This window comes from Castor canadensis, chromosome 11 (genome assembly GCF_047511655.1).
Source record: "Castor canadensis chromosome 11, mCasCan1.hap1v2, whole genome shotgun sequence".
NCBI classification, from domain to species: Eukaryota; Metazoa; Chordata; class Mammalia; order Rodentia; family Castoridae; genus Castor; species Castor canadensis.
This window is the reverse complement of record NC_133396.1, coordinates 34,322,297-34,466,475: the sequence shown is the minus strand read 5'-3', so window position 1 is coordinate 34,466,475 and position 144,179 is coordinate 34,322,297. Positions and strand designations below refer to the sequence as shown.

Here is a 144,179-nt window from a genome sequence, read left to right as displayed (position 1 = left end):
CCTAGAAATCAGCTATAACTGGCATGACCCTTGGGTAACCTCGTGAAGAGGAAGATAGCCTTGAAACAGGGTTGTAAAACATGGTAAACTGTCAATTAAAAGCTGTAACTTTGGACAGAGCTGTGAGGAATTGCTCATTAGAGCCATGCAAGAGTTTGGGACCGAGATGAAAGGCACCACGCAGAGATAAGCACCCATCCCTGCCTTTCTTTGTCTCCACTTGTAAATAAACTTTCCAAAGCAGGACTCCCTGCTGTTCTTATCTAAACCTTAGGTTTCTATTCCACTACTAGCCCCTAATTTATGGGAGAACACATTCCTTGTAACCTGATAAGTAAGCCTCTGGTGTTTCCCCAGTTCCCAATAAATAATATTACCCCACCACCAGGATGTGGGCAAGATCAGGAAAATGTGACCCCAGGGGCATGAGGAATTCCTATGTGACGATGATTGATGCTTTAAAGAGTACAAGATCTGCTTAAGCTTTTCTCTCAGGGTCCTTGCTGAAACCTGCTGCGTCAGGCAGATGCTCGGACCCTAGCCCGGCTAGAAATAAACCTCACAGTGTGACCTCCTTTGTCTCGAGTGTCCTTTGTCCTCTCAGAAGGTGGCCGGCCTCTTACCCTAACAGCTGGAGGTCCCACCAAGATCGGCCCCTCCCTGAGAGGAACAAACAGCCTCCGATACCGAGGTTTAATTGGGAAAGACCGCGGAAGGAGGATTGGCCACCTCTGTTTGGAGGGACTTAGAGTCCCCGTCTGAATTTGGTTGAGAATTCTCAACTATTGGAAGTCATGGGAGACGTCCCCGACAGTCAGGAACCGCACCGGCGTCCTCAGTGGACACTGTTTGGGCGGACTTTAGGTAAGGATCCTGAACCTGGTGTGAATGGAATTACGCCTGTGAGAGTAGTCTGGTTGACCGGCCGGTACTTGTGTATGTTGGAGAGTCCTGTGCAAATTTGTTTGTCTGCTGGAATTGTCTCTTCTGTTCTTTGTTGTTTCCTTTGTCCATCTCTTCTGATCATCATATGGGACAGGCTCAGGTAACTCCTAAGACCCTTTTTCTGAGTCATTTTTCAGAAATCCGCGCTAAGGGACGCAATTATGGCATGGAAATTAAGAAAGGTAAGTTTGATGCCCTTTGCTCAGTGGAATGGCCAACCTTTAATGTAGGCTGGCCTCCTCAGGGTACCTTCTCCTTGGACACAATTAAGAAGGTCTGCGATGTCATTAATAAACTTGGTCTTCATGGCCACCCTGATCAATATCCCTACATCCTTATGTGGCAGACCTTAGTAAAGGAACCCCCCCTTGGCTGCGGCCGTTTACCCATGAGGCACCTACAGACCGGCCCACAATACTGGTCGTGTTGGGGAACGCCCCCACTCCTGTTAATTCCCCTAAGAAGCCTATTCTGCAGGAAGAACTGACTTCCCATCCGTCCTTGATAGACTTAGATTCTGAGGCAAGCCCCCCGCCGTATGCCACTGCTGCGCCGCTCCAGCCAGAGGCAGCTGCCCTCCCTGTACCTCCCTATTCATCAGCCTCCCCATCTGCACCCCCCGCCCCGGTCTCCGGACCGGCGAGGGGACTCAGGCCCCGTAGGCAGTGAGAAGAAATTCCGCAGGAGGAGCCCTCCTCCACTTCCATCCTCCCAGTGCGGGCTCTGGGTGGTGCTGGTCCTGATGGGGGACACATCTGTCAGTATTGGCCCTTTTCAAGTAGTGACCTGTACAACTGGAAAGCCCAGAATCCTCCTTTTTCTGAGGACCCTAGAGGCCTGACTGATCTGTTCGAGTCCATTTTACATACTCACAGTCCTACATGGGATGACTGTCAGCAGCTCCTTAAGACTCTATTCACCACTGAAGAACGGGAGCGGATTCTCACTGAAGCCAGAAAGAATGTCCCTGGCGATGACGGGTGACCGACTACCCTGCCAAACCTGATTGATGACCATTTTCCCTTAAACAGACCCGATTGGGACTATGGGAACACAGAAGGTAGGGAGCATCTCTGGGTCTAACGCCAGACTCTTATGGCAGGCTCCGGGCGGCAGCTCGCCACCCTACCAATCTAGCTAAGGTAAAGACGGTAGTGCAGGGGGAGAATGAAAGCCCAGCCACATTCCTTGAGTGCCTTTACGATGCATACAGACAGTATACCCTCCTAGATCCACTAGCGGAGGTGAATCAGTCAGCCGTGATAATGTCCTTCATAAATCAGGCTTCCCCCGATATTAGGAAGAAACTATATAAGCAGGAAGGACTTGGGGAAATGACTATCTGGGATCTGATGAAAGTAGCTGAAAAAGAATCAGGAAAGAAAATCAGGAACTACAAGAAAAGATTTGGAGGGAGGGCAGGGAACACCAGAGTAAGGAAAAGAAGAAACAGCAGAAGGAAATGGCTAAAATATTGCTTGCAGGGGTCCAAGGTTTGGCTGGACCGGGCTCTGGACAGACTGCCCCCCCATCCCCGAAGAGATCAGCCCCGGTTAGGCCAGGGACAATGTGCCTATTGTAAGGAATATGGACACTGGAAGAGAGAATGTCCCAAGCTCCAGGGTCGCTTGAGGTCAAATAGCAGGCCCAGCAATGACACCCGGGTTCTGTTAACTGAATTGGACAATGACTAGAGGGGACAGGACTCAGAACCCCTACCTGAGTCTTGGATAACCATATATGTGGAAGGGAAGCCTGTGAGATGCATAGTGGACACAGGGGCTCAATATTCAGTTCTAAATAAACCTACTGGGCCACTGTCTCAGAAAATTAGTCTCATGCAAGGAGCCACTGGCTCCAAGGCATATCAATGGACTAGCAAGCATCAGGTGGATTTGGGCTGGCATCAGGTGACCCATTCCTTTTTGGTCATTCCTGAATGCCCTGCCCCCCTTCTGGGGCGCGTTCTGCTAACTAAGGTGAGGGCTCACATTCACTTTGAGCCAGATGGTATCAAAGTGATGGATGGACGAGGACAGCCCCTCCAAGTCTTGACTGTGTCTCTCGAGGATGAGCACCACTTGTTCTCCTTGCAGGACCCTCCCCCGAAACCTATTGAGTGGTCCCCTGAAATGACTTATTGGATTCAAACCTTCCCCCAGGCTTGGGCAGAAATAACAGGTGTGGGGCTGGCGAAACATCGAGCACCGGTAATGGTAGAAATTAAGGCTTCGGCTCAGCCCATCCAAGTCCGTCAATATCCCATGTCTTCCGAGGCACAGAGGGGGACTGCCCCTCACATTAACTGCCTCCTGGAGGCTGGAATATTACAGCCCTGACGTTCTGCTTGGAACACTCCACTCCTCCCCATTAAGAAACCCAGGGGAAAAAGACTATAGGCCAGTCCAAGATTTAAGGGAAGTAAATAAGATGGTTGAGGACATCCACCCCACAGTCCCCAACCCCTATACCTTGCTGAGCCATTTGCCCCCTTCCCATGTTTGGTATACCACTTTGGACTTGAAAGATGCTTTTTTTAGCATAGCCCTGGCACCCAACAGTCAACACATTTTTGCCTTCGAATGGCATGATGAAAATATGGGAACCCCTGGACAGTTAACATGGACTAGACTCCCACAGGGTTTCAAAAACTCCCCTACTCTGTTCAACGAGGCTCTTAATCAGGATCTGGACTCATATCGCCGGAGCCACAGTTCCGTCACACTTTTGCAGTATGTAGATGACTTGCTTCTGGCAGCTGCATCTGAAGCTGAGTGCTGGCAAGCCACTGGAGACCTCCTCCAGGAGCTGGGGAAGTTGGGCTATCGGGCCAGTGCAAAGAAGGCCCAAATTTGTAGACAAACAGTCACCTACCTGGGGTATGAACTAAAAGAGGGAACCAGATGGTTAACAAATGCCATGAAAGAAACTATTCTCAGACTCCCCGTCCCCACCTCAGCTCGAGAAGTTCGTGAGTTCCTGGGGATGGCGGGCTACTGCCAGCTGTGGATCTTGGGGTATGCTGAACTGGCAAAACCCTTATACGAGGCAACTAAAGATAAGGTCCCAGGGGCCTGGGGGCCAGATCAACAGAAGGCCTTTGAGGAGCTCAAGACCGCCCTCCTAAGAGGTCCAGCCCTGGCACTGCCAGACCCTCTAAAGCCCTTCACCCTCTTTGTAGACGAAAGGAGGGGAATAGCGAAAGGGGTACTAACGCAGCGCCTAGGGCCCTGGAAGCGTCCAGTTGCTTATCTATCCAAAAGGTTGGACCCAGTTGCAGCAGGCTGGCCCCCATGCTTGTGAATCATAGCGGCAGTTGCCCTAATGGTAAAAGACGCAGATAAGCTCACTTTTGGGCAACATCTGAAGGTGGTAGCCCCCCATGCAGTAGAGGGTGTCTTAAAGCACCCTCCAAGCAGATGGATGACCAACGCCCGACTGACTCATTACCAAGGGCTCTTGCTGGATGCCCCCCGAATCTTCTTCTCCGAACCAGTTTCTCTTAACCCAGCCACCTTGCTGCCAAGTCCAGACCTGGAAGCCCCCCTACATGACTGTCAAGAGATCATAGCTGAAATCACCCAAGTGCGCCCTGATCTCCGGGACTCAGCCCTACCCAACAGTGAGCTGGTATGGTATACAGATGGGAGTAGCTTCATCTCAGATGGGGTGCGTAGGGTGGGGGCAGCAGTGGTGGACCAAGGTGGGAACAAAATTTGGAGTGCCCCGTTGCCCCCGGGGACCTCAGCCCAGAAGGCCGAACTGATCGTGCTGGCAGAGGCACTCGAGCAGTCTGAGGGAAAATGAGTGACTGTTTACACCAACAGCCGCTATGCTTTCGGCACTGTCCATGTATGGTGCCATCTACCAGGAAAGGGGTTTCATTACAGCGGAAGGAAAGGAGCTACGTAACCTCCCAGAGATCCAGAGATTACTGATCGCGGTGCAGAAGCCTCAGGCTGCGGCAATAGTACACGTTCCTGGTCACCAATCTGCCCAGACTCTGGAAGCTATGGGGAACCAGCGAGCGGACGAGGAAGCCCGAAATGCTGCTTTGGCCTCCACGACCCTAGCGCTGACTTTACCCGTGCCTGAGCTTCCGCGCTTGCCACCACAACCCGAGTACACCCCGGAAGACAGACAGTGGATCCAAGGTCACTGATGCCCAGAGTCCAACCAGCAAGGCTGGTATCGTGATATTGAAGGGTGACTGATCCTTTCTGAAAAGTTAGGACTGTTTCTCCTCTCCAACCTACATCGAGCCAACCATTTAGGCAAGAAGAAACTACTCGGCCTCCTCGAGTCGGCCCGCCTTCGGTTCCCGTGCCAAACAGCCCAGATTCAAAGGATTGTGGACCAATGTGCCGGGTGCCAGGCTATGAAACCCAGCAAAAAGGGACTCCTACATACAGGTACACGGGTATGGGGGAGGGCGCCGGGACGGAGCTGGGAAGTGGATTTCACTGAGGTGAAGCTGGGAAGGTATGGGTATAGGTATTTGTTGTTCTGATAGACACCTTCTCAGGCTGGGTGGAGGCTTTTCCTACAAAATGAGAGACTGCCCAGGTTGTAGCTAAGGTTTTGCTAGAGGAAATCATACCCAGATATGGCATCCCCAAAACTCTAGGCTCTGATAACGGTCCGGCTTTCATCAGTAATGTCCTACAAGGGCTGGCCTGGGCAGTGGGGACTAATTGGAAGCTACATTGTGAATATAACCCCCAGAGCTCAGGGCAGGTAGAAAGAATGAATCGGACCCCGAAGGAGACCTTATCTAAATTAGCCATCGAGACTGGCGGAGACTGGGTGGCCCTCCTACCCTATGCCATCTTCCAGGTTCGAAATTCACCATATGTACATGGATTGACACCTTTTGAAATTCTATATGGGGCTCCGCCCCCCATTATTGTCCGAACTCTACCGGACCAAGACCCTAGTATGGCCCCAAATTACTTGGCTAGCTTAAAGGCCCTACAGGAGGTCCAACAAGAGATCTGGCCCTTAGTGTGCTCCTTGTATGAGACCAAAGATGCATCAAACCCAGAACATGGCATCGTCCCAGGGGATTGGGTATGGGTAAAGAGACATAGAGCCTGCACTTTAGAAGAAAGATGGAAGGGCCCTTACATGGTCATTCTGGTTACCCCCACTGCTCTTAAGGTTGACGGCACCGGGCCTTGGGTCCATCACTCCCACATGCGTCAAGCCAGTCAGCAAGAACAGGAAGAGGCTAGAGAGTGGATCACACGGCAACACCTCAATAATTGGTTAAAGCTGAAGCTCATCCGGCCCAGGACACATACAGAGCAACTCTCCACACGACTTTCAACGCCCCCCTGCAGTGACCTCCAGACCAGGACAGACCCCAAGGCCCATTAGCCAGCAAGATGATAAAATTCCTCCTACGCATTCTAAGCCTTCTGTGTCTATGCTGGGTGGGACCTGCCCAGAACCTTAATCCCCACCAACCCTACCACCTCACCTGGGTGGTCATAGATACATCCACAGGGGGGATTCTCACTCAGACCTCCAAGGTGACCCCTCCCAACGTCTAGTTCCCTGATTTAACTTTTAATCTGACAAAACTGGTGGCCTGTGCGGGGATTCTGAAGGATAACTTTTACATCTGTCCAGGACACCTAAAAGGTAAAAGTAATAGTAAACAGTGCGGTGGGGCATCAAATTATTTTTGTGCTTCCTGGTCTTATGTGTCCACTGGCAACATCTGGTGGCCTCCCCCTGAAAAACAGACTGAATTACCGTGTCTGAGGGCTGAATTACAGAAAAAGAAGCCACTGGAGGCCTCGCTGTGACCTTGTAAAAATCAAATTTACAGAAAAAGGTAAAGCTGACACTCGATGGATATCAGGCCTCATCTGGGGGATTCGCTGCTATGACCCGATGAGGCTCGGGGCCCGAGACCAGGGAGCCCTATTTACCATCCGGCTCACACAGCGACCCGCCCCTACTCGGGCGATAGGCCCCAATAAAGTACTTAAGCCGCCCTATGTGGAGCCGCCTCCCCGACCTTGCACAACCCCGGTTCCTTCCCGACCTCACTCAAATGCTAGTATTACAACTCCAGGACCGCTAGGAACTGGCACTTCCCTGGGAAGGCCCAGCCCCACGACCGGGTCTATGGACCCCCTTTGGAATTTGGTAAATGCTGCATGCCTAACATTGAACCACACCAACCCTAATATGACTACCTCCTGCTGGCTGTGCTATGATGTGAGGCCCCCATTCTATGAGGCAATAGGACTAAATGCCACCTACAATGTCTCAACTAGTGAAAACCCCACTCAATGTTCCTGGGGAAACCGTAAGAGAGGTCTGACCATACAACAAATGAGTAGCCAAGTAACCTGCTTAGGGAAGGTGCCGGCGGGGAAACAGGACCTATGTGCTGTTGTAGATATCAACCCCACTTGGGGCAATGGTGTTAAATGGGTAATTCCAAAAGACAATGGATGGTGGATATGCTCACAGTCTGGGCTCACCCCTTGCCTATCGACTAATGTCTTTAACGGCTCCAGGGAATTCTGTGTCCTAGTGACTGTGCTGCCCCGCATCATCTATCATTCTGAGGAGAGCCTATATTCATACTGGAATACAGGAACAGGTGAGAGGAAAAACAGAGTGCCTATTTCTGCATTAACCATTGCTACCCTTCTTAGCCTAGGAGTGGCCGGAGCAGGAACTGGCATAGCATCCCTGGCTGCTCAACATAGTGGGATGTCCTCGCTGCGTGTGGCCATAGACGAGGACCTAGAGAGAATAGAAGCCACCATTAGTCACCTAGAAAAATCTCTTACCTCCCTATCTGAGGTAGTACTCCAGAACAGATGGGGGCTAGACTTATTGTTCCTTCAACAGGGGGGAATATGTGCCGCTTAGGGGAGGAATGTTGTTTCTGTGCTGATCATTTGGGAGTAGTTAGGGAGTCTATGTCTAAAGTGAGGGAAGGACTGGCAAAAAGAAAGCGGGAAAGAGAGGCCCAAGAAGGTTGGTTTGAAGCTTAGTTCAATAGGTCCCCCTGGTTTACTACCTTGGTCTCCACCCTGGTGGGTCCCTTGGTTATACTGCTGCTTATCCTAACTTTCGGCCCATGCATTCTGAATAAGCTAGTGACCTTCATAAAAGATCGAGTTAGTACAGTCCAACTCATGGTCCTGAGACAGCAATATGAAGGGCTACCTAGCCCTGAAAATATTTATGCATATCATCCAAATGAGCATGATTCCTCATTATGAACATCTAAAGGGGGGAATGTTGGGGCCTTTAACTGGCAGCCCACCTAGCCTAGAAATCAGCTATAACTGGCATGACCCTTGGGTAACCTCGTGAAGAGGAAGATAGCCTTGAAACAGGGTTGTAAAACATGGTAAACTGTCAATTAAAAGCTGTAACTTTGGACAGAGCTGTGAGGAATTGCTCATTAGAGCCATGCAAGAGTTTGGGACCGAGATGAAAGGCACCATGCAGAGATAAGCACCCATCCCTGCCTTTCTTTGTCTCCACTTGTAAATAAACTTTCCAAAGCAGGACTCCCTGCTGTTCTTATCTAAACCTTAGGTTTCTATTCCACTACTAGCCCCTAATTTATGGGAGAACACATTCCTTGTAACCTGATAAGTAAGCCTCTGGTGTTTCCCCAGTTCCCAATAAATAATATTACCCCACCACCAGGATGAGGGCAAGATCAGGAAAATGTGACCCCAGGGGCATGAGGAATTCCTATGTGACGATGATTGATGCTTTAAAGAGTACAAGATCTGCTTAAGCTTTTCTCTCAGGGTCCTTGCTGAAACCTGCTGCGTCAGGCAGATGCTCGGACCCTAGCCCGGCTAGAAATAAACCTCACAGTGTGACCTCCTTTGTCTCGAGTGTCCCTTGTCCTCTCAGAAGGTGGCCGGCATCTTACCCTAACAGCACAGGTCCTGAGCTCAAATCTCAGTACTGTCAATAAACAAACAAACAAACAAAGACTCTGAATTTTGGAAGCTGTTTTTGGTAAGTTAAATTTTATATTTCCTGTTACCCACTCATGTGGACCTCGGGGTGCTTCATCTGGTTCCTCTGAAAACTACAGTGTCTGGGCCAATGTTCACTGTTCACTGGGTAACAAAGATTATTTTTGTTTTCTTTTGCGATCCTGGGGATTGAACCCAGGGCCCTGTGCGTGCTAGGCAGGTGCTCTGCCACTTGAGCTACATCCAAAACCCGCCCCACACTTTTTTTTTTTTTTTGCGGTACTGAGGTTTGAACTCAGGGCCTACACCTTGAGCTGCCCCACCAGCCCTTTTTTTGTGAAGGGATTTTTCAAGATAGGGTCTCAAGAACTAGAGATCCTCCTGGTCTTGGTCTCCTGAGAAGCTAGGATTACAGGCATGAGCTACCAGCACCCGGCTACACACACATTTTTTGTTGAGAGAGGATCTCATCACTACCTTTGCCTGGGCTGGCCTGGAAGTCTCTATCTTCCTGTGTCTAGCTCCTGAGTAGCTGGGACAATGATGCTGGGCCAAAGAGATTTATTTTGAAAAAAACACTTGTCTTGATTTTTTTTTTTTAAGTAGACCTGTTTTGGCCCTTATCCAACCACCTGTCCCTCACCCCTCTGAAGTGCACTGTTCCTGTTTAGCAGTTGACTTTCAGGTCTCAAAGTGTACTCATGCTTTCCTAATAAATCACCTTTTTTTTTTTTTTTTTGATGGGACTGGGGCTTGAACTCAGAGGTCCTTTTTTTTTTTTTTTTAAACAGTACTGGGGTTTGAACTCAGGGCCTCACACTTGCTACCAGGCATTTTATCACTTGAGCCATTCCGCCAGCCCTTTTCTGTGTTGGTATTTTCAAGATAGAGTCTGAGGAACTATTTGCCCTCCTGATCTCTGTCTCTTGTGTAGCTAGGATTTCAGGCTTGAGTCACTGGTAGCCAGCAGGGATACTTTTTTATCTTTAAAAAACATAAAAGAAGCTAAACATAAACATAAGAGAGTTAAAAAAACAATCAATAGGGTGAAGAGACAGTCTATAGAATGGGAGAAAATCTTTATATTCATCTAAGGGATTAAAATCTAGAATATATAAAGAACTGAAAAAAAATTAAAAAACAATAACAAAAACTCTAAAGTGAGGTTACTCTGGGGAAGGGTCTGCTTCTATTGGTTATTTTGTGCTGTTTGAATTTTTTTCTTGTTGTGAAAGTGTAAGAGGTGTTGAAAATGTATCACCACCCCCCCACACAACTATTATATGTAAAAACAAACAAACAAAAAGAATAGGTGCTTCAACTGCTTTTGCAGAAAAGCACCTCCTTACTTGGGTCCATGGATTAACTAAAATCAGGAGAAAAACTTGGCATCCTGTCTCCATTTTGTTCCTGTCGTCCTTTGCTCTGAACCATTCTCTCCTGCAGCCACCTTGGAATCGAGAAAGGACAGGAATGATGGATAACATCTTTACAATTACCCCAGGAATAGCAGAGCCTTGCAGGACAGACCACCCTCCAAATAGTTAATAGTTGAGGACAACTATGATGATCAGGCTGCACCCTGAAGCAGGAGTGATCATCTCTTGGACGCCAGATTGTCTCTCTCAAGTGATGATGGAATCCTTAGAGAACAAGGACTGAGATAATGGTCAACTAAGCCCCCCTCAACCACAGAAACACCTGTGACTGGGACTGTTTACCTATGCATACCTTTATGTCCTGCTCTTTATTGTTTGTGTATCTAAGTCAAAGCTCATGTCTGCACCCCAAAGATAGCTGAAAATGGGGGGCTGAGTCTTACTTTGCTTCTTCCCATGGCATGTCCTGGACCATGTAGTAAATCTTTCTCTGCCCTTCACTGTGTCTCTTTATTTGGCATATAGTAGCAAGTGACCAGAACTCACATGGAAGCCCAGGAAGTTGGGCCTGGGGTCCCAAACTCTGGTTTCAGTGGTAGTCATGGCCTCAAACATGAGCCGTGTGTCAGTGGCTTACGCTTGTAATCCTAGCTATTCAGGAGGCAGAGATCAGGAGGATTGCATTTTAAAACCAGCCTGGGCAAATAGTTCATGAGACCCTATCTTGAAAATACCCATCATAAAAAAAGGGGCTGGTGTAGTGGAATTCAAGGTGTAAGCCCTGAGTTCAAGTCCTGGTACTGCAAAAAAAAAAACTTGTTTCAAGCATTGAATATCTTATTAAATGGTCAACACAAAGGAGGTACTTAATGTTATTTCAGATCATGCAAGCTCCTACCTTGATTGAGTTTACAGTTAGGAAATTTGTGGGGGGGAGAGGGTGGAGGAGGGGGGCAGGGGAGAGAAATGACCCAAACAATGTATGCACATATGAATAAATGAATAATAATAATAAAAAAAAGAAATTTGTGTATGTTTTACTTAGCACTATTTTACATTCCTGTACTTCTCATTCCCTCCATCTTTATTGCTGAGGTAGAATTGACTAATAAAAATGTATATATTTAAGTTATAGGAATTGATGTTTATAAATATATTTTTACTTTTAATTGACCCAGTAGTAATTGTATAACTTAATGTTTTTATTTTTGTTAGTGGTGTTTTTTTGAGATAGGGTCTTTTTCTGGGGGGAGGAGGCTTCTAGCATAAGCCAGAAAACCTGTTGGACAAATTCTATAAAAGCTGTGACTCTTTAGAGACAGGATTTTCAGGCTGGCCTTGAACTTACAATCCTCCTGACTCAGCCTCCTGAGTGATGGAACTACAGGCATACACCACAAAACCTGGCCTCAATGTTTTGATATATTTGTATATTGTGAAATAATCACTGCAATTAAACTAATTAACATATCCATTGCTTCTCATAGTTACCATGTTCTTTTTCATTTGTGTTCATTAAAACACTTAGAATGTTTCATATCACGGTTATTGTGAATAATATTACAGTGAATATAAGAGTGCAGATATTGCTTTCAGATACTATTTTCATTTCCTTTTTATACCCAGAAGTGGGATTGCTGGATCACAAGGTTGTTTTATTTTTAACTTTTTGAGGAACCTCAATATTTTCTGTGCTGTTGACTGTGCCTACCAGTTCATTTTTCATATCTATATTCTTGCATTTAAATTTCACCTTAAAGCCAGGTATGATGGCACATGCCTGTAATCCTAGCTATTAGGAGGCTGAGGCAAGAGGATGAGTTTAAGTTCAGCCTGGGCTACACAGAAAGACCCTGTGTCAAAAAACAAATCCAGGTACAGTGGCTCACATTTGTAATCTCCGCTAGTGGAGGGGCTGAGATCAGGAGGAACACAGTTCGAGGCTAGCCTGGGCATAAAATTAGCCAGACTCCATCTGAACCAATAGCTGGGTGTGAGTGTGGTACACACCTGTCATCCCAGCTGTACCAGAAGGGTAAAATAGGAGGGTAGGGGTCCAGGCAAGCCAGGATATAAATGTGAGGATGTTGGGGTCTGAGGTCAACCACCCCCCAAGAGGGCAAAAGACACTCACGACAATGTAAGCCACAAAGCGAGGTTTATTTCCAGCTAGCTGGGGTTCGAGTATTCGCCCAATGCAGCGGGTTTCAACAAGGACCCTGCATGTCAAATTCAAGTGGGTTTTATACTCTTTTATCCATCAATCATAGTCACATGAAAATTTCCCATGGTCCCAGGGGTCACATATTTCTGACATTGCCCACATCCTGGTGGTGGGGCAAGATCAGAGAAAACACCAGATGTTTACTTATCAGGAACTTGAAAAACACCAGATGTCTTGAAGATCAACCAGAAACAGTCCCTGTTCCCAGAAATTGCCCCAGCTCTTTGTTCCAGTAAGTGGCAGCTCGGGTCACCCAAGAGTCATGTTAGTCATGGCTGGTTTTAGCATGAGTGGGCTGCAAGCCTCAAAGGTACCCTAACATTCCCCCCTTTAGTTGTTCATCATGAGGAATCATGCTCATCTAGGTGACGAGCATAAACATCCTCAGGATTAGGTAACTTTTCATATTGCTGTCTCAGGATCATTAGCTGGACTGTGTTAATTTGATCTCTCACAAAGGTCATTAGCTTATTTAGAATATAGGGACTGAAGGTTAAGATAAGCAGTAGTATGACCAGTGGGCCCACCAGGGTAGAGACCAAGGTAGTGAACCAGGGGGACCTATTGAACCAAGCTTCGAACCAATTTTCTTGGGCTTCCCTTTTCCATTTTCTTTTAGCCAGTCCTTCCCTTACTTTAGACATAGATTCCCTAACTACTCCTGAATGGTCAGCATAAAAACAACATTCTTCCCCTAGGGCTGTGCATAGTCCCCCCTGCTGGAGGAACAGCAAGTTGAGGCCCGTCGGTTCTGAAGCATTACCTCAGATAGAGAGGTAAGGGACTTTTTTAGGTGACTGATGGAGGCTTCTATCCTTTTTATGTCTTCGTCTATGGCCACGCGCAGTGAGGACATCCCTTTATGTTGGGTAGCTAGGGAGGCTATGCTGGTTCCTGTCCCAGCCACTCCTAGGCTAAGTAGGATAGCAATGGTTAATGCAGAAATAGGCTCCCTCTTATTTCTCTCACCTGTCTCTGTATCCCAGTATGAATATAGGCTCTCTTCAGAATGATAGATGATGCGGGGCAGCACAGTCACTAGGACACAGAATTCCCTGGAGCCGTTAAAGACATTAGTTGACAGGCAAGGGGTAAGCCCTGACTGTGAGCATGCCCACCATCCATTGTCTTTTGGAATTACCCATTTAACATCATTGTCCCAGGTGAGATTGGAGTTTATAGTAGCACCTAAGTCCTGCTTTTCCGCTGGTACCTTCCCTAAGCAGGTTCCTTGGTTGCTCACTTGTTGTATGGTCAGACCTCTCCTACGGTTTCCCCAGGAACATTGAGTGGGGTTTTCACTAGTCGAGACATTGTAGGTGACATTTAGTCCTATTGACTCATAGAATGGGGGCCTCACATCATAGCACAGCCAGCAGGAGGTAGTCATATTAGGGTTGGTGTGGTTCAATGTTAGGAATGCAGCATTTACCAAATTTCAGAGGGGGTCTGTGGACCCGGTCATGGGACTGGGCCTTCCCAGGGGAGAGCCAGTGCCTGGCGGTCCTGGAGTTTCAATACTAGCATTTGTGTGAGGCCGGGAAGGGACCGGGGTTGTGCGAGGTTGGAGAGGTGGCTCTACATAAGGTGGTTTAAGTACTTTGTTGGGGCCTGCCGCTTGAGTAGGGGATGGTTGCTGTGTGAGCCAGATGGTAAATAGGGCTCCTGGGTCCTGGGCCTGAGCCTGACCAGGTCGTATAGGCGAACTCCCCAGCTGAGACCTGATATCCATCGAGCATCAGTTTTACCTTTCTCTGTAAATTTGATGGTTACAGGGTTACAATTACTTTTCATAGTCTTGTCTGGTGAGCGGCCTTGGTTACATGGAATGTTTTGGGACCCTGGGGGTTGAGACACATTAATTAAGTCTGTTGTCACAGGGGGTGTCCACCAGATGTTACCAGTGGACACACAAGACCAGGAGGCGCAAAAGTAATTTCCCACCCCTCCCCCACATTGCTTGCTGATACTTTTACCTTTTAGGTATCCGGGACAGACATAAAAATGGTGTTTTTGAATGAATTTATCATCCCAAGTTAGTTGAAGCAGTTTTGCAAGATCGAAGGTTAAATCGGGGAACCAGATGTTGGGAGGGGTCACCTTGGAGGTCTGGTTGGGAATCTCCCCTGTGGATGTATCTACGACCATCCAGGTGAGGTGGTAGGGCTGGTGAGGATTAGAGTTCTGGGCAGGTCCCTTCCAGCATAGACATAGAAGACCTAGAAGGCACAAGGAGAGTTTTATCATCTTGTTGGCTATTGGATCTTTGGATCTGCAGTTTTAAGGGGGGGGGGTCCATCCTGGTCTGGAGGTCACTGTTGGGGTGTTGAGAATTGGGCCGTATGAACTTCAGCTTTAAAGGATTATCAGGGTGCCACCGTGTGATCCATTCTCTAACATTTTCCTGTTCTTGCTGACTGGCTTGACGCACGTGGGAGTGATGGACCCAAGGCCCGATGCCGACAACCTTAAGAGCAGTGGGGGTAACCAGAATGACCAAGTAAGGACTTTTCCATCTTTTTTCCGGAGTGCGGGCTCTGTGTCTTTTTACCCATACCCAATCCCCTGGGACGATGCCATGTTCTGGGTTCGATGCATCCTTTGTCTCATACAAGGAGCGCACTAAGGGCCAGATTTCTCATTGGACCTCCTGTAAGGCTTTTAAGCTGGCCAAGTAATTTGGGGCCATACTGGGGTCTTGGTCCGGTAGAGTTCAGACAACAATGGGGGGTGGAGCCCCATATAGAATCTCAAAAGGTGTCAATCCATGTACATATGGTGAGTTTCGAACCTGGAAGATGGCATAGGGTAGGAGGGCCACCCAGTCTCCGCCAGTCTCGATGGCTAATTTAGATAAGGTCTCCTTCGGGGTCCGATTCATTCTTTCTACTTGCCCTGAGCTCTGGGGGTTATATTTACAATGTAGTTTCCAATTAGTCCCCACTGCCCAGGCCAGTCCTTGTAGGACATTACTGATGAAAGCCGGACCGTTATCAGAGCCTAGAGTTTTGGGGATGCCATATCTGGGTATGATTTCTTCCAGCAAAACCTTAGCTACAACCTGGGCAGTCTCTCGTTTTATAGGAAAGGCTTCTACCCAGCCTGAGAAGGTGTCTATCAGAACCAACAAATACTTATACCCATACCTTCCCAGCTTCACTTCAGTAAAATCCACTTCCCAGCTCCGTCCCGGTGCCCTTCCCCATACTCGTGTACTTGTATGTAGGAGTCCCTTTTTACTGGGTTTCATAGCCTGGCACCTGGCACAATGGTCTACAATCCTTTGAATCTGGGCTGTTTGGTGTGGGAACCGGAGGCGGGCCGACTCGAGGAGGGTGAGTAGTTTCTTCTTGCCTAGATGGTTGGCTTGATGTAAATTGGAGAGAAGAAACAGTCCTAACTTTTCAGGAAGGATCAGCCGCCCTTCGATATCATGATACCAGCCTTGTTGATTGGGCTCCGGGCATTGGTGATCTTGAATCCACTGTTTGTCTTCTGGGGTGTACTCGGGTCACAGTGGCAAGCACGGAAGCTCAGGCACGGGTAAGGTCAGCGCTAGGATCGTGGAGGCCAAAGCAGCATTTCGGGCCACTTCGTCCTCTTGCCGGTTCCCCGTAGCTTCCAGAGTCTGGGCAGATTGGTGACCAGGAACATGTACTACCACAACAGCTTGGGGCTTCTGCACCACAGTCAGTAGTCTCTGGATCTCTGGGAGGTTATGTAGCTCCTTTCCTTCCACTGTAATGAAACCCCTTTCCCAGTAGATGGTGACATGGATGGTGCCGAAAGTGTAGCAGCTGTCGGTGTAAACAGTCATTCGTTTTCCCTCAGCCCACTCAAGTGTCTCTGCCAACGCGATCAGTTAGGCCTTCTGGGCTGAAGTCCCCAGGGGCAACAGGGCACTCCAAATTATGTTCCCACCTTGGTCCACCACCGCTGCACCCGCCTTATGCACCCCATCCGAGATGAAGCTACTCCCATCTGTATACCATACCAGCTCACTGTTGGGTAGGGCTAAGTCCTGGAGATCGGGGCACAATTGGGTGACTTCAGCTATGATCTCCTGACAGTCATGTAGAGGGGCTTCCAGGTCCGGATTTGGCAGCAAGGTGGCCGGGTTCAGAGAGACTGGTTCGGAGAAGAGGATGCAGGGAGCATCCAGCAAAAGCCCTTGGTAATGAGTCAGTCGGGCATTGGTCATCCATCTACCTGGAGGGTGCTTTAGGACCCCCCTCTACTGCATGTGGGGTTACCACCTTCAGATGTTGTCCAAAGGTGAGCTTATCCGTGTCCTTCACCATTAGGGCAACTGCCGCTATGATCCGCAGGCATGGGGGCCAGCCCACTGCAACTGGGTCCAACCTTTTGGAGAGATAAGCAACTGGACACTTCCAGGGCCCTAGGCACTGCATTAGTACCCCCTTCGCTATCCCTTTTCTTTCATCCACGAAGAGGGTGAAGGGCTTTAGAGGGTCTGGAAGCGCCAGGGCTGGGGCTCTCAGGAGGGTGGCCTTGAGCTCCTCAAAGGCCTTTTGTTGATCTGGCCCCCAGGCCCAAGGGGCCTTGTCCTTAGTTGCCTCATATAAGGGTTTTGCCAGTTCAACATACCCCAAGATCCACAGCCTGCAGTAGCCCGTCATCCCCAAGAACTTGTGGACATCTCGAGCCGAGGTGGGGACGGGACGTCTGAGAATAGTTTCTTTCATAGCATTTGTCAACCATCTGGTTCCCTCTTTTAGTTCATACCCCAGGTAGGTGACTGTTTGTCTACAAATTTGGGCCTTCTTTGCACTGGCCCGATAGCCCAACTTCCCCAGCTCCTGGAGGAGGTCTCCAGTGGCTTGCCGGCACTCAGCTTCAGATGCAGCTGCCAGAAGCAAGTCATCTACATACTGCAAAAGTGTGACGGAACTGTGGCTCTGGCGATATGAGTCCAGATCCTGATTAACAGCCTCGTTGAACAGAGTAGGGGAGTTTTTGAAACCTTGTGGAAGCCTAGTCCATGTTAGCTGTCTAGGGGTTCCCGTATTTTTATCATGCCACTCGAAGGCAAAAATGTGTTGACTGTTGGGTGTCAGGGCTATGCTTAAAAAAGCATCCTTTAAGTCCAGAGTGGTATACCAAACATGGGAGAGGGGCAAATGGCTCAGCAAGGCATAGGGATTGGGTACTGTGGGGTGGATGTCCTCGACCCTCTTATGTACTTCCCTTAAATCTTGGACTGGCCTGTAGTCTTTCCCCCCAGGTTTCTTAATGGGGAGGAGTGGAGTGTTCCAAGCAGAACGGCAGGGCCATAATATTCTGGTCTCCAGGAGATGTTTAATGTGAGGGGCAATCCCCCTCTGTGCCTTGGAAGACATGGGATACTGACGGACTCGGATGGGCTGAGCTGAAGCCTTGAGTTCTACTATTACCGGGGCTCGATGTTCCACCAGCCCCACACCTGCTATTTCTGCCCAGGCCTGGGGGAAGGTTTGAATCCAATAAGCCATTTCAGGGGGCCACTCAATAGGTTCCAGGGGAGGGTCCCGCAAGGAGAACAAGCATTGTTCATCCTCAAGAGACATGGTCAAGACTTGGAGGGGCTGTCCTTGTCCATCCATCACCCTGATACCGTCTGGCTCAAAATGAATGTGAGCCCTCACTTTAGTTAGTAGATTGCATCCCAGAAGTGGGACAGAGCACTCAGGAATGACCATAAAGGAATGGGTCACCTGATGTTGGCCCAAATCCACCTGACGCTTGCTAGTCCATTGATATGCCTTGGACTCAGTTGCTCCCTGTACTAGACTAATTTTTTTTGACAGTGGCTCAGTAGGTTTATTAAGGACTGAATATTGGGCCCCTGTGTCCACCATGCATCTCACGGGCTTCCCCTCCACATATATGGTTACCCAAGACTCGGGGAGGGGATCCGAGTCCCGTCCCCTCTAGTCATTGTCCGTTCTGGCTAACAGGACCCGGGCGTCATTATTGGGCCTGCTGTTTGGTCCTGGACGACCCTGGAGTTTGGGACATTTCTTCTTCCAGTGTCCATAAATCTTACAATAGGCACATTGTCCCTGGTCTAGCCTGGGTTGATCTCTTCGGGGACGTGCTGTGCTGGTCTGTCCAGGACTTGGTCCGGCCAGAGCCTGGACTCCTGCTAGTAATATCTTACCCATCTCCTTTTGCTGTTTCTTGTTTTCCTTACTCTGGTGTTCCCTGTCCTCCTTCCCAATCCTTTCTTGTAGTTCCTGATTCTCCTTCCTGATTCTATCCTCTCATTCTTCTGGGATTTCTCAGGTGTTAAAAACCCTTTTGGCTACTTTCATCAGATCCCGGATAGTCATTTCCCCAAGTCCTTCCTGCTTATATAGTTTCTTCCTGATATCTGGGGCAGCCTGATTTATGAAGGACATTATCACGGCTGACTGATTCACCTCTGCTAGTGGGGCTAGAGGGGTATACTGTCTGTATGCATCGTAAAGACGCTCCAGGAATGCGGTCGGGTTTTCATTCTCCCCCTGCATTACCGCCTTAACCTTAGCCAAATTGGTAGGGCGGCAAGCTGCCACCCGGAGACCTGCCGTAAGAGTCTTGGTGGTAGACCCGGAGACGCTCCCTACCTTCTGCGTTCCCATAATCCCAATCGGGTCTGTTTAAAGGAAAATGATCATCAATCAGGTTCGGCAGTGTGGTCAGTCGTCCATTGTCGCCGGGGACATTCTTTCTGGCTTCAGTGAGAATCTGCTCCCATTCCTCAGTGGTGAACAGAGTCTTAAGGAGCTGCTGACAGTCATCCCAGGTGGGTCTGTGAGTATGCAAAATAGACTTGAACAAATCAGTCAGGCCTCTAGGGTCCTCAGAAAAAGGAGGATTCTGGGCTTTCCAGTTATACAGGTCACTACTTGAAAAGGGCCAATACTGATAAGTGCGTCCCCCATCAGGACCAGCACCATCCAGGGCCCACACCAGAAGGATGGGGGCCCCGGTGGAAGTGGAGGAGGGCTCCTCCTCTGGGGTTTCCTCTCACTGCCTATGGGGCCTGAGTCCCCTCGCCGGTCCGGAGAACAGGGCAGGGGGTGCAGGCGGGGAGGCTGACGAGTGGGGAGGCTCAGGGGGGCCAGCTGCCTCTGGCTGGAGCAGTGCAGCAGCAGCATATGGCAGGGGATTTACTTCAAAATCTAAGTCTATCAAGGACGGATGGAGAATCAGTTCTTCCTGCAGAATAGGCCTCTTAGGGGAATTAATGGGAGTGGGGGTGTTCCCCGACACAGCCAGTATTGTAGGCCAGTCTGTGGGTGACTCATGGATAAATGGCTGCAGCCAGGAAGGAGGGTCCTCTACTAAAGTCTGCCACTTAAGGGATATTGATCAGGGTGGCCATGAAGACAGGGTCTATTAATGACATCTCGGACCTTCTTAATTGTGTCCAAGGAGAAGGTACCTTGAGGAGGCCAGCCTACATTGAAAGTTGGCCATTCCGCTGAGCAAAGGGTGTCAAACTTACCTTTCTTAATTTCCACGCCATAATTGTGTCCCTTAGCGTGGATTTCTGAAAAATGACTCAGAAAAAGGGTCTTAGGAGTTACCTGAGCCTGTCCCATGATGATCAGGAGGATCAACAGATCAGAGGAGACAACAAAGAACAAGAGAGACAATTCCAGCAGAAAAACAAATTCACACAGGACTCTCCAACATACACAAGTACCGGCCGGTCAACCAGACTACTCTCACATGCGCAATTCCATTCACACCAGGTTCAGGATCCTTACCTAAAGTCTGCCCAAACGGTGTCCACTGAGGACGTCAGCGCGGTTCCTGACTGTCGGGGACGTCTCCCACGACTTCCAATAGTGGAACCTCCAGGGCTGTAACCCCTTCCTTCTACTCAATGAGAATTCTCAACCAAATTCAGACGGGGACTCTCAGTCCCTCCAAATGGAGGTGGCCAATCCTCCTTCCGCAGTCTTTCTCAACTAAACCTCGGTATCAGAGGCTGTTTGTTCCTCTCAGGAAGGGGTTGATCTCGCTGGGGCCTCCAGATGTTGGGGTCCGAGGTCGACCACCCCTCAGAGGAACAAAAGACACTCACGATAATGTAAGCCACAAAGCGAGGTTTATTTCCAGCTAGCTGGGGTTCGAGTATTTGCCCGACGCAGCGGGTTTCAACAAGGACCCCGCATGTCAAATTCAAGCGGGTTTTATACTCTTTTATCCATCAATCATAGTCACATGAAAATTTCCCATGGTCCCAGGGGTCACATATTTCTGACATTGCCCACATCCTGGTGGTGGGGCAAGATCAGAGAAAACACCAGATGTTTACTTATCAGGAACTTGAAAAACACCAGATGTCTTGAAGATCAACCAGAAACAGTCCCTGTTCCCAGAAATTGCCCCGGCTCTTTGTACCAGTAAGTGGCAGCTCGGGTCACCCAAGGGTCATGTTAGTCATGGCTGGTTTTAGCATGAGTGGGCTGCAAGCCTCAAAGGTACCCTAACAAGGCCACATTTGAAAAATAGCTAAAGCAAAAATTGCTGGGATAGGGCTCAAATGGTAAGTGCCTGCAGCAAAAGGCCCTGAGTTCAAACCCTCAGTATACCAAAAACAAAACAAAAGAAAAACCCACAACAAAAAATTTCTTTTTGTTGTACGTGGCACTGGGGTTTGAACTCAGGGCCTACACCTTGAGTCACTTCACCAACCCTTTTTTATGATGGGTTTTGTTGAGATAGGGTCTTGATAATCATTTGCCTCGGCTGACTTTGAATTTTGATTTTCCTGATGTCTGTCTCCTGAATAGCTAGAATTACAGGTGTGAGCCACTGGTACTCCATCACTGAAGCTGTAATACAGAAAAATTTGTCCATTTACCATATTTTTGAGACTTTTGGGGGGGCATGCAGGACTGGGGTTTGAACTTAGGGCTTTACACTTCCAAAGCAGGGACTCTACTATTTGAGCCACACCTCCAGACCATTTTGCTCTAGGTTATTTTGGAGATGGGGTCTCTCAAACTACTTGCCCAGGCTGGCCTTGAGCATCCAAATTAGCTAGGATTAGAGGCATGAGCCTTTGGCATCTGGTATTTGAGACTTTCTATGTGCAAGCATTATCCTACACTCTTAATCTTACATAGTTTATATCCTGGTGATAGAAAACAGGTAATAAATAAACTATGGTGATATGTGCTATGGATGAAAATAAAACAGGATATGGGGAAGAGATGATGAGGAAGAAGAGACTTTTTTTTCCCCCCTATATAGCCCACGCTGGCCTCAAACTCTCCATCTTCTTGCCTTAACCAAGTACTGGGATTACAGGCATGTACTACCCTGGCTGGCTGACTTATGGTTTTTCTGGAGTATTTTGGCTGATGGGTTGAGAATGGACTAAAGAAGAAGAGAAGAAGTTAGAAGACAGTTTGGTGTCATTCTTGTGGGAGACAGTTTCAGCTTGTGTCAAGGTTGTGGTATTGCAAGAAGTAGGAAGGGATCTGATTCTGGACACATTTGGAAGGTAGAAGTGACAGAGTTCTTTGATGGAATTGGGGTATGAGACAGAGAACATCCAGAGTGATTTTAAGTTTGAGACTTGAGCAGGATGGGATTTAACCCAGGTTTTCTGCACAAACTTTTCATTACAAATGCACATGCAGAAAATTCAGCAAGAGTCACTTCAAACCTTAATTCCATCCGTAACATCAAGTTCAGGAATATTCCATATGCTTCACTGGATAAGCCTCCACCCTATCTCTATCTGTCATGGAAAAGTCAGTCCCAGCTATTCAGAAGGTTGAAGCAGGAAGATCTTGAGGCAGGGAGGTCCATATGAACTTGAGAAACAACCTTATCTAAATAAGAAGTCATTTATGCCAGGCAATGCTGGTTTACAATGGTGACTGACACTGAGTGACTTTGTTCACAGATGTTGGCCCAGTGCCTCTATACAATTCACAAAGCCTCAAGGCCAGTTGCTTCACTTCAAAAACCAAGCCATTTGTAAAGCAGAGGATTAAGATGTGTGAAAGAGGTCAAGAATCTAGGTCAGGAAAGCTGAAGCCTTGTCACACACAAAAGGACACAGAGCTATCTGCAGTGCTTAGTGAAAGCACCCAGACAGAAAACAAAAGTACCCCTTTTCTTCCCCAGTCAAGGATAAGCCCTTTGGAATTATTAGAGCATTCACAAAATGAAAAGATCAAGAAAGAGTTTAGTCAACAAAGAGTTTGATTAAAATTAGGGGGGAGAAATGACCCAAGCATTGTAAAAAAAAAAAAACAGAGTTTGATTAAAATTAAATATGCACAAGCACAGCTGTTTGACTTCTCAGAGAAATCTCAAGTCAGTTTTCCTACATAACAACTATAAAAATCCACAGAGCCAGGTGCCAGTGGCTCCTGCTTGTAATCCTATCTACTCAAGAGGCAGAGATCAGGAAGATGGCAGTTCAGAGCCAGCTTGGGTAACTAGCTCTTGAGAACCTATCTCGAAAATACCTAACACAAAAGGGGCTGGTGGAGTGGCTCAAGATATGGGCCCTAAGTTCAAGCCCCAATACCGCAAAAAACCAAAACAAACAACAAAAAAACCATGGATTTCTACCTTTGTCACCTTGAAATGGGGATGAAAAGAGCATACTACGATTGTGTCAATCTTTTCTGAAAAAACAGAATTCAAAAACTTACAAGTGACTACAAAAAGAGTGTGAATAACATCAATAAATTAGTGCATCTTTCACTGTTTTTTTTTTGTTTTTTTTCTTTTTTTTTTTTTCTCCTTGGTGACAACTAATGGCCCTTGTCAAGTCCTGGGCCATGTCTGAGGTGAGAATGCAGCAGGTTCCCCCATGCAAGATGGCACTGGCATGACTAATCTGCAGTGGTGGCCTCATCACCAGCTCTGCCCGACTGAACTAACCTGCCCTTTGCAACGACAAACTATGGATCATGGCCAAATCCAACCTGCTTCATAACAGTGGATTTTCTATTTTTACCTGGTTATAAAACATCAAAAAAATATTTTGTGGCATATGAAAAGTAGACAAAATGCAAATTTCAGAGCCCATGGCAAGCTTCACCTTTCTCTTCAGCAAGATTTTTGGCTGCTCTTGCAACACACAGCAGAGTTGGGCAGTTGGGTGTGACAGATCCCGTGTCCTGCAAAGGCTAAAATATTTCCTCTCCATCCCTCTACAGAGAAAACACACCAATTCCCAGCTCAGAACCATACTGAGATCCAAAAGGTAGAAATAATAGTTAAAAGAACTTATATTTTCAAAATGCAAATAAGTACACATTCTACAAATGGAAAAATACAGAGACAAAGCAGTTAGTGGCACACGTGTAGCTTTTATCTGTAGCACTCGGCATTCAGTCTTGCTAGGCAAGAGACACCCCTCTTCCAAAAAGGAAAGGAAGACTAATCCATTTAACCAGCTAAAACTCACCCAGCATTCATGTTTTCTGCTCTTACGCTGTTCTTTTTCACAGAGAATTAACAAAAGAGGGCTACATAGAGTCAGGCACACTAATACTCAGCAATGGTTTACTCAAAACTGCACACGGTTGGGTTAAAACCTTCCCACTGGACTTTCAGAACAGGAGCCTGTCTGCAGTTTTCACTACGGTATGGCTCGAACCTAGGACATTGTGAGCACTCAGATATTTTATGCGACACTTAAATGATCATAGGCTCTCTGCACGCGCCTTTGAAGGAAGTCGGCCATTCTGTCTCATGTTGCCTTCAATCTGTGGTGTCACAGGGCCTGCAGTTCTTGGCCTGCAGTCACTCTGGAGTTACTGAAGCAGCCACACTGGACACCTCTTCTTAACATCAGGGTTAGAGCCCTCAAGAAATAGTGGCCTGTAGGCCCCTTCCCTCTGTACTGTGTTGAAGGGTGAGCATGGTGAGCACGGTTGTCACTTAGTGAGGGTTCAAGGTTGCCTTTGGTTTACTGGGTTGGGTTGCATCAAGCAGGCCTTGTCTAATTTGAGCAAAATTACATTTATAACTTTGTTTAACCTCTATATCCCTTCTTCTGGAGCTAAAGCTTTCTTGCTTGAAGCAGGTTTTTTAAAGACTGCTGTTTACGTGACAAGAAAATACTGACCCAAATCTAACCAAACAAAACTGGAATGTTTTTTGCTTTTTTTGGCAGTATTGGGGTTTTGAACTTAGTGCCTCAGGGCTTTAAGCTTGCTAGGCAGCCATGCCTCCAGCCCCACAGTGTTCTTAATTTACTCAAGGAAAGCTGTTTTATCTTTGTTTACCACTTACCTATTTTTTAATTGCAAATATTGATTAATTAAATCTGAAATACTAACACTGAAGAATTATGTTACCATTGCCCATCCAAAACTCACTTTCTCTTTTCTTGCTCTTTTTTACTTGAAGTCATCTGCTTGTCTGTTTGTTTTGAGATAGGGTCTCACTATATAACCCAGGCTGGCTTTATTCTCCCAAGTGCTGGACTTACAGGTATATACTACCATGCTCAGCTGCTACTTGAAGTTTTAATAAGCCTCTACCATGTGCCTCATATGCATTCAGCCAGCAGGGAGAAGAAGGAGGTGGCAGAAGTGAGTAAGATGAGCTTCCTTTGAAGCTCAGTATAATAAAATTTCTTTTGTGTGAAATTTCATGCTAACCACCAGGACTGGTGGGTCTCTAAAGGAAGCTCTGATTTAAGAAAACTTTTTTTTTCTTTGAAGCTATCTATAGTTTATGGTGATTTGGTTAAAAAAATTTTTTGCAAACAAAGATTGAAACATTTGAGAACTTTGGGATGATGACACATGGCAGAGGTTCCTAAAGGGTAAGGGGCGCTGAGAGGGCAGGGAAGCTCCTGGCCCCTCCCCACTTACCTTGTCCTATGTACCCCTTCATCTATTTCCTTGTAATAAACCAGTAAGCCACCGACACCAGTGGCTGCGTCCCTGCAATCACGTTCCGGTGGTTTCTATACCTCTGAAGGTGCCCTTTTGTAATTTTCAACTGTTTGGGAGGTTGGAAATGACTCTGCTCCTTGCCCAAGACAGTGACACAACAGTCCTTATCCTTATATCTGGCTTCTTGACAGAGGAAAAAAGCAGACATAGAAAGCAGTCTCCCAAAACTTCTGCTCCAAGAGACCACATCACACACTGCCATCTACATTTCTTTAGAAAAATAAGTTCATGGCCTCTGTCATCTTCAACACAGTGAGGATGCAGGGACTTCCTCCAGGAAGAGGCAGCAGATACATAAAACCCCCAAATCTAGGAATCATTGATTTATAGTAAATGATATGGTTATTATCTTCTAAAATTATTATATTAAAAATGCTCATTAGAAGCCCAGGGTGGTGGAGCACACCTGTAATCTCAACACTTGGGAGGTTGAGGCAAACTTGGGACATATAATGAGTTCAAAGCCAATCAGGGCTGCATAAGGAAGGCCTGTTTCAAAAACAAATTTTATTTAAAGTAAAATATTTTATCTTTTCTTTCTCCTGCTCTCTCTCTTTCTCTCGTTTTATATACAAATATATATATATATTATACATATATAATTATTATTTTATATTATATATATAATTTTGAGACAGGGTCTCACTATGTAACCCAGGCTAACTTCGAACTCGCAGTCATCCTGTTTTCATCTCCCAAGTGCAGGATATTATTTTCTTTCTTTCCCTTTTTCTTGTTTTTGGTACTAGAGTTTGAACTCAGGGCCTATGCCTTGAGCCATTCCACCAGCCCTTTTTGTAGATATTTTCAAGATAGGGTCTTGCAAACTTTTTTTGCCTGGCTGGCTTCAAATCTGTCTCCTGAGCACCTAGGAGTATAGGCATGAGCCACCAGCGCCCAGCAGGATATTATTTTCTTGAAGGTAGGCCCAATCACAAAATTTTGTACTCATCAAAGCATACCATGTGTAAGCTTTGTATTTTAAATTAAAGAAATTGGAGAGATCCCAGCAGGACTCAGAATGGTGGGCTTTGGGGTGGGCTCCCTCCTCCATTTCTCCCTCGCCGTCCAGCCCGACCAACTGTGATCCTTCAGAATGAGCATGAAGGCCCCACCCACCCTCCTGCAGCTGGCAGGGCAGAGCCTGCTGAGGAACGAGGTCCTGGCCATCTCTGCTCTGGAGAAACTGCCCATGGAGCTCTTCCCTCCTCTCTTCATGGAGGCTTTCACCAGGAGATGCACTGGGATCGTGAAGGCCATGGTGCAGGCCTGGCCCTTCCCCTGCCTCCCCCTGGGGGCCCTGATGAAGACAAGAGACCTGGTGACCTTACAGGTTGCCCTGGATGGCCTCGATATGCTACTTGGTCAGCAGGTTCGACCCAGGAGGTGGAAATTACAAGTGTTAGATTTGCACAACGTGCATCTGAAGTTCTGGAAGATATGGTCTGGAAACATGGCCAATGCCTGCTCAACAGAGGCCAACAGTAAGAAGAAAAAGCGGCCAACAGAGCAGAATGGTCCCAGGATGGAGAGAAGCAGCCCTTGACGGTGTTAGTAGATGTGTGCCTCAAGCAAAGCATCCTGGATGCCTTTCTCTCCTATCTCCTTCTGTGGGTCCAGGAAAGAAAAGGTTTATTACAGCTGGGCTGTAGGAAGTTGAAGATTTCAACAGTTCACATCCAAAGCATCAGGAAGGTTCTGGAAGTGTTGCAGCTTGACTGGATGCAGGAAGTGCAAGTGAATTGCACCTGGCAGCTGTCCACACTAGCTGCCTTTGCTTCTTACCTGGGCCGGATGAGAAATCTCCTCAAACTACTCTCTCACATCAAGGTGCCTGCTTCCATCTCCCCAGAGGAGCAGAAGCAGCTGGTTGTGCAATTTACCTCTCAGTTTCTCAACCTGGCCTGCTTGCAGGAGCTTTCCCTGGACTCTGTCTCCTTCCTGGAAGACCACCTGGACCAGGTGCTCAGGTGCCTGAGGACTCCCTTGGAAGCCCTCTCAATGACTGACTGTCAGCTTGCAGAATCAGACTTGAAGCATCTGTCCCAGTGCCCAAGCATCCGCCAGCTAAAACATCTGAACCTGAGTGGTGTCACCTTGACCCGTTTCAGCCCTGAGCCCCTCCGAGTTCTGCTAGAGAGAGTCTCAGACACCCTGAAGACCCTGGACTTGGAAGACTGTGGGATAAGGGACCTCCAGCTCACTGCCCTCCTGCCTGCCCTAAGCCGCTGCTACCAGCTCACCACGTTCAACTACTTAAGGAACCCCATGTCTGTGGCTGTCCTGGAGAAGCTACTCTGCCACACTATCCAGCTGGGCCACTTAAGCCTAGAGATGTACTCCACCCCCCTGGAGGTCTTATGGTGTCCATGGTGCCCACTACCGGAGGAGACTGGGCCAGCTTTGGGATGAGCTTGCACTGCTAGTGAAGCCGTTAAAACATCCCAGGACAGTGTGGTACAATTCCTTGTCCTCTCTGTAGCAACCAGGCACTGTTAAGAACCAGGTCCGAATCAGTGTCATGGGTGTAGCTCTATCTAGTTAGTGCAAACATTGAAAACTTACTTCTGGGCATGCAGGAACAGAAACCTGGGGTGTAGGTCCTTCCTATGGGGGACCCAGGGAATCCTTGGAAGGGCATTGTTGACCTGGGGAGTTGATGAAACATCCAGGGACAAGTATATTAGGTTGATTCAGAAATAGGAACGAGTTTCCAGAGGTAGAATCTTGCTTGAGAGATACCCCAGGGCATTGCTGCTGTTGTGGGTAGTTGTAAAAAAATAAAGAGAACCTCAGTGTAAACCAAAAAAAAAAAAAAGAAAAAAGAAATTGGAAGTGTAGTAGTACGTGCCTGTAATCCCAGCTTCTCCTCTGAGGCAGGAGGACTTCCAGTTTGAGGCCAGCCCAGGCAAAGATAGTGGTGACCAAAAGGGTTGAGGATGTAGCTCAGTTGGAGAGGGCTTGCCTAGCATGGGCAAGGGCCTGGATTCCATCCCCAGCACTGCAAAAGAAAAAAATAATTGGAAGTGTACATTGAGGAAAAAAATCTCTCCCAGACTGATCGGGCTGCCCTTCAAGTTGGAAGATGACATCACTGTCAGCATCAGCTAGGGACTGCGCTTCAGTTTTTGTCAACTGTCTGTAATGAGCCAGTCATTTCTCTCAGGTCACCTGTGAATAATAACACACAAAGATCGCCAGAGTTCACTGGTAAGGAGCCACTCTCCTCAGAAAGAAGGGATCAATTCTAATGAGGGTCAAAGTGGTACAGGCAGCTCATTAACTCAAGGTTTCAATTAATTAAACTAACCAGACTGTAAAAATGGCAACAGTACCAGGCAATTAAAGAGATGCCAGGCAATCCTCCAAGTAAGACAGGAAGCTCTGGGGAAAAGAGGCAGCGAGTATAAATTCTCACGATTAAAGGCCCACAAAAAGTTTTGTTTTAAAATCACACGTTTATTTTCTAAGAGTATTTGTCTCTCCATTTCCCTAATTATCTTATTTGCCCTGTTAATATTTTTTTCTTGGCAGTGTGGGGTTTGAACTCAGAGCTCACACACTCTACTGCTTGGGCCACTCCCCCAGTCTTGTTTTTGCTTTAGTTATTTTTGTTGGGTAAGAGCTTGTGCTTTTGCTCCTGCTCTCCTTAGACATTGATCCTCCTAGCTCTGCCTCTGGTGTAGCCGAGATGCCCCTGGTATTTTGGGATTGTTTATGTCTACATTCATATGAGCTCTTTGTGAGCTAAAAAATTTAGTCTGTCAGGCGTGGCTCAAGTGGTAGAGTGCCTGCCTACCAAGCATGAGGCCCTGAGTTCAAACGTCAGTACCAACAAAAACCAGAACAATTAGCAGGTATCATAATACTATCTGTGAAACAGTAAGAAATATACCTATTAATCTCTTCCCCTAAGTCCCTGGCACAGAGATCCAGATTGCTTTGTAGCTGACCCTGGTTTCTGGTTCTTAAACCCCTTAGAATTTCCTGGGTGATAGGATCATGTATGTTCCAATGAGGCAGCTCTTGGTGGACTCCTGGATGGCCTCAGAATGGGTGGGGGCTGGTGGCCAGGACAACCATGTGTCTAGTAGGTTGGAACTTTCAGTGCCCTCCCCTACCTCCAAGGAGGAGAGGGAGTGGAGGTTGAGTTAATCACTAGTGGTTAATGGTTTCATCAATCATGCTATATGATGAAGCTTCCATAAAGATCCAAACCTGGGGGAGGGGGCGGAGAAGACCCAAAGGGACAGAGTTCAAATGCGCTCCCTCATAGCTGAACTCATGGGGGTTCCTGGTGAAGGTGTGGAGATCTTGTTCCCCTTCTCCCACAAGTTGCCCATGCAGCTTTTCTTTGTGGTGCTTTGAAATGTCCTTAATAATGAATGGGTCAAGTGAGTCAAGTGTCCCATGACTTCTGTGAACCCCTCTAGCAAATAACCAAACCTAATGAGAAGGGTGTGGGATTTCTAGCTGGTAGACCAGGTGCAAAGGTCTGTGCCGGCAACTGACATCTGAGGCTGGGGGTGGTCTTGTGGGACTGAGCTGTCAACTGTGGATCTGACACTGTCTTAGGTAGATAGCATCAGAACCTAGTTGAAAGGAAGGACATCCAGCTGGTGTCACTGAAGAAGCATTTGCTGAATTGCTTGGAGTGTGGGGAAACAGCCGCCACTTTTCTTTCAGAAGTGTTGAATGGGGCTGGGGGAGTGGCTCAAGTGGTAGAACACCTGACTAGCAAGTATGGAGCCCTGAGTTCAAACCCTAGTACTGCCAAAAAAAAGAAAAAAAAGTATGGAGTGACTAAGTAGAGCACAGAGGGAAAAATGTTTTGTTTTCTCCTTTTACAGCCTCACCCCCCTTTTAAAAAACTGGTTTGAAATATCTTTGTCATGAACTACACTCACATTTGCATTTTTTTAGAAACTATAGGCTTTAGGTCAAACATGGTGACTCATGTCTGCAATCCCAGCTACTTGGGAGAACAGAGATCAGGAGGATCATAGTTTAGGTCAGCCTGGGCAAAAAGTTGGCAGGTCCTTATCTCCACCAACAGTTAGGCATGGTGGTACATGCTTGCCATCCCAGCTACCTGGGCAGTGTAAAATAGGAGAAGCAAGGTCCAAATAACTCCAGGCAAAAAGAGTGAGACCATATCCCAAAAATAACTGAAGCAAAAAAGAGCTGGGGGTATGGCTCAAGTGGCAGAGCCCTTATCTTACAAGAGCAAGGTCCCAAGTTCAAACCCCAGTACTTTCAAAACAACCCCAAAAGAATCATACAGCCATTTTTACTTAATATATGTCTATAATTTTTGGATTAAAACCAAACATTTTAACCTTATTTTTTGTAGTGCTGGGAACCAATCCCAGGACTTCACTACAGTGGAGAAAGTTAAAACACAGACACCAAGAGCACATCATTGATACAGTGTAACCATCACAATGGCTGCCAGCGCTTAGGACTGATGCTAGTGTATCACACTGACTATTTTATCAGGCTTTTCTGATAGATGAGAGGTGGCTATCGAAGCCCAGCAGAGGAGATGTGAAAAAAAAGGTGGACATTTTGGAGCTGGAATGTGGTCATGTGTGCTCCTGACCACTACACTCAGGGATAGAGTGTCTGCAGGGTAAGTTTAAAATAGATGATCAATAAACTAAAATTCTAAAAACTAAAAATCCAAAATATCGATTTACTCAACCGACTAATTGGTCAGTTTTACACTGATAAATTTATTAGTATTACTTTGAGCTTATTTATTATTTTTTTAATTAAAATTTGTTTTGAAAAGGGTTTCTATACTCCATGCTGAGCTAGAACTCAAGATCCTTCTACCCAGTGTTGGTGGCTCACACCTGTAATCCTAGCTACTCACGAGGCAGAGATTAGGAGGATGAAGGTTTAAAACCAGCCTGGGCAAATAGTTTGAGAGACCCTATCCCAGAAAAACAGGGATGGTTGGGAAAAAAAGGGAAGGGAGGAGAGGAGAGGAAAGGGGAGGGGAGAAGAAGGGGTTGGCAAGGGGAGGGAAGGGAGGGAGGAAGGCAGGAAGAGAGGGTCAAATTTCTTTCTTTCATAATATGGTAAGAATGATTAGAATGAGGAAGTGAAAAAAATCCTCAACTGGGTGTGGTGGTGCACACCAATAATCCCAGCACACTTGGAGGCTAAAGCAGGAGGATCACAAGTTTGAGGTCAGCTTGGGCTACATAGTGAGACCTGGTCTCAAAAGAAAACAATATAAATGCTCTGAGTAACACCATATGAGAGTTGTGTTAAAGATTAAACATCAGACATTATAAAATTGTACTTGGAAGGAAAAGGAGGACAATTACATGGGAACTGTTTAAAAAGGTAAGCTGAGGTACAATACAATTTTTAAGGAGTTTGTTGAGCAAACAATGATTCATGAATTGGCACCTCTCCCTGGACTGGTCTGGGAACTCCACCAAGGGGGATGGACACAGGAAAACGAGGGAAACTGTTGACTGCTTCCATTACCGTGTTGACTTATTTGTTCTGTCCCACTGGAAAGTCCCTAGTTTTACAAGTTTGTCGAATTTTCTTTTCTTTCTCCTTTTTTTTTTTTTCCCCCTGTGGTGCTAAGGATTGAACCCAGAGCCTCCTACATGCTAGGTTGAGACTCTACCAACTGAGACACATCCCCAATCCCATTTATATTTACTGTAACAGAGCTAATTTTATTCCTTTTACCACACTTTTCCCACTGTGATATTTAAGAAGTTCACTGGCCTGGTGTGGTTGCTGTCTGTAATCCCAGCTACTCAGGATACAGTTCCAGGCTAGCCCAGGGAAACAAAGTTAGTGAGACACTATCTCAAAAACAAGTCAGGTCCACATCTGAGGCCACCTAGACAAAAGCAAAAGACCCTATCTGAAAAATAACTAAAGCAAAGGACTGGAGGTGTCTCAAGTAGTGGAGCCCTGAGTTCAATCCCCAGCACCACCAAAAAGTTTTTAAAAGTCATGGAGAAAAAAGCAGCCTGTTAACAGTAGCTATTGCATAGTGAAAACAATTTTGATCCTGGTCTCTCTAAAGACCTAGTTTTGAATGCCAGTTTCTTACCTTGTTAGCTGTGCAATCTGTGTGAGTCACTAAACCCATGTGAGCTTCAATTTCCTCATTATAAATCAGGAATAATAGCACTTACACCACGAAACAATTGTGGAGAATGGGTGTGACACCACTTGGTATATGAGAGATTCTAGGTGAGGTTAACTTCATTCCCACTCCGAAGTAGAGCTGCAGTTGTGTAGTCATTTTACAAAACTTAAAGCACACATTCCTGGTTTCTGGATAATGTTTCTCAAATTGTGGCTTGAATTATAATCTTCCACTTTAAGCATGGTGGTGCACTCTGGAGACTGAGGCAGGAAAATGGAGAGTTCCAAGCCAGCCTGGGCTATAAAGCATGATCTGTCTCAAAACAAAACAATTCATTTTAACCAAATCTCTGCAGAAATCTGTTTTTTTTCCAGTCTTTCCCATCTTAGTAACTAGCTCCACCATCTGTCTACCCATCAAATATGCCAAAGCCAGCCTAAAGTTTCTCCCCTTTCCTTACCTACCCAGTTCCCATCTGGGCCACCACCAAGTCCTTGTGTTTCTACCTCCAAAATGGAATCTCCAATCCAGACACTTCTCTCCATCTGCATACCCACCACATCTTTGTTTCCATCTTTTTCCTTTTCCAATGTATATCTACTCAGCAGTTAGAATAATCTTTAGAAATATACTTCCTAGCTAGGTAGTGGTGACTCACTTCTGTAATCCTAGCTACTCAGGAGGCAAACTGGCTTCCCAGTTTGAAGCCAGCCCAGGCAAACAGTTTGAGAGACCCTATCTCAAAAAGACTCTTCACATAAAAAGGACTGGTGGAGTGGCTCAAATGGTAGATCACCTGCCTAGTATATGTGAGGCCCTGAGTTCAAATCCTAGTACCACAAAAAAAAAAAAAAAGAAATATACTACCTAAAAAATGAAAAGGAAAAAAAATAAAAATACACTCCCTCACTCCTCTCCTTAAAATGTTGTGATGGCTCCTCTTTGCGCTTGCAGGTTCTCCAACATGACCTTCCTGGAAGGCCCTCCATGATCTGACCAGTGCCCAGCAATCTAGCCTGGAATTGCGGTGGTGCTTTCTTCTCGCTGGAGTGCCAGGTGCGTCCAGCCTTTGCACTTGCTCTTTGCTCTACCTGACACATTCTTCCCTCTGGCTTTATCCCACACTGGCAAGCTCAAATGTCCCCTCTTTTGAAAGGCTCTCCCTGGCTGCTCCATCAAAAGTTGGGTGCTGCCCCTTCTCCTGTCTCTCACATCATTAGCTGTAATTAAGTTGTTTGTTTACTGTTTGTCTTAGACCAAAAAGATAGGACTTGTGTCTTGTAAGCACTGGACTCACAGCACCTTGCGCAGTGCCTGGCATACAGGACATTCAAGTCTTTTTTGAATGAATACATAACTAAGTGAATTGACAAAAAGAAAGGAGGGAAAAAAAGGTTGGAAAATCTGCATTTTGGCTAGCTTTTCAGCGGAAATGATCAGAGAAAAAGCAGGAAACAAATGTGCACTCAAATGAGAATAACTGGAGAATTGTTCAGTAAGATCATTTACTATAAGGGTAGTTACTCAAGAACAAGTAACTTGGAGTTCTGATTACCCACAGTCCACAATGGAGGAAGGATGGATGTCATTACTAGAGAGATTTCCAGAGACATGGCCATCTCCAAATCAGCTTATCCTCAATCAAAGGACTGAGTCAGCCCAATCCTACTACACAGACCTCCCTCTCCCTCAACTTATACTAGGGTTTTCAATAGGCTACACAGGGCATAGAATGGGACGGGGATAGGGCCCAATAGTGTTTTAGCTGCTTTTTTTCTTTTGTTTCTTTGCCTGTTTTGGGGGGCTTTTTTTTTTTGGAGACAGGGTCTAGCCTTATAGTCCAGGCTGGTCTGGAACTCACTATGTAGCTCAGGCTGTTCTCGAACTCACAATCCTCCTGTCTCAGTCTCCTAAGTGCTGGGATTACAGATGTATAACCCCTCACCCAGCTTAAGGTTTGATTTCTTTTATTAGGAATAACTAAGGTGAGTAATAAAATATTAACAAGTAATTTCTAAGTGTTAGATTCGCAAACGTTTAACATTGCTTTTTTTCTTACTGGACATCTCTTAATTTCTAAAAAAAAGTGATGCTCCCCCATGAGCAATGGGACATATTGTGAACTGGAGTTCTTTGAAGATGCTGCCTCTATACTAAAGATCCTAGCCATTTGCTCTCTACTCATTGAGCAATACTCCCAGCCTTCCCAGCTCCATTTGATTTAGTTAGCTTATCCTTATTTCTTTTTCACACAGCTAATAAGTAATATCCTATCCTTTTGCAAATGCAAAACATCCTAATTTTTGTATTCATGTATGAAAATGGAAAAATGAGACATGCTGAAACTACTCCGGGAATGAGGGGAGGAGGGGATAAAGGAGAATGATGGAGGGGGTGAATTCAAGTATGATAAATTGTAAGAACTTTTGTAAATGTCACAATGTACCCCCAGCACAACAGTGATATGATAAAAAAAGAAAAAAATCCCAATTTAAAAAAACTTTTCCATTATACCCTGGAATATATATACACATATACATATATAAAAGATGCCTCTTCTTGGACTGGGGGTGCAGGGATGTAGTTCAGTAGTACAGTGCATGCTTTGTAGGCACAAGTCCCTAAGTTCAATACCAAACACCAAAAAAAATTAAAAATTAAACGAAAATGAATATCTCTCTTCCTCCCCTTCTGTCACTGGATTCCTTAACTAGACCATAAGCACCAAGGTTCACCTGGGCCGGGCAAGGCAGGCGTTCATTCCCTAATGCTATTGCAAACGTTATAACCCACTTAGTCTTGCATAGAGCTTTGCTCCCATGTTCTCTTTCCAATCTCTCCCTATGGCTTCTTGTTTGCACGTTTATAATCCTCCCTATTTAGGACGCAACTCACTTGATACCACTGTCCTTTCAAATGTCCTGATTCTCTAATTCCTTTGAATAAGTGGCCGAGTTTAGCTTCTTTGGGTACCATTCAGCCCTCCATCTCCCTTTGCAGTTAGGTATCAGTTCCATCAACTAAAGAGACAAATGAACCACCATTCCCCAAGGCCTCCTTTTAAACCAAATGCCAGCATCCTTTCTCAGTCCTGCCTTCCTTGATCTCTTTGTCCCATTTTGGGCACTGCTGATAATGACCTTTCTTAAATTCTCTATTCTCATGGGTTGAGGACATTGTACTACTTCCCCACTTCTGTTTTTTTTTTTTTTTGAGACAGGGTCTCACTGTGAAATCCAGGCTGGTCTGGAACTCATGATCCTCCTGCTTCAGCCTCCCTAGTGCTGGGATTATAGGCCTGAACCACTGTACTCAGCTCCTTACTTCTGTTTCTCAGGCTACAACTTTTCTGTTTTCTCTGGGCAGATTCCAAGACTTAACTTGCTGTTCCACCCTTCTTCCCCACTCAACTTCAGTTTAGCCTCTTAGTTTTGATGGTCAACTCTTTTGTTGAAGACTCTTAGAAAATCTTAAGCCTCAAATTAGCCCTCTGAACTGTACAGCAGTCCTTCTTTCTCTAATGGGTTCACATTCCTACTCCCTAAAATGTCATTGACAAGCCTCTCTCTCCTGAAACATTTTATGCTCCTTTCTCCATTCTCAATTTTAGCTAGACCTTGGCTCATGCATCACTGGGAAATGAGAAACCACTAGATGGAAACTAATCTTCCCACAACCAAAGCTACAAACACGTTTTTATTTGTTCTTTGACTCTTTTCTGTTACAACGAAGAATCCTTCTTCCACAGGTCAGTCTCTACCTGTGTTCTAATCCCTTTCCTTCTCCCCCTCTTTCTTAGTACTCATCAAGATTTTTCCAGCCTCAGGGCCTTTGCACAATCCTTCTGCAATATGAAGTCCTGTAGCATGCCTCAACATGAATGAACCTGGAAGACACTGTGCTAAGTGAAATAAGTACAGAAATAAGTCACAGAAAGCCAAATATCATACTGAGGCCCACTTATTTTCCTCTTATATGAGGTATCTAAAATAGTCAAACTCAGAAGCAAAGAACAAAGTAGTGGTTGCCAGAGGATAGGGGGAAGGAAAACATGGGGAATGGCTGACTAGCAGGTATAAGATCTCAATAATTCAAGACAGCTAAGTCCTAGAGATCTGCTGTACAACATTGTGTACAATAGTGCACACAATACAGTACATTTTGCTGTAGTATACAGCACTATACACTTAAGTCTGCTCAGAGCACAGAGTGTAGTCATTCACATCTGTAGTCCCAGCTACTTGGGAGGCTGAGGTGGGAAGATCACTTGTGCCCAGGAGTTTGGGACCAGCCTGAGCAACATAGTGAGACCATTTCAAAACAAAAGCAATAATATCTAATACCAGTAGATATAGACGGGAATGTTATTTTTTATCTTGTTTTGTATGTTTTTGAGACAGGGTGTTTCTATGTAGCCCAGGCTGGCCTTGAACTCATGATCCTCCTGTTTCCACCTCCCAAATACTGGCATTATAGCCATGCATCTGGTTTCCTTCCTTCCTTCATTTAGTGGTGCTGGGCATCAAGTGCTCTACCACTGAGCTACATCCCCAGCTCTAGAAGGTAATATTCTTAATGATAACCATGACATGAATTTATTATAATTTATTTAACCAGTTCCTTAATGTTACATACCTAGGTTGTTACCCATTTTTCATGCTGCATGTATACCTTCGGGTACTTGTCCTACTTTATTAATTTTTAGTTGGTGCCAGTGGCTCATGCCTGAAATCCTATTTGAGATCAGGAGGTTGAGATCAGGAGGATCGAGGTTCGAGGCCAGCCTGGGCAAATAGTTCGTGAGACCTTATCTCCAAAATAACCAGAGCAAAATGGACTGGAAATGTGGCTCAAGTGGTAAAGCAGCTATTTTGCAAACACAAAGCCCTGAGTTTGAATCGGAGTCCCACCAGAGAAATAAAGAAAAGAGACGTATTTAAATACACTTTCAAATTGATCCTCAAAATGTTCTGCCAGCTTATATTCATACAGTTTATAAGAGCTTGTTGCTCCAGGCCTCTCACCAATACTTAAAGTTTTGCCGATCTGACATTTGGAAATTAGTAACATATTCAGTGTCTTTAGATTACTAAGGAGGTTAAACGCTTTTCATGTTTTTGTTGACCATTTATACTTGTGAATTACTTCTTCATGTCTTGTGCTCATCCCCATGCCTATTTTCCCACCCACTGGCTGTTTTTGAGAACTTTTTGACCACCAAGAAAAAACCAGAAACCACTGAAGAACTAATTTTATTTAAAAAATGATTTCAAATGAGTTATGAAGAAGGGAAGGAAGAAGAGATGAAGGGGAGAGGAAAGAAAGGGAGTTTTTTTAAAGCCTGAAGCAGGGAAGAAAAAAATCTTAGATCAAAAATTATTAGCTGGCTACAGTGCCCCATGCCTGTAATCACAGCTAGTTAGGAGGGGCAGATCAGGAGGATCGAGGGCCAAGGGCAGCCTGGGCAAAAAGTTGGTGAGACCCCCATCTCAACCAATAGCTGGGCATGGTGACACCTGCCTGTCATCCCAGTCACATAGGAGGTGTAAATTTGGGGAGCACAGTCCAGGCCAGCCTTGTCATAAACATGAGACCCAATTCCTAAAATAACTAAAGCAAAAAAGGGCTGGGGTGTGCCTCAAATGATAGAGTGCTCACCTAGCAAGTGGGAGGTCCTAAGTTCAAACTCCAGTACCACTAAAAAAAAAAAAAAAAAACTTAATTTTAAAACTACTGGACATCTAGCATGCATCAGGCCCTGGGTTTAATCCTCAGTATGGAAAAAATTAAAGGAAAATTAATTAATTTAAAAATTGCCTTTAAAAAAAACCAAGAAACTACTGAACAGGGGGTTGGCAGGGGTAGTTTGGTGGTAAAGTGTGTGCCTAGCATACATGAGGCCTGGGTTCAACACCCCAAAACAACAAAAAAAACCTCAAACAACTATAACAAATAAGACTAATGTGTTTGTTTCATAACAAACACATTTTTGTATGTATTCTTTTCATAAACAATACAATGAGTTAAAATAATGCCTATTTTGGTAGAGTTCTCTATTTTGAAAGAAAAGGGCGTAAATGAGAGGGAAAGTAGGCTATCATTCCATCTCTGTGTGGTATTACCCATGCTACTCACAGTCTTGGCATCTGGTGCCATGGTAACATTCAAATTCTACCAATCATCTTTTTTTTTTTTTCTTTTTGGTGGGACTAGACTTTGAACCCAGGGCTTCATGCTTGCAAAGCAGGTGCTCTACTGCTTGAGCCACACCTCCGGGTATTCTAAAAAGAATAGTAAGAAAGAAGGAATATCCCCTGGAAGCACAGATTTACAAATTCCTACCTTCCATGGGTGGGATATGGTTTGCTTCCCAAAGGTTCATGTGCTGGAAGCATGGTTCCCAGTGTGGCGGTGCTCAGATGGCAAAACTTTCAGGTAAGGCTCAGTAGAAAGTAATTAGGCTATGTCGGGGGAAGTTGGCCAAAACAATGTATACACATGTAAGTAAATGTAAAAATGACAAAATAAAATTAAAAAAAAAAAGTAAGTAGGCTGTGGGAGTGCAACCCTCATGAATGGATTACTGCTGTCTACAGGGAGTGGGTAATGATCTGTGAATCTGCATTAGTTCCCCAAAATGGGTTGTTAATGAGTTTAACTTCCTTAGCTCACTCTCTTGCCATGGTGTCTCTTCTGTACTTTGCATAGTTCCCACTAAGTAATGCTACATGCCACACTGTGACCCAGCTAGAGGACCCTCACCATTGGTGAGGATGCCATACTGTTTGGATTTTCCAGAATTCTGACCCAAATAAACCTCTTTCCTTTGTAAGAATACCAATCTCAGGTATTTAATTATAGCAAAACAAACAAAAAACAACAAAAACCAGAGAGGACAATACATATGAAGTATACAAAACTCAATCTGTTTTCCCAAACCTATCTTTTCAGCCAAGGGCTTATCCACCTAAAGCTGCCACTCAAGCTGTCACTTCAAACAAGTGCACACTTACTCATTGTCTTTGCAACCAAACTGGTTCCCTTCTCCAAGTTTCCTTTTCTTAGGGCCCTGGAGTTGCTAGTGGCTTTCTCATCTATTTTTTTTTTTTTTTTTGCCTGGTACTGGGGTTTGAATTTAGGGCCTCGTGCTTGCCAGGCTGATGCTCTACCACTTGAATCATACTCCCCATCTCTTCTTTTAAGCTTATCCAGTCACCAACTCTCATTAATTCTTCCCTTATAGGGACACAAAATTATTGTAATCCTACTACCAAAATAAGGGTCTTCTTTAACCTTAATATTTCATTCCTTGATTGCTTCAAGGGTTGTTTTTTTTATTTTTTTGGTACTGGGGTTTGAACTCAGGGCCTACACCTTGAGCTACTCCACCAATCCTTTTTTGTAGTGAGTTTTATCAAGATAGGGTCTCACAAAGTATTTGCCTGGGCTGGCTTCAAACCACAGTCCTCCCGATCTCTGCCTCCTGAGTAGCAAGGATTACGGGCGTGAGCCACCAGCACTCAGCTTCAAGGGTCTTCTCTCTGTGAAGTATTGCCATATTATTATTAGTGCTGGGGATTGAACCTGGGGCCATGCATATGCTAAGCATGTGCTCTGCCACTGAAATAAACCCTCTTCCCCTGCTGAATCAATTTTTTGTGCAACTCAATTAACAGCGATTAGATCTGTATGGATCTGTTTAGCCTTTTCACAGTTTCTGGACTGTTTTCTGCTCTAGGCTTGTATCTTTATTTCAGATTATAAAATAATCCACCTTTCCAAACATTAGTTTGTCAATACTATACAAATGAAGCAAAGAAACCTATTCACCACCCACCACCACCACACACCATCCACTCCACACCCCAAAAATAAAGAAAAGAAACCTAGCCAGGTACGGGTTGCTCACACTTGTAATTCTAGCTACTCAGGAGGCAGAGACCAGGAAGACTGTGGTTCAAAGCCAGCCTGGTCATGAGATCCTGGCTTGAAAAAAACTCATCACAAAAAAGGACTGGTGGAATGGATCAAGGAGAAGGCCCCGAGTTCAAGCCCCAGTACTCAAAGAAAAAAAAAAAAAAAACCAAAACCTAATCACTATCAGTGGCTTTATGAATTGTGAGTATTCTTCCAGCATGCTGATTTTCTCAGTGATTCTTGGATCTGACTGCTTTAGTTCTAATCTTGTTTTAGTGTCTGGTCTCTGACTACAACTTCCATTATTCATTATGGGTCTAAAATAATTATGTCATGTATTGCCTATCAATTTTGGTGTTTTTTTCTTGTTTTTTTGAGATGGAGTCTCACTGTGTTGTCTAAGCTGGTCCCTAACTCCTGGACTCAAGTGATCTTCTGCCTTAGCCTCTCAAGTACCTGGGACTACAGGTATGTACCATGAGACTCTTACTTTTAATGTTTCAAATTGGCACCTACTTGAGACATAATATTCAGTTCAGGATAAACTCTTTGAGCTGATACGCATGGCTTTCCTTAAATTGGCACTCTAACTAGGCACATGCTTGTAATCCCAGTACTTAGGAGGCTGAGGTAGAAGGATATGGAATTCAAGGCCAACCTAGGGCTAACAGTGAGTTTGAAGCCACCCTGAACTACATACTGAGACCCTGTCTCAAAACAAAAAAGGCACTCTTATCTACAGCAGATTCTCTTTTGACTTTGGGGTGCCATGTTGCACAACTCCAGGTAAAACCATTCACATTTTATTCTCAGTTGCCCTCCAACTAGTGATCCTTCTGCTGGCCTTGTAGGCCTGTATACCACTAGGACTGGCTTACACTGTATCGTGTTAATAGTTTCCCATACTGGAACATACTATGATTTAAATGTTTTAGGGGGTCCCTCCCCCACCACCCCTCTTTTATTGCTGGAGATCCAACCTAAGGCTCATTTACTAGGCAAGTATGCTACTGAGCTACATTTCTAGCTGTCATTCATCAGCCCACAGCAGCCATTCTTTCCCTACCATGTGGCTCCTAGATGCTCACTTGTAGTTGCTTCCCTTCCTGATTTCTAGAATCTGTCCTGGGACTCAGTACCAATTTATCCCTATAACACTGTTGTCATTGTTCTTTGATTCTGTTAAATGAGCCCAGTTGTTGTGCCTTGTGTCTTGTTTTGCTTTAATCTGCTTAGGACTCTAGTCCCACAGAAACAGTTCCAACACTTCCTGTGACAACTCCTCGTGCCAACTGCTTGTTGAATCACCTGCCAACTGTGGTCCACTGCTGTTAGTTACTACTGGTATGCTAGACTATCCCTATAGCTTTGGCCATCAAGTCTAGTGGTAGCCTCATGCCAGGAGAGTCTAATCCAATCTTTTGACCACTTCTTTAGACTTCTCCACGATGCTACACAAAACGAAAGGGTATTGAACCTCTTAAAATGTGATGTTCCGCCAGGCACCGGTGGCTCACGCTTGTAATCCTAGCAATTCGGGAGGCAGAGATCAAGAGGATCCAGATTCAAAGCCAGCCCAGGCAAACAGGTCATGAGACCCTATCTCGAAACCATCCATCACAAAACAAAAAGGAGTGGTGGAGTGGCTCAAGGTGTAGGCCCTGAATTCAAACCCAGCACCACAAAAAAAAAAGTGATGCTCCAACAAAAGAGCAGTGTTCAGATATTATGTACGATTTATGATCTCCTTGATTATAACATCAGTTCTAACTTTTAGAACATGAGTTTTTAAAACATCTCTAGCATTTTTGGGTAATTTATCTTCTACTGATCAACACAAACTATGTTCCAGCTGTATAACTGATCTGCTCTGAATCATAACAAAGCAAATTTGAAAAAAGCAAAAACAGAAATGAAAAGAATTATATCAAAGATGATCAACCTGGCATGGCAGTGCACACATGTAATCCCAGCACCCAGAAGGTTGATGCAGGAGGATCATGAGTTTGAGGCCAGCCTGGGCTATGTAATATATGAGACCCTGTCTCCCAAAAAAGAAAAAAAAAATCAAAATGATCCTTAGTAATAAAAACTGTAAGCAAAAGTGAAAAATGACATTTAATAGATTACTTGCCCCAATTTTTTGCTTTTGTTTTTTTAACCAAGTTTTTTTTTGTCTAAATGCCAAGAAGTAACTTTCTTACCATAAGTGTTTCCATATTTTCTTTTTTTTAACTATTGAGAGAAATCTTAGACGTGTTTACTTTAATTAATTGCTTAAGTTCTGCCAAAAAAAAATCTATGAAACATACTTGGAATTACAATTGTAAAAAAAAATAAAAACCCCTTATTTTGTTCTTAGAAAACTTTATTTCAGTTTAAACAACAAAGCAAATGGTATTTATGTCATCCAAGAACAGAAGAGAGAGCATGGTCATCCTTCATAGCTGTATAGCTGGTAAATTCCAAATGAGAGACATAATCTAGGCAAAAGACATTTGTTATTCCAGATTATATTTACTTTCCCATTTGAAACCAAAAAAATCAGTTAAAAAGATTGGAAAATTTACATGAAGTCACACCAGAAAAGCTGAAAAAGTGATGTCTAATGTTTAGGGAAATTCTGTACTTCTTTTTTTTTAAAGTACTGGGGTTTGAACACAGGGCCTCATGCTTGCTAGGCAGGTACTCTACTACCGGAGCCACTCCACCAGCCCTCTTTCTACTTCATATTCAGAAGAACGCACTTTTTGGGAGGGTGAGATTGGGCTGGAACTCAGGGGGCAAGCAGGTGCTCTACCACTTGAGCCATGCCTCCATTCCATTTTGCTCTGGTTACTTTATTTTATTTATTTTTTTTATGGAATGCTTCACGAATTTGCATGTCATCCTTGTACAGGGGCTAATCCTCTCTGTATTGTTCCGATTTTAGTATATGTACTGCCAAAGCGAGCACTGCTTTGGTTATTTTGGAGATAGGGTCTTGCAAACTATTTGCCTGGACTGGCCTCAAACTGTGATCCTCCTGATCACCCGAGTAGCTAAGATTGCAAGCTAAAGGGTGACCCACTGGCATCCAGCAGAATACATTCTTAAAGATCAGAACAGGTGGTTCACACTACAAGTACTAGAAACCATGACATGAACTTTCATCAGTTTAATATGATTATTAGGATTCAAGACGTTATTTAAAATATTGACTCAAACAATTAAGTCAAGGCCAAAAAGTGAAAATCTTACATTTCTTTAGTGGAAACATAAAAACACGACTATTGGGATCTTGTCTCAATTTACAATCAAAGGACCTATTTTTAATGTATAAAAAATTGATATGGTAGCACTGCTACACATCTGAAAAAGACTCCAAATAGAACATCCCCATTAACAACAGCAAATGAGAAATCTAATTAGTCTACAGATTTTATTTGTGATCAAGTAATATGCTTTCTTTCCTTTTTTTGTAGACCAGGCTGGCCTCAAACTCATGATCCTCTTGCTTCAGTCTCCTAAATGCTGGGATTTACAAGCATGCACTGCCATCCCCAGCTCTTAGTTATTTCTTTGAGCTTGCCTTCTGTTAACAATGTACACCTTGCCACATTACTGCTACACTGATTTTCAAACTCTTCTTCCTTAAATTTTATCTCTCTCTATATTTTTTCTCTTCTTTTGTGGTACTGGGTTTTGAACTCAGGGCCTACTGCTTGCTACATACACACTCTACCACTTGAGCCACGTTCCTAGCCCCAGTTATATTTTTCCCCTTTAACTAAGATGCACCTAGAAATAGCAAAATAGCTGTAATGGTTTCCAATAATTTCCTTTTACTAAATTAATTGATTTTATTCCAGTGAAGTTAATGCCAAATTTATCCAATAGTCTTTAATTTCAGAATTACTTAGAATAGAATACTGCATCATTTACAGACATCTTGATCAGTGATTTCTATTTACATCTCATAGCCAGTTGTCTTTCTAAACAATTTACAAATGTAAAATATGCCATACTGTTTAAAATAAATATACAATATATAGTTTCTACATTTTCATACAGGCTTAAAAATGAGGTAATACAAGAACTTAACTGATTAAACCTTTTACCATTCTGGAACTACCTTAGGGAAGTGATGGTGAAATATTTTCTTAGGTCTTTTCATGTTTCCTTTGAATACTTCTGAGTACCTTTTTCTATGCTGAAACATTATGTAAAAACTCCTTAAGTTTTGTTGGGTAGTCTGTCATCACTCCAGTTGCTCCCAAATCAAAAGCTCTTCTGTACTCTTGTTCTTCATTTAATACCCAAACATATACCTAAAAATTAGGATCATGAGAAGTATGAAAAGAAACATTGAATAGGAAAGTATTTTTGTAACATTTATTGACAATAATCTCAGGAGACTTAGAACTAACCTTTTAAAGTTGTTATATAAAAATATCATTAAACCATTTTATTTATTCATTCATTCATTAAACCCTTTTAAAAAATTCCATTTTGTTCATTAATTATGTATTGCCCTACCCCTCCAGACTTCAGCTATGCTCCCCTATTCATAAGGAGTCTAGCAACAGAAATGCTAATGATTTATTGCTAACTGTAAGGCAGTGCTTAAGGTCCTCACTTGTCAATCAGTAAGGCAGCAGCATGGAGTTAGGGGTTCAACATAGCCAGTTAAAAGCTCCTGCACTTTCACTTGTGTTAAACTGGTGAGCTATACTGTTTCCAAAAATACATCATTCCAAAAACTTACTTGAATGCCTCGGGCAGTGAGGTGGTCAAATAAAGCTTTCCTCATCAATAAGCTGGAAAAAAAAAAAAAGCAGAACAGATTCAGGTATTTCTTAGTCCTAGCTAGTTCCCTCACCCTATTTCAGTAAGTCAGTCAGTCAGTCAGTCTGGCTGTTTGTCTGTCTAGCTATCTAGACAGCCAGCCAGCCAGCCTATCTATCTAATCTATTTATTTGGCAGTACTGGGGTTTGAATTCAGGGTCTCAACTTGCTAGGCAGGTGCTCTACTACACCTCCAGTCCTGTTTTTGTGGGGTTTTTTGTTGTTGTTGTTGTTGTTCTTGCAGTTAATAGGGTTTGAAATCAGGGCCTACACTCTACCGGCCCCCTTTTTTTGTGATAGGTTTTTTGAGATAGGGTCTTATGAACTCTTTGCCTGGGCTGGCTTGGAACCTCGATCCTCCTGATCTCTTCCTCCTGAGTAGCTAGGATTATAGGTGTGAGCCACTGGTGCCCTGCTATTTTAGTCAATTTAGAGTTTAGTAATTCCTAGTTTAATTTAATCTTACTTCAGCAATACAAGCCAAAATCTCAAGTAGTAATTACTGCTGTGGATGAATTTGTGACTTTTGGGGTAGGGAGCAGTACTAGGGTCTGAATGCAGGGCCTCCAGCTTGCTAGATAAGTACTCTACCAATTGAGTCATGCCCTCAGCCCTTTTTGTTTTAGTTATTTTCAGACAGGGTCTCATGCTTTTCTTATCTAAGCCAGCCTTGAACTACAATCCTCCTATGCCTCCTGCATAGCTGGGATTACAGGTGTGCATTACCATGTGTGGTTGTTTTTGGAGACAGGATTTCACAACATTTTGGCCTGGCTTGGCCTCCAAGTGCGATCCAAGTAGCTACAGTAACAGGTGTAAGCTACTGCACAGCCTAAATTTACATCTTAACTGCTGAATTTTCTTTAACCCTGGTGGCTGGACAACCAGAATCTCCCCTCATGCTGCTGCTAGATCCTCAGAAGACTCATTCTTACTGAAGCACCTCAATGGACAAGAGGTGCCTCACTTTCCTGCTGGAGCCATAATGTAAGAAAGAGTTAGAAGCCAGGTGCCAATGGCTCACATCTGTAATCCTAGCTACTTGGGAGGCTGAGATCAGGGGGATCAATGTTTGAGGCCAGCCCAAATAGTTCATGCAACCCCATCTTCAAAATAGCCAGAACAAAAATGGTCTGGAGATGTGGCTCAAGTGGTAGAATGCCTGCTTTGCAAGCACAAACCCCTAAGTTCAAACCCCAGTCCTACCAAAAAAATAGAAAAGAAAGAGCTAGGAAGTGTGTGCTCCTACCATTCTAAGTTAAATAAGGTATGAAATTCAGGTTAAGTTCTTTAACATCATAGTTCAGTTATATAATGGACTCATCTTCTCATCTTTTGTTAGCTATCTTAGAAACTGTATGTCTATTAATTACAATATTCCATGTCTATGAAAATATTTTTCATTTGAAATAACAACTTGCAAATGTGCTTTTAGACTACAAATCACAAGCAAAATGGGATGTAAGTGTACTGAAACATTATACATATTATTTCTATTCAGTCATGTCTATTAAAATGACTAAGTAAGAAGAACTAGAAATCATGTGCTTTCACCACCAGTTAAAAATGTGTCCTTGAAAACTAGAAATTAAGTCAAGAATAAAGTAAAAAAGAACAAACCCTGTGGCACAAAGAAAAGATAAAACTAATTTTTCAAAACTCTTGGAAAGAGGAGCTAACTGATAAAAAGTTGTGGTTTAGAACTATTAACATATTTAAGCATTGAAGGCTCCAATTAAAAGCAAAATATAGAACAATTACTTTGTGGTTTTTACCTAAAAGAAATTGAACAAGTTGTAGAAATTAAGGTATTTTCTTTAAAGTAAGCAGGTATCCACATTGTAGGCAGGACCACCCCCTTCCTGCTGTTAAGGTTTGGTGCAAATATTTCTAAGAAATGTTCACTTGGCAATATGCACTTTTATATATTCTGTATTGCTATACATACTTCTCTTCACAATGTTTTTGACATTAACCTATTTGAGGTTAATGAGAAAAGGAAATAATAAGAGAAAAATGGTTATCTATTCTAACACTGCTGCTAATTAGCTACATAATCCCAAGTGAACCACTTAAGTGGGGATTTAGCTTTCTCAGAGAGGTGGATGAGATTAACTCTCAAGATTTCCTCCTAAAACTAGTAATTAAGCTAATTCTAAACGATTCATACATGTCTACTTGCATAGCAAGTACCAACAAGTCTTCTTACAAATTACATGTGGGAAGTTTGCACCAAATTAAAGTGTACTACTTAATATAGCTACAGCGATAACTTTCTTTTTTTCTTTTGTATTTTCTCCTTAGCAATAACATTCATATCAAGAAATTAAGCTGGTCACAGTGGTGCACACCAGTAATCATTGAGACAAAGAAGATGAGGCAGAGGATCACAGGTTACCCTCTTTCACATTTCTGCTTGTATGTGTAATTTAGACTTAAAATGACCATGATAATCATAAGGGGACATGAGTGTGAAAGGGGAGCTGTCTTGGGGGGGGTCAACGGGAGGAGGGAGAAAGGAGAGAATACTGTGAAGAAGATCAAAGTATGTTACATAGATCTATTTGAAGTTAGCATGATGAAACCCATTAAACACTGTTCAAAAAAGGGAAGTGGAAGGGAGGGGGTTAATGGAACATAACAGGGGGAGTGAACTTGCTCAAAGTATGCTGTATGCATCTATGGAGTTATTATAATGAAACCCCTTTGACTACTAATGTATGCTAGTAAAAATAGTGGAAGGAAGGAGGGAATGAGAAAGGGGAGGAGGGAGGGAGTGAGGAAGGGAAGAAGGAAGGAAGGAAAGAAGGAAGGAAGGAAAGAAAAAAAAGAAGTTAAAATGCTTACATATCAGAAAGCCAGATGAGAAACTTTTGACTTCTGGACATGGTGTGTGGTTCTTTTAGCCTAAGGTGAGATAAAATTTGAATTACAAATTAGAAACACAGGAATGAAATAAGACAAGTTCAAAATGAAGTCAGTGTCTGCTCTGCATATAGGATGGTCTCAAAAAATATCTGCAAAAGGACAAAAATAATATAAGTTAGATTCTCTGTTTTCACTGGCCTCAAGCTTTTTTTTTTTTTTTTTTTTTTTTCTGGTGCACTGTTCCTGGAGGTACTGCAACACCAGGCTGATGCGTGGAGTGGACAGAGCAAGCTCCTATTCCATTTTCCTGTTCCAAAAATCCATTAATTATATTGTCCTCGGATAGAGGATGTATCAGATATTAAACTGATAAGAACAGATACTACACTTGATCTTAACCAAAAGGCCAAGAAGCAATGGCCTCAAGTTTTTTGCCAGCACTAATCAAAGGTTAATTTCCAGAGGCTTGGTACCTTTCACTCAATCATGTCTCATCTCTTCTTTGGTAAAACTTTCTCCTTCTTTGTCTGATAGAATTTAATGTATGATAGATTTAAACACACAACCAAACTATACTATGGATTAAAAGATATTTGGGATAAAAAGAAAATTACTTAATGCATGTTTTTTTAATATTGGTTTTATGGTTTTAACTTTTCTTTAAGCTTTGTTTTCTTTTCTTTTGTTTCTGTCTTTTCTGTCCTGCTCTACCATTTGAATCATACCCCAGCCATTCACTAGGCAGGTGCTCTACCACTTGAACCACATATCCAGTCCCTTTATTTTTTTTCCAGACAAAGTCTTGGTATGTAGCCCAGGCTAGTCTCAAACTCATGATCCTACTACCACCATACCTGACACATGTTTTTCTTTACTTTTCAATATTTGAAGACATGGGCCCTGTACTTTTTAATTATCTTTCCTACTAAAAGGGTCCCATGCTGAGTTCTTTCTTCCAATCTTTTTGAGGCCTGGAGTAGCCCAATTACCTGTTGCTAGTCTGAGCTGTATCCTAGGAAACGTATGTTGCACTTCTCTCCTGCCAGGATTTCTCAGCTGCTTTCTAAATTTGTCAGCATATAGCTATTTTCAATCTCCTTAGATCTTCATTTCTTGTTTCCTCTCTAATTCCTCCTATCTAAACTCAAGATAATTCTGAGAGTCCCACTCTTAACTTCCTATATTTCCTTCCTGTCTGACTTCAATTTTATTAGATGTTCTTTGAAAGGTACAAATCCTTTTTATCCGCAACACTGGCCCAGATGGAAAGTACTGACTGCAATTTCAGGAATCTCAGACATTTCATACCTCAAATACTATTTCCCTCATTAAACACAAATTAGGTTATTTTAGAAAGTGTTCACTGTGTGGCAGACTAACATTAAGACCCACACAAATAATATTTTACCTGAGTCTTAATTCATAATCACTTGTTTATTTATTTGGCAGCGCTAGGACTGAACCCAGGACCTTGTGCGTGCTAGGCAAGTCCTCTATCACTGAGATACATCCCCCAATTTTTTTTTTTCAGTATTGGGGATTGAACTCAGGACTTACTAGGTAAACACTCTACACTTGAGCCATACCCCTGATGCCCTTGGTTTTTTGAGACAGGGTCTGGCATGTAACTTAGGCTGGCCTTCAACTCGAAATCCTCCAAGCCTCAGCCTGGGATTATAGGCAAGCACCACCATACTGGGCTTATGATCACTTTTTTAGAGAAAAGATTAATACTATGATTTATGTGCTTCTTATGTTTATATTTCAGTGATATTTACTTCCAGGGCTGGAGATGTAGTTCAGTGGTAGAGCACTTGCCTAGCATGCACTTCTTAAGGCCCTAGGTTCCATCCCCAGCACACACACACACACACACACACAATATATATGTTATGTATAACATATTATATATACTATATTATGTATGTTATATATATGTTATATAGCAAACATTGTGCTATATAATATATAACACGTTATATATAACATGCATACACTATGTTATATAATATACATATAATATATAGTTTATATATATATTGTTTTGAAAGGAGTGCGTGGAGATAATCTAGAAAGCATAATAGTCTATTCTGGGCAGTAGAAAACCTAAGTACTTTAGGAATAAATGGTTAGGAATAATTTTAGTATAGGACATGGAAACAGTTTGTTTGTAGACAAGAAATGTTTTCTGTGGTTTTGTCTGAGAAATAGCTATGAAGACTCTTAATCAGTACAGTTAGGAGTGGGTAAAATAAAGCTCATCATAAGAAACTCAAACAGGAAAACAGGCACGAAGCAGAAGCTAAGCACAAGAATACTGACCAAATTGCTTTTCATAACAGTATTTACTAATTACTACTGCACTAATGCTCAGCCTGTTTTTTTTTTTTAACCACTCAGATTTTGTTTTCTCCCTCTTACACCTCAAAAAGGAATAAGAACATTCATCAGTGGCAGATGGCAGCTGCAGTAAAGCAACACCAAAAGCCGGCTTCACGCTCAGGAAAGAACGCTGCATCTCTTCCTCGTGGTTTCCGGTACTCTACACAGTCAGAGAAACTTCACTAGTAATGAACTATAGAAATGATCCCTGAAAGTATGGTCTTTCAGCTTGGTTTTTAAAAGTTGTTTGGGGATGAAAAGTGTTTTCAAGCAAGTGAAATCCCTTTAAATGATCTCTCCAGAAGCCCCAATTTCCTTTGTCATGGCTTAAGTCCTCCTTATAAATCTACAGCTAGAAATCACATTATTTTGTGGTATCTATACACAATGGAATTTTATGCAGCCATGAAGAAGAACAAAATGTTATCATTCGCTGGTAAATGGATGGAATTGGAGAACATCATTCTGAGCAAGGTTAGCCTGGCCCAAAAGACCAAAAATTGTATGTTCTCCCTCATATGTGGACATTAGATCAAGGGCAAACACAACAATGGGATTAGACTATGAGCACATGATAAAAGCGAGAGCACACAAGGGAGGGGTGAGGATAGGTAAGACACCTAAAAAATTAGCTAGCATTTGTTGCCCTTAATGCAGAGAAACTAAAGCAGATACCTTAAAGCAACTGAGGCCAATAGGAAAAGGGGAACAGGTACTAGAGAAAAGGTTAGATCAAAAAGAATTAACCTAGAAGGTAACACCCACGGCACAGGAAATCAATGTGAGTCAATACCCTGTTTAGCTATCCTTATCTCAACCAGCAAAAACCCTTGTCCCTTCCTATTATTGCTTATATTCTCCCTACAACAAAATTAGAAATAAGGGCAAAATAGTTTCTGCTGGGTATTGAGGGGGTGGGGGGGAGAGGGAGGGGGTGGAGTGGGTGGTAAGGGAGGGGGTGGGGGCAGTGGGGAGAAATGAACCAAGCCTTGTATGCACATATGAATAATAAAAGGAAAAAAAAATTCAAGTTAAAAAAAAAAAAAGAAATCTCATTATTAGTATGTAGGCTTTAAGATAACAATAATAACAAAATTTAATAACAACAAAAATAATTTAATAATAAAAGCTACCAATTACTGGATGTTTATTATTTGGCAGGCAAATATTTATAATTAATTTATTTTTGGCAGTACTGGGGTTTGAGCTCAGAGTCTCACACTTGCTAGATAGGCACTCTACCACTTGAGCCACTTTGCCAGTCCTGTTTTTTGAGTTGGGTTTTTTTGAGCTAGGGTCTCAAGAAATGTTTGCCTGGGGCTGGCTTTGCACCAGAATCCTCCCAATCTCTGCCTCCTGAGCAGGCAGGATTATAAGTGTGAGCCACGGGCACCCAGCTCAAATATTTTTATTAAAAATAAAAATTATCTAAATATTTTTATCTTTCTAGTATTTTGGGGGGCATTACTGGGATTTGAACTCAGGGCCTCATGTTTGCTAGATAGACACTCTACCACTTGAGCCACTCTGCCAGCTCTTTCTAATAAATTAGTGAGTGAAAAGCAAAGGCTTTGTATGTAATAAAAAAATATGTAAATATGGAAGTATCTTATACAAACTAACTCCACCCTTTTCTTTCTCCTATCTCTAGCGGGTTGTTTTGTTTTTGTTATTGTCTTTCCTTTTTCTTTTTCCTTTTGGGAGAGGGGGTGGTAGTGGTAGCTTTTTATCCTGAATATATAAATCTACCGGGGAACTTGGACTTGGAGTTTTAACTGAGCACTGAAGTGAACGATGTAGAATAAAGTAAGGGAAATTGAAGGACAATTGCTATTTTTTATTATTGTTGTTCTGGGGGTACATGGTGGCATTTACAAAAGTACTTACAATACATCATACTGGAATTCACCCGTTCCCATCATTCTCCTTTATTTCTCCTCCCCTGGCAATTACTATCTGATGTCAGAATAAAAGAAGTATTAAGCTACTGTAGTTAAGCCCAATTCTTTTTCATCTGACTTCTGAGTACTCAAGCAGAGAGTCGATTTAACCTGAGATGGGTCCAGATATAGTATGTGTAATTTTTTACTTATTTTAGAAAATGTGTCTTAGTTACATTAAAAAGCATTGTTGATATAAGTTAGCTAATAGAACATAGAATTAACTACAGAAATCTAAGCTTGAAACCAGGGCCTCATGTATACTACACAAGCACTTGACTACTTAAACTACATCCCTAGTCTCCAAACATCTATTCTTTTTCATTGACTTTTGTCTTAATCTGCTTCCTATTGCTATAACAAAATACTTGAATTTTTCTTGAGGTGGGGGGAGCAGGTCTGAGACAGGGTCTCACAATGTAGCCCAGGCTGACCTGGAACTACATAGCCCAGGCTGATCTCAAATTTGCGATCTTCCTGCCTTAGCTTCTCAAATGCTGGGATTATAAGCATGCATGCCTACAGCATGCCTGGCTTGGCTAGGTGAATCACAAGAAAAAAATTTTAGAGCCAGACATGGGCTAGAAGAATGGCTCAAGTGGTAGAGCACCTGCTTATTAAGCATGAGGACTTGAGTTCAAACCCTAGTACCTCCCAAAAAAATCTACATGAGCCAGGCATGGTGGTATATGCCTGTAATCCCAGCCACTCAGGAGACAGAGATAGGAGGATCTCAAGTTTAAGTTAGCAAGACCCTGCCTCAAAAAAACAAAAACAAAAACCACCAAACAAACAAACAAAAATGGATGGGAGCATGGTTCAAGGGGTAGAGCCTTGCCTAGGTTCAATCCTCAGTCCCACAAAAAAGAAAAGAAAAAAAAAAAAGGTTTATTTAGCTCATAGTTCCAGAGGTCCAAGAGCATGACATTGTTATCTGGTTTGATTCTTGTGAGGCGTCGTGGTGGCAGAAAAGCAGTGGCACATGCAGAAGAGAGGCAAGTGTAGGAGAGAGGAAGCAAGAGACAGCCAAGAGCAAGAACTCAAAAAAAAAAAAAAGAGCAAGAACTCATCTCTACATGAAAGACATTAATCCCCTCTTAATGACCTAATCACCTCTTAAAGGTCCCACTACCACTCAATACCGTTGCATTGGGGACCAAGGCCAAACATGATTTTTAGATGGAACAAACCCCACCTAAACCATAGCCAAAGTTTGAGGCATAGCATGGTAGAATACATGCTTAGCATGTGAAAAGCCCTGAGCTCAATCCCCAGCACCAAACAGACAGATAAACCATAGCAATACTGGCATTAATGAGACTTTATCTTAATCCTTCTATAATTGATTATTGGTGAAAACTGGGCAACCACTTACTTCAGTATGATAGAAGGCATTGGGATTTCAAAAAATTGTTCTCGAATGGGCACAAAAGGCAAGAGGCCAGTGAAGAAAAGGCCAAGAATGAGCAGAACACGCTGTAGACTGAAGAGTATGGGAATATCTGAATTCTAGAAGACAAACAATATTATACGTTACTTTTAGTAACTGCTCAAATAAAGAGGATTATTTTATAAGCCTTAAAATTTCCCAAAACATTTCCACATGTATTACAAGCACTCCCTTTACAATACATGACTTAGCAATGGCTAGTACATAATGCAATACACAAATAATGATCTACCTGAGATCCCTAAAGTATAAGTGATGTTACTAAAGTTTCTCTATTCCCTTCTCCCCGTTTTTATGACACCACTTCTGTTGGTCATAGTATTAACAACTAAAGACTAAACATATCAGAACATAAAGAGATGAATATATGAAATATTCAGTAATCTGTTCCTTTTAAAAAATATGAGATGTGAGTATCTACAGATACATACACATTCTTTTAATTTTTAAATTTTTAAAAATTTTATCATTTTTACATTTACTCACATGTGTATACACTGTTTGGGCCACCTCCTCCCCCACCCCGCACCCTCCTCTATAGATACACATTAATAATGTTGTAAATATATCCTCTTTTAGCTATGTAATGGATCAAATATAAAAACGAGCTGGGCATGGCAGTACAAGGCTGAAGCAGGAGGACTGAGAGTTCAAGGCTAGCCTTGGCTACATAGTGAGTTCAATGCCAGCATGGAATATATAGGAACACTGTCTTTTAACAAAACAAACAAACAAAAAAAACAAAACAAAGCCAAAAAACATCTGGGATGAGACCCAGGAATTAATAGTTTTCAAAACTGTTCAGGTAATTCCAAGATATAGCCAAATTTGAGCATCCCTGCATTACCCAGTATGGTGGGACATGCCTATAATCCCAGCACTCAGGAGACTGAGGCAAGAGAGTTGTGAGTTTGAGGCCAGCCTGGGCTATACAGAGAAACCCTGTCTCAAAAAACAAAACAAAAAAGTGCCACTTAACTGAATGAATAAAAAGTTATTAAGTGAGAATAAGTGTCACATGTTTTCTCATCACCACTGTGTCCCAGTTCCTTTACTGAAGGTTGAACTCAGTCTCACACTTGCGAGGCAGGCACTTTACCACTTAAGCTGCTCCACCACCCTTTTTGTATTGGTTATTCTTTCTTTCTTTCTTTTTTGGTTGGTGGTACTTGATCTTGCACCCAAGGCCTTGAGCTGGCTGGGCAGGTGTCTACCATGTGAACCACATCCCCAGCCCTGTACTGGTTATTCTTGAGTTAGGGTCTTGCTTTATGCTCAGGCTGGCCTGGACCATGATCCTCCTATTTGTGCTTCCCTGCATAGCTGGGGATGACAGGCACATGCCACCACACACAGCCATTGGTTGAACTGGGGTCTGGGGAACTTTTTGCCCAGGCTGGCCTTGAACTGTGATCCTCTCAATCTCTGCCTCCCAAGTAGCTAGAATTACAGGCATGAGCCACAGAACCAGGCTTCACTTTTTTACATTTTAAGTTTACAGCACCTGGGAATTAAAGGACTAACGTAAAATTCTTATAAATTATACTTTATAAGCTCTAAAAGCTATATCACTGAATTATATACAGCATATTCACAATATGAATGACGAATATTGAGACAGTTTTACTGTGATGTCTGAACATTGTTGCTGAAAAGTTTTTGGAGTTTTCAAATTCTAAAATGACAGAAAGCCAGAGGTTTCTCAGAAAAAAGTCATATGCGAATTATAGGGAAATTGTGGAGTGAGCCTTTTTTTTTGAGGCAAGGTCATACTATGTAGTCCAGGCCAGGCTGGAACTCTCCATCCTCTTTCCTCAGCCTCCAGGAGTGCTAGGATTAGAGACATGCACCTCCATGCCAAGCAAGAGTGATCTTTTTATTCTGAAGTAACTACAGACCACAGGAAATTGCAAAAAGAGTAGAGTATGGGCTGGCAGAGTGTCTCAAGTGGCAGTGTGCCTACCTAGCAATCGTAAGGCTTAAACAATCCTCAGAACCACCAGAAAAAGAAAAAAGTAGTAGAATGGATGTGCCTTTCACCCAGCTTCCTCAAAAGGTGACATCTGATGTAATTGCAGTATAGTATCAAAACCAGGAAATGACATTGTTATATTGCTATTTATCAGACTACACATCGAATTCAGTTTTCAGTTTTTTTTGATTCATTTCCAAACCTGTATTCATTTGCGCATGTGTGTGCAAACATATTTAAATTCTATGCAGTTTTAATCCATGTATAGATTTGTGTAACCACCACAAGCAAGAAGCAGAACTGTTTCATCACCACACAAGAAGTCCCTTTTGCTACCTCTTTGTATTTGTATCTACTCCATACCAAACCCAGTCCCTGTCCCCTGGCAGCCACTAAATCTGCCCTCCATGTCTACATTTTGTGACTGTTATATAAATGGAACCACATAGTATATTACCTTGAGGATGATTTTTTTTTCAGTACTGGGGCTTGAACCCAGGGCCTTTACCTTGAGCCATTCCATCACCCCAGTTTTTTGTGAAGGTTTTTTTTAAGATAGGGTCTCACAAACTATTTGCCTGGGCTGGCTTTGAACTGTGATCCTCCTGATTTCTACCTCCTAGTAGCTATGATTACAGGCATGAGTCACCAGCTCCCAGCTGAGGATAATTTTTAACTAAGTATAATGTTCTTGAGGCCCACCCAGGTTGTCATACGTGTCAAAGTTCATTCCTTCTCATTGCTCAATAATTATCCACTGTATGGCTATTCCAGTTTCTTCAGCTATTTACCAGTACTGAAGGACATATGGGTTTTTTCCCATGCTTTTGCTTTTATGAACAAAGTTTCTATAAACATTCATATACATATATTTTTGTATGCATAAGTTTGTAGGTTTTTTGGGATAAATACCCAAGATGAGACTGTTGGTTCAAATGGTAAGTGAATGTTTAATTACATTAAAAAAACTATTCAACTAACTGAAGAAAATAACTGTACTATTTTATATTCCCCACCAGCAACTGAAGAGAGATCAGTTTCTCTGCATCCTTTCTAGCATTTGTATTGTCATATTGTTTTATTTGAAAGTTTTTGTGATGATGTAAAAAAAAGTTAGTAGTTAATGAGGCCTATAGTACATTATTTCTCTTGTAATAAAACTGAATATACTTTGCAATAACTACTTATAGAAAAATCTTAGTTCTAAGTTGTTTGCACTCTAAAGCCACACAGCTTGATTGCTCAATTCCTTTTTTCTTTAGTGCTGGGGATGGAAGCCAGGGCCTAGCTCATGCCAGGCAAGCAATCTGTCTATCACTGAGCTACACATCCCCAGCCCTTTGTTCTTTCCTTTTGTATACAAGCTACATTGGGATCTCAGAAAGCCTAATGCACATAAATAAAACTTACTTCAAAAAAAAAAAAGAAAGAAAGAAAGAAAAAAAAACTTACTTGCCTTAAAGAGGGTCTCAACTGTACTTCAAGTTGTAATGGTGCTAGGGCTAGAGGTGTGGCCCAGGCAGTAGAGTGCCTGCTTGGCAAATACAAGCCCTGAGTTCAAACCCCAGAACCAAAACCCAAAAAAAAAATTCTGATTATGGATGTTTTTTGCCTTCTTTGCTAGAAAGGAAGGATTGTCCCCAAACAGTTCTTTGTAACTGAGAATTACTACTTGTGTCATGGTATTTCTTCTATACTATTTCACTTGTGTTCTAAAAAAGAGTTTAATGGTTAAGATTTTCTTTTGTGGGACTGGGATTTGAACTCAGGTCTTTGCACTTGCAAAGCAGGTGCTCTTCTGCTTGAGCCACAGCTTCAGTCCATTTTGCTCTGGCTATTTTGGAGATGGGGGGTCTTGTGATTTGCCTGAGCTGGCCTTGAACCACAATCTGCCCAATCTTAGCCTCTGAAGTAGCTAGGATTATAGACATCAACTACTGGTGCCCCACCATCAAACTGATTTTTAAAGACATACTTTCTTTAACCAGAAAATTTTCAATGAGTGAAATGGCCCTACTACTACTAAATAATCTTGGCTTAATTTGATTAAGTCAGTTTGAAGGTTAGGACAAAAAGAAGTTGAATAACTAAATGCTTTCTTCAATTCAAGATTTTACACACAAAAAATCAATTAACTATCAAAAATAGACGTTACAGGATGAGACTCATATTTTGCCTTATAGCACACATAAAAATTAATTAGTAACTATTAGCATGTGAAAATAATTCTGTGAACCAGCCTGATTATACTGAACATAAATTGCGAGATCCAAATCCATTATTTCTATCAGTAACTTCTGGTTAGTTTTGTACATGTGTACACAGGCTATGAACTAAGAAAGTTAAATTATTACTGTAATGACTTATTATAGATCTATAACCAACATCAAAGATACATCATTCTGTATCATTTTTGAAGCTTACCTCTTTGTAGCACTTTTCTACAATTTCATAACTGGCATTACCCCACACTGTTATGTGCTCTCGCTTATATTGCTTCACCAATTCTGAAACCTACATGTGAAAATTCAGAATTTTATGCATGTGCCCATTTGTAAATCCACATGTATCAATTTACTTTTAAAATGAATTACAACTATCTTCCAAATGATAGCATAAAATTTTAGACAAATTGCTAAATTTAGATTTTACAAAATAAAAAATTATTTACATTTGCCATTATAAAATGTGTTTAATAGACTATAACTATATAGTAATTTGACATGAATGAACCACAAATGAAACACGCTTAACTAGAAGCTAATTATTTAAATGCCATAATGACTGGTTCTTAAGAGCTCACTTTTATCCATGACTAAGACATGCCAGCTCACTCTGAAAACACTGCCTTGCAGGAAGGTGACCTCTACCAAGGCATTATTTTAAACAATGCTGATCCCCAGGCTATCATATTTCCTTCACCACTACCCATCTGTGCAGCTACCCACTCTAATCTTACTTAGTTTGTGAAATCAGATGCAACACACCAAGAGGAGGCAATGACTTGAGTACCTTCTTAATCAGCATATTGTTGTTGACTTTGATATCCACGTTAATGGGGGTGTTGGGAAAGGCCTCAAAAACATCCTTCAGTAATGGAATTCGGTTATCTTGTCCCTCACATTGGCATGCTGAGAAAGCAAGATTTTTAGATGTATTTTTAAAGATAACATTTACCCTTTTGATGAGTAGAAAGTTATAGTATGTATTTATAATAGAACATTTGCAAAATGAGGTAAAGTATAAAAAGAAAAAAAATCAGGTAAAATGCAACAATTTAGATATAATCATGACCACTTGACATTTTATTCTTTTTTCCTATGCATAATTTATTTATAACGTAGTGTGCATACAGATTTTAACCTGATCTTTATGTAAATAAAACATTTTCATGTTAATACATTATATCTATAATTGTGATTTAAATTTTTATTTTTTTGAACTACAGGACTTTATTCTGCAACATGGAGGCCACACCTTTGCCCACCCAACCCCAACTTTTAAAATTTTTATTACTCTGAGATTCCGGCTCATAGTCTCCTTTCATGACTTCCATGTGGGTTCTTGAAAACAGTTCAAACCCAGAAAATTCTAAGTTTTCTTCCTTAAAACACACTGATACCATTATTTATAGAATTCACTTTTTACAGTGATGGTGAAAATTATACTATTTATCGATAAACTAACTTTTTATAGTTTCCCTCTAATGTCTTTACTAAATATATCCACTGTTGTTTTGACTTCTTATTGTCACTTTGTTGCTGCACACATGTCCTTTTTTGGATTTTCTGCACATCTCTTGGCCCCCTGAGTTCCTTTCAGTTCAGATTCACAGTCCAAAGTGCTTCCCCTAGAATGGATTTCAGTCTTTCTGGATCTCAAACACCTAACATTTCACTTTCTAGCTGCTCCTTTTTTCTTTCTGCTCCATCATGGGATCTCCATGCTTTTCTCCCTTACTTTCTTCTCTACTGGAAGAGGCTGGAAGGTCTTACTCTGTCTTCCTGATCTTAAGCATACTGTCCCCACTGATTTTGTTCAAACTGTAGGTTTCTTGGCTATGCCTTCTGGGTTCTGTGTTTCTCTCTTGGGAAGTCTTCATGGACTTCTTTTCACTTGAATTAATACAGTATTTTTATAATTATGATTTAAGTTTTTGCTTTAAGGTAACTGTAGATTCACATGCATTTGTAAGAAATATGCATACAGAGAGATCTATGCACTCTTTGTCTCATTTCCCAATGTAACTTCTTGCAAAACTATTTACCGTATCACAACTAGGATACTGACATTCATATAATCCACTGATCTTGTTTTTTTTTTTTTTAATTTTGTTTTGGCAATACTGGGGATCAAACCCAGGGGATCACACATGCTAAGCAGGTGCTCTACCACAGAGGAACACCCCAGCTCTACAATCTACTGATCTTATTCTATTAGATGTCTTAAAATACTCCACTGACTAAACTTTAATTATTTTAATTTAATTATCCCCCCTACTAGTAGAGACTGAGATAAGTTTCTAAAGTTTTATTATATACTCATCGAATTTTAAAGGGATTGAGAGTAATTTTCAGGCAAGGTAAGTATACACTAATTCAGTAATTTGTTGAAGAATTATCAATATAGTTGTTCAAAGAAGAGAATAATGAAAGAGTTTGGGATGTAGCTAAGTAGTAAAGCACTTGCCTAATATGTATAAGGCCTTGGTTTAATCCTCAGAACTGTGGGTGGGGAGGAAACCTCTTTAAAAAAAAAGTAATGAAAAAATTAGGAGATTTTAATCATTGTTTATACTTCTTGAGAGTTGTTTTCCTTTTCTGTTTTTTTTTTGGGGGGGGGTTGAGATAGGGTCTCACCATATAGTCCAGGCTGGCCTCAAACTCAGGATCCTCCTGCCTCAGCCTCTTGAATGCTGGAATTACATGCCATCATGGTTATTTTCTTTACTCTTTCCCCCATCTTTTCTTCTTTTTCTTTTCTTCCAATACTGGGAATTGAACTCAAGGTCTTGCTCATGATATTGGTCTACCACCTGAGTCATGCCTCCAGCTCTTTTGTTTGCACTTGTCTTGTTTTGTACTTTGTTTTGTTTTTGTCTTGATAAAACTTTGCCCAGGATGGCCTCAAACTCAAGGTCCTCCTGCTTCCACCTCCCAAGTAGCTGGGATTATAGCTATGTATCACCACACCTAGCTTCCCTAATCATTTAGATAATATACTATATATACTATAGAACTTTTGTAAAAATTCTCCCTTCTATTAAAGTTAAATTCCATTTATCTGAGATCAATCTAAGATGGTAACTGTGGAACCAGAAACTACCCCTACTCCTAATCGCCCACCTACAGAACAGGAAAAAACAGAATCTAATCAGGAGGATGCTAACCTAGAACATTATATTAAACATCCACTACAGAACAGATGGGCGCTCTGGTTTTTAAAAAAATGTTAAAAGCAAAACTTGGCAAGCAAACCTTCGACTGATATCTAAATTTGATACTATTGAAGACTTTTGGGCTCTCTACAGCCATATCCAGTTATCTAGTAATTTAACGCCTGGCTGTGACTACTCACTTTTTAAGGATGGTATTGAGCTTATGTGGGAAGAACAGAAAAATAAATAGGGAGGATGATGGCTAATTACATTGAACAAACAGTAGAGACGAAGTGACCTCGATTGCTTTTGGCTAGAGACACTGCTGTGCCTTATTGGAGAGTCGTTTGATGACTACAGTGATGATGTATGTGGAATGGTTGTTAATGTCAGAGTTGAAGGTGGTAAGATATCAATATGGACTACTGAATATGAAAACAGAGAAGCTGTTACACATATATGGAGGGTATACAAGGAAAGGTTAGGACTTCCTCCAAAGATAGTGATTATCAATCTCATGCAGACACAGCTACTAAGAGCAGCTCCACCACTAAAAATAGGTTTGTTGTTTAAGAAGACACCTTCTGAATATTCTCATAGGAGACTGCGTCAAGTAGTTGAGATTTGGGAGCTGAACCAAAGCCTCATCAAAGCAGAGTGGACTGCATTTAAATTTGATTCCATCTAAATGTTGCTAAGATATAGGAGAAGTCTCGTTCACCTTTGTCTTATACCTCTGTGTTCATTTAAAAAAATTTTTGTACTAGAGTGTCCACTATCCCAATCAAAAAATGACAGTGCACATCATCCCCAGAATCCATAAGTGTGTTCCTGACCCACTCTGTAACAGCCTAGTAAAATTGCCATTACAAATACATTTAACCCATCCACAATATTCAAAAAACCTTGCATTTCTTTACCATAATAGGAAAAAAATTCTGTTTATGTTTCATTTTATGCAGGAGCATATTTTGTTGGTTCAGACAGTTTTCTAGCAATTTTGTTTTTTTACAGCATTATCTTTGCTGTACTCTTGCTGATGGCTGCTAGAATTTAATTGTTTCCCGAGTTGATAACATTAGTGATTCTGATTTCAGTTTTTCATTTGTTGGCTTTTATTTTTTCCTTACGTAACATTGGTGAAGGATCCAGGAATATGACACAAAGGTGGAATGTTAATTTTGTGCAAAAAATTCCATTGATCCATGGATAACTAAGTTGTGAAAAAAATCCTAATCTCATCCTCATTGTATGGCAAATTAAAAATACCTATCAGAAAAGCAAACCTATGTCAGAAAATTAAATTACTTATAGTAAGGGCTTGTGTAAAAAGCATCTTATGAAAGAAAAACAAGAGAGAAAAACCCTTGTTATTGGATTTGTAAGTCATGGGTCTCTCAGCCATTCTCTGATTGAACTGTCAATCATTTTGGCTTTGATTCCCTGATCAAAAAGTAAACACATGACTTGTCTATACTCTCTTTTTTATTTCTTTTATTCATATGTCTGATATTTTTATGCATATTATAATATGGACACTGGGAGAGGAGGTCTCCTGATATCCTCAACTGAATGAATTATGTACTGCTAAGGGGCCATCTCTATGCTGGAAAGGTGTCTCTGTAAACAAAGCTAACAGAAGAAGCAGAGAACCAAGTAAAATAAAAATTATTGCTTAAACAACTGAAACCAGTCATATATGAAGGCATATAATCCCTAGAATTTTAAATTATGAATAAATGTTATCTGCTTAGTTATTGCTTTAACAATCTTAAGATGGGTGTCTAAACAATTATACTTGAAAAAGTTTAAACTTAACATAGACTACATACTGAAACTATTAAATAAAACTATGTTTATAGTGGATAGTTACCATTTTGATCTACTTAGTGTTCTTCTTTTCCATGGAACATTGTATCTCCCTTCTTCCACACTTTTCTGGTAGAGCTGTCAATCACAGTACCTATTCATTTCCCATTCACCCTCCTAAGTATGCATGTGACCAAGTTTTGGGCAATCATAAGATCTCTGCTTCAAGATCAATATGTGACAAATGTTGGGCCAATCAATGTCTTTCCCTGGGACTTTTCTCTTGAAGCTCATAGAGAAAACTGGCTTTTCCCCTTGGAGTAATCATCCAGGCAGGATTGAATTTATAACTGTCAGTGATCAAGTTCCCTGCCATGTGGACAAAATCTATCTAAAGTAGAAGATACACAAAGAAGCAGACCCAAGGAATGAAGCAAGGAAGAGTCTTTTTAAGCCTCTGGATTCAACAATGCTTAAAATCAGATTCCTTAATAGTCTATCTAACCTTTTTTTTCTATTTTTTGTCTTAAACTAATTTAAGCTAAGTTCTGTCATTTATAATCTAAAAAGTATCAACATAATAGTTTAGTTCTATACTGTTTAATGTGGTACCCACCAACTGCATAAGTCATAAATTCAATTAAAATTAAATGAAACTTAAAAATTCATTCCATCAGTTGTAGCAACCACATTTCAAGTACCCAACAGAAAAGCTGGGCACTGGTGGCTCACGCCTGTAATCCTAGCTACTTAGGTGGCTGAGATCAGGAGAAACACGTTTCAAGGTCAGCTGGGAAAATAGTTAAGGAGATCTCATTTCCAAAAAAAACAAAGAAAATGGGCTGGAAGTGTGGCTCAAGCGTTAGAGTGCCTGCTTTGCAAGCATGAAGACCTGACTTCAAACCCCAGTCCCCTCCCCCCCTAAAAAAAGTTCAAGGCCATCCTTGACTACATAGGAACACAAGTAAAAACAAAACCAAAGAAAACATTTAACTGCTTCACTAATAAAGTTGTAGGCAGCAAAAGACCTGAGCAAAAGTCTATCCTGTATTTAAAGAAAACTAAGCAAGAGTTCTGAGCAGGGGGAAAAAAACCAAGCTACAGCTGGGCACTGGTGGCTTGCGCCTGTAATCTTAGCTATTCAGGAGGCAGAGATCAGGAGGATCACGATTTGAAGCCAGCCCAGGAAAACAGTTTTCGAGACCCTATCTTGAAAAAGCCCAACACAAAAAAAGGGCACAATGGTGTGCACCCAGCTACACTGGGAAACACAAATAGGAGGGTTGTAATCTAGGCCAGACTAGGCATAAAGCAAGATGCTATCTTAAAATTAAAAGCAAAACAGACTGGGGGCATGGTAAAGTGTCTGCCTAAAAAGTGCATGGCCAAGTTCAACCCCTAGTACCTAAAAAAAAGTGTGTGTGTGTGTGTGTGTGTGTGTGTGTGTGTGTGTGTACATACACATAGACATAAATGGAAGTTTGTTATTCTTTATGGCTGTCTAAAACCTGAGAACACCTGGCATTGCTATTAATTAAGCAGTTAAGGAGATGGTTCAGAGGGAGGGGCATTACTGGTATACTTGAACACAAGCCTGTAAGAAGAAAACTTGGTTTCAAATTCTAGTTGTCATTTATTGTTGTATAACCAAGTTAATTGCATCTTTAGACTTCAGTCTCTTTATCAATAATAGAAGACAGTATTAGATGGCCTCAAAGGTCTCTTCACAGTCAAAAGTTTTATGATTTTAAGTTTTTTTTTCTGAATCTTTTAATCTTTGTGGGACTTTGGCTTTGCTTATAGAAGAAAAACTTTATTTGTGAACATTTTATTAAACCTTCATAAATCCAAAATTGACATAAATATTATAATACTTGGTAAGCACAATTCTATAAACTGTTAAGAATGAAAAAAATATTTTGTCAAACCAATATAGCTTAACAATACAGAAGCAAGCTCACGTCATTTTAAACATTCCTCAAGACAGAAAGCTTTTAATATTTTCTAATTTTTTTGGGGGGGGGCGCTTTCTAAAATTTTCTGATCAAGGCACTTTACATTGACTATTTATTTATTTATTTATTTATTCATTCATTCATTCATTTATTTACTTGTAGTGCCCAGGTCTAGTGCATGCTAGGCAAGTACTCTATCATTGAGCCTTATACTAGCCAGCCAATTTTAAATCTAATTCATGAGTAGCTACAGTCATTTCTGAAAGTTACTATGAATAGATCTCTTATAAGCAAAGAAACCATCAACAGAATAGAGACAATCTATAGAATGGGAAAAAATATTTGCAAACTATACATCTGACAATATAAAAGGAATTCAAACAATTCAATCAAAAAATTAGGGTGGGGACATAGCTCAAATGGCACAGCACTTGCTAGAGGCCCTGGGTTCAAGCCCCAGTACTGTCAAAAAAAAATAAATAAAATAATAAAGAAAGGTGTGGCTCAAGTTGTAGAGTAGTTGCCTAGCAAGTGCAAGGCCTGAAAAAAAAAAAAAAAAGAAAAAGAATTAAGCTAAAATCTACCTATAAGTTATAAATGAAATGACAAAGGCTAGATGACAGGATTTTCTGTTTGTAACATAGTTTACTGAATATTAGCCATGTGTAGTCACTCACATCTGTAATCCTAGCTACTCAGGAGGCAGAAAGGAGGATTGAGGTTCAAGGCCAGCCTAGGCAAAAAGTTCAGGAGACCCCATCTCAACCAATAAAAGCTGAGCATGGTGGTACACATCTGTCATTCCAGCTACAAGGGAAATATAACTAGGAGAATCACAGTCCAGGCCAGCGTGGGCATAAACATTGAGACCCTACCACAAAAATAACCAAAACAGGGCTGGTAGAGTGGCTCAAGTGGTAAAGTACCTGCCTAAAAAGTGCAAGGCCCTGAGTTTAACTCCCAGCCCCACCAAAAATGAATAAATTAATAAATAAGTAAATAAAATAGCTTTTAAAAAATTAACCAAAGTAAAAAAGAGCTGAAGGCATGACTAATGTGGTGGAGTACAGAAAGTGCAAAACCCTAAGTTCAAACCCTAGTGCTGCCAGAAGAAAAAAAAAAAGAGGAAAAAACAACAAATCAACTAATTCAAAATGGGCAAAGAAAAAAAAATTTAAACATTTTGTAAAACAAAACATACAAATAGCTAATAAGTACATGAAAAAATACTTAACATTGTTAGGTGTGGTGATGCACCCCTGAATTGCAACACAAAAAAAAGAAAGGAAAAAAAAAGTACTCAATATCACTAATAATCAGGGTAATGAAAATTAAAACCACAATGACGGGTGTCACCTCACTTCATATAAGATGGCTATTACCAAAAAAAGATAAAAGAAAGTACGTGCTAGTGAGGAGCATGTGGAGAAAATGGAACTATTGCACTCCACTGGTGAGAACGTAAATTAGTATAGCCATTTTGGAAAATCATATGGAAGCTCTTCACAAAATTAAAAATGCAGCTACTATATGACCAAGGAAATGAAATCAGTATGTGAAAGAGATATCTGTATTCCCATGTTGCAGCACTATTCACAACAGCTAAAATATGGAATCAACCTCAGTGTCTAACAATGGACAAATGAATAAAGGAATGTGTATATATACACAATGAAACACTATTCAGTCATGAAAAAAATCCTGTAACATGCAACGACATGGGTGAAACTGGAGGACATTGCTAAATGAAGTAAGTTATACTCTAGTTTCTTTTTAGATTGTATTAATCTTTTGCCTTTTACTAAATAAAGTCAGACACAGAAAGACAAATACTATATGATCTCACTAATATGTAGAATCTAAAAGAGTTGACAACACAGAAATAACAGATAGAATAGTGATTATCAGAAACTGGAGAGGGGAAGGGGCAACTGGTAAAAAATAAGTTCTATTGAACACTAGGGTGACTAAACTATGAGCTATTGCATATCTCAAAAATAGCCAGAAGAAAAATGATAAATGTTTGAGATGATGGGTATGTTGATTATCCTGATTAGATCATTACAAAATGTGTACATGTATCAAATATATACAATTATTATGTCAAAAAAATTAGAATTTACAAAAAAAGATACTTAACATTTACCCAAGGTTTCAACTATACATAAACCACAGCAAGGTCCATGACATGCAGCCTCTTGTAGTTACTGATCTATACATTTGAACCATTCAAAATGTGAGACTGACTTTTGATAATGAGCCAGGATACACTCCTAAGTGCCTGTAACACAGAGTGGTATATTTTCCATTCTAACATTTAATAATAAAATAGGGCAGAAGACACTTTTTAGGGGGAGAAATGTTCCCTCAAATGAAAGAAAACTGAAAGGAAATAGTTTCAGTAATAAGCCTGTTTAATCATTTAAAATCATTAATATCAGCTAAATGAATCAAATGCTATAGAACCAGATATGGAAGATGCCCTTTTTATTTCTTTCATTCATTCTTTATCACATTTATGATGAATGGTTATTATAAGAAATGGCAATATTCTAGAATTACAAAGTATCCCCTATAATATCTAAGTTTCCTATAATTAGTATTGAGACTTAAATTAATTGCATGTGAATTTAAATAGAATGAGCTATTTAAATTTTTAGGCCTGAATGTCTCAAGGTCAGATGATTATTAAGGTTTCAGATTTTGTAGGCCTGAGAGAATAAGCTTAGAGGGCAGTACTTTTAGCAAGAACTTATTATGATAAAAGAACATACATGTGCTTCTCATATAACTGAATACACTTTAATGTCAGCATGTAAGCCATAATGAGAAATATTACCTCTTTGAAATGGCACATCCAGTTTGCCAAGGTAAGGTGGGAGCTCCTTTAAAAGATATGATTTAAAAAGTTAGCTCTAAAAAATATAAAATATTTTAGTGTTTTCTATTAAGGCATAAAATAAAATTTTGCTTCTTTAAAAAAATAAGAACAAAACATTGCATATGTTTATGTAGGGCACCCTTTAGTATAACATCCCCAAAAGGCAAGTTAAAAAAACAATTACTTACTTCTACCATCTAAAAAACTCTGCACTATTTAATATAGACCTTTTCTCAATAATATACAAAAATTTCAGTAGAAAAATGTCCAGAATAGACAACTCAAGGGAAAAAAAGAGCTAACAATCATACAGAGAAATCTTTAAACTCATTAATAATCAAAGAAATGTTAATTCAAATTTAATCTAGCAAACTAGCAAATTTTTGGTATAATTATAATGACATAGCAAAATGGAAATTCTTAATATCAGATATTAGAATTCTTTTAAAAACACACTGAAAAAGCAAGCAGGCACTGGTGGCTCACTCCTAGCTACTTGGAGGCTGAAATTGGGAGGATCAAGGCTCAAGGCCAGCCAGGGCAAATAGTTCATGAGACTCCATCTCCAAAATAACCAGAGGAATGATGGACTGGAGGTGTGGCTAAAGCAGTACAGCATCTGCTTTGTAAGTGCAAAACCCTGAGTTCAAACCTCAGTACCATCAAAAGCAAGCAAGCAGCCAGGTGCTGGGGGCCCACACCTGCAAATCTAGCTACTCAGGAGGCAGAGATCACAAGGCTTACAGTTCGAAGCCAGCCTGGGCAAATAATTTGTGAGACCCTATCTCAAAAAACTCTATCACTAAAAAGGGCTGGTGGAGTGGCTCGAGGTGTTGGTCCTGAGTTCAAACCCCCGTACTGAAAAAAAAAAAAAAAAAAGGCAAGCAGGTGGTAGACCACATGCTTAGCATATGCAAGGCCCTGGGTTTGATCCCTAGCACTAAAAACATAAGTATGCAATGGGAAATTGTAATATATATTAAGATACTAACTATAATATTCCTGGCTTTCACCCAATACTTTCCTTTCTGGGAGTATATTTAGAGAACTAAATTTAAATATAGCGAACACTTTGTCTTTATATAAGTAACTGTAATATGTATAGATTTATTTTGCTTTACATATTTATATCATTATAAATAACTTTATATAAACATCTAAAAACAAAGCTTTATCTTTATACATACAAGATCTTTAGTACAGTGTTATCTATATGATGAAAACTTTGAATGAATCTAATGTCCAATAGTAGAAGACTGGTTAAAGATAACTACAGATGTACTTAATGTAATAGCTGCAGTCATTTGAAACATTTATAAAGAATAACCATGGAATCTGAAAGATAGTCATGACATGACATGTCATGACTATTTGACAATCTGGGAATCTGTATCAGTGGTTGCCAACCATGGTGGTTCACAACTGTAATCCCAGGGAGGCTGAGACAGGAGGCAGGATTGAGAATTTGACGATAGTATGGGCTACAAAAGGAGTCCCTGTCAAAAAAAAATAAAAATAAAAAAAAAACAAAAAATTAAAAAAAGAAAGAAAATTGGTGGTTGCTAGGGAATAGGGGATAGGAAGATAGAGATAAATAGGCAAGAGTAGACAGTACTTTTAGGGCACAGAAACAATTTTGGATGGCAGTATAATAGTGGATATATGCCATCATAAATTTGTCTAAACCCATAGAATATACAACACCAGGAGTGAACTCTAATGCAAACTATGGACTTTGGTTGATTATGATATGCTAATGTATGTTTGTCGACTCTAAGAAATGTGCCAATCTGGTGTGGATATTGATGGTATAAGAGGAGATACCTGTGTTGTGTTAGAGGGTGGGTATGTGAGAACTCTATTTTTAATTTTGCTGTGAACCCAAAACTTCTCTAAAAAATAATGTCTATTTTTTAAAAAGCATGGGAAAAGGTCTGTAATATTCTTAATGTTAAATTGTTTAAAACACAATATACATAATATACAGTGAGAATGAAACTGTAAAATCCAATAGGGTATACAGACAGACAGAATCCTGCTCATGTGAGTTTGCTGTAGGTTGTAGAAGGAGGCATTATTTTTCCTTCCATTTATCAATACTTATATAATGACTATATAAAATACTATGATCAGATTTTTAATGGTGCTTTCCTATACTCGAAGACTAAAATGAATTGATATCTTTAATCTGAATCAAATAAATTAAACAAGTTGAATCCCAATAGCTTTACATTTGAGGAATTATAATTTTATTCAAATATTTATAAAAGTAAATCTCCATAGATGTATTTGTACAATAGAAAATCCTCACTGGAAGTCAGAATAGTTTTAAATTTTTCCTTTGACATTTATTATTTAATCACTTTCATTTAAAAAAATTGTTTATTGAAGCAATGTGTGGCATTCATCTGCCTTAAAAATATTACAGCTCTCTGAAGACCCCAATAAAAGCTTAAAAATCTTGACACCCTCAGAGCAGCTGCTGGTTCTTGAGCCTGTCTTGAGAGTATACTCTCCCTTTACTTTACATTAATAAACCTGCTTCTGCTAAAAAAAAAATTACAGCCTGTATTATCTATTAAACATTAATCATGCATATTTACTTACGCAGTACTTGAGATCAGAGATGTTTACATTGACCCCCGTGGATCTTTTTAGATTCTCATCATGTGACACTACAACCTGTTTATCTTTTGTGATATGGCAGTCCAGTTCTAGCATGTCAGTTCCAATTGTAACTGCACTGAAGAAATAAAGAGAATGAAACTTTGAAATCTGAGTAAACATTCAGGTTACATACATCTGGTGTGGTAATTCAGAATTACAAACTCAAAATATGCCATAATACTGAAGGAGTTCCTCAAAACATCATTTGTCATGACTTATTGATGTGAAAATATTCTAAGTAATCTTAGAATAAGGAAATCATGTTGCCTCTTTCTTTGACCAGCTACCCTTAATTCTGACAACCCAATATAATAGAAAGGACATCCGACCAGAAGATAAGTGATTCAGATGCCAATTCCTGATATGCCATGTACCTGCATAACTTTGGGCAAGTAAATTTCCCTCTTAGGCCTAAAGTCCCCATCTATGAAGTGAAAGGATTATGAAATAAAACAAGAATGGCTGCTTTTATCATTTTGATTCAACATACTACTGACCACCTTGGCTACACAGAGTTCAAGACCAGCCTGGGCTACATAGTGAATCCCTGTAACAAACAAACAAAAAATAATACAACTGGAAGTTCCAGCAATGAGGCAAAAAAATTCAAATTGGAAGTAAAATTTCTATTCATAGATGACAAAATCCTCTATATAGAATACCCAAAAAATTTCATTTAAAAATTCTTAGAACAAATTAATGAATTTAGCAGTTAATTGATGAAAAATCAGTGTAAAAAAACTAGTTATATTGCAGTATACTAACAAGGAACAATCTGAAAGGGAAACTAAAAAGATTCTATTTACAATGGCATCACAAACAATAAAATATTTAGGAATTAACCAAGGAAGTTAAAGACTTGCTCAATGAAACTTACTAAACATTGCTGAAGGAATATATATAGAAAAGTCCATCCAGAAATTCATATAGAATCTCAAGGGACCCCGAATAGTCAAAACAGTCTTGAAAAAGTTGGAGGACTCACACTACCGATTCCCAAACTTACTACAAAGCTAAAATAATCAAAACAATGTAGTACTGGCATAAATATAGACATATATAGACATAACAGACACAAATGGAATAGGTTAGAGAGCTCAGAAATAAACCTTCATATATATGGTTATATGATTTCGATAAGGGTACCTTGACATTTCAATGGGGAAAGGGCACTGATTTTAACAAAAGAGGCTAGGAGAGCTGAATATCCACATTTAAAGAATGAAGTTGGGGACTGGAGGAGCAACTCAAGTGGTAAAGCACTTGTTTAGCCAGCACAAGGCCACAAGTTCAAACCACAGGACTACAAAAAAATAAATAAATAAAGTTAGCACTGGCCATGGTGATACATGCCTGTAATTCTGGCAACTGGCAGGCTAAAACAAGTGGACTGAATTCAAGGTCAGCTTGAATTCAGCAACACCTTGTCTCAAAGAAAGATGCTATTAGAATAAAAAATAATCCTTAGAATGAGAGAATATAATTACAATCACATATTTGGAAAAGGATTCAGATCCGTAATATATAAAGAATACCTAAGATCCAACAACAAAAGAAAACAATCTTATTTAAAATTGTGCAAAGGATTTGAGCAAAGATTTTTCCAAAGAAGACCTACAAATGACCAATAAGCACAAAAAAGATGAGCAATACCACCAATATTCAGGGAAATGCAATAAAAAACACAATGAGCTACAACTTCACACAGGAATGGCTATTACAAAGCAAAACAACAACAAAAAAGAAAAACAGCCAGGTGCTGGTGGCTCACACCTTATAATCCTAGTTACTTGGGAGGCAGAGATCAGGAGATTATCGGTTTGAAGCCAGCTCTGGGTAATAGTTTGTGAGACCCTATCTTGAAAATACCCAACACAAAAAAAGGGCTGGCGGTGTGGCTCAAGTGGTAAAGCACCTGCCTAACAAGTATGAGGCCCTGAGTTCAAACCCCGAACCGCCAAAAAAAGTAGAAGCTGGGCACAGGTGACTCATGCATGCAATGGTTGAGATTGAAAAGACTGAAGTTCGAGGCCAGCCAGGGCAAATAGTTTGCAAAGGCTGATGGAGTGGCTCAAGCAGTAAGAGTGCCTGCCTAGCAGGCATAAAGCCCTGAGTTGAAATCCCAGTGATGCCAAACAAACAAATTAAAAAGAACACCATGACTAGTTGGACGCTGGTGGCTCACATCTGTAATCCTACCTACTTAGAAGGGTGAGATGGGGATCATAGTTTGAGGACAGCCTGGGCAAACAGTTCATAAGATGCCCATCTCCAAAATAACCAGACCAAAATGGACTGGAGGTGTGGCTCAAGTGGTAGAGTGCCTGCTCTACAAGCACAAAGCCCTGAGTTCAAACCCCAGTCCCACCAAAAAAAAAAAAAAGCCACAATGACTAAACTGAAAAATGCAATAGAAAGTTTCAACAGCCAACTCAATCCAGCTGAAGAATCAGTGAGCTGAAAGACAGAACATTTAAAATTACACAATCAGAGGAGAAAAAAGAAAGAATGAAGAAAGCCTATAGGAATAATAGGACATCATAACAAGACCTACCCCATACATAGTAGGGATTTTAAAAAATGGGACAGAAAGTACAGTTAAAAAAATAACCAAGTCAAGTGTGGTGATGCATACCTGTAATTCCAGCACTCACCTGTAATCTCAGCTATCAAGAGGCTGAGTCAGAGCCAGGTACCGGTGGCCACACCTGTAATCCTAGCTACTTGGGAAGCTGAGATGAGAAGAATCACAGTTCAAGCTCAGCCTGGGCAGAGTCCATGAGATCCCATTTCCAAAATAACCAGAGCACAATGGACAGGCAGTGTAGCTCAAGTGGTAGAGCACTAGCTTTGGAAGTGTGAAACTTCAGTCCCACCAGGAAAAAAAAAAAAAGGCTGAGGGAGGCGGATCAAGTTCAAGGATAGCCTAAGGTACATAGTGAGACCATCCTCCCAAAAAACAAAACAAAACAAAAAAAGGGCTGTGAATGTAGCTCAATGGTAGAGTGCTTGCTTAGTATGTGTAATGTCCTTAGTTTGATCCCCAACACCCTAAAAAAAAAAAAAAAGGACGCGGAGTAGTAATGTACTTATATCTGAAAAAAAGGTTTTAATGCAACCACTATAAAAAGATATAATAATAGGTCAATTCATAACATAGTTTTGCTACTATGGAAAACAGTATGGTGATTCCTCAAAAAAATTAATATAAGGGCTAGAAGCATGGCTAAAGTGGTAAAGTACTTGCCTAGCAAGTATGAGGCCCTGAGTTCAAACCAAGTAGAGAAAAAAAATTAATATAGGATAACGATATGATGTGGCAATTCCACTTCCAGATATATAAAAGAAATTGAAGCAAGGACTCAAAATACTTCTACACCTATATTCACCGCAGCAGTATTTAGTGTAGCCAAAAAGTAGAAACAACCCAAATCTTTATCAAGTTATGAGTCCGTAAATAAAATGGGTTATTGACAGAATTATGTATCATTCTGCATTATAGGAATGAAATTCTGATACACACTACAGAAAGTGAGCCGTGAAGACATTATGCTAAGCCACACACAAAAGAAAAACTATTGTATAATTTCACTTATATGAAATACATAGAAAAATCAAAGATATTAAGACAGAAAATAACAGGTGTTTATTAGGAGCTAGAGGAAGGGAGTTAGTGAGTACAGGATTTCAGTATAGGATATCGAACAAGCCCCAGAGAAGGATAGTAGCATAGCAATGTGAATTTATTTAATGGCACTGGAAGACAGTATATTTAAAATGGTTAAAATGGACTAAGCCTGTAATCTTAGCTACTCAGGAGGTGGAGATCAGGAGGATTGTGTTTCTAGCTGGTACAAAAAGTTCACAGGACATCATCTCAATCAATGACTGGGTGCAGGGACAAGTAACTGTCACCCACCTACCCAAGGAACACAAATAGGAGGTACAGGCCAACCCAAGCAAAAAGTGATACTCTATCTCAAAAATAACCAATGTAAAATGGGCTGGAGGCATGACTCAAGCAGTAGCACACCTGCCTATCAAGCATGAGGCCCTAAGTTCAAACCCCAGTACTAGCAATTAAAAAAAAAAAAGACAGGTTAAAATGGTAATTTTTATGTTATATATCTCTTACTATGATAAAACAAACAGAAAATAAACAGAAGAATTAGACCAGATAATCTCTAATGTTCCTTTTACTTACAAGACTCTACAGAGTCTCTTAGAGACAGTAAGTGCACCGGGGAGTCCTGGCTCTGCCACTGACTCAGGTGAGTTATTTGGCTTATTTATGCCTCACTTTCCTTACGTACAAAGCAATGATGCCATCAGCTCTTCACAGTTTCTTTCACCTGTACTGTACACCCCAGCAGCCCCTTGCTTTACTGCTACTCCCTCTTCCTGAAATGTCTTTTTCAGGAATATACAACAAAATCAGACAAAAGCATGAACACAATAAGCACTTCATAAGTAAAGATTTCCAACTGGCTAGTAAATGAATGAATGGATGCCCAAATGAAATGAAACTCATTAGAGAAATATAAATTAAAGCCACAATAGGATACATATAAATCAGAATTGTTAAAATTGAAGACTGACAGTACCAAGTGTCAGCAAGACAGTGTAGCAACTAGAACTCTCACAAATTGCTGGTAGAAGTATAAACTGCTAAAAATCGATTTATTTATTTATTCACTCATTTGTTTATATATTTAGCAGTGCTGGCATAGAACCCAGAGCCTTACGCATACTAGGAAAGCACTCTTCCACTGAGTGGAAGCCTTTTGGTATAATTATTTTAGAAGGTATAAATATACTCCTATCCTGTAACTTAGCAGTTCTGCCTCTCCTTAAGTATATATTCAAGATAAATGAGTGTATTTGGCCCTCAAAAAACATATACAGGAAGGGTACAGTGGCTCACACCTATAATCTCAGCTACTCAGGAGATGAAGATAGGGAGGATCTCAGTTGGAGCCCAGCCCAGGCAAAAAGTTAGCAAGACCCATCTCAACCAATAAGCTGGGCATGGTGGTGCACACCTGTCATCCCAGCTATGCGGGAGGCTCAATCAAGAGGATCACAGTCCAGGCTGGCCTGGGAAAAAAAGTTAGACCCTATTTGGAAAAATAACTAGAACAAAAAGGGGTAGGGGCATGGTGCAAGTGGTAAAGCACCTGCCTAGGGATGTGAGCTCCTGAGTTCAAACCCAAGATAACAACAAAAAAAATCGTGTAGCCAAGCGCCAGTGGCTCATGCCTATAATCCTAACTATTTGGGAGGCAGAGATCAGAAGGATTGAGTTTTGAAGCCAGCCTGGGCAAATAGTCTGTAAGACCCTGTCTTGAAAATACCCAACACAAGAAAGAGGGCTGGCAGGGTGACTCAAGTGATAGTGTCTGCCTACCAAGCATGAAGCCCTGAGTTCACACCACAGTACCACCAAAACCAAACAAAACCACGTATAAGATTTCCTGTAGCATCATATTTTTTTTTAGTTTTTATTTTTATCTTATTTTATCTTTTTGTGGGACTGAGGTTTGAACTTATTTTGCAAGTGCAAAGCAGGCGCTCTACCGCCTGAGCCACACCTCCAGTCCATTATGCTCTGTTTATTTTGGAGATGAAGTCTCAAGAACTCTTTGCACCGGCTGGCCTCGAACTGCTATCCTCCTGATTTTAGCCTCCTAAGTAGCTAGGAATTCCAACATGAGCAACTGGTGCCCAGCTATGGATAAGTTTCACAGATATAACCCAAAAGACAGAAAAAAAGAGACAAAAGTACAAATACTGTGTGATTACATTTATGGGACCTATATGTATCAGTAATAGCTTAGGCTTTCAAATTTTTCCATAAACAATAACATGCACTGACTTTAACTCAAACACCAGATATTTTATAGCTGAATTTCTGACAAGCTAATGATAAACATAAGAAAAAGATTAAGGAAGCAACCCTTCCCTAAGAAAGAAAAAGAAATAAAAACTATAATTTGAAAAATAGATGTGAAAAAACTCCTTCAAATAAGGCATAAACTTATAAAAGGTTCTATGCTAAAGAATTTATTTGAATTTCATTTATTTCTTACAACATTGAGATTGCATTCCCATTGCATAGGTAAGATAATTAGTATCAAAGTAATTAGATATGCTAAATTGTTTTCATGAGAACCAGGGCACTGATTAATTACTTTGACTGTCTGCCAACTTATACTTCCAGGTATTGCTAATACAATTTGCTTCTTTCTCGTACCATTCATGGTAGTACCATAGGGATCACATTGTCCTATGGGTGTTTATAAATGCAGCCTAGTTTAATAACCTAGTTTTATTAGCCCCTAAGAACCAGATTTTGCATACACAAGGGCTCAGTGACTCTGCATGCGTGTGCCTACATGTGCATGTGCAGTAGGATTCCTTAGATTTGGGTTCTATGCTCACTATGAAGGGGGTTCTCTCTTCTTTACCCGTCTTTTGCTAATATTCTGCTTTGTTCTTGAAGTGTACCAATTCCTATGTCATTCAGTAAGCAGTGAGACCCTATTAGTGTCAGAGCCTGCGCAAGAGGTTAGGGAATGAGAGATCAACAAGATAAGATTGCTATTCCTAATGAAACCACACAAGAGTCACATTCATAACCTAAAGAAGATAGTGTTTATGAAAGCATTTTATAAACTACATGGAACTTTTGATAAATTGTGAGATGCAATTATTTTTCTTTGGCAGTCCTAATTACTTCTCGGGCACAATGAAACTTAATAAATTAATTTTGCATGCATTTCTAAAATCCTTTCAATCTCGTACACATACCTTGTCACATACCAGCACATCTTAATCTCAAGCATATCACATTTTAAGAATAGTTTCATACAAGGTGTGGTGGCATATGCTTGTAATGTTAGCACTTGGGAGTCTGAGATAGCGTAGGGTACATAGTGAATACCAGGGAAGTTTGAGCTCCATAGCAAGACCCTGTCTCAACAAAGCAAGACAAAACAAAAAACAAAGAACAAAATAAAAAAGGAAAGGAAAAGAAAAGAAAAAGTTGGATGTGGTGGCATACATTTGTAATCCCAGCACTTGGGAGACTGAGGGAGGAGGATTGTGAGTTTGAGGTCAGCCTCGGTTACATAGCAAGTTCAAGGCCTGTCTGAGCTACATAGCACAACCCTGTACAGTGGGAGGAAAAAAAAAGTACATATTGATAGCAACAGCACTAATACATGAGGTGGAAAAAAAGTCGAAAAGGTTAATATTAAAGCCTTTTTTAGATTCTTTTATAAATTTCAAAGTCAGTTAAAAAGCAACCTTACAAATAAATATATGTAATAAACATTAATAATAACATGCTTCTTTCTTCTCCTGAAGTACCATAAGAACCTCTTAAAATAATAATTAAAAAGCTGTGGATAGGGAGAAAAAAGTTAGGGTGGGGAGGTAGTTCAGTGGCACTGTGCTTATCTAGAAAGCACCAGGTTCAGTCCCCAGAACTGCAAAAATATTAAAATAAATAAAGTTGTAGAAACTGCCACATGACAGTGTCTGTCACTTTCCAGTAGTTACTTTCTGAACCAAACGATATAAAAGCTGCTGGAGATGATAAGGATAACATGGCATTTAGCAAGTAAAAACTTTCTACCCTTATATCCTTTGAACATCAAAAATATTTTCTGAGGATTGAAATGTTAAATATTAAAAAACAAGCTATACTAGTGTCTTAATTTCACAATAAGAGTGATTGGTAAAATTTAACAAAGAATATGGAGAAAAGCTTCTAAAATAATGTGTTTTAAACATAAAAAATGCTAAAAATAACTCAAAAAAGTTATGAGCAATTTCTCCCAAGTCATGTATATCACCTACAGCCCAGGCAACAGATGATAACCAATAGTGTATGTATCTATGTATCTCAATGAAAATTGCACACTTAAAATTATTTATCTGTATGTAGCCACAGCTAACTTGCTAGATGTATGCACAATCTAAGAAGATAAATTAAATTAAAATGCTTACTTTCAGCTGTGATGTAAGTAAAGATTTTACATTTTTGTTAGAGACTTTTGAGAATATTTGCAACAAGAAGAGTAAGAGACAACAAATACAAGGAGGACAGGATTTAGATGGAACTACATCTGGCAAAGCAGTGCCTTTGGACCTGATAACAGGACTTTTTCATTTTTGTGTGTGGTACTAGAGTTTGAACTCAGAGCCTCACACATGCTAAGCAGGCACTCTACTCCTTGAGTCACACCCCAGCTCCAGGAAAATAATCTTTAAGGTATCTCTGAATGGTGAGAACCAGAAATTTAGGTCAAATTCACCTAAATATATATATATATATATATATATATATATATATATGTGACTTCAAACTGTCCAGGAATTTGGAATCAATGTGGGCAATATAGTGAGACACCTCTCATCTCTGTGTGTGTGTGTGTGTGTTTCTGGGTATTAAACCCAGGGCCTGCTAGGCAAACCCTCTACCCTTTGAATCATGTCCCCAGTCCTTTTGTTGGTGGTGGTGGTGAGAAAGGGTCTCACTAATCTTGCACAGGCTAGACTGGAACTCACAATTTCTTCTACCTTCACCTTCTGAGACCAAGGTTTACACACATGCGCCACCATGCCAAGCAAGAACCCCATCTTAAAAAAAAAAAGGGGGCTCGAAATTGTATAAGAAAGAATCTTTCTTACTAAATATGAATAGGTAGTGTCTTACATTGGGTTTAATTTTTCATAATCCTTGTTGTGTTTTTCAGAGGAAGGAAAAGTGTTTTCATCATTATCACAGACTAATAATAATCACTGACTCTAAGACAAAGAACACAGGCACTAATCAGCTTTCATTCCCATCTCTCCTGTAACTTCCCTGCAAAGTACTCTAAAATACATTACATGAAATATAAATCAATTATAAATACAAAAAATTTAATTTAGATTAAAAAATAAGATCAATACTCATAAGGATTCCAAGAAAAAACCAGGTTGTAGGATCAGGTCTATACAGAAGTTACTGTTTACAAAGACACATAATCCTAATCATAAACAATGGCCAATATAATAGTTGTTTCATTTGCTTTCTCACTAATTAGCATTATACACAGAATGCTCCTTGTTACAAGTGCCTTCTTTCATGGAAATATAGTATCTTTTGACTACTCAAAACTCTGATCTACTTTTCAGTTAAACAGAACCCAAATACTCTTTGTTAAAATACAGTTTTACAGAAACAACTATCACAAGTAGACAGAATATGAACACTATCTTCACTTTGTGAGTTATCATCATTTGAACACTATCTTCACTTTGTGAGTTATCATCATTTTAATGATAAATTATAAGAGCACCTTTTTATATACTTACTGCTGAAAAGCTGCCATTGTATTCTCCAAATTTTCTCCAGCACCTGTGAAAACATGAAATTTAAACTTTGTTTATATAGCCATTTTGAATATTTTATTTTTCTAGAAATTTAATAAGATACAGTTAATGAAACTTCATGCTTATTTATTATATAGATATTACAGTCCAAGTGTTTTAAAGAATGAAATGGTATTCTGAATTGATTTTTTTAGCTGCACCAATAGGAATCAAAGTCCAAAAATGGTAGGGCACTTGCCTAGCATGTGCAAAGCCCTGATTTGATCCCCAGCACTGAAAAATAAAAACACAGCCACAGAAATACAGAAGATTAGAAAAACCTAGACATAATTTTAAAGCTACAGCTTACGTGTCAAAGACAGAAAGAGGACTTGGAACACATATATCTCTTCAGTTACAGTCTTCCCCCTGTATCCTCAGTCTCTTGTGCATGTCTCCCCGCCCCCCCACTTTCTTCTCCTTCTCCTCTCTCTCTCTTTCTCTCTCTCTCTGGTGGGACTGGGGTTTGAGCTTCCAACTTGCAAAGCAGTCACTCTACAGCTTTGCTGGCTCTCTTAATTTATTGGTTGACTGATTGGGGTTTGAACTCAGGGCCTTGCACTTGCTAACTCTTTTTTGCTCCTATTAGTTTTGGAATACTGTCTCTGTGTTCTTGCCTGGGCTGTACTCAAACTGTGATCATCCCAATCTCTGCCTCGTGAATAGCTAGGACTACAGGCATGAGGCACTGTGCCTGGCTTACCTGGCTCTCTTTTCCCTTTCCCATGAATTGCTAAACAGAAATGCCTATTTTAATCACCTTCACTGAAGGAAATATAGTACAATAGTTGAGGATGAGACTGTGAAGCTAGGATTATGGTCTCAATATTATTCAATACTATGTCTGACCTTAGGAAAGTTATCTAACCTCTCTATGGTAGAGCTTGCTAATCTATAAGAATGATAAAATAGGTATTTCATAAGACTGGTGTTAATAAATTAGTTAACATGTCATAAATCTAAGAATGAATTCTGAACTGATGGTACATTTTACAATGGATCATGTATAATAGTTTAATTGGAAGGCTTTTCTCTCAACAGTTCTTACAATCAATGACATTGAATGCAATGAAATACTATAGAGAACACTCAGTAAAAACTAATTACTATTGTCATTATCATAGTAACTGGTAGAGAGTATACTTTGTGAACGAATAATGAAATAATAATGGAATGAGTAATATAATGCAGAAAGGACACAGACTTTGATGTGAATATACCATACTATTTAAAAATTATCTATTATTGCATACTAGGTAAAGAGTCAATTGGCACTATACATGATAGCCAAAACTTAAAAATTTTTTTTTTTTTTTGGTGCTGGGGACCAAACTCAGGGCCTTGTACTTGCCAGGCAAGCCCTCTTCCACTGAGCTAAACCCCTAACCCCAAAATATTTTAAAACTAAAAGATTTCAGCACTTTTAAATAATTGAATGGGATATACAGGGGAAAAACAATTTCTTCCTAACAGAAAAGGGCAACTCAAGTTTAAAATGTGGCCCAAATATTAGCATTAAAACATTTTATCAATAATACCATTAGAGTATATTTATGAGAACACTGAAATTTTCTTATATTAGGTTGTATTTTTGACAACCTAATTAATAATCAACAGAAACATAAGATACATTTGTCTTAAAACTCCAAAGTTTTAATGTATCTGTAACACAGATACATTTGTCTTAAAACTCCAAAGTTCCATTCACTTAGCAGAAAGGGATACTCATGTGAAAAATGCTAGGTTTTAGGTTTACTTTGATTACTAGAGTTGATAAATAACAGAAAACAGGTAATGTGAAGGGTATAGGGTTTTTTCAAAAGAAAGTACTTTTGGGGCTGGGAGTGTGGCAGAATGCCAAAAAAAAAAAAAATCTGGTACAATGCTAGCATCAAAGTAATGATAGATGTGGTGGTGCACAACTGTAATCTCAGCACTTCCTTCATTCCTCCTTTCTTTTTTATATTTTGATACAGGGTCCTGTGATGTAGCTGAGGCTGGCACTGAAATCCTTCTGCCTTGACCTCCTGGGTGTCAGGATTACAATGAAGGCCATCATGCCTATTTTTGGTGGGCAAGCACTCTACCACTGAGCTACATCTCCAGTCCTCCCACTCCCCTACCTCTCTCTTTTAAGACTGGGTCTCACTATGTAGCCCAGGGCTAGTCTCCAATTCTTGATCTTTGGCCTCCTGAGTTGCTGGGATTACAGATGTGACCACTATGCCAGGCTTCCAATCTTCCTTTTTTTTTTTTTATTATTCATATGTGCATACAATGCTTGGGTCATTTCTCCTCCAATCTTTCTTAATCTTAATTTGAGAACTAGTTTACTTCTCAGTTCTTTGGATTATAATGATTCTTATTATATTGAAGAGTTAATGCCTTGAGGGCTGGTGGAGTGGCTCAAGAGGTAGAGTGCCTGCCTAGCAAGTGTGAGGCCCTGAGTTCAAACCCCAGTACCACACACACACAAAAAAAGTTAATACCTTGAACTGACAGTCCCAGGCATTTTGGTCTCTGGACCCCTTTATACTGTAAAAAAATTACTAGGACTGGGGGGGCGTGGCTTAAGTGGTAGAGTGCCTGCCCAACAAGTGCAAGGCCTCGGTTGGAACTGCAGTACCTCCAAAGGAAAAAGAAAGAAAAGAAAAAAATTACTGAGTACCCTAAAATGCTTTTGATTATGTACATTATATCCATTACAATTAAGTATTGGAAATTAAATTTTCAGGGCTCAAGTGGTAGAGCAACTTGACTAGCAAGTGTGATAACCTGAGTTCAAACCTAGTACCTCAAAAACAAAAAAGAAAACAGAAGTTAAGTTCTAGAATTTAAAATTGTATGTGGGCACTCTTTTCCTTTGGAAAAAAATAAGGTTTGTATTGGAAAGCTAGTTTTATGCACAGTAATCTTCATAATTATTTTGAAAACACCTATTAACATTCCCCCCAAAATACATTTCTGTGGTGTGTCTTCCCATTTTTCTATCTTGTGTATTTATTCTAAGGCATTGGTTTACAAACCTCTAATTGAACATCCATTTGAGAAATGTTTTTTCTTAATTTCTTATCATTTTGCAGTGTTCTAAAACACAGCACTGCAAGGGCTTATAGTATTACAGCATTTCCTTTCGCTTGCTTAAATAACTAAAAATGTAAAGAGGAGTTAACTATTTCATGACCAAGGTAAATGAAGAAATGAGTTGTTGAATGTAAGTAATGTACTTTGCACTTAAATGATGTTATTTATGCTTCACAAAAAAGCCATGAGAAAAGGTTTTACAGGTGAAAGAAAGAAATTTAAGACTTATGAGGGTTTAAGAGCCTTGCAACTGGAATCACCTAACTGATTTTATGGAAATGATTGTATAGACCTGATTGGTCTATACTCTTTTACTTATTTCTTGGTGTGATGATACGGTTTTTTGTTTGTTTTTGTTTTTTGAGACAGGGTGTCACTATGTAACCAAAGCTAGCCTTAAACTTTGGTTCCTCCTGCGTTAGCCTCCCAAATGCTGAGATTACAGCAGTGTACCACACTGGATTTGTGAAGTACATTTTAAATATAAACATTTAAGCTAAGCATGGTAGAACCTGTCTCTAATCCTAGCACTTTGGAGGCCAAGCAGGAGGATGGCAAGTTGGAGGTCAGTCTGGGCTACATAGAGAGTTTGAGGACAGCCTAAGCTATATAATGTGAACCTGTCTCAAAAAATAAATTAATTAATTAATTAAATAAAATTGTATGTGTTTATTTGAAAATAACAACAAACCTATTACATGTTAACATGACATATTTATGGAACACAACTTCCAAAACAAAAAAAAAATTCATGAAAAGTGGTATTAGCTGGGTATGGCAGCAAACACCTATAATCCTAGCACTTGGGAGGCTGAGGCAGGAGGATTGCCAGTTTGAGGCAGAGGTGGAGGAGGAGAAGCTCACGCCTGTAACTCTCACTACTTGGGAGATCAGGAGAATCACAATTTGAAGTCAAACTGGGGAAACAGTTCATGAGATCCTATCTCGAGAATACCCAACAGAAAACAAGGCTGGAAGAGTGGCTCAAGTGGTACAGTGCCTGACAAGTGCAAGGCTCTGAGTTCAAACCCCAGTGCTTCCAAAAAAAAAAGCAACAACAACACTAGAAAGCTAGCCAGGTGCAGTAGTGCACTCAGGAGGCTAAGGCAGGAGTATTTGTGAGTTTTAGGATAGTCTGGGCTACATAAGATGACCAAGAAGACCGACTGAAAAACAAACAAAAAGCTAGAAAGGTATCACACTCATGGTGGAGAATGGTTTCTAAAATTCCTTAATACAAGGAAACTGGACACTTTCTTAAAGTGATAGCCTCACTTTATTCATTTTTAAGAATATCTCTACCAGATACTCAAGCCTGAATAACCATAGTTTGTTAGTCATTCTTTTAAGTAAAAATGTTCTGTGGGAAAAAAAAAAATTCAGCTCTCAGGTCAAATGAGTGCTCAGGTGTTTTTCCTAAGACAAACATTGTGCTTTGGTATTTAGCAAGTACCTGGTATGTACTTCCAATTTTGTCTGACAGATTATTAAAGATTAAGTGTACTCAAAAGACCAGAAAAGGTAGCTCATGCCTGTAATCCCAGCACTTGGAAGACAGGCAGGAGAAGCTTGAGTGCAAGACCAGCCCTGAGCTACATTGTGAGACTCTGTCTCAAAAAAACAAAGTTGGGCTGGCAGAGTGGCTCAAGCAGTAACAGTGCCTATCTAGCAAGTGTGAGGTCCTGAGTTCAAATGCCAGTGCCACCAAAATAAATAAATAAAATTTTTAAAAAGTTAAGTGTACACAGAGTTGAGATTCAATAAAAATATTAGTAATTTTTACTAATACATCGAGGATATTTCTAAATGCAACAGATTTTTTTTCCCTAAGTTCAACTACTTTTCTATTTTTAACTGTGAGAATATGATGGTGAAGAATAAATGGCAGAGGTACATTTGGTACCACTGCTTTGATTCATCTGAGTTTGTTTGTTTGCTTTGTAGTACTGGGGTTTGAACTCAGGGTCTACACCTTGAGCCACTCCACCAGCCCTTTTTATGATTTTTTTTTTCGAGATAGGGTCTTGTGAACTATTTGCCTGGGCTGGGTTTGAACCACAATCCTCTTGTTCTCTGCCTCCTTAGTAGCTAGGATTACAGGCGTAAGCCACCAGCACCCAGTTAAAAATTCTTTTTTTGGTGGTACTGGGGTTAGAACTCAGGGCCCCATACTTGCTAGGCAGGCGCTCTATCACTTAAGCCAGTCTGCTAGCCCCACAACAGCAGTTTTATCCAATTAGGCTTTTTATATTTTTGGCACTGGGGATTGAACCCAGGGCTTCACATATGCAAAGTATATGCTCTAGCACTACATATAGCCTACATATTAATGCCTTTTACTGCATTGATGCTTGCATCAATGCAATAAAAAAGGCAAATAATGTCTTAGGAAAATAGTTTTGACCTTGCAGACCCATGAAAGGGTATATTCATCCAAACCCTAAGAAGGCTCCTTAAAGGCAAGGATTAGGGGAACATCCACCTACCTAATTCTGCAACCACCAGCCCCAGGAAGGGAAAAGAATGGAACGCTTTTAACCTTTCTCTACTCTCTCACACACTCCTTGCTATGGGAACAGAAAGTGACTTGATTCAACCCTTCAGAGTCCTCTTAATTTGGAGTGGCCCAACCTCAGAAAGAACACCTGCTCACATATATATATATGATATACATATACATATACATATATATTGGCCAGAGTAGGCTCTGCCAATACAAGGACAATGCCTCCATTTTAGCGTTAAGTTCAACACTAAAGAGAGCCCCAAAATATCAATATTAGTAAAAAGGTTACTATTTTCACTTCCATCTGTTTGATGCCTATATTTATTTCTACATTGGTTCTAAACAGGAAAGAAAGCAGTGTCATTTATTAGACTTCCCAATTCTCAATTTAAAAAATCCTTTGCCTGATACATATTTTAGAATATTTCACAAAATAGTGTCTGAGAAATTTATGTGTGTGTGTTGTGTGATGCTGGGGATTGAACACATGGCCTCACACATGCTAGGCAAGATCACATGACTTGAGCCATACCCCCAGCCCATGCAATAAATAAACAAATGTTTGAAATTTATTTCAAAATAATCTGGGTGAGAACAGGCAGTGCTATAGATGAAATAAGATAGAGCAGAAGTTGATAATTGTATGTAGGTCGTTGGTCCATGGAGCCTTACTACTTTTGTATGTATTTGAAATGCATCATTGTAAAAAAGTTCATAAGACATTAGAAAAAAGGATAGATAATCAATATCTGAAATAAATTTCCCTACATCAACACAATTTTTACTAATAGGTATATTCTAAGCCTGCCTATTTATAACTTTTTAAATTTTTAAAAAATTTTTATCATTTTTACATTTACTCACATGTGTACACATTGTGCCACCTCCCCCCATTTATATCTTTTACATCCACCTTTCCATATTAACTTAACTATAATTAATTTAAATGTAACAACTTGAACATGTAAACATTATCTTTAATCTATTTTATATAAATTTATTAAATTATAGTCATTCTAAAATAAACAAAGCTGGTCAAGAGATTAATAATTAACAGAAGCCAGGTACTACGTTTAGCACTTTATAGATTTCATTAAAACCCTCACAACCATCCTATGAGGTAAGCATTAAATAGCCCTAGAAAAAAATTGGCTGAGGTAATACATGTCTGTAATCCCAACACTCAGGAAGCTGAGACAAGAGATCACGAGTTCAATGCCAGCCTCACGTAGGAAGCAAGACCCTATCCCAACCGCCCTCTCCCTCCAAACACCGGCTAAAGTCACAGGACCGATAAGTGGAACCAGAGTTCAAGCACACGCAGTATGATTCAGAGCTGTGTCCCTTTCACCGCTACCTGTGTTCCAGCTTTACAGGTAAATTACTCACATTGGTCCTTATCCCTTATTCTTCTAATTGCTGGAAAGCAAGAAGATCAGTGCCACAGGGATAACACTTGCAAGTCACTCAGACTCTATGGTGGAAGCCTGGAGAGCAACCAAGGGACTAATTATGCTAACCTTCCTCTCCAAGGAATCAGCGGCAGGTCTCGTGTCACCAAGTGCTCCGAGTTCCCTTTCTCCCCACTAATGATCACACAATTCACACAAAGAGGCTTTGACACGAGGTTTTGTTTCTTCCAATAAGCATCTTACACAATTCCTGGCTCTGCAAACCACCATTGTACATGCGAACAAAAATGTGAATTCGTGTGAAATGTGGAGGAAGCCAATCAGTACCTCTCTCAGTCTGACATGCAGTCCTGGTGGAGTCTGACCATCTTTCCTCTGCATATGGCCTCCAAGTCCCTCTTCACCTTCACTTTGCGCAGCACTGTGTTTGACCTCAGGATTCAGGGCTTTGTGCTTGCTATGCAACTGCCCTTCCACTTGAGCCATGCTCCGGCCCTTTACACCTTGGTTTATTTTTCAGACAGGATCTTTTTGTTGTTGTTGTTGGCACTGGAGTTTGAACTCAGGACTTTGTGCTTGCTAGGCAGAACTCTACAGCTTGAGCCAGACCAGAATCTTGCACTTTTGAACAAGGTAACCTACCTCCACTTCCCACATAAGGTGCTGGAAGAGTCAGGTGCCTACTGGAGCTCATGTCTGTAATACTAGCAACTCATGAAGCACAGCCAGCCTGGGCAAATAGTTCTTCAAAATATACATCATAAAAGAGGGCTGGTGGAGTAGCTCCAGGTGTAGGCCCTGAGTTCAAGCTGGGATTATAAACGTGCACCATCATGCCTGGCTTGGTTTTTGAGATAGGGTCTGGATAACTTTTTTGCAAAGGCTTGTCTTGAAGCATGATCCTCTCATCTCCACCTTCTGCAGAGCTGGGATTACAGGCATGTACCACCATGCTTGGCCCATTTTTCATTTCTTTGAGAACATCTCTAAAATCCATATTTTGGGTTTTTTGGTTTTTTTTTTTTTTTTTTTGAGACAGGGTCTCACTATGTAGTACAGTCTGCCATGAACACACAATCCTCTTGCCTCAGCCTCCTCAGTGCTGGGATTATAAGCATGCATTATCAGACCCGGTTCATTTTATTACTTCATTATATACTTTCCAATTTTCATTCTAAATTAACTTTTCCTCTTTTATATAGTGCCCCAGAATTACTTTGTGATTGGTTCATCTTTGATAGGATAAGAAAAGGAAACACTGTATTTTGTATGCATATGTAGATTTAAATGCTGTGAAGGGAAGAAGTACCTGCCCAGTTTGTTTTTGTCTCAAGTGTTTTACACACCAATATTCAAGACACTGTTTACTTGTCTTTCAGTTATGCTCCTACCACCACTGTTGCTAACATCCATTAACACGTTCACGTGTGATGATTAAAAAACAATGACAGGACAACATGCATCAGTCACAAAAGAACAATCTTTAAAATTAAGGGGTTTTTTTCTGATATTGGAAAAGAGAGCTTAGTACAAAATGGAATTATATGGTAAATCATATAACAAAGTTCCTGTATTTCTAAATTCATTTGTTCACTCAGCATCTGCAGTGTGCTTTGGAATTACTCTAAATGATTACAGAACATGAAAAGGAGGATATGGTGGCAGACACTTGTAATCCTAGCACTCAAGAGGCTGATGAAGGAGGATAGCAAGTTTGAGGCTAGCCTGAGCTACACAGTGAAACTGTCTGAAAAAAAACCAAGGTGCAGGGGAGTATGGGAGGGTGGGAAAAGGATAAAGAGATAGAAGGACTAGAGATAGAATATAAAAAAGAACATTTGTCAATATGGTTTCTCTGAAACACTGAAAAAGTTTTTAATCTAAAGGGGAAAAACTAGTAAAATTTGTATCTACTGGCATAAGAAAAAGATTAAACATACCAATATAATTAGTATGCAATAAATAAACCTTAGAAAAATGTTAGTAAATCACAGGAGAGATCACTTGAAACACAGAAGGATAATACTCACACCACATATTGCTATACAGGTAGCATTTAGCAACTAATATGTATGTTCTCCTCACCAATAAGTATATTTTGTCATAATGTCAATAATTTTTATGAATATTTGATTTTTCTAAATGAGGAGCTTAAAAGTTTTATATATATATTATATATATATACATATTGCCATTAGTAAAAATAAGAACAAATTGAGCTTACTAAAGTTGGCATTCTTAAGTAGAATAGTACTATTAAATAAAAGATAACTCACTTTGTTGCTAATAAGCCATCAGTTGCAGGGGCGGGGGAGGGGCTCACTGACAAGTGGAGGAGTAAGTCCCTGCTAATAGGACTGAAGAACAAGCACTGAAAAGAATCAATATTGTGATGTGAAACCTGCTTAATGTGTAACAGTAGAATGCTACTTCCAGCGAGACTCAAATTGATGACTCAATTCTCTTTTTACTCAACAAATTAAAGTTTGGAGCCCAGAAGCAGCCAAACAGTATCCAAGAGCAATCTTATATTAAACTATTACCTTCCAAGTGAATCTGTGGCAGAATGACCACATTGTGACAGCCCCTACCTTGAGGTCAAGGGTGAAAGTTAGGAGGAAAGAGGGGATTTGATCACTTGGCCACTGAGCCCTAACAAACCAATTTCTTTCTAAAAAGTCTGACATTTAATTCAATTGGCCCATCGACAGAGATAAGTTAGGTTATATAATTTCCTTGCTATCCTTAGTTTGCCAGCTAACTCAGTAGGCAACTGGTATAAATGTATATACTGAATTATTTCAAATGTAAGAAAATGTGTCTTTAAAGTCTACACTTCAAGGATTGGGTGCACGGCTTAAGTGACAGAGAGCCAGCCTAGTGAGCATGAGATGAGACCAAGTTCAAGCTCCAGCACTGGAGGGGGAAAAAAAAAGCTATATTTAAAAATGTTATCAGAGATTATCTCCAGATAATATAAGTATATCCTTTTCTGGTTTTGGTGGGTCTGGGGTTTGAACTCAGGACCTTGCACTTGCAAAGCAAGTATTCCACTGCTTGAGCCACATCTCCAGTCCTATCTCCAGATAATAAAGTAATTTTTCTTCCGTTTTCTTCATTTTTATTTTATTCTATTTTTCAGACAGGGTTTCCCTATTTTGTCCAGGCTGAAGCATTCCTCCTGCCTTAGCCTCCTGAGTAGCTAGGACTACAGTTTTAGGTTACCCTAGCTTATTTGTTCTTTTTTAATTTTTGTTTTCCAAATTTCATTCGGTAAACCTGAGTTACTTATGTAACTAGAAAAATACCTTAAAATATTAACAAAATTCCTAATTTCATACAAGAATGAAGAAAATGGCTTTTGAGAGTATTGCTTACTCTCCATTTAATCCACAGGGTTTATCTATAGTCTTTTTAGTATTTCATCAATACACTGTAATTACAAAATGTGTCCTTTGGTCAAATAAATTTTGGAAACATCTAGCATGCAGTATGTAATCAGAAGACAATTAATGATTGTTTTTATTACATGTGAAGATGTGTACTAAAAGCTAGAGCCACAAACATGAACAAGTATGATCCTGGCCTTTGAGGACCTCATCGTGAAGGGAAGCTGATGTATTAAAAATTCTATTATAATATAATGCAGTGTAATATATGATTAAAGGAGGTAACAACAAAGCTTTTTACATTTAACTTTTGAAACATGAGTATTTTCTACCTTCAAGGACAATGAATTTTACTAATACTACAAAGGCAAAAACTCTGAAAACTTAAGTATAGGATGATGTAATTCCTTCTCAAGGTTTTATTGCAAAATACACTTGTGGATCCCCTGTACTCACACATATTTCTAAATAATTTCAACAGCTTTAAAAGTGCTTTTTATATGCTTAGTCATAACAATGCAAAGAGGTAAGAAAGGCAAACAGTTCCCATTTTACAGAGAGGGAAACTAAGGCTCTTCTCAAAGTTAACTACTTAGATCCATGATCTGGCTCAAGTGACTTAAATCTTTACCAGAATGTTTTTTGCAAAGGACATAAACTAGCTGATATCGAGAGTTTCAAGGTACAGAAATTCGGGTGTATATCTTTTATATACTCAGAATGATCAATGTTTCAACACTGGAACAGACTACAACTAGATGACAAGAAATATCAGGTATTTGCAGTTAGGGCAGTAGAGAATAAACCCAAATGTAAACAATTTTCAATACCGGTGATTGCTATTATCAGTATCTAAGATAAAACTTAAAAGCAATTAAGTAGTGTCTCCTTCCTAGTCACCTATATCTCTTGTTTTCCAGAGCCTTAATATCTTGAATTACAAAGCATTTCTTAGTAAATACTTCTTCCATCTCTTTGGATTCAACTGAATTCTGCGGTGCATACACTCAAAGTGTACTAAGCACTAGGTGCATACACTCAATAAAGTGTACTAAGCACTAACATATACGAACTTCCTACAGCTCTTGTAGGATCAACATAGAGGTAAAACAGATTAGGAGTCTGCAGATATTTAACAAGCTTCCCATAAAAGACTGTTACATTGTTGAATATACAAATACTGATGTCACACTTACAAATAATCTATGGAAATTTTGAAATAGTGATGCTAAAATGACAGTATCTAGGAAGAACGTATATTAAAGGCATTTCCAACAGTAAATTGAATTTGAAAGCTAGCTAATTCTGAACTTGATACTTGCTGTGATGTTCTAGCACACATTTACAGTGTTAGATTTTTTTTACCTGTAAAGTGTCACAAAATTTCCAAGATTAACATGTACATCTCCTAAAATAAACTTTAGGTCTTTGATAATGATAGTGTGGTTTTTTTATTTGGTTTAGGATTTTTAGTAAACACACTTTTCTTTTGTAAATCAGTAAATACACTGAAGTGTGTACTGATTATTCCCAGAATAGGATACAACTGAAAAATGCTTCTTTGACAACAACTTGAACACTGAAGTTGGTCCCTCCTTGCAACTGTTGAAAGGACAATAGCACTAATGTCATTCTACATTTCAGTCATGTATCTATTAAAGCATACAAAAACCAAATAAGCAGTAACATCAACTCTTTAAAACCTCTGATGTATGTACAAGGCCCTGGGTTCCATCCCCAGCACACACACAAACACAAACACATAAACACACACACAAACACCCTTTTGATGAGAGATTAGGCTAACTTCTCAAGACTGAGAGACTAGGATAACTTCTGAAGTCACTTATTAGAATTGTGCTTGGTAAAATTATACAAAAGAATTATAATGTGTTTCTGCTATATCTAAAATTTTCTTCCTGGTCAATACTTGTCATGGGAGGGGATGGGAAAGGTGGCCCAAATAATGTATACACGTGTAAGTAAATGTAAGAATGCTAAAGTAAAATTTTAAAAAGATAAAGCTTCAATTATTTGATTCATGTTTTGATGAACTAATATCTTCACATATGGAGAAGTGCTGCAGGGTTCTTTACTCAGAAACTAGAAGGTTTCATTCTGTAAGAGTAGAACAGAATTAGTGAACAAATGCTGAGAAAGCAAGTTGCTTAGACCTTGAATGAGTTTCATAATAATGGCATAAATGAATTCAGGAAGGTACTGGTATTCAATCTTTAAAGAATTGAAAAATCTCCTCACACATGTTTATGTCCATATTTAAAGATTTTAATTATAACTTTTAATAGTTGAAAAGGATATTTGGCATATTATAAATTTTGTTATTTAAAAGTTAAATGGCTATATAATTCTCTAAAATATTTTCAAGATATGCCCATAAATCTTTTCATATTTTCTATCAAATATGTAAAATATATATAAAAATTCTTTAAAAGTTCATAGCATATTCTTATCCCTTAATAAACTTTCTCTCCATTTAAAAAACTACTTGTCATAGGGGTTATGGTGCTACATCAAGTTTTAAATTGTAAACTCCTAGAATTTACTATTAAACCATGAATTTTAAGCAATTTTAACTTGCTGTTACATTCATCCCTAAAGAAATGTTAAAAGTGACTGAAACAAATCAATTTCACAACATTTTATACATCATGATTGAAGTGCAATGAAATCACAATATTACACAATAATGAAGATACAAAGATAGGGCCCATTATTCTGGTAAATTAGAGGGTGAACTACTTAGGATCCTTATAGCAAGACATTTTCCAAAAGAAATTTATATTTATTTTCTTTAAACAATACTGTCCTATTACATATTAAATCATGCTTAAAGGAAATCCACGTATCTTTCCTGGAGTACATAATGGTGCTTAAAAAAAAAAAACAAAACCTCAAAAACAAAAAGCAAAATCCAAAAAACAGTTGGGCGTTGGTGGCTCACACCTGTAATCCTAGCTACTTGGAAGCAGGAATCAGGACTGGTCTCGGTTCCAGGCCAGTAGGGGCAAATAGTTTGTGAGACCCTGTCTTGAAAATACCCAACACACATACAAAAAAAATGGGGGAGGGGGCTGTTAGAGTGGCTCAAGTGGTAGAGCCTGTGATGCTCTGAGTTCAAACCCTAGTACCACTAAAAAACAAACAAAAAAACCTCAAAACAAAAAACAGGTGCAAGGTTTGGAGCCCTGGGAACCAGGACCTTCCAGTTCGTTCCCTGTCCCACTTCACCTCAAGCTCTAACTGACCTTGAGGAATGTCCGTAGCTTGGGGACTCAGTTTCTCTCTCTGCTTGATCACGAGCGGGTGGGGATGGCAGCAGGGCTGCAGCTCGCTCCAGGTGCAGCAGAACCTCGCCTTGCTGGTCGTCTGCTCATCATCTCCCCACCGGCTCCGCCAGCCCCTCTTCCCGGTCCCTCCCGCGAGTATCCCCGGATCTGCACCGGCTTTGTGCCTCGCTGCCAGGATGGCACCTAGCGATCGTCCCTCCATCCTCTCCCCCTCCCTCCTCAGAGAGCCCCTGACACCGCGGCACTCCGGAGACCCCGGCCAGGGCGCGGACTCGAGACCCCCGCAGAACGCGCCTCCGACGGCGCTTGGTGGCCACACAACCCCATTCTTCCTCAAACTCTCACACATTGCCGTCCCGCAGCCTTGTGCGGAGCTCTCAAAGACCCTCGGCTCGACAGCCTCCCCCGCCGCCGCCGCCATCGGGTTGTGGGGACCCCCAGCTCACCTCCGCGGTGAGAGATGTGTTTACTGAGGAATCGCTGCTTCTTCTTCTGGTGCAGCAAGGTCGGGTATTTAAGCAGCAAGAACGAGGTCAGCAAGTACCCTCCCAGGGTGGAGAGAAGGTAGAAAGCCGCGGTGGACGACATCCTTCTCGGTGTGGAAGTCTCGCACCTCCGGGGCCTCTGAACCCGGTTGCGGCAGTCGCAACGGCTGCAGCTACAGCGTCTGCTCGACGTCTGTTCGCCCCCAGCCGGCAGCAGGGGCGCAGCGCACTTGTTCCTGCGGGCGCTCCACGCAGGCGCAGACCGACCCCGGCGTCCCAGCAACAAAGGGGCTCCGCACGCAGGCGCGCTGGGCTCCCGGGAAGCAAGCCTGCAGACAATCGCGCAGCAATGCTAGCCTGGTCTGTTGGATATGCAGCGCCGCGCAGCAAGCCCCCAGGCAAAAGCTTCCCAGTATTTTCACCATTACAACAGCAGGAAAGGCTACTCGCTAGCCTTTAAGAAAGTCTTGACATAATTGGAAGGTTTAGAGCAAAGAGGAAAGAAGATTCCAGGGGATGCAAAGAACTGTTACTGAGGCCTTGAATCCAATAGGTGCTCAAGAAATATTTGTTGATTTATGAGTTCATTTAAAATAAGGAAGCTTGGGTAAGGTGTGTGGAGCCCAGTGGTAAAGTGCGTGCTTTGCATGGGCAACGCCCTGGGTTCAAGTCCAAGCACTGAGGGAAAACATAAATACGGAAACTTGGGCAAGGTTGTAAGATACCACTTCCTAGAAAGACTGGCAACGAATACCAGAAGGCCCTACTCAACCTCTAATGGTGTTGGTGATACTAGTTGTTTGAATTAAGGGCCTCATAATTGCTAGGCAGGGGACCACTTGAGCTATTCCTCCAGCCTTTTGTGTATGTGTGCTGGTTATTTTGAGATAGGGCCTCTTGAACTACTTGCCCCAGATGGCTTCCAACCGTGATCCTCTTGATCTCTGCCTCCTGAGAAAGCTAGGATTACAGGCATGAGCCACAGGTGCCTCGCTAGGTTAACACTTTACTTTTCAGTTAAACCATCTCTCTCTGACCACCACGGAGTAATCCTTTGTTCACAGCTTTGGAGACGTGGCTCTAAACCAGGAGATGCAAGCCAAAGTTTTTTTTTTTCCTTTTTCTTTTATTATTCATATGTGCATACAAGGCTTGGTTCATTTCTCCCCCATGCCCCCACCCCCTCCCTTACCACCCACTCCACCCCCTCCCTTTCCCCACCCCCCGCTCCTAAATACCCAGCAGAAACTATTTTGCCCTTATTTCTAATTTTGTTGTAGAGAGAGTATAAGCAATAATAGGAAGGAACAAGGGTTTTTGCTGGTTGAGATAAGGATAGCTATACAGGGCATTGACTCACATTGATTTCCTGTGCCGTGGGTGTTACCTTCTAGGTTAATTCTTTTTGATCTAACCTTTTCTCTAGTTCCTGGTCCCCTTTTCCTATTGGCCTCAGTTGCTTTTAAGGTATCTGCTTTAGTTTCTCTGCGTTAAGGGCAACAAATGCTAGCTAGTTTTTTAGGTGTCTTACCTATCCTCACCCCTCCCTTGTGTGCTCTCGCTTTTATCATGTGCTCATAGTCCAATCCCCTGGTTGTGTTTGCCCTTGATCTAATGTCCACATATGAGGGAGAACATACGATTTTTGGTCTTTTGGGCCAGGCTAACCTCACTCAGAATGATGTTCTCCAATTCCATCTGTTTACCAGTGAATGATAACATTTCGTTCTTCTTCATGGCTGCATAAAATTCCATTGTGTATAGATACCACATTTTCTTGACCCATTTGTCAGTATTGGGGCATCTTGGCTGTTTCCATAACTTGGCTATTGTGAATAGTGCCGCAATAAACATGGGTGTGCAGGTGCCTCTGGAGTAACCTGTGTCACAGTCTTTTGGGTATATCCCCAAGAGTGGTATTGCTGGATCAAATGGTAGATCGATGTCTAGCTTTTTAAGTAGCCTCCAAATTTTTTTCCAGAGTGGTTGTACTAGTTTACATTCCCACCAACAGTGTAAGAGGGTTCCTTTTTCCCCTCATCCTCGCCAACACCTGTTGGTGGTGGTGTTGCTGATGATGGCTACTCTAACAGGGGTGAGGTGGAATCTTAGTGTGGTTTTAATTTGCATTTCCTTTATTGCTAGAGATGGTGAGCATTTTTTCATGTGTTTTCTGGTCATTTGAATTTCTTCTTTTGAGAAAGTTCTGTTTAGTTCACATGCCCATTTCTTTATTGGTTCATTAGTTTTGGGAGAATTTAGTTTTTTAAGTTCCCTATATATTCTGGTTATCAGTCCTTTGTCTGATGTATAGTTGGCAAATATTTTCTCCCACTCTGTGGGTGTTCTCTTCAGTTTAGAGACCATTTCTTTTGATGAACAGAAGCTTTTTAGCTTTATGAGGTCCCATTTATCTATGCTATCTCTTAGTTGCTGTGCTGCTGGGGTTTCATTGAGAAAGTTCTTACCTATACCTACTAACTCCAGAGTATTTCCCACTCTTTCCTGTATCAACTTAAGAGTTTGGGGTCTGATATTAAGATCCTTGATCCATTTTGAGTTAATCTTGGTATAGGGTGATATACATGGATCTAGTTTCAGTTTTTTGCAGACTGCTAACCAGTTTTCCCAGCAGTTTTTGTGGAAGAGGCTGCTATTTCTCCATCGTATATTTTTAGCTCCTTTGTCAAAGATAAGTTGGTTATAGTTGTGTGGCTTCATATCTGGGTCCTCTATTCTGTTCCACTGGTCTTCATGTCTGTTTTTGTGCCAGTACCATGCTGTTTTTATTGTTATTGCTTTGTAATATAGTTTGAAGTCGGGTATTGTGATACCTCCTGCATTGTTCTTTTGACTGAGTATTGCCTTGGCTATTCGTGGCCTCTTGTGTTTCCATATAAATTTAACAGTAGATTTTTCAATCTCTTTAATGAATGTCATTGGAATTTTGATGGGATTTGCATTAAACATGTAAATTACTTTTGGGAGTATCGACATTTTTACTATGTTGATTCTACCAATCCATGAGCATGGGAGATCTCTCCACTTTCTATAGTCTTCCTCAATCTCTTTCTTCAGAAGTGTATAGTTTTCCTTGTAGAGGTCTTTCACATCTTTTGTTAGGTTTACACCTAGGTATTTGATTTTTTTGAGGCTATTGTAAATGGAATTGTTTTCATACATTCTTTTTCCATTTGCTCATTGTTAGTGTATAGAAATGCTAATGATTTTTCTATGTTGATTTTATATCCTGCTACCTTGCTATAGCTATTGATGATGTCTAGAAGCTTCTGAGTAGAGTTTTTTGGGTCTTTAAGGTATAGGATCATGTCGTCTGCAAATAGGGATATTTTGATAGTTTCTTTACCTATTTGTATTCCTTTTATTCCTTCTTCTTGCCTAATTGCTCTGGCTAGGAATTCCAGTACTATGTTGAATAGGAGTGGAGATAGTGGGCATCCTTGTCTCGTTCCTGATTTTAGAGGGAATGGTTTCAGTTTTTCTCCATTAAGTATAATGCTGGTGTAGGTTTGTCATATATAGCTTTTATAATGTTGAGGAACTTTCCTTCTATTCCTAGTTTTCTTAGAGCTTTTATCATGAAATGATGTTGGATCTTATCAAAGGCTTTTTCTGCATCTATTGAGACGATCAAGTGGTTTTTGTCTTTGCTTCTGTTAATGTGGTTTATTACGTTTATTGATTTTCATATGTTGAACCACCCCTGCATCCCTGGGATGAAGCCTACTTGGTCATGGTGAATAATCTTTCTGATGTGTTGCTGAATTCGGTTTGCCATTATTTTGTTGAGGATTTTTGCATCAATGTTCATTAAGGAGATTGGCCTATAGTTCTCCTTTTTGGAGGTGTCTTTGCCTGGTTTTGGGATAAGTATAATACTGGCTTCATAAAATGTGTTTGGCAGTTTTCCTTCCCTTTCTATTTCGTGGAACAGTTTAAGGAGGGTTGGTATCAATTCTTCTTTAAAGGTCTGATAGAATTCAGCAGAGAATCCATCAGGTCCTGGACTTTTCTTTTTGGGGAAACTCTTGATTGCTGCTTCAATTTCATTTTGTGTTATAGGTCTATTCAGGTGATTAATTTCCTCTTGGTTCAGTTTTGGATGATCATATGTATCTAGAAATCTGTCCAGTTCTTTTAAGATTTTCAAATTTATTTGAATATAGGTTCTCAAAGTAGTCTCTGATGATTTCCTGGACTTCCATGGTGTTTGTTGTTATCTCCCCTTTTGCATTCCTAATTCTACTAATTTGGGTTTTTTCTCTCCTCATTTTAGTCAGGTTTGCCAGGGGTCTATCGATCTTGTTTATTTTTTCAAAGAACCAACTTTTTGTTTCATTAATTCTTTGTATGGTTTTTTTGATTTCTATTTCGTTGATTTCAGCTCTTATTTTTATTATTTCTCTCCTTCTATTTGTTTTGGGATTTGCTTGTTCTTGTTTTTCTAGGAGTTTGAGATGTATCATTAGGTCATTGATTTGGGATCTTTCAATCTTTTTAATATATGCACTCATGGCTATAAACTTTCCTCTCAAGACCTTAGCTGTGTCCCATAGGTTCCGGTAGATTGTGTTTTCATTTTCATTGACTTCCAGGAACTTTTTAATTTCCTCTTTTATTTCATCGATGATCCATTCTTCATTAAGTAATTAGTTATTTAGTTTCCAGCTGTTTGCATGTTTTTTGTCTTTACTTTTGTTGTTGAGTTCTACTTTTACTGCATTGTGATCAGATAGTATGCACGGTATTATTTTTATTTTCTTATATTTGCTGAGGCTTGCTTTGTGCCCTAGGATATGATCTATTTTGGAGAAGGTTCCATGGGCTGCTGAGAAGAATGTTTATTGTGTAGAGGTTGGATGAAATGTTCTGTAGACATCTACTAGGTCCATTTGATCTATTGCATATTTTAGATCTTGGATTTCTTTATTGATTTTTTGTTTGGATGACCTATCTATTGATGATAATGGGGTGTTAAAGTCTCCCACAACCACTGTGTTGGCGTTTATGTATGCTTTTAGGTCTTTCAGGGTATGTTTGATGAAATTGGGTGCATTGACATTGGGAGCATACAGATTGATGATTATTATTTCCTTTTGGTCTATTTCCCCTTTTATTAGTATGGAATGTCCTTCTTTATCTCATTTGATCAATGTAGGTTTGAAGTCTACTTTGTCAGAGATAAGTATTGCTACTCCTGCCTGTTTTCGGGGGCCATTGGCTTGGTAAATCTTCTTCCAGCCTTTCATCCTTAGCCTATGCTTATTTCTGTCAGTGAGATGGGTCTCCTGTAAGCAACAAATTGTTGGATCTTCCTTTTTAATCCATTTTGTCTAGTGGTGCCTTTTGATGGGTGAATTAAGTCCGTTAACATTAAGCGTTAGTACTGATAGGTATGTGGTGATTCCTGCCATTTAGTTGTCTTAGTTGTTTGAAGGTTTGATTGTGTTTACCTAACTTGATGTTACTCTCTACTGTCTTGCTTTTTCTTTTCCTGTGGTTTGGTGCTGCCTGCCTTTTCATGGTTAAGTTGGGTGTCACTTTCTGTGTGCAGAATCCCTTGCAGAATCTTTTGTAATGGTGCAAGCCAAAGTTTTGAGGCGTGTTCTGTCACCTCTTTGAAGCTGAGCCCCTAATTCCCCCTTTTAAAAAGCAATTTCTCTCAGAAGTGAAACAACAGAGCTTTGATAGATTAACTCTCCCTGTCCTTTTCATCAAATGAATAATAAATCTTACTTCCTTTCCCTCAAAACCCTGTTCTCATTTGTGAGTTGGCACTGAGGCCAGGGAACTGGCCTTCCTACAGTAACAAGAAAACAGATACAAAATGGAGACAGGGATTTCAACCTCTTCTCCTGCTTTGTTATTTTGTGGGCCCAAGTCAGAGCTTTGCATCGAAAGCACTTGAGTACTTGTTACAATTCCTTTCGTTTCATGTATTTCAAACTACTAAAACACTAAGAACCACATTTCAATGCAAAAATATTAATCCAAGGATGGGATGCTACTCAGTCATAGAGCTCTTAACTAGCATGATTTGATTTCCATCACCATATTTAAAATATATGTGTGTGTGTGTGTGTGTGTGTGTGTGTGTGTGTGTATATATATATATATAAAAAATATACGTAGACAATGCTTTTGCTAAAAAAGCACAGACTCCTTACTTAAACCCACAAATTAAAGCAGGAAAAACACTTGGCATCCCTGTCCCATTTTGCATGTCTCTTTTTCTCTGAGTCCCTGTCCTGCAATTGCCATGGTTCCAAGGACAGGACTGATTGACAGAATCTTTATGTCAAGGGGCTGAACCTACCCCCAAATAACAGAGCCTCATAGAATGGTACACCCTCCAAATGAGGATAATTACCTGTAATAATGAGGCTACTCCCTGGAGCTGGGGTAATCATCTCATGGGAACCAGATTGGTCCCCTCCTGTGATGACAGCAATAAAAACTTCTCTAGAAGGCCAGATGTAGTAGGTCATACCTGCAGTCCCAGCTACACAGGAGACAGATCAGGAGAATACAGCTTGAGGCCAATCAGGGTAAAAGACCCCATGTCAACCAATAAGATAGGCATGGTGGCATATGCCTGTGATCCCAACTATGTGGGAGGCAGAGATAGGATTGTGGTTCAGGCCAGGCTGAGCAAAAACACAAGACCCTATTCAAAAAATAACTAAAGTGGGCTGGTGAAGTGGCTCAAGTGGCAGAGCGCCTGCTTCACAAGCATGAGGCCCTGAATTCAAACCCCAGTACTGGGGGAAAAAAAAAAACCACCAAAAAACCCTAAAGCAAAAAAGGACTGGTGGCACGGCTCAAGTGGTGGAATGCCTGCCTAAGTGCAAGATGGAGTTCAAATCCCAGACCCACTGAAAAGAAAACAGTAAACAAATTTCCAGAACTCCTTGCAGAACCAGAACTCAGATGATCAACTAGCCTATACTCTGCCCAGAACTGCTTTATTATGCATAACTCTCTCCCCATCCCAATTCTTTCTCTCTTTAAACCTAAAACCCATCGGTACGCCAAAGATGGGCTGAAATTATTATTCTCTTGCTGTAGTGTGCCCTTGCCAAGTACTAAGTCTCCTTTCTCTACACTTTACCACTATGAGTCTATTTGGTATACTGAGATGAATGACTAGACATGACAGGTTGGAACCTCTGGGTGTTGGACCTCTGGCCCAGGTTTCCAGTTACATATATGCATATAAAATACAGTGACCAAATTGGTATATTATCCAGGCTGCCTCAAACTCCTGGAAGTCAAATAATCCTCCTGCCTCAACCTTCAGAGTGGTGGGATACAGGTGTGTGCCACCATTCTGGCTTGATCAACTTGCTTTCAATTTCAGAAGCAGTTATCTTAAGGGAAATCATTTTAGCAAAACCAAACATCATTTCAGCAAAAGCAACCTTTTGGTCCAACATGGTTATGAAACACTCAGTTATGACAGAAATATGTTTTATTATGGACAGTGAAACAGAAACAAGAGAAAATAGAGGCACCAACCATATATTTTGTTCTTTTTTGGAGATTAATCTTTATTAGGAAGTTGTAACTCCACTTACAATAAATATCAACAATATAATGAAATAGTGGAACAATTATTGTTCAAATACTGAACACCAGTAACCAAAACACATTTTGGGTTTGGAAAAACACAGTATACATATAACAAAAAAACATCTCACAAACACCAAAACCAAAAACCAGTTCTAGTTAAGGAATGAACCAGCTGGAAAAATCTTATTGTGTTACTGCTTTAAGAACTCCACGGAGCACCTTATAACTCATTAACTGCACATTTTCCTTAGGAGGAAAACAAGGTCCTCTCTCAGTCACATACGCATAAGGAAATCTCAAGACCCAAAGGCCATCAGGTGGAAGTGTGATTTCTTGTTTTTCTGGATAAAATACTGGACATGGTGGTGGGCCTGGTTGAACCTGAAAAACACAAGTAGTATAATTACTTTTACAATCTCAGAAAGAAACACCTGAAAGATTATGCCTAAACCATAGACTTAAAGAATATCTAAAATCAAGCAGACACGTGGTTAGGAAGATAGCTCAATGACACAGCATATGCTTAGCATGCTTGAGGTTCTGGGTTCAATTCCCAGCACCAGACGGGGGAAAAAATTATTAGGCAGATATGGGTACATGCTTAACTCTAATTCAGATTACATTATTGAGTCTCAAATATTATCCTGTTTTTCTACAGACTTTTTTTTTCCCTTTTAAATAGAATTTTGCTATGTTGCCCAGACTGGTTTCTAATTTGTGAGCTCAAGTGATTCTCCCACCTCAGCCTGCCTAGTACCTGGGACTACAGCTGGGACCACCAAACCTGGCTTCTACAGATTTTTTTTTTTTTTCCAGTGGTACTGGAATTTGAAGTCGGGTCACGTTTGCCAAGCAACTGCTCTACCACTTGAACCATGCCCCCAAAACTTTTTACTTTAGTTTGTTTTTAGTTTTCAGATAGGGTCGAGTGCTTTTTCCCAGGCCAACCTTGGAATGAGATCCTCCTTCCTCTCCCTCCTGAGTAGCTGGGACCACAGGCATGCACCACGCTTGCCCAGATTTCTTTAATTTCAAACTCTGCTTTTGAACCAAATGATGTGAACTGATTAAAATACTCACAATTAATCTCAATCTCAATCAATCTCTCTCTCTCTCTCTCTCTCTCTCTCTCTCTGTCTCTCTCTCTCCCTCCCTCCCTTCTTGCCTCCCTCCCTCTCTCCCTCCTGTTGCCCAGCCTAGCCTCAAACTTCTGGACTCAAGTGGCCCTCTACTTCACCTTCCATAGTAGCTGAACTACAGGTATGGGCTACTTTGCTGGGCTCCTACACTTTCTCTTTTAAGAAACAGAATATTAAATTTAAAAGGTATTTAAATTTGAAACTGTTTAATGAAATAACTAGTTTTAATATTATCTTGTACTTTTTTTTTTTTTTTTTGTGGGACTGAAGTTTAAACTCAGGGCTTCATGCTTGCAAAACAGGCACTTTACCACTTGAGCCACACCTCCAGTGCATTTATCTGTTTTATTTTGGAGGTGGGTCTAGAGAACTATTTGCCCAGGCTGGCTAGAGGCCACAATCCTCCCGATCTCAGACACCCAAGTAATTAGGATTACAGGCACGAGTAACCAGCCTATTTTTTCGTGGTACTGGAGTTTGAACTCAGGGCCTCACACTTGCTAGGCAGGCGCTCCACCACTTGAAGCACTCTGCCAACCTATTTTGTGTTGGGTAGTTTTGAGGTAGGGTCCTGGGAACTATTTGCAGGGGCTGGCTTCTGATCTCTGTCTCCAGAGTAGCTAGGATTACAGGTGTGAGCCACCAGCACCTGCCTTATCTTGTACTTTCAAAAGCAATCAAAATAAGCATCAGCATTTTTTGTTTGTTTAGGGAGAGGGTTGTATTTCTTACCTGAGGCATTAGGACTATCTGCAAAGGAGCATCGGGAACCACAACAAAAAGCCTCATAAGTTGAGCATAATGTGGTTTTAGTCCTCTACCCTGAGACGACGACAGAATATATAAGGGCATATCACTATTTAGAGCTTTTAAAGCTGATTCTTTTGGTCCACTTCCCATTACTTTCATTATTTTGTCAGGTCCTGAGCACATGAATCTCCGACCTCGAGAATCTTCATATTCAAAGCCCACAAAAGCTCTAGCTATGTCATCTCGCCGTCTTCCTCTTCCCATTACAACTGCACTTCTCTTTCCAGGAATAGCTTTATTTGGAGCAGGCCACGAATTTGTGTCTAAGTCTCCGTCATCTTCAGCTCTAGTCCTGATGACAATGTCCCAAGGCATAAGATAGTTTGTTCCTGGAATGAAGCCCTGTTGGTCCAAGCCTGTATGAAAGTTGTAAGACTTAGCAGGACCTAGTTTAACCAAAGACCAGCTGGAGAATTTGGGTAGGAGACCTTTTGGGCAATTTGAATGTAGCATGCCTGGGAGATACTCAACTGTAGATGCCTGTCTATCAACCAAGTTTGGTCTCTTCTCAGTTTTTGTTTCTCCTTGACCATGAACCTCTGGATTATCTCCTCCTGCTTGTGGATCAGCTGGATAGGTGCCTAAGCTATCTGTGGACTGGCCCAAACTCAAAGCTAAACTCAGGCTTGTGCTTTCTCCTTGGGTTTGAGGTTCTTTTTCTTTAAGTTTATCAGCATCTGAATCTGGAGGGGCAGGAGAAGATTCATTTTTGGCAGGAGCAGGATCTGGAGTACTTGGTTCAAATACTGGGAAATTGATATGATCCAGTTTTCCACAACATTTTTCTTCCAGAAGCTATAAAGGGATGGAGAAAAAGTCAGGTAAACTTCTCTTTTTTTTTTTTTTCTGGTGTTAGTGGGGTTTGAAATCAGGGCCTCACACTTGCTAGGCAGGTGCTCTAACACCTGAGCCACCGTGCCAGCCCCGCCTTGTGTTAGGTATATTCGAGATAGGATCTCATGAACTATTTACCAGGGCTGGCTTAGAACCTTGATCCTCTTGATCTCTGCCTTCTGAGTAGCTAGGATTATAGGCGTGAGCCCCGGGTGGCAAGTTGAACTTCTCATTTAAAATAACACATTAAAAAAATAATAATAATAAAGAAAGAAAATAAAATAACACATTCACCAGGCACCAGTCCTGAAACCCTATCTTGAAAAAAAATAAAAATGCAAATAATAATGCAAAATAAAAAGGGCAGGCAAAGAGGCTCAAGTGATAGAGCATCTGCCTAGCAAGCATGAGGTTCTGAGTTCAGACCCTAATACCAGAAAAAAAAAAAAAAAAACTCCTCTAGTAAGTGCAATGCCCAGAGTTCAACCCCCAATACCACCTAATAATAATAATAATAATAATAATAATAATATTCACAGTGAGAATAACAACACATTGTTTTTCTTTTTTGCAGCACTGGGGTTTGAACTCAGGGGCTCATGCTTTTTAGGCAGGTGCTCTTACTTCTTGAACTACTTCACCAGCCTAACAACACATTCTTGAGCTGGGTAGGGTGGCACATGCCAATAATCCCAGCACTCAGGAAGCAGAGGCAGGAGGATAGAGAGTTCAATGCCAGTGTGGACTAGATAGGAAAACTCTGTCTAAAAAAAAAAAATTAAAAACCTATAAAATAATATAACACATCCTTTATTCTAATAAGCAAGATTAGCAACCAATACATTAGCAATGAGTAAATGCAAATAACTTGGCCTTGTTTGCACATCACACTGTAGTTATATTAGCTTTTCTAGGAATTCTGCTTCTGAAAATACTTGTTTGTTTTTGAGTTCGGGTCTCCTTAAACTTAAACTTGCTGTGTAGCCCTGGTTGGCCTTGAACTCACGATTCTTCTGCCTCAGCCTTCCAAGTGCTGGAACTACAGGTATGCACCACCACACCTGGCTCTTAAAAATATGTATTTTTACTGAGATGATTTTCAGAAAGAAAAAAAATGAGAGAGAGAAAAGAGGAAGAAGAAAAAATTCAGAATCTACCTGATAAAAGTCATAGTTAGCTGCCTTGATATCAAAGGGATCATCTCGAGGTGCTTGTTTCCTTCCACAGTTACAGGCACCAGTAGATCGAGCTCGGCTATTGTGATATAACACAGGGGGATTTCGGTCAGCCTCTGGCTTTTCTCCTGGAAAATGTAATCGTCACCATCAATTTCACAAATAAAATATAGATTACTTTGTACCCTACAATATCAATCCTAAAGTTCTCTAAATAGCTGTTTGCAAATAAGAAACACACACACACAAAACATTGGCTAAAACACGTAACAGAGGAAGCAAGTAAAAATATATAAAATAATTTACATTTTTAGTCTAAAGCTTTTCGGTTATGGTTTTGTAGTGGTACTGGGGATGGAACCTAGGGCCTTGTGCATGTTATGCAAGCACTCTACCACTGAGTTACATCCCCAGTCCTAACCTAAGATTTTGAGTTTTTAAGAGAATGTTTCCTCCTGCTGACACCATCATGGTGACCTTACACTTCATTATATACATTTTAATTCAACAAATACTCCAAGGTAAAAATGTTAATACAAAATTTCTGCAACTTTCTACTACCTTAATAACTATGATTTACCAATTCTCTAGGGCTCACCCTTTAAACATAAGAAAATAATATTTTTAATGGCTAATATTTTCCTTTTACGGCAGGAGATAAACTTTACTATAGGGCTCTTTTTAAAACATCAATGCATCGTAAACAAACCATCTTAAACCAAGAATAAAAACACAGCTCAAAATATGGATTACAATATTCTGGGGGAGAAAAGACAAACAAAACAAAAAAATACAAGGTTGTGGGATGGGGAGGGGGAAGAAAAGCAAAATGCTGGAAAATCTTTAGCTACCTGATTTAGGTAATGAGTGAAATTTATGTACACAGTGTTGATCAGTTAAACTCCTCTCCTCACAAAGCTGATGGCCATTGCTCCAAAATTTGTAGCAGTCCTCATGTAACTGCATGGCATATTTGTGAAAGGCTGGACCTCTAGCATGTTGACTGTATACTCGAAGAGCCTGGGCAAGCTGATTCTTATGGACTGTCATTGTGTAATTATGAGGTAAATTTGACTGGTAGGCACTATGGGCCATGGGTAAAGCTTTTTGACACCGGTTTTCTGAGAATTTTGTGTCAATATCCAAAAAACCTTCCAAGACTTTAATACTGCTTAAAATCTTAGATGTTATCTCCCCAGTGGGTGACCCCAAGTCCTCTTCTTTCCCATCGATAGCCACTTCATACAGTTTTGCAGCTGCTGAGATCCACTTCTGGTAAGTGGGAAGTTCAAAATGGGAAGGCTGAGGGTTTCTGCCAACACTGTCATCAAAACCTTTCTTGCTTAGGACCAGCTCCACATGCTGCCACAGGAATTCCCGAAGAGTGAAATCCACTAGCTGGCCTGAAGAACTGGAACTGCTGCTATCAACGTGAAAGGAAAGCTGTTGTCGGCCGTGCTGCCTCATCACCTGATATCTCCTGGGCCCAGAAAGAGGTGTAGGAACCAGCAAAGATTCAGGGTCCTTCAGACTACAGTGACTCCTAAGTTGGTCCAGCAACATGCCTACTGGGTCCTCTTCCTGGCTTCCAGGGACTATATACACAAAAGCTTGGTTAGCAGGGACAGTGAAGAGGCAGTTGATACTCTGATTAGTTAAGACTCGACTCTTACGGAAGATTCTATAGATCTGGTCCTCCAGGGCATGCTGCAGTCTTCTCTTGGGAGAATGTTTCTTGGGTTTGTCTGGATGAGCTGTGTCTTGGTTCCGAGGGGGTTCCACTTTGAGGGCTCCATTGAGTTGAAAGAGGAAAAGCAGTCTAGGTGGGCAAGGTCGACAGTTTAGCTTCCAATCTTTGCCAACTGGACAATCCTTAATGGCTGTTTTGAGGAGGGGCAGCACTTTCTGTCTCAGTCCATCCAGGGCTCTGAATACGCGATCATAAGTGATGTCAAAGGAGCAAGTGGGATGGACCAGTAGCAAGATGTGACAGACGGAGAACAGGTAAAGGAGACTGAGGCACTGCAACTTTTCCTGGTGCTTCCAGAACTCGTGGGCTTCTGCATGAGGTAAAGTGAGGCCCCCTCCAGCTTCACCGCTCTGAAGGGCCCGACAAGCCCGCAGAAGCTGTGAATTGTCACAAATGGAAGTGAGAAGAAGATATAGAACTTTGCTTTCCTGATTGTAATACGCCTGCAGAAGGCTGAAGTCCTGGGAACCAGGCTCAGTTCGGTTACCTTCCGAAGCAGTTGCACCTCCTGGAACTGGATCCCCGGATGCAGCCCTTGGGTCCCCGGCTCCACCTGCCTCCCCGACTGCGCCAGATTCGGTCTTAATTCCAGGCCCTGAATCCCCAGGATCTTGCTGGCGAAAGAGGGGAAAGACCTGTCGGTCGCACACGGTGTTCACAAGAGAGAACTTCTCAGAATTCAGGCGCAGAGCAGTCTTGCCGAAGATTCCCACCACGCAGATCTCATCCTCTCTCCATGGAGGCTCCGGGGAGCCAGCCGCGGTTCCTCCGCCTTCGGAAGCGGAGCCTCCGGGACTTTCAGAGCCCATCCAGGCTGAGGCTCCGATTAGAAGCTCTCGCAAACTGACAGGACCCGCCATGGTGTAGCCCTTTCTCTCGAGTCCTTCCGGTCCGCCGCTACACCCAACCGGCTCTCGTCCAGTGGTAAAAATCCTCCGTCCCTTCAGTTCCTGCTTTTCTCTCACTTTGGTTCCGATGTCGCCCTTCCTTTCCTTTCCCACTTTTATGGCAAGAAATCCTAAATTTCTTCAAATTGAGACTGTAGCAACTGTCAAAAAGAAAACTGGAGGCACTTTGCACTTTAAAGAATACTAAAATACTGCTTCTTTAGCAGTATTTAGTGGGCTCTTTGCCCACAAGTTCGGGGCCAGCCAGGACAGCATAGTGAGACCCCACCTCTTGAGGCGGGTAGGAAGGAGAAGGGGAGAGTGGGAGAGATCGGTCAATTTAAGCTGTTGAACTTCGCTACACAAGATGTAGACTGAAGACCAGAGTAGAGGGAGCTTGTTAGAAATGCAAAATTTGAGGCCCAGACCTACTGAATCAAACTATGTATTTCAGCTAAATCTTAATGACTTGAGAAACACCACTCTAGAAATACCTTGCAAAGCAAGATGAACAGATTGTATTCTTAGCACACGTGATAGATGGCTGTAGACATGAGCAATGGGGGTATGAAAAGGCACCTAAAATGGAGAGACCTTGGTTCAATGCATACGCGCTGACAGTCCCATCCTCTCCCTTTTTCTCACAGTTTGCTTGCTTACATACTGCAAGTTAAACTTTTCTTGACCTAGAATTTTGGTGCCACATCCTTGTAAAATATCTGCAAAACATAAGAGACCCCTGATATGACTGATAGGAAGTAGGCCCGAAATCTTCTCTCTCGCCAGATGCAAGAATACAGAAATTTGCACTGACCTTCTGGTAGCAACCAGAGTGGGAGAAAAGCCAGCAATTTTAAAAGGTTTGTGAAGTACAAACTTAAAAATTGTCAGGCTATAAAGAATATATACCAAAATGTTAGCATAGTGGGATTTGTTTATTTACTTATTTTTACGTAGTGCTGGGGATTGAATCCAGGGCCTCCACTCTACCACTTGAGCTTTGCCACCAGCCATTATTATTATTGTTGTTGTTATTTTGTTTTTGAGATAGAGTCTCCATAACTTTTGCCTGGACTGGCCTCAAACTCTAAATCTTCCTGATTTTGCCTCCAGTGTAGCTGTTGTTACAGGCATGGGCCACCACACCGGTTTCTAGGTTGGTAATTTTTAATGCACTTTTTTTTGTTCCTGGTATTAAAACACTATGCCACTTGAGTTATATCTCCAACCCAATACACTTTAGTTTTAAAAATAGTTTTAGATTGAGTGGAAAGTACAGAAATTTAATGTACCTCCTGCCCCCATACACACACATGCATGGCATTCCCATTTAACAGTGGTACAAGTGTTACAATGGATGAACCCTCATGACACATCATTTTCACTCAAAATCTGCATTTACATCAGGATTCACTTCAGTGTTATACAGTCTGGCTTTTTGTGTGTGTGTGTGTGTCATTTTTGTTTTCTGTTACTGAACTTTTGAATTTAGAGTTCAAAAGTTTGAACTTAGAGGTTCATGCTTGCTAGGCAGGTACTCTACCACTTGAGCCAAGTCTGTAGCCCTCATTCTATGACTTCTGACAAATGTAGAATGACTTTTACCCACGGTTACAATATCATACAGAACAGTGCCATTACCTTAAAAAATCATCTGTGATCAACCTACTTATTCCTTCTCTCACCCTTGCTAATCTCTGGCAACCACTAATCTTTTTACTGACTACAGTTTTGTCTTTTCCTGAATGTCATACAATTGGAATCATTCACTGCATAGCTTTTCAAAATTGGCTTCTTTCATTTAGTAATATGCATTTGAAGTTCCTTTAGGTCTTTGCATGATTTGATAGGTTGTTTCTTTTTCGTGCTGAAAATATTCCATTATATGTACATAACAGTGTTTGTATGTATTTTTTTTTTTGAGGTAGAATCTCACGATATAGCCTAGACTAGCCTGGAACTCACTGTATAGACCAGACCGTCCTCAAACCTATGATCCTCCTCCCTTAGTCTCCCAAATCCTAGGATTATAGACGTTTGCTGCCATACCCAGTCATAATAAAATTAATTCATCCACTCATTTGAAGGACATGTTGGTTGCTTTCAAGTTTTGGCAATTACAAATAAAGCTGCTACAAACATCCATGTGCAGGTTTTTGTGTGCACCCTTATTTTATTTGATAACTCAATTTTTTTGTTTTAACACAATGGATATTTTCTTCAACTTGTAGTATTTTAAAATATTCTTTTGTGGGGGGAGGGGGGAGGTGGCCCAAAGAATGTATACACATGTAAGTAAATGCAAAAATAATAAAAATATAAACATATTCTTTTAAGAATTGTAAGAGAGCTGGGTACCTGTGACTCACACCTATAATTCTAGCTACTTGGGATGCTGAGATTGACAGCTCAAGACCAGCCCAGGCAAAAAAAGTTTGAGACCCCATCTCACTGGAAAAAAAGCTGGGCATCACGGCATGACTGTCATCCTAGGTATGACAGGAAGATCACTGCCCAGGCCTGCCTAGACCAAAATAACCAGAGCTTTCAAACCCCAGTATGGTTAAAAAATAAACAAATAAAAGGAACTCTTTTTTGTATTGCTTTTATATATATATATATATATATATATTTTTTTTTTTTTTTTTGGTGATACAGGGGCTTGAACTCAGGGCCTCACACTTGCTAGGCAGGTGCTCTACCACTGGAGCCACTCTACCGGCCCTTGCTTTTATTTTGTTTTTGAGACAGGGTCTCCCTAACTTTGCCTAACCTGGCCTCAAATTTGCAATCCTCCTGCCCCCACTTTCCAAGTAGCTGGAATTATAGATGTGTATCACTATGCCCATTGGAATTCATATCTTTAAAACATGGAGGCTAGCCAGGCGCCTGTAGCTCATGCCTGTAATCTTAGCTACTATAAGAAACTCTTCAAAAACAAAAAGAAATGTATAAAAGTTGAACCCAATATTTAATTTAGTTGATTGGATGTATGAACAATTCTTTTGTGCTTGTGTGTTGCTGGAGATGGAACTCAGGGCCTTATGCTTGCTAGGCAAGTGCTCTTCCACTTAGCTACATCCCCAGCCAAATTCATTTTTAAAATTTTTCTTTTTTCAATGTAAGCTAATAAAAATGAAAAAAAAATCCTCTTTTTTCTTTTTTCCTGTTTTTTGAAATAGGGTCTCACTGTGAAGCCCAGACTGGCCTTAAACTTGTGATTCTCTTGCCTCAGATTCCCAAGTGCTAGGATAAGTGGGATGGGCCACCAAGCAGGGCTATACTCTCGAGGCGCTTTTGTTTGTTTTGTTTTGTTTTTTCTTTTTGAACTCAGACCTACTACTTGCAAATTAGGTCATTTGCATTTAAGGTGGTTTTTTTTGTTTCTGTGGTGCTGGGGATTGAACCCAGCCTTGCACATGGTAGGCTCTACCACTGAGCCACACTCCTAGTCCATGTTTAAGAGGTTCTTACTTGGGGGCTGGAGGAGTGGCTCAAATGATAGGGTACCTGCCTAGCAAGTATGAGGGCCTGAGTTCAAGCCCCAGTACTGCCAAAATAAGAAAATTCTTACTTGGAATGTCAAATAATGAAAATAAGCCAGGTGCAAGTGGCTCTAGCCTATCAACCTCACTATTCAGAAGGCAGAAATCAGGAATTACAGTTCAAAGCTAGCCCAACACAAGAAAAGGGCTGGCAGAGTGGTTCAAGTGGCAGAACACCTGCCTAGCAAGTGTGAGGCCCCAAGTTCACCCCCCAGTACCACAAAAAATAATAATAATTAAAATAAAATTACATGAGGAAAGACCGGTTACTTACTTTGTGCATGGCTTTGTGCTAAATCTGAAGGAATGGTTATCTCATTTAGAGCTGTGGGTATAGATCAGAGGTAGAATAGAGCACTTGTATTCTATTCATTATTTCTAGAAGGGCAGCGGTCAGTTTTCTTACTTGGAGAACAGAGAAGCAACTCTCTTTGGGCTACATAAAAACTATATTACTTGAGCTATGCCCCCAGCATAATCCCTGAGGATTTTTTTTTTCTGGAACTGGGGATTGAACCCAGGACCTCCAGGTTGGTAGTCAGAGGCTCTACCATTTTGAGCCACACCCACAGCCCTCTCTATGGTTCTTAGTTCAGGGTTAGATAGTCAGATTATGGCATATTTGGGTCATCTATTTAAGGCAAAGCAAACATATCAGAAGGGACACTAAGGAATTGCCTTGCAGGAAAGTATGTAAACTCTTTGAGAGGAGACATACACTAACTAGAAGAGACTATGCAGGTGCCAATGGGAATTGGCAGAAACAGCCAGATGATGGTCAACTTTCAGCACTAGCTGAAGGAAAACAAGGGAAGGAAGTCCTTTAAACCCTTGTTCCCTGCCACTTGCCCCAGCACTGCCCCAGTGTCCTCCACTCACTGTATATAGCCCAGTCGGCTCACTAAGGGCCTTTTTCTTAGTCATCCGGGGACTGTGGACCAGGGAATATGCTGTGAAATGGGCATCTTTTCCCCTTAAGCTTTTTATTTGGCAATGACTTTTTATTGGTATGTATTTATTGGTGTGCATTTCTTCATAACATTTCTATACATGCATAAATATACTTTGATCATATTCATCCCACCTGTTACTCTTTCTTATTCCTCTTCCTCCCTTCTCCTTTCCTTTCCCCTTCTACCTCCCTACTACTCCCCCTTTTTCTTTTACAACTTTAGTTTTGTTTTGTTTAGCTCTAAGTTCTACAAATGAGAGAAAACATACAATTTTTGTCTTTGTTAGATAGACTTATTTTACTTAACATGATTCACAGTTCCATCCATTTTTTTCATTTTCCAGCAAACAACATAACATAATTTCATTCTTCTTTTGGGCAGTATTGGGGTTTGAACTCAGGGCTTACTGTTTGCTAGGCAGACACTCTACCACTTGAGCAAGACTAGTCCCATAATTTCGTTCTTAGTGGCTGAGTAAAACTCCATTGTGTGCATATATATATATACATCACATTTATCCATTCACCCATTGATGGGCATGTAGGCTGATTCCATAATTTGGCTATTGTGAATACTACCAGGATAAACATGGGTGTGCAGGTATCTCTGTTGTGTGCTGACTTTGATTCTTTTGGTGATATACCCAAAAGTGGTATGGCTGGATCATATCAGAATTCTGCTTTCAATTTGTTTTGTTTTTTTGTTTTTTTTTTTTGGCAGTATTGGGGTTTGAACCCAGGGCCTTGCTAGGCAGGCACTGTACCACTTAAGCCATGCCCCCAGCCCTTATTTTTAATTTTTTGAGGAAGCGCCAAACTGATTTCCATAGCGGCTGGACTAATTTACATTCCCACCAGCAGTGGATAAAAGTTCCTTTTCCCCTTATCCTCTTCTGCATTTGTTTGTTTATTTGATGTTAGCCATTCTGACTGGGGTGAGGTAGAACCTTAATGTAATTTTGACTTGTGCCTACTCGATAGCTAAGAATGTTGAGCATTATTTCATGTGTCAGTCATTTGTAGGAGGAAGGGTTTTAACTGAATTTAAAAAAACTGTATTTGTCAGTTTGCTCTTCACTTTTCCCTTTCTCTACTTTTCTGTGAAGCAAAAGGAAAAATTTTTCATATTCATCCAAATATGTAGAATCAACATGATTCTACACACATGTAATCTACATGATCCTTTCTATTTGTATTATTTCCTATGTTCAGTATGTGACTGCTGACATAAAATCATTTTAGCATTTTTTTACTCATGAATCCAATAAAAATAGTATGTATACATAAGTCTATTAATGACACACTTTGTATAGGTTTCCCAAGTAAACAAAACATGGGAGAAACAAATAAATAAGACACTCTTGAAGAAAAATAGGAGCAACAGAAACTTTCTTTTTACTGGCAGTGGGGGGAGGATTCCTGGGGTTTGCACTCAAGGATTTACGTTTGCTAGGCAGGCGCTCTACCACTTGAGCCACTCCCATGAACCCTTTTTGTATTGAGTATTTTTGAGATATGGTCTCCAGAACTACCCGTCCAGACTGGCTTCAAACTAGATTCTCCTATCTCTGCCTCCTGAGTTGCTAGGATTACAGGCATTTATCACTGGTGCCAGGCAAGAGGAACTTTTATACTTTATGGAAAGGACTGTGGATTGATAAAATCCCTTGGGAAACCAGTTTGACAATATCTAGAAAAACTAAAAATAGGCACACTTTGCCAATTGCAGTGGACCCATCTGCAATTCCAACTACTCTGAGGGCTGAGGTAGGGGGATCTCCAGTATGGGGCCGGCGTGGGCAACACAGTGTGAAACATCATCTCAAAAACAAAACAAAACAAAACAAAACAAAAGGAATGCTTTATAACTTAGCAATTCCACTCTCAGATACATACTCAATTACATTCCCAGAGTAACTCTTGAATATACATATATACATAATTTATAATGTTCTAATAATTCTAATGTTCATTAATAATAAAATGAATAACTTTTCATATAGCAAAAATAAAACCTATATAACTATATAATAACATGGTTAAATCTTAAAAATCAATACCAATTTAAAGAAGCCAGAAATAAAAGAATATTTGCTATATGATTCTATTTATATTGAATTCAAAAACAAGTAAAGTAAACCATACCACTTAGAGATACCTACTTAGAGGGTAAAAGCCAGGAACTGTTTATGGCAAAAAGCTGGTCAAAGGTTACTTAGGGAATAAAAGGATTATGACAGGTGAGGGAGGGAGGCAGTACTTCTGAGAATGCTTATAATGTGTATATATTATGGTGAATTTTTGCCTTATAATTTAATTTACATGTTTATGTTTTATGCTTTTTTTTTTTTTCAGTACTGTGGCTTGAACTCAGGGCCTTCACCTTGAGCCACTCCACCAGCCCTTTTTTGTGATTGGTATTTTTTGAGACAAGGTCTGGGGAACTGTTTGCACAGGCTGCTTCAAACTGCAATCCTCCTGATCTCTGCCTCCTGAGTAGCTAGGATTACAGAGCCACTGGAGCCTGGCCTTTTATGCACTTTTTATATGTGATATATTTCTAGTAAAAGAGGTTGAAAAAAAGAAAATCCAAAGGGTTTATTAATGTTTATTTAAAAGTATAACACAATACATGGTGGTTATTCACATATTCTGTTTGCCATTCAGTCTCAAAATAAACACTGGAAGCATATGATAAGAAATGGTTTAATGAAGCATACCATTTATAGGGCAGCTAAATTGGTTATAATATAAAATGTCATAAAAATTAGTAAAAGATGCAAGGTAGGCACATTTTAATACTGATACAATGGTAGTAGCAGCTTTGAACACGTTTATATGATTTTTATAGCTTTCTTTTTTTTTTTGGAAACATGGTTTCACTAAGTTGCCCAGACAGGCCTAGAACTCACAATCCTCCTGCCTCAGCCTTCCAAGTAGCTGGGAGTACAATCACATGCCACTGTCCCTGGCCTAGCATTTTTCTTATGAAAAATATCCCACAAAAAATGCTCAAATAATTTAAATCACACTGATAATAGTATATGAAGTTTTATTAATATTATAGACAGTATATTTGCCCTATAAAGTATTATTCTGTTACAAATATTTAGCTGCTTTGTTGTTGGTGATAATTCCCTTTATTTTTACATAATACAAAAGTAGCTAGCAGGTTTTTAAAAGTTTTTACTAGAAGCAGATATCTCTCTTTACTATCTGCTTCTTTTCATCCATAAATGAGCTGTAAACATAAATGTAGGTCTCCTGAACAGGTCTGCCTCATAAGTGCTAAGCATTGTCCCTAGTCTGCTCTCTACTCTAATGACTTTCCAACAACACTACTTGGCATCCCAAAGCAATATTTTCAGTGGAAATATTGGTATTCCTGGGAAATTGCTAAATTATCATTTAAGCATAAAGTAGCTGGAGGATAGTTCAAGGATATCATCTATAGCTGCATACTCAAAACAGAAAGTTCATTTGAAATCTCATGAAGAAGCAGCGATTATGTTTAGTCATGGAATTGCAAAGAAGGACATCAATGCCAAAGATAAATCCTGGGGCTAAAGGTGAAGCTCAGTGGAAGAGCACTTGTCTACCAAGTTCAAGGCCCTGGATTCCATCCCCAGCAGGGCAAAAAACAAAAAGAAAAAAACCACTGTCGCACCTTCAGTCACACTCACCATAATGGGAATTACCCTTCTTCTATGATACTTAGACACCTATGTGATGGGGATCCTGGCTAAGCTACAATAGTGTTCATTGCTAAGCAGATGCACTTGGCAAACTGGGGGCTCCCAGAAACACTTTGTGACTTTTCAGGGGACTGACTAATAAGGTTGCTAAGTAAAATATATGATGCTTAGTTAAATGTGAATTTCAGAAAAATAATGAATTTGTTTTTTCCGTGCTGGGGATTAAATGTAGAGCCATGTACATGCTAGGCAAGTGCTCCATCACTGAAATATACCCTCGGTCCTTAATAATATTTTAGTATAAGCATGCCCCATTCAGTATTTGAGATACACTTACACTAAAAATTATTTGGGAGTAGGGGGTGGTACCTCAGTCGTAAATATGTGCTTAGCATGTATGAGGCCCTGGGTTCAGTCCCCAGCACGCAAAAAAATTTTTATTTGTTGTTTAATGGGACATATTTATACCTAGAAGTTATTTGTTTCTTATCTGAAATACAAATTTAGTTGGGTGTCTTGTATTCTTATTTGCTAAATCTGACAAATATAGACTGATAAGAAAACAAAATGCAGTAAGCCGTGCATTATTTCTGCTATTGAATACGAGGGCAGGTAAGGATAGGGAACCAGGTCTTACAGTAAGCCTGTCAAGGACCTCAGAGAATCCCTGGCAGGGCACTGTGGAAAACGGAAGGTTCATGTTGAAGTCTTCATGAAATTTTTATTTAGCTATATGCATGTAGAGAGCAGATTAAGTAGGGAACACAGGGGCTGGCAGTGTCGCTCAGTGGTAGAGCACATGTTTAGTATGTGTGGCCCTGTGTTCAATCTCCAGCACCAAACGAACAAACAAATAAACAAAAAAGGAACAAATATCTCAGACTTCAGTGAGCCGGATAGAACTACCTACCTAAGGTGCTAGAAATGATACATTTTCAGTTTTAAGGTCACATTGGCCTTTTTGTTTTCAATTCTTTCGGAAAAGAGTCGTATTTAGATGTGGGATACTCTGTTTTATTTCTACAGAAATAAAATCTGTAGATTTTATTTCTAAAAACCCTGTGAGACGGGGTTTTGCTATGTAGCCCAGGCTGAACTTCAACTTATGATCCTCCTGCCTCAGCCTCCCAAATGCTGGGATGACAGGTGTGCACCACCACACCCAGCTAGAGGGTCTTTTTAATACATCAAGTTTGTAGCAATGAATGTATGAGCCTTAATGGGCTGAAATACTTTTATTTTCAGCTAGCTGAGATGAGCAGGGTGAATAAGAACAAGATTAAAATTTTCTTAATATCATAACTGCACCTATACAGTATAGTATATAGTTCAATTTGAACAATCTCTCTACTCTAAATTGAGAAATTATAGGACAGGACAAACACCTCTTCACAAAAAAATCCAAATACTTTTACCACAGTATACATAGACTCCTACATACTCTGATTCTCCAAGTGGAATTATATTAGTATATTTATTCATACTCTACTACATTAAAAGAAGGTCTTGGGTGATTTATTCTGTATATTTTATGGATCACTGCACTGCACGGAGTCAGGCACAGCTGGCATCATTTTATTCATCAATGGTGCTTGTAGAAAGTGGCAGAGTTTGAGTTGGACTTCTAGGATGAGCCAGCTAGGTAAAAGAAAAAGTCACAATTACAATGTGAATTATGTTTCTGTGGCCAAAACAATTTTTCTTCCTCATTAAGAGAACCTTGCTGGTTTTTGCAGAGTAGCATTGCATTCAGATTCTAAGAACCACTTTCCCCAATTTTCCTGATGTACCCAGAAGTTCCTGGATAGGGTGTCTTTAAAGACAACCTTGGTCTTTCTCATTCTCTTTCCTGGAATGTGGAAATAGGGCTTCAGGAAGTGTAGCCATTCTGGACCATGAGGATAAAAAACACACATTAAGGATGGAAAAGCATGATGACATGATGAAACTGCTGAACTACTTGTGAACTTCCTACTTCCCAAAGGAATATGTAGGTAAGAAAAATAAATCCCTATTTGGTTAAGCCACTGTGGTCAAATTACTGTTACCTGTAGCCAGATGCAGAACCAAACTGATACAGTTGCTTCAGAGTTAAAGGAAGTCTAAGCGTTGGGTGGGAAAAGTCATTCTATGTTTAACAACCGTTTTTATTAGGTATCTTCCTACCAAGTAGGTTTTGGTGGCACAACATATGATATAGGTCTTATCTGTAAGTTGTGTTGTTATTGCTCAATATGTGGGCTTATTATTAGTACATTTTTGTCTGTTTCCATATTTCTCAACACATTGTACTAGTTGTGAAGTAGGGCAGGGACAACAAAGACCTTGAACAGAGAAAGGAAGGCGTTATGTCCTTCAGTAAGACCACTTCCCTGTGCTCCTCCCTGTCAGAATTTTTAGTATCACCAAGGAATGTGATGGGGGATGTTTTTTGACTTCTATTGGGTGCTCCAAGAGGAGGAAGGAACCTGGCCACACCTTCAAATAAGGTCATAGAGTGCCCAGAAGGACCAAGATGATTAGAAAGAGCGAAATCAAACTGTCCCACAAAAGATGCAAATTCTTATGTAGAGATCAAAGAGAAGTCCTTTTGAGGTGGAAGAATGTTGGCAGTGGGGTCTGTGGTGTGGTTTTGCTCTAAGAGAGAAGGAATCAAAGTTTTCAAAGCCACAGAGGCTGCAACGCTGGGTCCCAGCATTTCAGCAGGGGTGGCAGAAGATGGCTGCTCTTTTCAGACCCAATGACAGGGGTTATCACATAACTTATATAACAATATTACATAATATATTATATAATAATCATGTATCTTATGAGTAAGACAAACAAGGTTGGAAGATATTAAACCAGAACCAGCTGATGCACTTGCTTTGGGTGTGTGGGTCATACATGCAGGTAACAAAGACAGCTGTCAAAGAACTTTTCCTCTTAACCACACATAGGGTGACTCCTTCATCTTTCACCACTGTCAGACCCCCTCCCTGTGTTGTAGTCACACTGGTCACTTTTAAGTTCCTTGGGTAGGCCATGCCTAGTAAAATGGCACCCTTACACGTTCTGTCCTTTTTGCCTGGAACTTTCTACTCTTTGACATTCAAGAAGTGCCCAGTCCTTCCCAGCTAACACTTTTTCATCTTCCTATTCTTACCTCACATGCAATCACTTTCTAAGGGAAACCTTCCTAAATCATCCAGGCTAGGTCAAGTCCCTCTATGAGTTCCCAAAGCCTTGTTCCTGTCCTTAAACAGCATTTGCTACAGTGCAAAATTATACAGATATGGGATTATTAGATTAATGTCTATTTTCCTCACTGGACTGAAAGCTCCAAGAAAGCAGATCTGTGTCTACCTTTGTGAAACATGGTATTCCTAGCACAGTCCTTTAGCACAGCACCTGCCATATAGGAATTGCTTAATAAATGCTTATTAAAGGAATAGATACAATCAAACATTCATTGATACAGTGGAGAGAATAATCCTAGCTATGTCTCCTTGATATTTTTTTAATTGTTTGAAGCCTAAAAATTAAAGTGCTTTGGAAAGCATAAGATATCATAGAAAAAAATATCATTACAAAAGCTACTTTGAGCATCAACATGTACCTACAGAGCAAAAACAGAAAAGCTCCTTTAGGTTATGATTCTAAATAAATTTGTTTTAATTTTTTAAAAAATTTGAACCTGGGACTGCTCTACTTACTTCTTTTTATTTTTTTTATTTTAAATTTTATTTTATGTTTTTGAGACCCTCCCTTGGGCTGGCCTGGAATTCACTATGTACTCCATGCTAGCCTTGAACTCCTGCTCCTCCTGCCTCAACCTCCCAAATGCTGGGATTATAAGCACGCACCAATACACACTTGACCTAATTAGTTTTTTCCCCCTAAAAGATTACCTGAAACTTTCTCCTCAAGGCCCGGGTCATTACTGGGGTCAGTCCAGTTCCTGTATCCATGTTTTCTTTATTAGTAAGAGGTGTTCCACCTGGGCTCCTACAAAGGTATTGAAAATATTAGAAGCTGTGTTTTATGTCCCCTTTACAAAAGAATTTAAAAAGCATAAAGATAAGAGACTGTATTACCTTTCTACATCGACTTTTCTAAGCAGTTTCCGTAGATCTATCTGGCTTTTACCAGGGGTACTGATAAAATAAAGATAAGAAAATTAGAAATTTCTAGATTTTATCACTTTCCCAAAGCAAAGTAGTCCTTTTTTACAGGCAACCCTAGAAGGCAGTTCTGTTTGTTACATTAAAAAAATAGCAGTAGAAATGGAACCAGTGGCCACACTGTAATCCTAGTATTGTGGCAGGAGATCGAGAGTTGGAGGCCAGACTGGGCTACCTTGTGAGTTCAAGGCCAGCTTGAGCTATATAACAGGACTCTGTCTCAAAAAACAAAGCAAACACACAAAAAAATGAAAAAACTGCAAGGACTGCGGATGTACCTCAGTGGTAGAATACTTGCCTAGACCCTGTGTTTGATTCCTAGCACTGAAAGAAAAGGAAAAACAAAATAGCAGTAGATGCTGATGGGATCATAAGTGATAGCAAATAGCCATTCTAACAGTAAACACTTCTTTATTTTTCTCTTATAGTGGTGCTGGCATTCAAACCAAGGACCTTCCACATCCTAGGTAAGTGCTTTGCCACTGAGTTATATTCCTAGCCCCAAGTAATACTTTTTTTTTTTTTTTTTTTGTGGTACTGGGGCTTGAACTCAGGGCCTACACCTTGAGCCACTCCACCAGCCCTTTTTTGTGACGGGTTTTTTCAAGATAGGGTCTCTTGAACTATTTGCCTGGGCTTTGAACCATGATCCTCCTGATCTCTGCCTCCTGAGTAGCTAGGATTACAGGTGAGGGCCACCAGTACCTGGCTTCAAGTAATACTTCTTGACTCAGTAATTACATCTGTAAGATTCTGTACTAGGGAAAACTCAGTTCTTCTGAACAAGGACTTTCACTTAAGTGTTAGAGAATGAAAAATTATAAACAAGCTGAAAGTCTCAAAACAGGATTTTATCTATGAAATTTACATGCAATGAACTCTATGTATTAAAGAAGTCAAAATGAGCTGGGTGCAGTGTCTCACACTTATAATCCTAGCTACTCTGGAGGTAGAAATCAGGAGAGTCAAGGTTTGCCAAGGTCAGCCCTGACAAAAAAAACTTAGCAAGATGCCATCTCAATCAATAAGCTGGGTGTGGTGGTACATGTCTATAGTCCCAACTATGAGGGAAACCATAGGTAATAGAATCTGTCTGAGGTCTGCCCTAGGCAAAATCTTGAGACCCTACCTGAAAAATAACTAAAGTAAATAAGGGCTCTGAGTGCAGCTCAAGTGATAGAGTGCCTGCCTAGCAAGCACAAGGCCTTGAGTTCAAACTACAGTACTGCCAAAAAAAAAAAAAAGGTCAAAACGATGACTTAAGCTAATTTTTAATAAGATGGAGAAAAGTTCATGGCATATTAAAAGCTATAACTATGAACAATACGACTACACACGGGCATACATATAGACCCCATATTTCCTTGATTCTACTTATACTTGCTCTCATATTTTGTTATTTCTGAAATCAGGCTGTTTTAGTAATTCTTGGCAGTACTTCACACAAAATCTGCTAGTAAATCATTCATATATCTTGTAGTAGACAACACCTTCAAATGGAAGCAAAAGAGTAGCATATGTCCCCAAAACAGAGCCTAGAATGATAAAAACCGGTATGTTAGCATGGCTACTGCCAATGACAGGATTATTAACAAACAGGAGGGAAGGAGCTGCTCAGATCAAAGTCAATCACCTGAACTATCTAGGTGATTTTGTTTTCTTCTTTAAGCTTTTCTGTAGATTTTAATTTTTCTTTTTTTTGTGGGTACTGAGATTTGAACTCAGGGTCTCATGCTTATTAGGAAAGTGCTCTACCACTTGAGTCACCAGCCCTTTTTGTGTTGGGTATTTTTGAGACAGAGTCTCACAAACTGTTTTTGGGGGTGGCTTTAAGCCGTGATCCTCCTGATCAGCTAGGATTACAGGTGTGAGCCACTGGTACCTGGCCTTATTTTTCTATATGAGCACATATAACTTTTAAAGTTACAAATAAAAAAATCATTGTTTTAAATAGCAGTGGAGTATAACACTGTGATGTTCCTTACATTAGGACATTTGTAACTCGTGTTGATAACACTTTGGGGTTAGGCTTCAGGGTAACATGCTGCAGGTCGGAGACAGTAACTAGTGGATTTCGTTCCTTTGGTGATGGTATAAGCTTTAATCACAAAAAGAGACATCATGAAAAACACATTTTAAAATATCATTTAAAATGTAAACATCAGCAAATTTGAGTGCTAAGTATGTGCAAAACATATTCACTATGTTTCACTCAATTTTTACTTCAAAGCTTCAAAGTATGTCTCTACCTCTTTAGACCAATGGTTGGTAGATAAAATTGCTTATGCAAATAACTTTAGGATGTATATATTCTGTTGAGGAGATCCAAAACCACTATAATTAAACATGAAATATTTAACTTGGTATGACTTCTATCCATCAGGTATATGCTTATTTTCCATAAAGGAACAACAAGGTTAGAAGCAGAAAGGCCATGTACGTAGTCGCTGACATCTTACCTTCCTCCTTTCGTCAATACTCTGTGTCTTCTTTAATTTTACAGTTAGTAGATCTTTAACTGTTATATGCATGGGTCCATCTTTTTTTAATGGTCCTGCCTTAAAATACATGGAGAGGTGAGAGTTCAAAGTAGGATGAGGACATCGCTGGTGGGAACATAAACTGGCAGAACTTTCTGAAAATAACTTGACCACATCTACCAACTATTTAAAATGCACATAACCTTGATGGTGAAATGCAAACCCAAATCTAGTTTATTAAAGATTTACTCTTTTTGTTTTTGTTTTTTGTATTTTTGAGACTACATGAACCTTATCATGCAGTCCAGGCTGGCCTTCAACTATGTTGTACAGACTGACTTTGAACTCTTGATCCTCCTGCCTCAGCCTCCTGAGTGCTGGGATTATGGGTATGTACTACCACCATGTGCCCAGCTTAAAAGTTAACTCTTACTTAGCCTAGGAACCTATCAAATTCTTTCCACTCAAGGAAGAATGATCCTGTTTCCTTTTCTTTCTTCTTCTTCTTTTATTTTTTTCAGTACTGGGGTTTGAACTCAGGGCCTACACCTTGAGCCACTCCACCAGCCCTTTTTTGTGAAGGGCTTTTTTTGGGAACTATTTTCCTGGGTTGGCTTTGAGCCTTGATCCTCTAACCTTTGCCTCCTGAGTAGCTAGGATTATAGGCATGAGCCACCGGCACTCAGCTGGCCTCAAACTTTTGGGTTTAAGTGATCCTCCTGCTTCAGCTTCCTGAGTAGTTGGGACTATAAGCACATGCCACCACACAGCTAAGTTAGCTTTTTTAGAGTTAGTGCAGTTTTTTGGTTTTGTTTTATTTTTTTTGGTGGTGGTACTGGATTTTAAACTCAGGGCCTCAACACACACGTACAGGAAATTAATGTGAGTCAACTCCCTGTATAGCTATCCTTATCTCAACCAGGAACACTTGTTCCTTCCTATTATTGCCTATACTCTCTCTTCAACAAAATCAGAGATAAGGGCAAAATAGTTTATGCTGGGTATTGAGGGGGTGGGGGGGGGGAGAGGGGGCGGAGTGGGTGGTAAGGGAGGGGGTGGGGGCGGGGGGGAGAAATGACCCAAGCCTTGTATGCACATATGAATAATAAAACAAAACAAAACAAAACAAAAAATAAATAAATAAACTCAGGACCTCACACTTGCTAGGCAGGTGCTATACAGCTTGAGCTACTCCACCAGTCCTGTTTGTTTCATTTTTTATTGTTTTCTTCACAGCCTCTAGAACCAAGTTGTTTTTTTCTGGGAGGAGGGTGGTACAGTGCTAGGGATGGAACCCAAGTCCTTGTGCATGCTAAGCAAGCACTCTAACATTGAGCTACATCCCCAGCCCTTATTTTAGCTATTTTAAACCACATGTGTCTAGTGAAAATTTAGCAGATTTTAAAACAGGGTCATGCCTATCTTTGTGATCCACAAATATTCTGGTCCCCTTGAAAGATAAGTAACTGTAATTGATTCTCTAGCCTTAATGACATTAAACATAAGAATTCACCAACTCAGCTGGGCATGGTGGTACACGTTTGTAACCCCAACACTTGAGAGGTAGAGCCAGGAGGATCATAAATTCAAGACCAGCCTAGGTCATGTATTGAGACCCTATCTCAAAAAAACCCAAATAATCTATCAACTCCTGTTTCTTTCTTGTTCTTGATATTGTTTTGTAGTAGTGGGGATTGAACTCAGAGCTTTGCCCTTGCTCTACCAGTAGAGCCATACCCCTACTCCTTTTAGTTTGATATAGCAGATGGGGTTTCACACTTGGTGGGCTGATATATCTCCATTTCCAGAGTCTGGGATTATAATTGTGCACCACTACACCCAATTCTTCCACCAACTCTTTTTCCTCATAACTCTTTTGTTTTTTTGGTACTGAGGACTGAGCCTAGGACCTTGCACATGCTAGGCAGGTGCATTATCACTGAACTATATCCCAGTCCCTACTAATTTTTTTTGTTCTAGCCTCAATCACTTAGTAATTTTCTGTTCTTAATTTGGTTTCCTAGAGAGGTTTTTCTTTTAGTAAAAAGATTATCTGAGTAAAGCCTTGAGTTTAAACCCCAGTGCTAAAACAAAACAATACTTTGAGAAGCCAATAGGAGTCATCTACTTTTACTCATTTACCCTTAAAAAAATTAACTTTCATTTCTAAGTGCAGCTTTTAAAAGTTCTCCGGGGAGTGTTTTTTAAAAATACAACAATTAAGTGAGGTAGAAGGATCACTTGAGTCCATCAGTTCAAGACCAGCCTGAGCGACATAGTGAGACCTTACCTCCAAAACAATGACAACAACAAAAAACTGAAAATAAAAACACAATAATTAACATAATTAAGATATGAATTCAGATCAAAATATAGCCTTCTATCTAAGCCTTTATTCCAGTCTTAAAAGATCACTTGGGTTTACTCTGATATGCTGATCAAAAAACACTATTACTAGATTGTTTCCTACCTGAAGTTCTTTAGTAGGACCGGATTTTCTGAGCAGCAAAGGTGCTAGTGGTGGTGGAGGAGGAGGCAGAGGAGGAGGTGGAGGGGGTGGAGGTGGGGGTGGAGGAAGATGAAGATGGCTGGTTGGTGCTGCCAGTGTGAGAGGAAGGATAGCACCAGATTCTCCAGGGGTGCTTACAGCACAGGCAGGCACATTTGTAAGTTTACCACTCTTGCAACACAAATGACCACAGCTTGGACAAGAAGAACTTTCTGAGACAGTCTGGAAGAAGATATTACATTTGGCAAATGAACAACAGGTTAACTTGGTTCTTGTGGCTGAAAGTCATGAAAACAATAGTTACCATATATGGAATGTGTTCTCATTGGACCATGTGCTTGGTAATATTCTCATTTTATTACCCCAACTTTCTTCATTTCATTCATTCATTCATTCATTCATTTTGCACATATATGACAGGCATTCTGTACAATATGAGCCCTGTCTGAGACTTCAAAGTGAGACATTAAACATACATAAACACACTCAAAACAAACAAACAAACAAAAACCCAAACCAAAACTACTTCAGAAAGAGCAATGAAGTTTGTTCTAAGCTTGAACAGCTAGAGTCTTAGGGAGTGACATTTCACTTAGCCATAATCTAAAGAATGAATTGAGACTTACCAGGTGAAGGGAGATGAGGATGGAGGGAGGAGTTCCTTACAGAGGTAAAAATACTTAATCAGTCAAGAACATAGTACATTCAAAGTATCGATTAAAAAGGTCAAGGGGCAGAAACATTACTGTTAGGGGCTAAATTATGTCCCAAAATTTATATGTTGATATTTTAACATCTAGTACCTCAAAACATGAGTGTATTTGGAGATAAATATGTGATGAAGTTAAAATAAGGCCATTAGGGTGAGTCTTAATCCAATCTACTTGGTGTTCTGTATAAGAGGAAATGACAACAGGGATGTGCTCACAGAGAGGACAGATTATGTAAGGATACAGCAAAGGTGGCCATTTGCAAGCCAAAGAGAGCAGCTCTTCTGAGGAAACAACCTTGCTGACACTTTGATTTCAAGACTTCTTGCTTCCAGAACTGCAACTTGCTCCCATTTCTGTTGTATAAGCCATCTAGCCTGTGGTATTTTGTTATAGCAGCCGTAGCAAACAAATACAACAACCATATGAAATAATATGGTGTATTCCTGAGGTTTTTATAGTAAATTATCACTAACTTGTTGGCTCAAAAAACAATTTAAATTCATTTTTTATAGTGATGCAGGCTGGAAATCTGAAATCAGGGTGTTAGCCAAGCTGAACTCCCTCCTAAGGCTCTTCCAACTTCTGGGCATTGTCAGCATTCCTTGGTTTGTAGCCTCATCACTTTAATTTCTTGGCTCTGTGGTGAATTCTCTTCTGTGTATCCCTCTTACAAAACATTTGTCATTGGATTTAGGGGCCATCCAGATAATTCAAAAAGATCTTATCTTCAAATCCTTAACTAAAGAGACTCTTCTTCCCAACCAAGGTAATATTTAAAGGGAACCAGGACTTAAATTATATCTTTTTGGAGGCCACCATCCAGTCAGCCATCTATAGATGTTATAATTTCCATTTTAATTAATTAATTAATTTTGAGGCAGGGCCTCACTATGAACCAGGCTGGCTAGAACTCATGATCTCCTGCTCAATCTCCCAAGTGCTAGGATTATAGGCGTGTACTACCATATCCGGCAGTATGCTCATTTTATAGACAGGGAAACTAAGGTCCAGAGGACTGAGATGACTTGCCTTTTCCTCCTTTGGCTAGTTTATCTTGAAGTCCAAATTCTCAGAGCAGAGGTGGAATCCTAAAAGCTTTTCTCCAGATCAATGATCACAATGTTGAGTCATTGAGAATAGAGACCTTGCTTAGGGGAGTTTGGAACAGATATTTATAGTTCGTCTCCTGCATGCATTAGTCAGGATAATTGAAACCACTCTGAGTGTTTAAAAGAGGGGAAGAGGCTAGGGGGTGTAGCTCAGTGATAGAGCACTTGCCTAGCATGCATGAGGTTTAGAGTTTGATCCCTAGCACTGCACACACACACACACACACACACACACACACACACACACACACACAAATGGTTCATTTGAACTACTTCTAGTCACCAGCAGACTACTCTGACAAGGAAATTATAAAATTGTAGGAATTCAAAATAACAAATTTACTTCTAGAATCCAAATCTCAGTTGATCAATTAATTATGTTGTATGTTTTAAAAATTATTTTCCTCAAGTAGTAGAATGCCTGCCTAGCAAGTGTGATACCCTGAGTTCAAATCCCAGTGCTGCAAAAATAAATGAATAAATAAATAAATAAATAAATACTGTTTTCTACATTTGTTATTGAATAGGTATTATATACACAAGCACAAAACTCAGAAAATGCGAAAGAATACACAGTAACAAAGCAAGTCCCTTCCCAGCTCTGACCCAAGCTGTGCCTTCACAAAGGCAGACCATGTCAGCAGTTTCCTGTGTTCTGGGGTGGGAACGTTTTCTGTTTTCCTCCCCATTTTCTAGGACCTTAGAGGCTTTACCAATAGATCACATCTCAGAGCTCCATGGCTATGCAGCTTGTACCTGAAAATCAGAGTAGGGGAGGGGAGGCCCTACAGAGGCTCTCTGCAGGCTTCCGGGATTTCTCAAGGGAAACTTCTGCTCTTGGCAGCTCTCCCAGTTCTGATAAACTCTCACTCCTCTATGCTTTCGGGCCTACAGTGGTAAAGAAGCTCTGTTGTTGCAAGTCCCAGAGTATTACTTGATCACTTGTTTTTCTATATCCTGTCCACACCTTTTATTAAGCACTCAGTTTTCTCTTTTTTTGAGATCCAACCCAGGGCAACCACTGAGCTACATCCCCATTCCAAATGCATTCTTTGCATCTACAGGCATATGAGTACAGACACATGCATAGAATTCTTACGTACATGTTGCCACGTATGATTAAAAAGTGTATATGTTTAAGTATATATGTATATAGTTTTCTAGAAGTATATTTTAAGTATATATATATATATATATATATATATATATATATATAAAGGCTTTTTAGATTGACTTTGGTTAATTAATTAATTAAATTGAGACAAGGGTCTTGCTAAGTTCAGGCTATCCTTAAACTCAAGTTATCTTTCTGTTTAAGCCTGCCTAGCAGCTGGGAGGTTGCCTATAGGCATGTACCCTATGACCAGCTAAAAAATTGTGTGTGTATATATATATATATATATATATACATATATGTATGTATATGTATATATATCTATACACATATATATGTATACCTGTCTTAATTGTATATGGAACCACCCTATAAATGCTGTTCTGCCTGTATGTCTACATTTAATTTAATGCTGTATACTTGAGACCACACTTCTTTAGTGCAGGTGGAACCACCTCATTCTTCCTATCAGCTTCACAGCATCCCACTGCACGAATTGATTTTAGCAGTGCTAGGTATCAAACTCAGGGCCTTGCCAATGCCAGGCAAGCACACTCTACTGCTGAGCTACACCCCCAGCCAATTGAAGTTTATTTAATTAAACCCATATTGCTTAACATTTACTTAGAAATTTTTTGCAATTTCAAATCACAAATCAATACATAAATTTGTATATATGTATAAAATTTGGTTACATAAATGGATTAAAACTTTTTCTGAGAGACATGACTTAATTGTAGCCCATACAAGTTTTTATAATTTATGCTTTTTGCAGCAATGTGAGAGAGCGTTCATTATTATTATTATTTTTTTTTTTGGTGATACTGGGGTTTGAACTTGGGTCCTTGTACATGCCAAACAAACGCTCTACTACTTGAGCCGCATGCCTAGCCTTTGGTTTTTTTTTGTTTGTTTGTTTTGCTAATATGACAGGTTAAAAATGTTACTCTGAAGCTCATTTTGCATTTTTGTTTTGTGTGTGGCAAAGACTACTAATTGTGTCCCAATACACATTTTTGCCTTCCTTAGTAATAGGACCCCAGCGAGCTCCTTTGGCCTGCTGTTTGAGAACATTGTAGAACTCATGTTCTAATTCTAGATTTTTTTTTTTTTAATTTGGCAATACTAACCTTCATTGTTTCTTGGAGCTTGCAAAACTCACTTTCCAAAAGGCAAAATTGTTGTTTTAGACTATGAAGTTCTTGGTGGTAGATTCGAGATGGAAAGATGGTATCTTTCAATACTTCTAAACTCTGAAATTCGTAAGTAAAAACAGTCTGAATCATATAAGCAATATGATAAAGAACAGAAAAAAAGGAAAAAGAAAGTGATTTGATGTGTCTTTTTTTTTTTCTTTCTTTTTTTGAGACAGTGCCTCAATAAGTAGTCCAATTCTCCTGACTCTGCCTCTGAAGTGCTGGGATCACAGGCATGTGCCACCACACCTGTCTTGACGTTTGTCTTATAGAAGCAAAGGCAGAACATGACCCCATGAACTCATTTTTATCCAAGTTAGCCTGAGTGTTATGCTAATCTAAAGCATATTCACACATGAACACAAATACCAAGTGTCAAAAAACCAGATGGCTAGCTGGGTGGCGGTGGCTCAAGCCTGTAATCCTAGCTACTCATGAGGAAGAAATCAGGAGGCTCGAAGTTCAAAGCCAGCCCAGGTAAATAGGTCACGAGACCCTATTTCAAAAAACCCTTCACAAAAAAGGGCTGGTGGAGTGGCTTAAGGTGAAGGCCCTGAGTTCAAACCCCAGTACCTCAAAACAAACAAACAAACAAACAAAAAAACCAGATGGCTGAAAACAGGTATGTCAAACCCATACCTGGACTACACAGCTCTGGCACCAGCTGTATATACACCATGCTCTATTTGTCCAAAGTTTTATTGCATCTTTGATGTTGAGAAATCTGAATTTCCAAGATGGTCTCAGCCAGTTTCTGCTTTGGAGTGTATCTGTTGAAGAAGTAATTACCCTGTAGAAAAAAACAAAATTAAACAAATCAAAAATCTCTTAGAAGAATAGCCTCTAGTTAAATTAAAAGCTGATTTTATTTATTTTGACTTTATTATTTTATTGCTGGGAACTGAATGATATGGCTTATGCTAAGAACACAAGCTACCATAAAACCACCTCCAACCTCCAAAAGCTGGCTTTATTGTGTGACTTACAAGCAGGGACTTCCTGAATCTATGAACAACATAGATTCAAAAAGAACCTTGTCTTCATGGAGTTTATGTCTCATGGGGGAAGAAAGGTAAAAGTAAGCAAATAAGTAAGTAAACAGTAAATGTGGATTGCTAGGTAGTGAATAAATGCAAAGGAGAGAAAGATAAAAAGAGAGAAAGATAAAATGTAGGTTGGGGTTAAATTTCAGGTAGAAAAACCAAGGAGAGTTTTGCTGAGCAGGTAACTTTTGAGTAAAAAACTGAAGGAAGCTAACAACCAAATAGCTGAGAAAAGAGCATTCAGAGGCTGGCAATAGTAAGTACAAAGGCCCTGAGGTAGAAGTTTTTGTGATGTGTTCTAAGAATACTTAGGAGGCCAGGATAACTAAATAGAGAGACTGAAGGGAAAGAGATTAGGAAATAATGTCAAAGTTACCTCATAAAAGTCTGCTGGGTCATACTACAGACTTTATTTTTTACACTGAGAGAGTAATACCTTGGAGATTCTTTCCCCCTCTCTTTCATGTATTATTTCATGTACATATTTTAGTGCTGTATCTAAAAAGTAGTTGCCACCAGGTGTGGTAATGCATTCCTATAATCCCAGTACTTAGGAGGCTCAAACAGGAGGATCATGAGTTAAAGTCAGCTGGGGCCACATGTAAGTTCGAGGATGGCCTGGGTTATATAGTGAGACCCTGTCTCAAACAAAGAAACAAAAAAGTAATTACAAAACTTAAGGCATATTTTAGTATATTTGTATTAGAATAAACAAGTTTAAGTTAGCAATAGAGTACTATTATGTCTAAGCCACAGGTAGAATTTTGGTTATAAAACTGAAAATTGTTCAAGGGGTGGGGGTTATAGTTCAAATGGTAGAGCTTCTGCCTAGCAAGCAGAATGCCCTGAGTTTAAACCCTAGTACCACCAAAAAAAAAAAAAAAAGAGAAAATTGTTCCAATTCAACATACAAAACAAATATATTTGACTTATTGATACTTTTCATTCATATTTGATATGCTTGGCTATGTGCTTTTTTAAAAAGTATATAGTTGGTAGTTCATGTAACAACTGAAAAGAATTATATGACTGAAAATAAATAGAACGAATTAAATGCCTGGAGAAATCTCTTACTTTCATACAGAGGAGAAAAATGGCATGACTTTGATAGGCTTACACTGGGCCAGGCATGGAGGTGTACCCTGTATTCTCAGCTACTAGGGAGTAGTAAACAGGAGGATTGAGGTCCAAGTCTGGCCCAGGCAAAAACAAACTGAAAGCAAGAGGGCTGGGCATGTTGTTGAAGTGGAAGAGTTACTTGCCTAGCACACATTAGGTCTTGAGTTCAATCCCTAGTTCTGGGGGAAAAAAAGGCTCAAACAGACTATAGTATTCCGAATACACAGCAGAGAGAGCAGGGAGAGAAGTAGGAAGATCAGTTAGGAGACTTTTACAGTAATTGGAAGACAGAAAATAGTCAAAAATGGGATCATTGTAGTTACTGCTTTTCTTTTTTCTTTTCTTTCCTTTTTTTTTTTTTTTTTGGTGGTGGTACTGGGGTTTGAACTTAGGGCTTCACCTCTTCAGCCATAGTGCAAATGGTTACTGCTTTTTGAGGATCTGTTTTTTTTGTTTGTTTGTTTGTTTGTTTTGTTTTTAAATCTTATAAAAGAGAGGTATAAGGCTGAGGATGTAGCTCAGTGGTAGAAGGCATGCATGCATGAAGTTGTAGGTTCAATCCTCAGCCCTACGAAAAATAAAATCAAATGGAATTATAACAACAAAGAAGTATACATAAAGTATAAATTATTGTAAAAATCAGCACCCTACAATTCCTATAATTCAATAGGCTCTATTAATAGCACATTTCACTTAGGAGCCCCAGAGAATACATGACCAAACTTTACCAACTTGATTTAAACTCTAGTCCTACATCGCTTTTTTATCACTGAGTTCTAGCTTTATACAATTAAATTCACCTGGAAAAAAGAAAACAGTTATTTTGCTCTTGAACACAATCCCTTGTGCTTCTCACTTCATTTAAACTCTTAAATCATGTTTTCCATGTAAAATTCAGGATGTATATAGGGGCTGCTAGAATGGTTCAAGGGGTAGAGCTCCTGTTTAGCAAGCATAAGACCCGGAATTCAAACCCCAGTACCACCAAAAAAAAAAAAAAAAATTCAGAATGTCCAATTTGAAGTTAATTTCAGATGAAGGAGGGATAATTTTATTTATTTTATTTATTTTTTGCAGTACTGGGGTTTGAACTCAGGGCCTACACCTTGAGACACTCTACCAGCCTTTTTCTTTTGTGTGATGGGTTTTTTCGAGATAGGGTCTTGTGAACTGTTTGCCTGGGCTGGTTTTCAACCATGATCCTCCTGATCTCTTCCTCCTGAGTAGCTAGGATTACAGGTGTGAGCCTCTGGTGCTTGGCTTAGGAGGAATAATTTTAGTATGTTCCAAATATTACACAGGGCATACTCAATATTAAAAATTACTCACTGTGTAGCTGAAATCCCATTTGACTGCATAGTCTCTATCTTCACTTGCTAAAGCTGGTACCTCTAGCCTAAGCTGATCAGATTTGACATTTTCTCTAAGATACATTATGCCTTACCTTTCTGGTGAGGGTGGTGGAGGCGGAGGTGTAATTAGCTTCTGTTGGAAGTGAGAGGCTTCTTTCTTCTTGAATAATCTTTTGGCTTTGGCTTTTAGCTTTCTTCTTCGTTGTTTGAATTTGGGCATGATTTCTGCAGAGAAATTTTTAAAAATATTTTTATTGAAGAACTATATATATAAGTAACGTAAGTGTACAAACCTTATAGTTCAATGAATTACTATACAATAACTCTTATACACACATGTGAGCATCACTACCTTGACTGATTAAAAAAAAATTAATGCTTTGTTTTTCTTCTTTCCTTTCTTTCTCCCTCACCTTTCTTTTTTTCTTCTACCACCTTGGTTAAGAAATAAGTGTGGGGTGTGTGTGTGTGAGGAGAATGATGGTGGGGATGAATCTAACCAAGGTACATACAGCCTATTTAGAAATTTCACAGTGAAACCCCCGTACAACTAATATATGCTAACAAAACTACTGAAGAAAAAGAAAAAAATAAGTCACAGTTGGACGTGGTAATACACATGTATAATCCCAGCACTTGAGAGGTGGAGAAAGAAGAATCATAAGTTTTCTGCCGGTCTGGGACTGGCAGTAAGACCCTGTCTCAAAAAGCAAAAACAAAACCAATCAAACAACAACAAAAAGTTATTACCAGCATTCTAGATGGCCCTAAAGTGGAAGAAAATGTAAACCCAGATTTAAGTTATGTTTGGAGAGATCTTTGCCATGGCATTACATTACTCTGACTTTGGTTGGCTTGTGTTGCTTTCCTTCACTAAGTCGAATGAACAGAGAAAATGGTTGAAGGTGGGTTATGGTTAGAAATTAAAAAAAGATGTTTCTATGCCGGCAGCATTTACTGAGCATGCACTATGATGGGCAGATATGGTAGTAAAAGGAGGAAGCATTATTTTTTGGATGCCTCTCTACTTTTAGGGATTGTTGGGTCTGGGAACCTAAAGGAATGATGAGTGAGGAGGAGATGCAGGGTCTCATAAATTTGCCACAGGACTGATAAACAAAATGCTCTCAAGATTGTTCCCGCCCCCCACAATAAGGGGCAAACAGTCCAGCTCATCTAAGAGAGCCTGAAAATCCATGGCCAATGGAAAGAGCCCACTTAATCCCTACCCTAACCCAGAGTTAAAGCATCCATAAAAAGCCTTCACCTGAGCAGGGAGCCACTGGTTTCCAGGCTCCACTGCACTGCTCTAGCTGTAGCCTTTCCTTTCTCTCTAGTAAATCCTACTTCATGTACCAGCCTTGGCTCACAAGTCAATCAGCTGCCTCATGAGCCAGTTCTCTGGCCTGTAAAGGCAAGGACTCTTGACACCGGCCCACGATATTTTCACACCAGCACATTACAGCATCATGTACACATTTTCTCAGTTAATCTTCACTATCCCAAAAGGTATTATCCCTGACAAAGAGGATTTTTATTCCCATTTTTATACAAGAATAAACTGAGGGTTAGAAAGTTAGAAGATGTGCACAATGTAATACAATGAACTGTAAATGCCCTACTCTGTCAGTCTTCAAAGACTATGTTCTTACAATAAACTATGGGACAATGGTAGTTTAATTAGGTGATATATAACGAAATAACAATTACCCCAAACCTAAGATGTGTTTTACAATAATTATTTTGAAGCATTTAAAAATATTATCTAGTATATTTATATTTTAATCCATCTCCTTTTCTGAAGAGAGCTAGTTTGAGCTGAAGCTCCAGAAGGGCTTTGCTGGTTTTAGTTGTTGCTACCTGAGGAACAAAAGATGTTGCCATTCAAGTAGCAGAAGTGAAAATGGTTTCAAGTCCCTGGCCTCCTTCCCTTCACACTTAGATTTGAATAGGAACAATCGGCCTTTAAAATACACATTCATTCCCCTTCTGCTCACTCTGTAACCTTTCAGCACTTGGTATGCTGATCTACGCTTGCTCAGTTCTCACATTCTCCTGGCTGAAGAATATCTCCCTACTGAGAAGTGTCTGGATTTCAACAGTTTTGACTTGTAGAGGCTATTAGGCAAGAAGTAAAGATTCTTGATAGCATCTTACTGGACCAATTATCAGGTTGTAATTTAACAGAATGCTTCAATGCTTCCTTTTTTCCTTCTTTTCACTTCCTATCCCTCCCCTCATTTCCCCTTCCCTACCTTTCCTGGAGGTTTTAGAGACACATCAAAAAATAGTTGGTTGACTGGAAGCCAGGGGGTAGAGGGGGAGAGGGAGGGGACGGAGGGGAAGGGGGGAGAAATGACCCAAACATTTTATGTACATATGAATAAAAAAAATAGTTGGTTGACTTTACCTTTAGTATATCATTTTTTTTCTTGCTAAAGTAATGAAGAAAGGCTAAACAGGGATTATTAAACACAACAGATGTCTGAAGGATTAATTGGTTTCTTTTAAACTTAATAAAATAGCATTGAACAATTCTTTTTTCTGTGCTGGGGATCAAGTATGCAAGGCAAGAGCTCTATCACTAACCTACATCCCCAGACCTACAAAAATATTCTGAATGAAGATATATAGGGGAGCCTCCCAGGAAATAGCAATTTTGTAGTTGCCTTGAAGAGGTTAAGTCTCACCGAATCTATGCCGAGTACCTCATGTCGAGAAATGTCACCGGAGACCTCTATCCAAGATCCAGAGTCCACTGTTGGACTAAGACTTCCATGGCAACCTCCAGTTCCTTGGCTTCTATCTGCCCTTCCACAGCCCCTCCCTTTCTCCCCTTGATGTTTTTCTTAGGGATCATACTGGCCCATAGTACAAGCCTCCTGTCCTTTTTTCCTTTATTATTAAACCTTTATTTTATTTTATTTTTGCGGCACTGGGGTTTGAACTCAGTGACTGGGTTTGAAGAGTGTTTGCTAGGCAGGCACTCTTACTGCTTGAGCCACTCCACCAGTCCTTTTTTGTGATAGGTTTTTTTTGAGATAGGGTCTCACAAACTATTCACCTGGGGATGGCTTTGAACCATGATCCTTCTGATCTCTGTCTCTTAAGTAGCTAGGATTATAGGCATGAGCCAGGGGTGCCCAGCTTTAAACCTTAATTATTAAGCTAGACTTTTAAAAAGGACCTGAGTGAGACTGGGAGTATGAATCAAATGGTAGCAAGCATGCCTAGCAAACATGAGGCCTTGAGTTCAAGCCCCAGTTACTCAACAACTCCCACCCTCCCCCCTAAAAAAAAAAGGTCTGGATTTTCTACTAAAACTTTGTGGATTCATTCTGAAAGAGATTCTGTGTTGACCATACTTTAGTCAAGCTTCTGAATCTTTTCCTAAGCCCATCTGTGCAATCTTTGTAAAAGTTAATTTTAGCCAAAGCTAAATCAGTTTAGCAAGAACCAATCCCAGTATGTTTCAGGTTCCTTATCTTCCACTATCGCCCAGGTGATGTCAGATTATGCTGGCCTGTCTTCAGCAAGAATCTTATTTAGTGTGGTTAGGCAGAATCCACCTTACCCATGATGTTTCTGCTTAGTAATTTTTTTCACTCTACTAACCTTTCTCTTCGTCTCTAAATTTCCATTTGCCTTTGGAGTTCCAAATACAATACAATTCTATTGTATTTGGAGTTGAAGCCAATCTCTCTCCCGCACTGCAAAATCCCACTGCAGTGGTCCCTATACCTACTGAAATACCCCTGAATCCAGTCTTTCTTACTATGCTTTCACAAGTATAATTGATTAATTTATTTCTTTAACAATTCTAGGGGCATGAGGTAAAGCACTTGTCTAGCACGTGCAAAGCCCTGGATTTGATTCCTAGCACTAAAAAAAAAGAAATGAAAAAAACTATTCAAAACTTAGCTCCTACAGTACTTTGCAGTCCCATATTTTCTGGTGACTAGTAATTTGTATGTCAGTTATACTAAACACCAAATACTTTCTATAGTGTTATCTTTGGCATATCCTCCAGGTCATCGAATAGCTAGCCTTCAACATTCTGTTACTTTTTTTTCTTTTTTTGGTGGGACTGGGGTTTGAACTCAGGGTTTACCGGTTGCATAGCAGGTACTCTACTACTTGAGTCAAGCCTCCAGTCTATTTTGCTCTGGTTATTTTGGAGATGGAGGTCTTGCAAAACCTATTTGCCCGAGCTGGCCTCAAACATCAATCCTCCAGATCTCAGTCTCCTTATAAGTGGGAGCCAGTGACACCCACCAAGATTTTGTTACTTTTATATTACAGATCTTAGCTGAGTGTTTAAAATCTACCAGGTAGGTGCTGATACATAGTTCTGAACAAGACCAACATAGTTTTTGTCCTTATGGAATTTTACTGACTGAAATGTCATCTGTTTTGTGCTTCCATACCACTTTATACATACCTTTCTTATAAAATTTAGTACATTTAATTTTAGTTTCCTTTTTTGCACCCTCCTTGGACCATGAGATTTTCAAGGATAGGATAAATTTTGTTCATCTTTGTTTCCCAGCACCTAGGCATTACATAATGTTTCATCTAATAAATTAATGAAATAAAGCATTCCTTTTAAATGCCAGTAAGTGTCCTCTCTCTCTCTCTCTCTGTCTTTCTTTCTTTTTTTTTTTTTTGGTGGCACTGGGGTTTGAACTCAAGGCCTCACATTTGCTACACAAGCACTATTACTGCTTGAGTCACTCTGCAGCCCAGTGTCCTCTCTTTTAGTTAAGGGCTATGCTTTAATATAATTACATGCTGGAAATCTCTTGGTTAGGGAAGTTTTTAGCTCTTCAAATCCTTCCACATCTTCATGGTTAAAGGAGTCCAAACTTTTTGAGTAGGAAGATGCAATAAATAATAGAATATGAATTATAATCTTGTGCAGGAGTTAGCACTGCTGCTTCCATTAAAACTCCATCTGTTATATGAAAAGTTCTTTGGTCAGGGACAGTTCCAAAGCTGTGTCAGCGATGAAAATGACAATTGCCTTGCATTACCATATTGCTAAAACACATTTTTATGGAGCTCTCTTACACGCCCCTAAAAAATCCCTTCAACCAATTCAGTTTCCGTTACCAATTCAATTGGTTCATCTTGAACACCATAACACTGTTACTGGCACTTGCGTATATTTAACTATACGTTTTATGCATGGTAGCATTGCTTTTTTTTTTTAAGCTCCTGTCTTATTTCTCAAAGGAGATCACAGGTTTCTGAAGTCTCGTTCAGCACAGTATTGGGCATATGGTAAAAAGGGAACACTTAAGAAATTGACACTCTTAGAATGTCGGACGATGCGTAGGCTCCACCAAAGAATATTGTAATACTCCCGGTCATAAGTGTACCGTCTCAGGTTTAATGCGAATAAGAATTTCGGGAGGGGATCTTAATAAAACGCACTCAGTAGCAAGATGGGTGGAGCCCTACAATTTGCATCTGTAATAGCGACCTAATAATGCCAATGCCGCTAGTCTGTAAACTCAATGAGCAGCAAAGAAGTAAAGGGAGCAGAAGGAAAGGTAGATGCTTTGTTCCAAAACGTATTTTGCGGAATGTTCTTTAAATAAAAGTATGGTTCGAAAGCCCCAAGCCTTCCAGTTTCTACTCCCTCTACCCTCCGAAGTCCCCACCTCCTTAAGCCATAAGAACCCAAGCATTAATAGGCTCAGCGACGGCCGACGCGAGTCCAGGTAACAAAGAAAGAATCGACCCTGCACTTACTAGTCCTAGAGCCTGGGGATTAGATGGAGTCCCGGCAGTGTCTTCTTCCAACGCCGTAAAGAAAAATTCAAAATTAAATCCTTGTCATGGAGGAACCAATCGTAGACATGGACTCTACACGATTCGTTCTTCGGGTAGCGTAGAACAACAGCCTGGCTAATGATTGGCTGAGAGGACATCACGAGCTGGCCAATCAGAGATGAGGCGCATCTGGTATGAATAAAGAGAAGGATGGCGAGAAGGGGAGGGGTCGCCCTAGAGGAAAGAAGGTGTGTCACAGCCCCGCAGTCGATGGAAGCTTTTGTGTTATTGGCTGGTTCTTCTTCGGATTGCACCAATTCAAACTCTTTTTAGCTGAGTCCTAACTATGAAATTGAAAGTAGAGGAGAGAGGGCAGCCAATGGAAAAAAGTATATATTCAGCAGCCAATCCTTCTGCGGCGTTTTGTGTTTTTGCCCAACAGGAAAATGTGTTTCATAAGGGTGGGCGTTGCCCATTCGTTAAGGGGCGGGCACCAGTGAATCAGAGGAGCCAATGAGTGAGAGATGTTGAGTGACAGCTGTCCAATAGAGACCCTCAGTGCTAGTACGGCTTGCAGCTTAAGCGCCGCCGCGGTCCTGGGAATGTCAACTATTCAACATGGAGGCGGAGGTCGATAAGCTGGAACTGATGGTGAGTGCAAAGTGAAGGAGACCTGCTGGGTAATTAATTTTTCCCCAATGGCCTCGAAGATGGGGCGCAATTTGGAGTCGCCGGAAACTCTGTGCGGCGGAGGCTGGACTACAATGGAGTTCCCTCCTCTTGCACCGAAGGGAGCCGCCACCACCTGGTCTGTTAACCGCCGCGGGGGGAAGGGGTTACATCCGGGAAACTCGTGAGGGAAATGGCGGGAGATGTTGAGGTTGTGGGGCCTTTGTAATTCCTTGTTCCTTGCCTTCTCCTTTCCATCCCTCTAGCAGATGCGCCTGGTACAGGCAGCATTTTATGTGTTTGTACCAAAAAAGTGTGTCCTTAAACGCTCGAAGAAGGAGAGGTTGTCCAGCCTTCGAGGCGGGGATGGTGGGTGGGGTGGGGAGGAAGCAGGGTGGGGGGAGCGGGGAGAAGTGGTCAGGGTCGAACGGTTCCCGGTCTTCAGGGCGGTCTGCGAAAGTCTGAGAAAAGGCGCCAGACTTACGCACAAGTTCCTAGCAGCGGGGGACGCCCCCACCTGCCTCCGTGTGGCCCGGAGTGGGAGCCGGTCCTGCAGTGCAGGCGGGAGGGGACGGCTGCCAATGGAGGACTGGAAGGACTCGCCCCCTCCCCGAGGTCCGCACTGCCCGCCGGGTGGCCCGCGCTTTTCTCCCGGTCCCCTTCTTGAGGCTTCATTCTCTTTTGCGCTACCGGTTTTCTCGGATTGGTCTGGCTTCCTCAGAAACACGGGTTTTGGAGGACGTACTTGTCCCGGCGCTCCTGCCCTATGTTTGCCTTTGTGAAAGAAAAAGTACCAAACTCACCCGTCCGCTTGCGGTCCTCCCCTCCCCACCCTTCCCGCGCGCTGCTCCGCCTGCGCCTCTGCCGCGCGCTCCGCCACCCCTGCTTCCGAAGGGACCGGAGGGGCAAAGACCCCGCGCACCTCTCCAACTGCACCACCCCAGAGAAGGAACGCAGGCCCGGGCTTCCCTCGCTGTTCCCTTCTAGAACAATTCTCTAGACGAATTCGAGTCGAAGGCTTTTAACGGTGTGCTTAACTTTTCTTTGTGGAGGGTGGATCGCGTGGGAGGGGAATTTCTGCAGCTTTCCAAACCTGCAATAATGAAAATGTAGTTCAAAGTTTTTGTTTGGGATTACTAATGTATTTTAAAAATAAACAAGATGTTAAGCATTGTAGTATGATTCTGTCAACAGGCATAAATATTAAGACTATCTGGCCCTTTTCCTCCATTCTGAAATTTTTCCTCCTGATTAAGGTATAATTGTTAGATGCTAACTGATACTAACTTTGCTTTTAACAGATTTCCATCCCCCTCCAGTTGGCTCTTTAATTTTCCTGCCTTTCCAATAGGGTTGATATTCTTACAGGACTCTAAATTGAAAAAGAAATTTTATTTTACAGGAAAAATAACAATTAAATAAATATCTCAAAAAAAGTAGGTTTTAGAAAGTTATGATGTAACCAGACTTAAATTTTTAGATGTTTACATTATTAGGTAGTTTGGGCTGGAGGCAGAGCACCTGCTTAGCATGCCCAAAGCACTGGGTTCAATTCCCAGTACTACAAAAAAAAAAAAATTGGCACATGGGGGTTAGTTTTAAAAGTTCTTTTTGAAACGAGAAGACTTTTTTTTTCTCAATTTAAATATTTTTGTACTGGGGGTTTGAATTTAGGGTCTCCCACTTGCTACGCAAGCACTCTACCACTTCAGCCATTCCACCAGCCTTTTTTGTTAAGGGGTTTTTAGAGCTAGGGACTCAGGAACTATTTTGCCTGGGCTGGCTTTGAACTCTGATCCTCCTGATTTCTGCCTCTTGAGTAGTTGGGATTACAGACACCTGGCGAGTCCATTTCTTGATAGGCTTAATCTAGCTAAATTCCTGAACTAGACCATTTAAAGGAAGGTTGGTGAAAATAATGGAAATGTATTTTTGCATCAGTCAACATTGCTAGTGGAGGAATAAATCAATGCAGGGCAATCTTTGTTCTCCAGCCTTTCTCCCTTCATTTATTGTGTGATTGTATACAAAAGCTAGTGTGTGATACTATGGCACTGTTTCTATTTCTAGGTTTAGATCTGACTTTTATTTATTTATTTTTAAAGAATGGTTTCACTCTGTAGCCCAGACTGGGCACGAACTCATAACTCTTCTGGAGGGGTGTTCAAGCCATAGAGCACCTGCTTTGGAAGCTTAAAGCCCTGAGTTCAAACCCAGTCCCACTTTAAAAAAAAAACAAAACGATATTTTAAGAGTTAACGGAAATGCTAAAATCCTCTTCCATAGTATAATGTTATGTTGTGTTAGTGTCATCCTGTTTAGAGAAGTTGATTCCCTGTCAGTCTCATCTCTTGTGGTAATATCCCTCAGTAAACTTGTAAGAAAAGCCGTAAGATAGTAAGAGCTTTTTGTGTGTGTGTGTGTGTGTGTGTGTGTGTGTGTGTTTAGTTTAGATGCCAGAATGATTGGGTATGTAGATTTCAGAAATTTATTATTTTACTTTTTATTGTTTTCTTTGACATTCTTATCCAAAGGACTTATTTATTTATTTATTTATATTGTTGTGCTGTGTGGGGGTACACTGGAGTATTTGCAAAAGTTCTTACAATGTATCAAATATATCATACTTGAATTTGCCCTCTTAAAGGACTTGTTTAATGTGGCAGGGAATCAATTAAATTGCTTTGGAAAATATCTAACAGCAAACCATCTCAGCAGAGAATAGAAACATTTTTCACAATTTTACCTTAGCAGTAATTATAGCTGGTTTTGTAAATACCAATCCTAAGTTATTATTAATACCCATGTATATATACCATGATATATTGACAAAATTCATTTACATCTATGAATGTTTCTGTTTGGATGTTAGTCAATATCACTTTGACATGTAAGTCTTAAGCTTTAAAAAAAAGTAAGAATTGATATAAATGTTTTTAGGTTTGACATGTCTTCTGATCAAAATGGCAGCTCAACTTTAAGTTCTTTTCACACTGAAGCTTCAGGTGATGCAAGATGCTTTTGTGTTCCTTTCCTACTTATCACTGCTAACAAATGCTCTGACTTTATTGCACTACTGTACTTTACAGCTAGCAGTGCAATAGTATTGTCAAAGCATCTGCAAGCAGGATACACATCAGAATTTTGATTCTTGCCTATCATCTTGTTCATTGCTTGTGAATGATTTACCACAGTCTTTGTTGTTGAAAGTTGTATAATTTTGTTTTAAGTGGTCATAATTTGAAAAAAAAAAAACCCTTAACATTAAATACTCACTACTGTACTGCATTATGAAATTTGTAGAAAATAGTTTTTATATCTAAAGTTGTTATGGCTTGTTTAAATGTAACTTGCTTCTTTTTGTAACAGATTTCAATAGGTTCTGTCAAGTCTTAGGTTTTATTTAATTTTTATGAATTAGTAAGTGATACAAACAATCTCTGTATATTTCCTCTGGTAACTTGCCCCAAGTCTTAATTACTGTTAATTTTGGTATTAGATAGAATATGCTTGAATTTCAAACTTAAAAATCAGGAGGCGTGGCTCAAGCTGTAGAACATCTGCTTTGTAAGCTTATAGCTCTGAGTTCAAGCCCCAGTTCAACCAAAAAAAGAAAATATGATGTGTATACACAATGGAGTATTACTCATCCACAAAGAATAAAGTTAAAAAATCAAAAAACACAACTTAACCTTGTAATCCTAGCTACTTCAGAGGCTGAGATCAGGAATATTGAGGTACGAGGTCAGCCTGAGCAAATAATTCAAAAGACCCCATCTCCAAAATAACCAGAGCAAAATGGACTGAAAGTGTGGTTCAAGAAGTACAGCACCTGTTTTACAAGCTTGAAGCATTGAGTTCAAACCAAATAGCAGCAGCAGCGACAACAAAAATAAAGCCATTTTAAGATGCTTGACTTGAAGTTTATTTTTGTAATTATGAGATGTAAAGTGTGAATCCATCACCTTTTTTGGTAATGAGTCTTACTGAGATAGAATTTACATACAATAAAAACTCATTCAGTTTTACAGTTTTATTTATTTTTTTTTGCCATCACTGGGGTTTGAACTCAGGGCCTCACACTTGCTAGGTAGGTGCTCTTACTGCTTGAGCCACTCTGCCAGCCTTAATTTTACAATTTTAAATGTACAATTTGATGAGTTTTGACAAATGTATCCAATCATGTAACCATCCCTACAGCCAGGATATAAACATTTCCATCACCTTAAAAAGTTCTGTCTTGCCCTTTTGTAGTCAACCTAATCTTCCCAAACTTCCTGGCAATCACTGATCTCTAGTTTTTAAAAATTTTATGAA

At 40.4% G+C, this 144,179-nt stretch overlaps 5 protein-coding genes, 4 non-coding genes and 1 pseudogene across 12 annotated transcripts in view; 3 read left to right on the top strand and 7 right to left on the bottom strand.

Moving 5' to 3' along the window:
* Window positions 1–11,549: 11,549 nt before the first annotated feature.
* LOC141414389 (U7 small nuclear RNA) lies at window positions 11,550–11,610 on the bottom strand. Its single transcript, XR_012439428.1, has one exon. It is a non-coding gene; the product is annotated as a U7 small nuclear RNA (small nuclear RNA).
* A 14,883-nt stretch (window positions 11,611–26,493) lies between these two features.
* Window positions 26,494–27,938, top strand: LOC109696365 (PRAME family member 15-like). The gene is given in 3 exon segments (XM_020179390.2): window positions 26,494–26,985; window positions 26,988–27,802; window positions 27,804–27,938. Coding segments are annotated over 3 exon segments (1,383 nt in total). The 5' UTR covers window positions 26,494–26,552.
* Window positions 27,939–43,071: 15,133 nt separating this feature from the next.
* Gdpd1 (glycerophosphodiester phosphodiesterase domain containing 1) lies at window positions 43,072–94,454 on the bottom strand. The gene is made up of 10 exons (XM_020179387.2): window positions 94,199–94,454; window positions 79,997–80,039; window positions 70,571–70,706; window positions 67,922–67,967; window positions 58,954–59,072; window positions 58,366–58,455; window positions 53,895–54,028; window positions 48,177–48,236; window positions 45,250–45,301; window positions 43,072–44,812 (listed from the first exon to the last, which is right to left on the bottom strand). Exons 1-10 carry the CDS (start codon window positions 94,338–94,340, stop codon window positions 44,690–44,692), a joined length of 945 nt encoding a protein of 314 aa, XP_020034976.1. The 5' UTR covers window positions 94,341–94,454; the 3' UTR covers window positions 43,072–44,689.
* LOC141414327 (U6 spliceosomal RNA) lies at window positions 43,357–43,458 on the bottom strand. The gene has a single exon (XR_012439387.1). It is a non-coding gene; the product is annotated as a U6 spliceosomal RNA (small nuclear RNA).
* LOC141414197 (U2 spliceosomal RNA) lies at window positions 48,425–48,615 on the bottom strand. The gene has a single exon (XR_012439276.1). It is a non-coding gene; the product is annotated as a U2 spliceosomal RNA (small nuclear RNA).
* Window positions 50,589–50,803, bottom strand: LOC141414228 (small nucleolar RNA U3). Its single transcript, XR_012439296.1, has one exon. It is a non-coding gene; the product is annotated as a small nucleolar RNA U3 (small nucleolar RNA).
* Window positions 61,241–62,056, top strand: LOC109696362 (eukaryotic translation initiation factor 4E pseudogene; annotated as a pseudogene).
* A 7,282-nt stretch (window positions 94,455–101,736) lies between the features above and the next one.
* Window positions 101,737–108,429, bottom strand: Smg8 (SMG8 nonsense mediated mRNA decay factor). Its single transcript, XM_020186272.2, has 4 exons — window positions 106,640–108,429; window positions 105,771–105,916; window positions 103,702–104,574; window positions 101,737–102,211 (listed from the first exon to the last, which is right to left on the bottom strand). Exons 1-4 carry the CDS (start codon window positions 108,396–108,398, stop codon window positions 102,014–102,016), a joined length of 2,976 nt encoding a protein of 991 aa, XP_020041861.1. The 5' UTR covers window positions 108,399–108,429; the 3' UTR covers window positions 101,737–102,013.
* A 9,681-nt stretch (window positions 108,430–118,110) lies between these two features.
* On the bottom strand, window positions 118,111–139,726 carry Prr11 (proline rich 11). 2 transcript variants are annotated; one of them, XM_020164229.2, is made up of 10 exons: window positions 139,173–139,726; window positions 133,508–133,640; window positions 130,541–130,691; window positions 129,836–129,958; window positions 125,731–125,991; window positions 123,240–123,338; window positions 122,766–122,878; window positions 120,694–120,753; window positions 120,508–120,604; window positions 118,111–118,255 (listed from the first exon to the last, which is right to left on the bottom strand). In XM_020164229.2, exons 2-10 carry the CDS (start codon window positions 133,633–133,635, stop codon window positions 118,193–118,195), a joined length of 1,095 nt encoding a protein of 364 aa, XP_020019818.2. In that variant the 5' UTR covers window positions 133,636–133,640; window positions 139,173–139,726; the 3' UTR covers window positions 118,111–118,192. The 2 variants fall into 2 exon arrangements, with proteins under 2 accessions (XP_020019818.2, XP_073902311.1); XM_074046210.1 differs by lacking the exon at window positions 139,173–139,726 and adding an exon at window positions 136,106–136,444.
* Ska2 (spindle and kinetochore associated complex subunit 2) overlaps window positions 139,692–144,179 on the top strand; it is a 22,694-nt gene continuing 18,206 nt past the window's right edge. For 2 of the 3 annotated variants that reach the window (XM_074046213.1, XM_074046212.1), the window contains exon 1: window positions 139,692–139,844. In XM_074046213.1, the coding sequence (XP_073902314.1) occupies window positions 139,812–139,844 (33 nt within the window). In that variant the 5' untranslated portion in view covers window positions 139,692–139,811. The remainder of the gene's footprint in view (window positions 139,845–144,179) is intronic. The other variant, XM_020164231.2, reaches the window with a different exon arrangement.

What these genes read in the sequence shown, in the direction of transcription:
- Gdpd1 (XM_020179387.2), bottom strand. Translation starts at nt 94,340, where the DNA reads ATGTCGTCCACCGCGGCTTTCTACCTTCTCTCCACCCTGGGAGGGTAC. An exon ending in ACAATGGCAGCTTTTCAGCA is followed by an intron (nt 70,707 to 79,996) that starts GTAAGTATATAA and finishes TTATTTCTTCAG; the next exon opens with TGCAGTTACAATTGGAACTG. An exon ending in TCACTGCCCGAGGCATTCAA is followed by an intron (nt 44,813 to 45,249) that starts GTAAGTTTTTGG and finishes CCTAATTTTTAG; the next exon opens with GTATATGTTTGGGTATTAAA.
- Prr11 (XM_020164229.2), bottom strand. Translation starts at nt 133,635, where the DNA reads ATGCCCAAATTCAAACAACGAAGAAGAAAGCTAAAAGCCAAAGCCAAA. An exon ending in AGCTCCAAGAAACAATGAAG is followed by an intron (nt 125,992 to 129,835) that starts GTTAGTATTGCC and finishes ATCTTCTTCCAG; the next exon opens with ACTGTCTCAGAAAGTTCTTC. An exon ending in GTCCTACTAAAGAACTTCAG is followed by an intron (nt 123,339 to 125,730) that starts GTAGGAAACAAT and finishes ATGTATTTTAAG; the next exon opens with GCAGGACCATTAAAAAAAGA.
- Smg8 (XM_020186272.2), bottom strand. Translation starts at nt 108,398, where the DNA reads ATGGCGGGTCCTGTCAGTTTGCGAGAGCTTCTAATCGGAGCCTCAGCC. An exon ending in TCACTCATTACCTAAATCAG is followed by an intron (nt 105,917 to 106,639) that starts GTAGCTAAAGAT and finishes TACATTTTCCAG; the next exon opens with GAGAAAAGCCAGAGGCTGAC. An exon ending in CTAACTATGACTTTTATCAG is followed by an intron (nt 104,575 to 105,770) that starts GTAGATTCTGAA and finishes ATCCCTTTATAG; the next exon opens with CTTCTGGAAGAAAAATGTTG.